We start from the raw sequence: 144,179 nt of genomic DNA on the forward strand, positions 1-144,179 counted from the left end.
ATCATCGAGCCCATCAATGCCGCTTCAAACACTATGCGTGCAAAGACTGTGGAACAATGGGACACCTCCAGCGACTGTGCAGATGAGCTGCAAACCCTGCAAACCACCACGTTGCAGAGGAAGACCGATCCATGGCGGATCAAACTGAACTAGAGACTGGAACCGAGGAGGCAGAAGTATACGAGGTACACACCTTCACCACGAAATGTCCACCGATCATGTTAAAAGTTGAACTGAACGGAATTCCAGTATCCATGGAATTGGACACGGGGTGCGAGTCAGTCCATCATGAGCAAAAAGGCCTTTGACAGGCTGTGGTGCAACAAGGCACACAGGCCCAAGCTGAGCCCCATTCACACCAAGCTGAGGACTTACACCAAACAGCTGATCCCTGTAATTGGCAGCGCAGCAGTAAAAGTCTCCTATGATGGAGCAGGGCATGAACTACCACTATGGATAGTACCAGCAGATGGCCCCACACTGTTCGGCAGAAGCTGGCGGGGAAAAATCCGCTGGAACTGGGACAACATCCGAGCGCTTTCGTCCATCGACGATGCCTCATGTGCCCAGGTTCTGAGCAAGTTTCTGTCGTTGTTTGAGCCAGGCATCAGAAGTTTCTCGGGGGCAAAGGTGCAGATCCACTTGATACCCAGTACACGACCCATCCACCACAAAGCATGGGTGGTGCCATATATGATGCGAGAGAAAGTGGAGATCGAGCTAGACAGGCTGCAACGAGAGGGCATGATCGCGCCGGTGGAGTTCGATGAGTGGACCAGTCCAATTGTTCCGGTTCCCAAGGGCGATGGCACGGTCAGAATTTGCGGGGACTATAAAGTAACGATTAACCGTTTTTCGCTGCAGAACCAGTACCTGCAACCCAAGGCAGACGACCTATTTGCGATGCTGGCTGGAGGAAAGACGTTCACCAAGTTGGACCTGACCTCGGCCTACATGACGCAGGAGCTGGCAGAATCTTCAAAAGGCCTCACCTGCATCAGCACGCACAAAGGTCTGTTCATCTACAATAGATGCCCATTTGGGATTCGATCGGCCATGGCTATTTTTCAAAGGAACATAGAGAGTGTGCTAAAGTCAGTTCCGCGCACCATGGTTTTCCAGGACGACATATTGCTCACAGGTCGAGATACCATCGAACCTGGAAGAGGTTCTAAGTCGACTAGATTGTGTGGGACTCAGGTTGAAATGCTCAAAGTGTGTTTTCCTGGTGCCAGAGGTCGAGTTCTTAGGGAGAAGAATCGCAGCAGATGGCATCAGACCCACCAACGCCAAGATGGAGGCCATCAAGAACGCGCCGAGACCACAGAACGTGACGGAGCTGCGGTCGTTCCTGGGACTCCTCAATTATTTTGGTAATTTCCTACCTGGGTTAAGCACCTTGCTAGAACCTCTACACGTGTTGCTATGCAAGGGAGATGATTGGGTATGGGGCAAATCACAAGAGACAGCTTTTGAGAAAGCCCGAAATCTGTTATGTTCCAACAAACTGCTTGTCCTGTATGATCCTTGTAAACGTTTAGTGCTAGCTTGCGATGCGTCTTCATACGGGGTCGGGTGTGTGTTACAATAAGCAAACAAATCAGGAACATTGCAACCGGTCGCTTATGCGTCCAGGAGCTTGTCCAAGGCCGAAAGGGCCTACAGCATGATTGAAAGAGCTCTGGCATGTGTTTACGGGGTAAAGAAAATGCATCAGTATTTGTTTGGGGTTAAGTTCGAGTTAGAAACTGACCATAAGCCGCTCATATCGCTATTCTCAGAGAGCAAAGGTATCAAAACCAATGCCTCTGCTTGCATCCAAAGATGGGCGCTCACGCTGTCTGCATATAACTATATAATTTGCCACAGGCCAGGCACAGAAAACTGCGCTGACGCCTCTCAGCCGGCTACCATTGCCCACCTGGAAATGGCACAGCCTGCAGACTTGCTCTTGGTGATGGATGCATTTGAAAATAAAAAGTCACCCATTACGGCCCACCAGATCAGGACCTGGACCAACCAGGATCCTTTACTGTCCCTTGTAAAAAACTGTGTCCTCCATGGGAGCTGGTCCAGCATCCCAGCGGAGATGCATGAAGAGATCAAGCCGTTCCAGCGGCGTAAAGATGAAATGTCCATACAGGCGGAATGTCTTTTGTGGGGTAATCGCGTGGTTTTGCCCAAGAAAGGCAGGGAAACGTTCATACGCGACCTACACAGTACCCACCCAGACATAGTAATTATGAAATCTATAGCCAGATCCCATGTGTGGTGGCCCGGCATCCACTCAGATTTGGATTCTTGCATGCTCCAATGCAACACTTGCTCTCAACTGAGCAATGCACTCAGGGAAGCACCGCTAAGTTTGTGGTCATGGCCGTCCAAACCATGGTTGTCCAAACCATGGTCGAGGATCCACGTTGACTTCGCTGGCCCATTTCTAGGCAAAATGTTCTTAGTTGTTGTGGATGCTTAATCTAAGTGGATTGAATGTGTAATAATGTCTGTAAGCACGTCCACTGCCACCATCGAAAGCCTACGAGCCATGTTTGCCAAGCGTGGCCTGCCTGTTGTCCTTGTCAGCGACAATGGGCTATGCTTCACCAGCGCTGAATTCAAGGAATTCATGACCCGCAATGGGATCAAGCAAGTCACATCTGCCCCATTCAAGCCCGCATCCAACGACCAGGCAGAACGGGCAGTCCAAACCATCAAGCAAAGCTTGAAACGCGTGTCGGAGGCTCCCTGCAGACCCGCCTGTCCCGAGTCCTGCTCAGCAAGCTGCTCATTAAAATGGCGCTCAAAACAAAGCTTTCTCTCGTCCACCCTGATCTCCATGATCACGTCGTGGGCAGGCGGCATCAACAAAGCATGTACCATGATCGCGCAAATTTGTCACGCGACAGTGAAGTCAATGACCCTGTATTTGTACTCAACTATGGACATGGTTCCAAATGGCTTGCTGGCACTGTCATAGCCAAAGAAGAGAGTAGGGTGTTTCAGGTCAAACTCGCAAATGGACTAACTTGCAGAAAGCATTTGGACCAAACCAAACTGCGATTCACAGACAGCCACGAGCAACCCGAAGAGGTCACCACCAACTTCGACCCTCCGACACACACACAAGTGGCAACTGACATCACGGTTGACCACGAAGCTGAACTCACCATCCCCAGCAGCCCAGCAAGGCCAGCTGCGCAGCAGCCTAACGAAGAACCAATCAACTCACCTGCACTTGTAAAGAGACAATCGACTAGGGAGCGAAAAGCCCCAGATCATCTCACCCTGGAAATAAGTGTATTATTGACTTTGGGAGGGAGTGATGTTATATATGCAACCCTATGTAACCAGCATTCTACCGCCATCAGAGGGAGTATCTGTTGGAGTCCCAAGGGATCCCAGCATCCCTTGGGAGCATCGTATATAAGCAGACCTTTCATGCTGTGCCAGCACTCTGGAGTTAGAATAAAGAGACTAAGGTCACACTTACATCTACAGTACTCAATCACGTTACTTTATTATGGAAGTAACACTTCCTGGGATGGTAATGGAGTGGATGCCTCAGCGCGCATCGCTGCCACGTCCGAGGGGCCCTTCCCTCAATTAAAAAGCACCACCATGTAGCGGGGGTGCCGTGTGATCAGCCCGGCCCTCAAGCAGAGTGTCAGGCTTCGTGATTGCAGCCATGACCTGGCGAAGAACCCGCATCTCAAGGAGCAACAACAAGGGAGTTTTTTTCCCCCTTTGCCATCGACTACCTTGCTTTTAATTTTCACCCCAGTAGCGGCCAGCCGCCAGATACACATCCCCTGCAGCTGTCGGTGTTATCGTTCGGCGCTGCTGCAGGGGGAGAAAGCAAATTTCGGGGCTAGGGCGCTAACGGGACGATGTGCGCAATGGTTAGGTCACGATCTCCGGGTGCAGGATATCGGGGTGGGGCAACGCTGCCGCTAAACTTCCACCCAATATGGCGGGAGTTGTTAACAATGCTGCATCCAGTCGCAAATCGATGTGTGTCCTGAGGGGCATTAACGGGAGGCGCAAAGGAGCCCAATTTCACCCCTTCGTGGACTCATCCAGAGAGTAGGGAGGCTTGATTTGGAAAGAGGATGGGAGGCACCAGAAGAAGTAGAGATTGTTGTGCCAATGGCATCAATGTTGGGTGCAGAAGTCCATCCGATCCTCACGCTTAATATCGGAGGTGAGAATGGATGATGTAATGGAGAAAGGTCCGAGGAAAATGTTTGAAATGGGATTTGAAGTTGTGGAAAAAAATAGTAGAGTCAACAGAGAAAGTAAGTTTGTGGGAGGCAGCAAAGGTGAAAAGTTGGCTGAGGCAAGGAAAGGACATGTTCAGGTGGAGTTCAAATTGCTGAGGGTAAAGAGACACTCTGCAAAAAGTGAACGAGGACAGGAGACAGATTTCAGAGAGGAAGGCAGTTTTGGTGGGGAAGGAGTGACAAATTGTCAAAAACATGGAGGTGTTGTTGCAGGAATAAGGGGATAGGGCACAGTGGACACCGGAGATGGTGGTGGAATATGAAGCCAGGTCAGCAGCCTCGATGAGAGGCAACAGATTCAGAGGAGCATTTGTCAGTAGCCCAGAATGCTGATGGACGCCATTAGGAGGTGGTTCTGGATAAGAGGGCCCTGTTTCCAAGACAGTATCAACGGAACCATTTTGCCGCAGAATTGAGTCAAACTCCGAACATAAAATCTTCAGGCTCTCAAGGTACTCCAGCATTATGACTGCCAGGAGCCACTCACAGCTCCTCCCACAAGTATATTTAGAAAGCAGAGCTTCTTGCCAAATAAAATTTTGCTGAAGGCAAAGTTCTTTCTAAGTCAACCATTCTGTTTTTTTTAATTCTCCAATTGCTATGCTCATGAAGCTTGTCCCAATCGTACTTTTCTGCCAGCTATTCGGCTAGCTGAACAGCTACCTTGTCATGCACCACAATCCTGAGAAGTGGAGTTTGCCCAGTGGGCTGCTTGGATTAGGGTTTCTGCAAGCTGCAGATTCAGCACAGCCACAATACAAGGCCTCACACCACAGCCCACCAAACTGTTTGTTTTGTTCAGTTTGAATTTCTGAATAATCAAAAATTACTTCAACTCAATTACATGTGAAAAGTTTTAGATTCCTAAAATGTGCTGCTGTAAAAGTAAACATTGAAGAGCATCTGAATCAGGACTTTCTACTTTAAAAGAGGCTATATGTGGATCAACATTCGATGTAGAGAAAGGTACAAGATTGTGAGGAGTATTATAGCTATACAGGTTTTCAATGCTTGCGAGAACAGAACTTTTTTCACTTCCGTTTGTTCTTCTCGTTTTCTTGTCCCCCCCTGCTGGCTCTCCCTCACTTACTTTTAAACTTTCCCTTTTTCCCTCTTCCACAGTTTATTTTCCCATTCTATTTTCAGTAGCAAGAAACAGCATGGAGGATAAGAAACTCACTAAGAACAGTCTCTGCCCATCCTTTGTAGTGGCTGCACCAGTGGCTGAGAACATTGGGGAGAAGAGGAAAATAAATGCTTAATCCATGTGTCACTTGGCAGAGGTCAGCTAATACAGTACAGTTCACTTTTAATAAATGTTTCTACAGGTAGTAAATTATTACATTTGTGTACAAGCAAAATGCATTCTTTAACCTTTAAAGTAAACTTTTCAGCCTGCTAGAAAAATGAATTTGTGCACTCCTGCCGGTATGGTGACATGGAGCAATGGAGCCTTTATTGCAAGCAGGGCACTTTAGCACACAGCGGATTCAAGGTAAATTAGTACACTTCAGTGAATTTGTGCAAAGTTTGTTTTATTCCCAGCATCTTTCCTTAAAGCAATACACTTCATTCAATCATTCCATCATGAGGTGGCAGTACTTAAAATACAAAAGGAGTAATTTAATACCATAACACTAGATTATTGAAGTAATTAATCACTCCCTCGTACATCTCTTCCTTCTGTGGCTATTGTTGGCCATCATTTGTTCCAATTTTTAAAAAGCACAATTCACTTGAACAGTGTATTTGTAAAAAATATTTCACAAGTGAGGTTATTGATATATTGTATAAAAAGTCTCTTCTGATATGTTCTTTTTAGAGACCAGCAATTAAAAAAAAATGAATAAATAGTTATAATGGCAATATGACTTCCATTGGGGAAAAGACAGTCGCGGATAATCTGAGTTTGGAGGAAAATGCTGTTTTCTTACAGTATAGAACACAGGCGGGACAAATGTTTTCAAACTGTTGCAACTTGTGCACCAATTCCCCATCTTCCCCCTAAATGATAAAAAGTACAAAATAAAAGTTGCCGTGACATTTTGGGGAGGGGGGGGGAAATGAAGAACTCAAGCTTGTGACATTTGTAAAAAAAATCTTTATACCCATACAGAATTTGAACAGGCAGTAGAGATGCGAGGTGTAATCCTGTCTTGCTGTAAACGGGCAACAATCAAGAGTCAACGTTTTTTTCTGGTGTGATTCTAACCGATGGCCAAAGATCGAGCGGAAAAGATCACTACTCTTCCTCAGTTGGCTGGATTTTTCCAAACAGGGATCTGTACAGTTCTGTCCTGGATGGGAGTAAAATAAAACAGTCAGAACACTTGCTTTCTGCTGATTAAATGCTAGTTTACCTTTCATTAGCCTACTGCAGCCTGGATAGGGAGTCTCACAATGCATAGCACTTTCAAAAATGAAATTATACCCAAAAAGTTAAAAAAAAATTGATTTTAGGACAATGAATGCTGACGATGCTATGCTAGGAGATCTTATTGAGCACATTGACATTCATTGCCAATGGACATAGTCCTTAAATATCGATAGATATAATGCTTAACTCAAGGTATTTCCTCAACATTGTCATTTCAACAATGTCTTTTAAATGCACGAACATTGCTGAAAATTGGCCTCTCAAACACACGATCAGCAATTCCTCAAACCCCAGGCTCCCGATGAATTGATCAGCACAACAAACAAAAGTAGAGTAACACAGAATGACATTAAAGTGCAGAATTCTTTGCAACTCTACTGTATCCTCATGAAACATCCAACTGAAAAAAAACTTATTTGGCTTTGCTAGACTAGTCCAGGTCCAGCAAAGCCAATGATTCACTGCATTGCAACACTGGATTCTTTCACTTTGGTAATGCCTCTGGCCCCTGTATGAAATCAGATAAATTATGTCCACGTGCAGAGCAAGCCAAGAGAAGCCAATGGTATAGTATTAGGCAGTCCCTCGTATCGAGGATGACTTGCTTCCACACCAAAAAGGGATGAGTTCACAGGTGTTTCAATGAAGGACCTGACATTCTAGGTCCTGAACTACATATTAAAAGGATGGAAGATGCCTGTGTGTGGATTCTTTTAACGTGGGGTGGCCGTTGCACACCAGCCACCACACGGGCTTAACAGAGCTAGGTCTTGATCCAGTGGCAAGGGTTAACCAAGACGACGAGACCAAGTCCAAGATGCATTACTAACATCCTCAAAGGATATTTGCTTAAAATTAAGATCAGCTCAGCTGGAAATCTTTGAATCAACGTTGGTAGAAACTTGCGATGTTTGATCACTGAATTTCAGTGTTCTTTTAGACAAACAAGGTAACATGGGCTTACACGTATGCTAGACATACATGCATTAGTGGCACTCAAGTCAACAGATATAGAGTAGTCAGAAGATACATGGGGTAGATTTTAAATCTTGGGCAGCTGATCCATTGCGAGGGCCAGGCCTCATTACCGTGCCACCAGAAAGCTAGGGTTGCTATTCGGTGCATCGATGCAGCATGCCAGCTTCTGGCCATTGCAGTATCAAGCTGCCCAGAGGCCAATCCGGCCAGATGGAAGGGGGAAGCCAGCAGCCCATATTATTCTTGTGGAGCCTGTAGGGAACACACTTGCATCCGGCTGCCCAGCAGGTGGTCTTTTTGAGATTGGTGGCAGCGGAGTGCGGGTGTAAATGGGTGTGAAGCCATTTTACGGCCACTGTTTATGCAGGGCGACTCAAATTGGGACCAGCGAAGAAAGAAAATTCTGAAGTTTAGCTAAGCCTTTCAACGGCACAGGTTTATTACTGTCCACGAATGATCATTTCTTAAGTCACCAATGACCACCGATTCTTACACATTATCTGACCTTCAGCTAAAATACAACTTTTGATCATCACCATTACCATACATTTTGCCTACCCTTCGAGCTACTGAAGAGAAATGGATTTCCTGGAGAGAGTTCACACTGTGGCAATTTCTGTTTCCAGTTTTTAACGTTTAATGAAAATATGACGACATTTGCAACTGCACAGATCAGAAACTCAAAACCCACTTAAATATCGTTAAGCTGTGAAGAATTTCCAATTCTAACAATCTTTAAAATTACAATTCCTATTCACTGCACTCACATCTTCAACACCCTGGGGTGGATTGTTGTTACCACCACCTGGGCTTAAGCATCGCCTGGGTGGAGCACAGAAAGGGAAATCCAGTGGGGAGAATCACACGATGGCAATAGCATGCTACAGATTTCCCTTCTGTTGAAATGGATGGAAGGAAATACATGGGCTGTCTGATTTTCCTTTCTGCACTCTGGGGGAGGGTAAGCAGAGAGACAAACAAAAAAGGTGAAGGCAAACAGAAAGAGGGAGATACAGAAAAAGAGGAATAGAAAGCAAGAGAGAAATAAAGAGAGAGGGGGAAAACAAAAGACTTATTACATAATACTTGACTCCAGGGGACGAACATTGTTCAATTACATAACTGGATAGTGAAAGTTAAACCCAACGCTTACTCTTTATGCTGAATTTTCAGGGCCAATAACACTCAATTGGAGCCATAAAGAAGCTAGTTATAAAGATTATTGGGCAGTCATCCTGTAGTACGAATTGAAACACAAACTTTACTTCCGAACGTGGCATTGCTGGTGCACCAAAACGCTGTCCCACAACAGTACAACACCGAGCAGGCAAGTCTGCTCAAGAAGGGATTGTTTAAAAGAACTGTCAGACCGGGCAAGTGAACCTGAGCAGCTCATGTGCCTGCTACCAATCGACTCTCGGGCAGCTTTAGCGGAAGCTTCGAATTGGTTACCTGCCTGTGCTCGCATTTGGGAGACAATGGAGCGAGTCGGGAATTGTAGTAACAATGGGTAGAAGCAACACATTTTCCTGCAAGCACAGTTTTAATTTTGCAGGCAGATTTCCCTCACTTGCATTAAGCTCATCAACATACGAGACACAGCTAGTCAAAACTGTAAAGTGGCACTTGCAACACAAAGCACCACCATACGAGAAGCAGTAACACACACACTTGCCCAAGTCCTGCATGCAATTTCTGGCATCACCAGCACAGCACAGCTGGACACAAACAAAAAACCAACACTATCACTAAGTGGGCTTCCAGCAGACACACAATTTTAATTAGGGTCAACTTCCCTTCGCAATAGTCAACAGAACAAACTAGATTGCTCCTCATGGGGATGGTAATAAGGGAAAAATAATCTCCTGTCAGTTACTGACATTAATTGCCTTTGTTCTGGAACAGACCAAAGTAAAGCCAAATTCTTTACAAAAAAGAGGCTTTGACATTGTAGTTGCCTTGTTACAGACCATAAGTGAACCTGCATTCTGTGCACAAGTATTGCCCCCTCCCCACAAACCAGCAAGATAGTTTCAGATTAACTGCAGTTTGTAAGGAATTTAAGCAAACCTCTAATTATGTTACAAACATGATTCGAGCTCAACATAAAATGGTAAAGACTGCAGCTGTCTTTAGCAATTGTTCATTATTCAAGGATAGAAAACCGTAGCAACTTCAAGCAGGTCAACAGCATGGAGGCTGAACACCATAAACATGAAAAACTTATTAAAAAAAATGAAAGCTAATTTTACAAAGCTATTCATTGTTAATGCTACTTTTTTTTCCAAAGGCAAAGCTCGAGATACTGCGACAACTGCCCCAAGAACCTTGTTAAATCAAATAACAAATATTCAAAAGGTGCATCCTGACTGGCTATCATGTTCCAAGGCAATCATATATTTTCTAGAGGCATGTCCTTTTCAGCCAGGCCCTTCAAGTGGGGAAACTAGATGGAATATTTTAATAGGATGTACAAAACCACACAGGCACTGAAAAGATTTGAGGAATTCAATCAAACGAGCAATAAGAGGTATCATTTAAGTTCTGTATATTTTAGACTTGAGTGACAATACTTGAAAGACAATGAAAGTGACCCTGCCACAAGATTCCAATTACTCTCGTCCATTCAACAGCTTAGATTAGTCCTCTGAGCCCTTTCATTGTGGTTTACTCTTGATTGCTTATTCTCATACGAGGTTCTGTTTCTGAGAAGAAATAGCAGAAGATCCATGGTATCAGTCAGAAGCAGGATTTAATGAAAACTGCTAATAATTCAAAATCATTGCTGATTCACCTACTGCCTAACACAGTGGATAAAGTTTTGCTTTATAACTGGGTCAGGTGAGTCTATAGTGAAACCAAACTTTCATACCCATGTCACAGCTTTCAAAGTGTTTCAAGGTAGTAAATGGCAGTCTATTAGAATAAGGGGCGAGATGTCCGATTAAGCAGTGATTCACTACCAGCTGCCAATTTGCAAATGTTTTAACCTCCCTTTTTATATGACCGACGAGCACCGCTATCCCCCAGTTTTCTCAATGCACTTCCTCGTTTAACGACATTGATTCCTTTCTGGGGTACGGTGCAAGAGCACTGGTTGTCTTCTGGTACTTTGTGCACAAATGGTCATTCTTGATGTGTACGGCTTGACCGAGCGACAGCAGGATATTTGACTAGAGTGCTAAGCTTGCTCCTGCATGCACCCATCTGCAGACATGCACTCCCAGCTGAGGTTACTGGGTAACACTGTGCAGCAGGAACCATGGCAAAAAAAGATGCTTTCCTTCCCCTAATCATCATCTTAGGCAGTCCCTCGGAGCCGAGCATGACTTGCTTCCACACTAAATGAGTTCAGGTGACGGATGAGTCCAATGCGGGACCTACAGTCTCGGTCACAGGTGGGGCAGATGGTGGTTGAAGGGACGGTGCTGAGACCCAATTGTAGCGGCCCTACCGGAGATTAGCTAGCTCAACATACACCTAAAATTAAATCTGTATAGCTGAATCGCTGAGCCACCTGTGGAGTCCTCGCAGTACTCAATGCCAGGTGCACTCAACCTTTTGCAGCAACGGCCAGGTACATATGCCACAACCAGTCAGTAGGCAGCATACGCTTGCATAAAAATGACAAGCCCCATAAACAAAAATTGAAGGCTCCCCAAATATGGTCGGCTGCCTGTTTGTATCTTACTTACCTTTTTGCACTTTACATCCTGGCCTGCTCCACTTTTATCCACTGTACTCTTCTGCCTCGGCTGTTCCACGTGGGATTGATGGCGTCCTAACAAAACCGCTGGCAACCTCAAATTAAACATGGTGGTTTTGCAAAGGATGGTTGCTGGGTATGCCATTCTCTTTTAAACCAGAGTGTTTCAATCTACGATCATTTGGAATCAAATATAATTTCCGTACAATACTGCCACCTCAAGCCTGCAGTAGACCAACTCCATAATAAACGTTAGGAAAATGGGGCTGATTGGTCATTATTGTATATATATGAACAAAATGATTCTCCTTGAGGTGGTGGTAATTTAAATGTAAGTTTGTCTTCTCTCGCTGCTGTATTCAAACCTCTAGAAGATGCGATGTCCATTTTCAGGACCATATACGGGCACTGCACATGCTCAAGGCCTGAGGGGGGGGGGGGGGGGGGGGGCCTTGCACCCGTGACCACCTGACTCAGTCGAGAGTGCACATAACTGAGCTGATATTAAAAGGCCAACAAAAGCCCACAAACTTTTTGAATTGAGCTTATAAAGGTCAGTTGAATGTTATCAGTAACCGGCTACATAAAAATTGATTAAAAATTATTTCATTTTTATGTTTGGATGAGCAAAGGACTTGTTGGAAGCCCACATGAAATTAAGATCCACAGATCAATCAAGTTTGTGCAGTAGGCTTTTTGTTGCCCTTTAAGGTCAGCTCAGTTATTGTTGCGCTCTCAACTGAGCCCAGAGATCATGGGTGCAAGCCCAACTCCAGGACTTGAGCATGCTGTCCGGGTGACACCCCCGTGCAGTACGGAGGGAGTTCTGCATTATCGGAGGGCTAGCTTTTGGATGAGACTTTAAATTAGTCCGTTCAAGTAGACATAAAAGATAAGCATGATACTAAAAGAAAAGCAAGGAGGTTCTCCCAGAGTCTGGGTCAACAGTTCTCTCTCAAACCAGCACCATTCATCTTATTTACTGTTTGTGGGACTTTGTTGTATGCAAATTGGTTATCACGTTTGCAAGGATAAGAGTGATTACACTTCAAAAAAAAGAGAGAGTCATTGGATGTAAAACACATTCGGGCATCGCGAGGATTATAAAAGGTGTTGTATAAATTAAAGTGCTTTTTATTGTCAGCAGAACCAGCACAGCTAAAAAAGAAAATGCACATAGAAAAGCAGTTCTGGTGCTAGTTTGTGCCCGAACATAAATCATACATAAAGTAGTAAATGTTTGTTACATTTGCTCCTACTTTAGTTACATTATTGAAATGTCCAGCTCATCCAATAGAAAATGGCACATTGCACTCAAAACTGGAAGCATCAGTTTGGGTAACAGATGGGTGCTGTGCATTAAACAACGCTTTAAACTGGTGGAACATGGGCTTAAGTCCAATAAAGGTAAATGGCTTAAAAGTGTTTCTCTTGCTCGGAGGGCTGCTGAAGGCCCAAATTGAAACAGCTTTTTGACATTCTTGATCTAGATCTCCCTATTCATCAAGTCAAAGTATTTTGAAGTTGGGACACCTTCCATTAATTATATATCACGCCAAGAGGCTTTCAGAATTGATCATACTGAAATGTAGGAAGTGCTCCGTAGAAACTGGAATTCGGGAAGCTTCACTCAGTGAATGCTGTAGGAACTCTGTTTTGAACCTTAGTGCATAATGCTATAAAAAGGGTGCAAAGTTTTAAGCAAAGTTTTAGTAAGGAAACCTCTCTCTTTGAAGGGAGGTGTTGGGGAAGATAAAAGTATATCGGGCTAAAGCTAAAAGTATATTTGATTGAGTTGGTGGAGGCAGACAGCCGCACTGCTCCCCTGCTAGCTTGTAATAAAGGTCGTTTTGATTGGACTCAATTTCTGACTTTGAGTGGTGATTTCCCACAACAGGAGGGAAGGAGGAAAGATCATAGAGCAACTTAGGTAGCAAGTGGCAAAAATTAGTCACATTTCTTGGTAGCTATCTTAGAGTTCCAAGAAGTATTACAACCCAAACTTACACCAACAGAAGTATGTATGCAGGTAGTTCTACTTTAAATTATATTTTCTCCCCAAGTGAACTATCCCAATCTTCACCTCCACAGATATAGTCAATGGTACACTTGATTGATAAAGCCAAAGGCACATTTATGTAATGTGAGGAGATAACTGCAGAGTCATTTTCCCTACCTCATCTGAATAACTTCACAGATGGGCAAACTTGTCCACTTCGGGAGGCCTGAACATGAATAATCAGCTGACATGGATTCTAGTTCGGGTCTCCTGGTTGACAATCCAGTACTGCAACATTGTGGTTATCGGGATTTTTTTAAGCAACCCGAGCACTTGGTCAAGTTTGCGGATGACACTAAACTGGGTGGCGGTGTGAGCTGTGAGGAGGACGCTGAGAGGCTGCAGGGTGACTTGGACAGGTTAGGTGAGTGGGCAAATGCATGGCAGATGCAGTATAATGTGGATAAATGTGAGGTTATCCATTTTGGGGGGAAAAAACACGAAGGCAGATTATCTGAATGGCGGCAGATTAGGAAAAGGGGAGGTGCAACGAGACCTGGGTGTCATGGTTCATCAGTCACTGAAAGTGGACATGCAGGTACAGCAGACGGTGAAGGAGGCAAATGGTATGTTGGCCTTCATAGCTAGGGGATTTGAGTATAGGAGCAGGGAGGTCTTACTGCAGTTGTACAGGGCCTTAGTGAAGCCTCACCTGGAATATTGTGTTCAGTTTTGGTCTCCTAATCTGAGGAAGGACGTTCTTGCTATTGAGCGAGTGCAGCGAAGGTTCACCAGACTGATTCCAGGGATGGCTGGACTGTCATATGAGGAGAGACTGGATCAACTGGGCCTTTATTCACTGGCGTTTAGAAGGATCAGAGGGGATCTCATAGAAACGTATAAGATTCTGACAGGACTGGACAGGTTAGATGCGGGAAGAATGTTCCCGATGTTAGGGGAAGTCCAGAACCAGGGTACATAGTCTTAGGATAAGGGGAAGGCCATTTAGGACTGAGATGAGGAGAAACTTCTTCACTCAGAGTTGTTAACCTGTGGAATTCCCTGCCGCAGAGAGTTGTTGACACCAGTTCATTGGATATATTCAAGAGGGAGTTAGATATGGCCCTTATGGCTGAGGGGATCAAGGGATATGGAGAGAAAGCAGGAAAGGGGTACTGAGGGAATGATCAGCCATGATCTTATTGAATGGCGATGCAGACTCGAAGGGCCGAATGGCCTGCTCCTGCACCTATTTTCTATGTTTCTATGTCAGGATCCATCTTTAAAAAAAAAAAATCAGAATCGGTTTTCCAAATGGAGTTTAGTAACATGATTTCCGGTTTACTGTAAGCAGGATTTAGACTGTCCACATTTATTTAGGAGCTATCTGATCTGAGGGTTTCAACATTGGTGTCTGGACGAGATTAAAACCCATGCCCCAGACATGAAACAACATTCACTCCACAACCCACCTTCTTAACCATGACAGGTTTTAAAAACGACTGGATGAATTTCCTCATAATCGGGGCTATTAGTTCCAGTAATCGCGGTAAGGAACATTGATGGCAGGTTTGGCAGGGTAGACTAGGTGGATCAATGGTCTTCTGCCTCAAACATTACCAGGTCATCGTGTTCCATTCATATGCAATGGACAATTTATGGCATCCGGTAACATTAGGATTGAATCTCAAATCTTGCACTGCACAGGAAAATAACTGGGGGAGGGGAAGAAGAAAGAGGACAAAGAATATGCTTCCCCAGCAACGTGGTAACCCCCTTGCTCCCAGGCAAATTTAAAGAACTTCCAGAGGTGGATTAATTTCTGGTCCACTAACAGCCTCGCTGTTAGCACTATTGTGTTTTCTAGCATCAATTGATTTGTGATTTACATATAAATTAGACAATTACTACACAAGACCGTATTTAGCATATAAAATTAATTTACAACTATAACCGTTCGTAAATCTCCAGCACACTTTAAAATGACATTTTGTGAAAAGATGAGAGGGGACAGCAGACTGAAAACTTAGGGGACATGAACAATTACACGGCAATTCCAAACATGAAGCCAGTTTAAATGTCCACTTTTAAAAAAAAATAAAAGCGACCAATGTCCATTACAAAAATAAAGCAGCAATTAATGAGATTTCTGTCCAATACAGCAACTATCCCACAGACTGCACACAGAAATGGATTACAGCATTTTCCGTTGCCTCGCTCCCCCTTTCTTTCTGTAGCTACACTGTGTTTTTCGCCAGGTACACCATGCAGAAACAGAAACTCATCAATCCTGCAAGTTTAACCTTGTCACTGTGGAAATTCACTAGGGTAAGGGTACATTTTAATACTTTCAGCTCCCTTAGGGCTATGCAAAATGAACCATGATTCTCTGATTTTTCGTATTAAAAGTAGATTTGAGCCAGTGATTTGTAACAGGCTTCCTCCCCATCGCAGCGTTTTCTTAGAATATTAGCAAAGGTAAGTGTAGTAAGGTATTTCATGGTTGATACAGATTCATTTTAAGCAGCATACATTATATTTCTGTTAGAGCATTGGGAGATTTGGTGCTTCCTGTAGGAGCCCTAAAACTTAATACGGGGCAGTGCAGTGGTGTGGAATAAACACTAACACACACCATGATGAGGGGGGGGGTCAATCCCCATATCCACTTGTTTTTTTTTTGATTGAGTAGTGTCAAGCAGGGATGTGGCAAGCAGAGACTGCAGATGAGGGAAGGGAGAAGGCGGGGAGGGAATATCCTGCCTGGGCAGTACAATGGGACTGGCCAGATGGACTCCAATTACTTTTTCCAGCTGCTCTAATGCTCCTTACACCTCTTATTGACTGGTCAAAAGGGCATTGGTAAAGATCTGGGAGCAAACTGTCCGCCTGCTCTCTGTGAGCATGACGCAAGACCAGAACGACCCAAGATAAAGCACCCACGGAACTGAACCGCAGTCAATAACTTCAGGAGAGGATGAGGGAAGGGAAGAGAATTATGGGGAAAAAAAAGACCGCGATAAAGTGGAAAAAAAATATTTGGCACCAAGATTATTTTACAATCTCATCAGGGATACATAGAACAAAGATTTTGTCCAATTACTAGTCATATAACAAACATTCTCTCATCACGCATCCATTTTTACAGATAGACAATTTTGCACAACGCTAAGAGTAGATCATTTACCTGGACACTTACTATTTAAAGAAAAAGTTAAATATTTTTGATGTCATTCTGTAAACTTTATTCTGACAATTTAGTGTCGTTTTTAAACCAATATCTGAAATGGAAACAAAGTATTCATAAAAATATTAAATGAGCTGTGTTGGAATGACACAAGTGCAGATTTTGGCCACCAGATGGCAGTATTTAATGGCCTCTCCATTAACTAAGATGGATGCAAGGCTTGACTAAATGCTGCACAAATCAAAACAAAATTAAATAGTCCTACAATAATTTACCATCTACAGCACGAGAAGGAAAATGTTTTAAAACTGCTCTTTTGTGGGCTTTTTAGTAGGTACAAGATAAGAGCACACTGTATCCGCCTGCTTTCAAGTTTAAAACTTCTAAAGAGAAATAAAGAACATTTTACAAGTGATCTCCCCTCCCATGGATAATATGCAAGGTTTTGAAATTGTTTCCTTTCTTAGTCAATTGCTGGAAAAAAAGACATTTGTAATAGTTTTTATAAATTCAACGGACTGATTTGGAGTTGGTTCTTAAAATAAAATCCCCACTTTCCACGTTCCCGTCACGAAGGGACTAACTTGTGCTGTGGTGCTGGTTCATTAACACTTCAAGTCCCACTCTCCCTGCACCTCACCCAAATGGCCATTCTTCATGTGGGCACTCGGACAAAAGTGAAATGTGCCGTTAAGTTATGCAACCATGGTAGGGGAGATAATAGCAGAGACTTGATCCACGCACACTTTTCAACAGAAGACATGGGACAGCGAGCGGGAGCAGGAACCCAGGTTGATTTTTCCCTCTCCCTAGCCCAGCGATGACTAGCATAAAAGGGAAACCAAAAGTCTTCTATAGGTGTATCAACAGCAAAAGGGTTGGCAGAGGAGCGATGGGGGCGATTAGGGACCAAAATGGGGATCTATTGGTGAAGGCAGAAGGCATGGCTGAGGTACTAAAAATGAGTGCTTCGCATCGGTGTTTACCAAGGAAGAGGGCTTTCCCAAAGCTACGATAAATGAGGTTGCTGGGATACTGGATAAAATAAAAACAGATAAAAGAGGTACCACCAAGAAGGCTGGCAGTACTTAAAGTGGATAAGTTACATAGTCTGGATGGGATGCATCAAAGGTTACTGAGGGATGCAAGAGTAGAAATTGCACAGGTGCTAGCCACAACCTTCCAATCCTCCTTAGATACAGGTGTGGTGCCAAAGGACTGGAGGATTGCAAATGTTATATCCTTGTTCAAAAAGGGGGAGAAGGATTAAACCAGCAGTTACATGCCGATCAGTTTAACATTGGTGGTGGGGAAGCTATTAGAAACAATAATCCAGGAGAAAATAAACAGCAACTTGGACAAGTATGGACTAATAAAGGACAGCCAGCGTGGTTTTGTTAAGGGCAAATCATGTTTGACTAACTTGATTGGGTTTTCTGATGAGGTAACAGAGAGGATTGATGAAGGCAGTGTAGCTGATGTGTATATGGATTATCAAAAGGCACGTGATAAAGTACCACATATTAGGCTTGTTAGCAAAATTGAAGCCGATGGGATAAAAGGAGCAGCATGGATACAAAAGATAGATCAGCCATGATCTCATTGAATGGCGGAGCAGGCACGAGGGGCCACGTGGGCTATTCCTGCTCCTATTTCTTATGAAAAATTGGCTAAGGGTTAGAAAACAGTTGTGGTGAATGGCTGTTTTTCGGACTGGAGAGGGGTATACAGTAGAGTTCCTCAAGGTTCAGTACTGGGACCACTGCTGTCTTTGATATACATTATTGACTTAGATGTGGGGGGTACAGGGCACAATTTTGAAATTTGCAGATGACACAAAACTTGGAAGTGTAGTAAACAGTGAAGAGGATTGTGATGGACTTCAAGAGGAAATAGACAGGCTGGTGGAATGGGCAGACAATGGCAGGTGAAATTCAACGCAGAAAAAATGTGAAGTCATGCATTTTGGTACGAAGAATGAGGACACAATACATGCTCAATGGTACAATTTTAATGAGGTGCAAGAAGAGACACACCTGGGGGTGTTTCTGCACAAATCTTTGATGGTGACAGGACAGGTTAACAGACCAGTTAGCAATACATATGGGATCCTGGGCTTTATAAATAGAGGCATATTGTACAAAAGCCAGGAAGTTATGCTAAACCGATATAAAACACTAGTTCGGCCTCAGCTGGAGCATTGTGTCCAATTCTGGGCAACACACTTTAGGAAGGACGTGAAGGCTTTGGAGAGGGTACAGAAGAGATTTACTAGAATTGTTCCAGGGATGAGGGAATACAGTTAAATGGATAGACTGGAGAAGCTGGGTTTGTTCTCCTTGGAGCAGAGAAGGCTAAGAGGAGATTTGATAGAAGCGTTTAGGTAGAGTAAATAGAGAGAAACTGTTTCCAATGGCTGAAGGATCGACAATGAGAGGGCGCAGATTTAAGGTGATTGGCAAAAGAACCAGAGCCGACATGAGAAGCTTTTTTATGCAAGGAGTGGTTAAGATTTGGAATGCAATGCCTAGGGTGGCCGGTATCTCTCCTCTTGTACCATTGAGCATGTATTGTGACTTCTCATTCTTTGTACCAAAATACACGACTTCACATTTTTTCTGCGTTGAATTTCACCTGCCTTGTGTCTGCCCATTCCACCAGCATAGGGTGGTGGATACAGATTCAATAGTAGCCTTCAAAAGGGAATTGGATAAATACTTGGAGAAAAAAAATTGCAGGGATATGGGGAAAGAGCGGGGAGTGGGACTAACAGGATTGCTCTTCGAAAGAGCCGGTGCGGACTGGACATGCCAGATGGCCCCCTTCTGTGCTAGTCTATGATTCTATGATGGTTCAGTTGAGATCAACTGACTCCTCACAGACCAGGGATGGAGCCTGCCACCCAGCTAGTCTACATGATTCATGTCTACACTAGGCTGTAGACTTACCAGCAACGTTGTAACCCCTTTGCTCCCAGGCAAATTTAAAGAACTTCCAGAACATCATTTCTGGGCCATTAACAGCCTCACAAGGAGGGCTTGTTTAAAAAAAAAATTAAGCACATTTTAAGTTTATAACAAACACCTTTGCTCACCCCAGAGGAAACTAACTAGCACAATTAAAAGGATCCGTTCAATAAACTGAAAAATTGCCATTTTCCACATCACTGCTTAACTGCAGCTGGAAAAACATACATGTCTCAAAAAGCAGCAAATGAGTATGTTAAGGTTATAATAATGAGTGCTCAAAAGTTGTAAGTTTTACCATTCTTCAGTTTCAAAACTGAACCACAGCCCGATCCACTGAAATGTGCACAAGCAGAATTGGTTATTAAAATAAAATCCCCACTTTCCAAGTTCCCGTCCTGAAGGGACTATCTTGTGCTGTGGTACTGGTTCATTGGATCTTCGAGTTTTGTGATTATAGCTTACAATTTAAGACGACACTTCTGATTTTACCAAGTGTTTGTGACATGTTTTACCAAACATCATAATTGTATTTGGCAAAAAGATTGAATTGGTCTTACTTTTAATTTATTTACAGTAAGTATTCCCATTTTCTCTCCTCTCCCAATCACAAATTCACAGGCTGAACAATCTAATTGGCACACTCTCACAGACCTGTGTCAGCTTTTCTTTGGAAACCACATTTTGCAGTAGCTCTTTCAATGACCTAGTAGGTAACAGCAGTGCTGAAGTACAACACTGAGCCACATAGACCGGAAGGTTCCGGGTTTGTGCTAAGCTTGCTGATCTCAGCCAGGCGACAGTAGGGTTGCTATAATTGCATTCAATGCCCCTCGACTTTGGAGAAGCAACAAAGAGGAAAAAATATGTAAAAACTCAGCCAGTGTTTCGACACCTGATCGCTATCCAGTAGCTGGGAAGCTCGCATGTCAATGATGCACAAAGACAGGATCGGGGTTGCTTGTGATGCCATCCATGATCAAAGAGCCTGTCAACACACACTCACTGTAGGCTCACGCATGAAGACACTTCAAAGTCCACAGTGACTGTGGAATTATAACCCTAATGTAAAGCATTGGGTCGAGGTGAAAATGGGAGGGCAGGGGGAAACGGATCTCTGCAATTTCAAACATATATTTTGAGAGTTTTCTCATGAGATCAAGAAGATCTTGCCCAGGAAATCAGGAATAGAATTTTTTTTCCACAATATTCTCCCCATCTCCTCTCCTGAGCATTAAATCCTGCTATATAAATATGTTGTTGTTGTTGCTGGAGTAACCATTCCACAGGCACAAGTGCGTGCCCCAGAACTTCGCCCAAGTGACCAATCTTCATGTCCGAGCCTAAATATTGATTATTGGGAGGCTATTCAATTCTAGAGAGCACCACTGTCAAGCTTGACAGTTCTCACAAGTGTACTTTGGAGGGTCACTGGTTAACAATGAGAAACCCCGGCAGATTTTCTTCTCCCAAACCCAGGAGATGCAATGGCCAAGCTGATCATCACTAATGAAACAATGGGCCGAGATCAGCTAACGTAGCGAAGGTGCTAAATTGAACCCGAAACCTTCCTGGGTCTACATAGCTCAATTACATACTGCCTTTACTGATCAAAGTTTTGGGGAGCTTGATTAGCACTGGAGTGGAACCTCAATATTACAGTCGAGAAAATTCTACACAACACTTCTGCCTCTAACCAACCATTTTAAAGCACAGAACATGGGATCAAAAGGTGACCAAGATATACTGATAAATAACTCCCTCTAACAGTGAGGAGTAGGGGGAGGACAGTAGAATATATTTCCTCATATATGTTATAATGCTGATTCTGGGACCCAAGAAGCCACGTGTATGTGAAATGAGCACTTTATCTGCTAACGTAACACGGTTCTCAATTTTTCTCTCGTTTCTACATTCCACAGGAATATAAAACATTCTGACAAAAGGTCCAATTCACAAATATACGCAAATAGTACAACTGAAATTGAACTTGGGAAACGAGCTAGCCGAACTTTATGGTGTGTACACACTGGATTAAACAAGGCGACAGCTTCAAAACTAAAACAATTATCAGTAATTGTGAATTATTACCAACACGAGATAGATGAATGTGAATGTGGCTTTGTTGAGATGATAAATAGACCATCAACTAAACTAAATTAGATTAAAATAATAATCCGAGTAAATTAATGAAGAAAATCATGTTGCTCAAGCTACACATACACAATTATCTCCAAGCAAGGTAAAAGCAATTGCCTTGGACTATGCCAACATGGCTGCTGAATCCTGGTGACCTGTACTGACATTTTATGTCTCAAACATAACTTCGGCAGTAATTTCTCCACTCAGACGCTCGAGTTAATCTCTTACAATAGGCACTATAAACAGACAGACAGCACATGCAGGAAACATACTTCCAAGCCTTGCTAGTTCTTTTCTGGAGCTGACCCTAGGAAGTGCAGGTGCCAAGCTCTCTAACTTATGCCTCCACCCCTGTGAGGGCAGCCCGGCCCACAGTGGAACTCACGACTGTGCTGATTGACAGGCACATGCCATTGCTGTGCATTGGTACACCAACCAGCATCGTCAAAAGTTCCAAGGCTACACCTAAAATGCACCTCGAGGGGTCTGTGGAAAAATATTAAAGGAATCCAATAGAACTTCTTCACATTATTGTAACTAATAAAGGGATCATTATTTTCCGAAACACAAGAACATAAGAAATAGGAGCGGGAGGCCATTTGGCCCCTCAAGCCTGCTCCGCCATTCAATAAGATCATGGTTGATCTAATCTTGGCCTCAACTCCACTTTCTTGCCCGCTCCCCATAACCCTTTACTCCCTTATTGTTCACAAATCTGTATCTTCACCTTAAATATATTCAATGACTCAGCCTCAACAGCTCTCTGGGTAGAGAATTCCACAGATGCACGACCCTCCTGAGAGAAGAAATTCCTCATTTCCATTTTAAATGGCGACCCCTTATTCTGAAACTATGCCCCCTGTGATTCCCCCATGAGGGGAAACATCCTCTTTGCATCTACCCTGTCCAGCCCCCTCAGAATCTTATACGTTTCAAGAAGATCAACTCTCGGTCTTCTAAACTCCAATGAGTACAGGTCCAACCTGCTCAACCTTTCTTTATAAGACAGCCTCTTCATCTTAGGAATCAACCTAGAGAACGTTCTCTGAACTACCTCCTTAAATGAGACCAAAACTGTATGCAGTACTCCAGGTGCGGTCTCACCAATGTCCTGTACAGTTGTAGCAAGGCTTCCCTACTTCCTGTCTCCCTTGCAATAAAGGCCAACATTCCATTTGCCTTCCTAATTACTTTCCGTTTCAATAACAATCCCTTTCACAAGCAAACCCATTTACAACCATGCCATTCTATTATGTAATGAAGCGCTTGATGTTTGCAATAAAACAAAGTTAATTGATGTTTTAAAAATACCAAGGAATCTAATAAGTATGGTTCAATTTCTGAATGGGAGGTGTGGAACATCTTCGCCCCCTTCTAAGTGTTGGCCCCACCTGTCAATCAATTCTCAGGACTGGCAGTAGGCAGTCTCAGCAGTTGACTAACATGTCACACAAGTAAGTTAGAAACGGAATTTATTAAAATCCTCGTCCTCAATGTGAGCCTTACAACTTAACGGATAGCCTGAATCTAGTATCAACTATACATATTGTAATATGCACAAATGCTCCTTCTACAACTTGCAGTGTGCCACTCCAACTTTGTCCACTGCACATAAATTATGCAACTCAAGATAAGACAAACGAGAGTTTACACGATCTGAGAGTATAATTATTATTCTATAGAGGCAAATAATCGAACACATGTGGACATACACCTTACAGTGTCCTCCCACAGGTACAGACCCTCACATTTCACCTGCGGTGGGTGTCTGGAGATTTATTTCACCCATCTTTGTTTTACATTTGCTGGCTGAGATTTAAACTACAGTTTAAGTTATACCCAGAACAAATAATCATGAAGAAAAAGGAAAGTTTATTGGAAGCAAACCCAATCTCAGTTTCTAGGAAGGAAAGGAAATATCACTAACTCCAAAAAATAACTAAAGCTAAAATAACCTGTATGGCACTAACATTTCTGGTAAGATGACTTTTTTGATGTATATGGTGTTTGCATTTTTATAGAACAAGTTATCCAAATTATTTTTTAAAAGGTTGATTATATGATATTACAAAAGTTAAGTTATAGAGTTTGCTATGTAATATCCAGTAAATCAATAAGTAGCAAGTGCACAGTAGAAAATGAACATTTGATGCTGTTCAGGGAAGGTGCAAGCAGAGATCACACTTCCTCACAGCAAGAAAAGGAATGCTGGGAATTGCAAACTCCCTGGATCACTCTTGTGCACCTTCTAGTGGCCAGTTGTAGAATGGCAAGCATAAAGATGCTTGAAACTTAGAGATTGCACAAAATGAACAGTAGTTGGGTCTAGATACCAGAGAAGCATTTTACATATTATATGCATGTTGTTGACAGCCTGGAGTTTCCCTATAGTTTAGAAGGGTCAGAATCTCTCTTCCCCCCCCGTCCTCTAAGTAAAAGTTCAAACTCTGCAAGTCAATGATTTTACTATTCATTTTGGTCAATCTATATAAAAAATATTTATTTTGCAAAATGTTCTTCCCTTGCCAATGTTCTCCAAACCACCCCCCATGGTGTCGACACCTTGCCAGAGTGCAGGTCACACGCTAGTATATCGCTCAATGCTCAATCCACAAATATCTGCAAGCTATCCAATTGCAGTGGGTGGAAGGGGGAGTGGGGGCAGGAGGGGTAAGCATCACAACAAAGCCCAATCTTACCTTCACTCAACATCCACACAAAGGCCTGGCCTATTTCACTCTCTAGACTTCTACCTGGACTGTGACCAACTAGCTCAACACAGGTCACGATTGAACTTGGGCCATTCCTGTCTGTACGATAAATTTAATGAACCATTGGGTAACCTTCGTTTCTGAAGGTTGCGAAATGATCCGTCACACATGTAAATTTGAGCATCACAAAAAATAATATTTGACAGAAAGCCAGTAATTTCCAATTGACAAGGAGGTAGGCCTGCAGCATCAGAAGTATTGAATTTACCTTAAGGAGTAATACCTAAAAGAGTACAAAATAAAAAAAATTCAGGCTGACCTCTGCTTGACCAAAGGATCTACCCAAGAATTTGGGAACACACAACAATTACACCGTCTGGCCTCAAAATGGACACACCACATTACAGAGCTCCACTTTAGCAGAATAATATAGCGCGTTATAGCATAATGCCCCACCTCCTTGTAAAACATCCGACTTATGATTAGCGCCACGTTGGGTCTAGAATTATTTTGCGGGTGCTTGGCTTTTAAACAACATTTTGTTCGGCCTGTGATTACATCACAGAATTCAAAGTAGAATGGAACCAGCATTATGCCGTAACCTCCTAGGTTGAATCAAACACATTTTGGGCTCCATGCCCAGCCACAATGGGGATTTTAAATAGCAATCATGACTATTTAAGGCTTGGTGCAGGTTCAATTAAATCATTAATTTGTCATTATTACCTGTAGCTTTAGCTACATTAGCAGGTGTTAGCACAACCCAAGTCCTGCCTACAACTCCAACCTCTGAAGAACACCTCCTATTGCACCAGTTTGACATTTTGATTTTCCAAACTGTCTACTATTATGGTCTCCGAGTGACACAGCCAAATTAGAACTAATGATGCTGAATTATAGGCCTGTTTTGTGCTGGAGACTCTCTTGCATTGGGAATTTAATCTCAGACTGTCCAGAAACATTTCACTTAGGATCCTTAATGACCAACACATTAACAGGATTTTCAATCCATCTGCCTGGGAAAATTTGAACCCCAAATTTGACAAAATCTTTACATGCAATGAAAAAGATGTTTATAATCCAGTTCACAGTTTTACTGAATCACCTCATAGGTCAATAGAGAGATTGTGCACCTATATTCCACTGTACATCAATTTAACTAGATAACTGCAGGCGCATTTGTTTACCAAAGTTACCTTACCAAGATGACTGCTTTTTTTAGTTAACAGAATTCTATGGCTATTTCAATGACTTAGTGGGCAGTGGCATTGCCCTGTGTAGCATTGTGTCACACACAACACAAGCTTGCAAACTTGATTCATGGTCTGTACTGTGTTAACTGACCTCGGCTATGGTGACAGTATGATTTTACCCAATTGGCTCATGTAGTTTGAGCTACCATGGGATTGGGAGAAATCTGTGTCCAAGGAAAGAGACTGTCCAGTCTCCAAACTGACACAGCTCGTGTCCTCTAGCAGAAACACAGCAGTTGATGGTTACCTGGTGGAACTCTACACACGTCCCAATTCCCAAAAATGTCCTGGATGGATCTTCCATTTCAGAGAGTGTACTGTGAGATGACAGAGTGCCTGCAGTTATGTTGTCTATCCTGACTAAATGCTGAGCCATGAGAATAATCTAGTGACCCAAACACAAATGTACTCGCAGGATCGCATCTTAAAAGGGACTAGGAACGAGTTTCCCCACTCTCCTCGCCCCCAATCCCTGTTGATGTGGTGTTGTTCACCCACACTGGCTTGCTCCATACTATAGTCCGGAAGTTTTCCAGTGCTGGTATTACTGTCTTTGGTTCCAACTGATTTGATGTCCCAAGTGTACACCTACACCCAGGTCTCCTGCAAAAGGATGGCCATCCTGTCAAGGATGTATTGGCTGTTACTATCAGCTGTAATGTACACTACTGTGGAACATCGTGAGAGGAACAAGGCCAAGGCCCGACCACTCCAGGCTGGCTGGGAAAGGGAGGCTTTACAAGGAAACCATTATTCGAGTAGGTTTGGCATGTGCGGTTGCATAAGATCCTACACATAACTACAAAAGATCGAACCTAAATAACGTTTTACCGGGATCTGCCCTAAGTACTGGAAACTGGCTTGAACACAGAAAAACCTTTGACTGTATTGTCTGAAATAATGCACCAAAAAATGTTCCCCTTATAGATGTGAATCCAGCCACTGAACTGCTTGGAGCATCTACAGTATGGCTGTCTCTGATACTTCAGGCACAGGTTTGGTGGACTTCAGCCAAGGGCTCTGAGGAGGGGTTGAAGAGGATTTCTCTTTACTGTAATAGCTTACTGAACTGTTCAAGTCTGTTCAAGTTTTTGGATAGCAGAAAAATCATCAATAAATCTTAAAGCACAGAAGGGGGCCATTCGGTGCTATGCCGGTTCTTTGAAAGAGCTGTCCAATTAGTCCCACTCCCCTGCTATTTCCCCATATTGCTGCAATTTTCTTCAAGTATTTATCCAATTCCCTTTTGAAAGTTAGGACTGAATCTGCCGCCACTACCATTTCAGGCAGTGCATTCCAGATCATAACTTGCTGCATAAAAAATATTCTCCTCGTATCATCTCTGGCTCTTGCTAATTACGTTAAATCTGTCTCTTCTGGTTACCGACCCTACAGCCAGTTCCTCCTTATTTACTCTATCAAGCCCTTCATGATTTTGAACGGCTCTGTTAAATCTCCCCATAACCTTCTCTGCTCGGAGAACAATCCCAGTTGCTCTAGTCTCTCCATGTAAATGAAGTCCCTCATCCCTGCTACCATTCTAATAAATCTCCTCTGCACCCTCCCCAAGGCCTTGAAACTCTTCCTAAAGATATCTGATCTTTATAAACTACAAATCCGGTTTATTAAAAGTAACAATTAGACAGAAGCAGAAAATCAATACAGCAGATTTCACTTGGCTGGAATATATAAAAATAACAAAAAGCCTTGAATTTGAGTGTAAATCGGGGACCATCACTAACTCTTTTAAAAAAAAAAAAAAAATAGATGCGGATTTATAAAGCGCTTTCTAGCCAATGAAGTACTTTTGGAGTGCAGTCACTGCTGTAATGCAGGAAATGGGCAGCCAACTTTGCGCACAACAAGCTCCCACAAACCATCATCATAGGTCGTCCCTCAAAATCGAAGACGACTTACTTCCACTCTAAAAGTGGGTTCTCATCACAAGCAGCAATGTGATAATGACCAGATAATTTTTTTTGTTATGTTGATTGAGGGATAAATATTGACCGGCTTATTAATTAAGGTGATGGTATCCTGAACTCCAGCCTGATGCGAGGCCCCGGCCCATTTCACATTCGCTAAATTGACTGATTTAAGGACAGTGTTTTAAGTTGTTATGTACAGTATTTATATAGGAATAATGCATTTGAAGTAACATTTTGCATACCAGACAATATATATCCTATCTGCAATGTCGTAAACAAGGCTGCAAAGAGACAGACAGCTGAAGGCTTTTTTCCCTCAACATGCAGTAATCAAGTTTAAAGTGCCAGTCACATCTCAAATGCCTATATTAAAAATCTTACGCCTACATGCACTTCCAGTCAACTTTTTCCATTAGCGGGCAGAAGGGTGTTGTTACAAAATGACAAATTTACATACATATTTAAAAAAAGTAAAAACGGAATGCCACTTTATACATAATTATAATGGATCAGAAATGGTGCGATTGAGTATTACTGACGGACAAGTTTGCTAAAAGTGTAAAATAAATCAGTTCAAGTTCAACCTGATAGAGCACTTTGAGAAGGTAACAAATATGGCAGATGGGGAAAATGCAGTGGGAAATGGTGTACGTGGACTTTCAGCAAGTCTTTGACAAGGTACCATATATGAGACTATGAGAGAAGATAAAGGGATATGAAATTGGGGAGAAGACAGCAAAGTAGATTTAAAACTGGTTAGAAGAAAGGAAGTAGAAAGTACTAGTTAAGGGCATTTTCTCAGAGTGGTTGGAAGAGGGTAGCTTTGTCCTGCAGGGTCTGATCTGGGATCATTTCTGTTCACTGTGCGTGCCATTGATTTGGATATTGCAGAGCGGTATCCAAATTTGCAGATGACACTAAAATCGGAGCACCGAATGAAGCTGCAGAGATATTGATACAATGGTGGAATGGGCAAAAGAGTGGCAGATGGAATTCAATGTTAGTGAATTTGAGGCGGTACATTCTGCTTAAAAAAAATATGTACTCTGAATGAAGTAAAGTTGGGTGGTATTGAAGTTTTGGATTTTGGGATTCAGGTTCCCAAGACATTAAAAGCATTATCTCAAGTGGATAAGGCCATTAAAAAAGCTAATGGAATACTAGGTGTTACAGTAAATACACAACATTAAAGTCTAGGGGCTAGAAATTGGTCTTTTGGTGATAGCGATATCTTTTTGGCATTTTTCGCCAAAAATACCACTATTTTTAAAGGCCTAAAATTGGCAAAAAAAATGCGCTTGATGGTAAAAATCGGCATTGCATGAGGATTCGCAGTGGAAACCGCAGTCCTCGCCAACTTTAGTCCGAGGCTGGTTATCATTAAAAAGGCAGGCCCGGGGGTGGGAGGAGGGGGGGGACGCAAAAATAGCAACAAAAAAAAAAAAATTACAAAACATTCATGACACTTATCTGGGCGAGGTCAGGCCGCCGAGGGCCGGGGGTGAGGTTGAGCCGCCGCGAAGGGGAGAGGTTGGGCTGTTGAGGTGGGGGGGGGGGGGGGGGGGGAAGGGGGAAGGAGTCTGGATTTCGGAACATTTTCCGGTTTCCGGATGACCCCGCCACGGATCGGCTCAGTGTCCGGATTTCGGCGCTCAACCTGTACCATCGCTCCTTCTTCATTGCAGGATCAATATCCTGAAATTCCTGATCAGTATATGCAGTATAACTGCAGCCGGAGGGAATATACTCAATGCATATAACGATTAAGCATTGGGCTAAACAATGAATGATTGGCAGCAAGGTTTTTTCACCAAGTTGATAGCGAGAGAGTTGCAATTTCCTCATCATTATTCCATTTAGGTATATAGCTAATAATAGGGATACTGGAATATTCTGACTAAAATAAAGCTTCACTACCAACAGACCCACTGCTCTCTGCATCCTGGATTACCTGAACAGTAGATCATTGTACTCACTGATTAAAGCAAATTTGTTTCTGGCTGGACCAGATTTCAGTTTTAACAATCATCACTTGCAGAGAGCTCAAAGGAAATATTAATCCAATTAGCTGCAATTAATGGTTATCCAATTGAAATGCAGCTTTTTTAAAAGATTGGCCAGGTCCCTATAATTTCAACTGCTGAAAGCTGTGGCTCTCATCAGATGAAATCTCTACTTTTCTTACAATTGACTTTGAAAATCCTGTGCCAGCTTTTCTTCAATGTTCTTTGCCTTTAGCAGATTGTGCTGCCAAATCTTGCTGGCGATAAAATCCTATGACACAGGATTCAAATGAAACGTCAAATTGTTAATGGGTTTATTGCATCATTTATTGCAAAACTATTTTCTCTTTGGCCACTCTTTCTTTTGCATAAACACCATTCTTGTGTCGAATCATGGAAACTGACTGTGAATCCAATTCAACCTATATTCCTTGCATACTAGTTCTGTTCATTAAATTAGGTTACAATTTAGTAAACATATTTTGGGGAGCAAAACACTGTGTTCTTTGGTAGCATTATACATGCACACACCCCTCTCAACCCAATGACATTACGGACATATGAAAGTAACGGGCAAATGAAAGACCAGCTGGTCCATCAAGCCTATCTCGCCCTCATGACAGCTGGAGCATCATGACTAGACATCTCCCACCCTGCCACAGCCATGTAATCTCCTGGGAAAGGCAAAAAAAAAAGCCAGAGAGAAACACAGACCAATAAGGGCAAAAAATATTCTGGAGAATTCCTCACTGACCCCCACCTTGGACCTTAGCTGGAGTTGATCTTTTAAGCTCGATACGTCCTCAGTCACCCCAAAATATAGGTCAGTCAATAACCTTTATGTTCAGTCCTGTAGATCACAAATTAATGCAACTTCACTTTGAAAGTTAATTTTAAAACAGCGGCCAATTGTCACTGTCTTCAAATGTATTTATGTTGGCATGTATTTGAAAACCAACAAATCTCAATTGCGTTCCTTCATATATGATTCAACCATGCCTTTTAAGGAAGTCAAGCATAGAAATCAGCCATCTTTATGGGTGGACTGGTGAAAATTATACAATATATATCCAAACAATTTGGCCTACATGCAACATATTTTGCTGTAGTGGGGCATCTAACAGCGTTTGCCATTAGTTAGACTTGCTCCTGCACCTCAAAATAAATTTGCCCACTGAGCTGCTGAAAGTACAAGTGCAGTGAAGGAAACATCCGGGACTGCAGTGAACAGGCCAATCGATAGGGTCTTTCCTTAACCAATGAGATTTTAAGAATTTGGAAATAGCCATAGGAAGAACTGAGAGTGAATTAAAGGGGCTGAATTCAATGCTAAATGTGACACAGAAAGAGAACTAGAGAGGGGGAAAGAAAGAGAAAATGCTGTCAAATACTCATCGCAGGCCAGGCAGCATTTGTGGAGCAACAGAGTTTATGTTTCAGGTCTGTGATTTTTCATCAGAAAAAAAGAGTTCTGATGAAAGATCATCAGCCTGAAATGTTAACTCTGTTTCTCTCTCTCTCCACAGATGCTACCTGACCTGCTGAGTATTTTCAGCATGTTGTGCTTTCATTTCAGATTTCCAGCATTCGTAGTATTATGGTTCTATGCAAGAGGGAAAGAAAGAGTTGAGAGAGAGAGCGCACGAGAGAGAGAGAGAGAAAAGAGACAGAAAGGAAAATTAAGGGAAAATTAAAAAAAAAAATCTAAAACAATTCACAACCTGAAGGATTGAGACTCCATACTTATACAAGTTGAACCTCTCTGATCCAGCACCACCCCTCATCCGGCATCATTCCCGGCCGCCGGTTGGCACATGTGCAGAACGCGACCATCAAAATCCTACTCGTCAATATAAACTTTCTCCTCAATCGACTGCCTCCTCCTCGTCGCCCTGCTGGAACTCCTGCAGCCACAGTCCTCAGGCTAGGCACTCCTCCACACAGCGCTCCCTCCAGGGTGGGGGGAGTAGGGTCGACTCTTTGGGGCCCTCTGCACACTGATTGACTGTCGGTCCAGCCAATCAGCGTGCACACACACTTACCCCAGCAACAGCACTTAAAGGCGCAGTCCACCCAAACACGTGGCCTCCCCTCATCTGGCAAAGTCCCTCGTTCGGGACAGGCCAGGTCCCGAGGGTGCCGGATAAGGGAGGTTCGACCTGTAATAACTAATTTCGGTGCTAGTGGGGTTGATTGGCAGTCATTAACACTCATCACGTTCTTAAAAGGGTATTTACGCTTGTAATTACTAGTCGTAAAAATCTGAGATAGATTTGGTTCGTATCTACCGCGCAAATACAGCAACTTCACGACATTCAATGCAGGTGAGGCAGACAGCGAGATACCATTTTTGCAAAGCTAACGGCCGGGCAGTGCAACTGAGACAGCAACTTTTGGATACTGGCATTTAACTAAGCAGATGCCACTCACCTGAAGTTGCCATTTACACATAAATCATGGTGAGCATCATGAGCCTCACCGTTATTTTGACAGCAAAATCTGGCCCATTATTTCAACAGGGATGTGTTAAATACAACCTTTGATCATAGGAATGCACCATTTAATAACAGTAAAAAAAGATGTATTTGAGTTCAAATAAATCTTTTGGATAATACTGAAACGACTTAGAGCTTTTTCTACATAAAGGTGGCAAACAAAAGCTTATCAATATTATGAAAATGCAAACTTATTTCAAAGCAAAATACCGATTAAAACTCACAATAGATTTGAAGTGAGCAAAGTTACAATCAAAGATCCAAATGGTTCTACTGAATCCACTGAAGATTTCCAATGCTACCATAATGCTCAAGCATTCATATTTAAACTAGACTTTAGATTTCAGCTTGCACTTGAAAATGCCTCCTTTGTCCTTCGTGACAATTACTGCAGGAAGACCCTGTGGCTCTGATTCTTTAGCGGATGCCATCTTTAATGATGATGTATGGGTGTCCCTTTCCACCACGCTGCTGCAGGTCAAATGCACGACATCGCTGCATGTGTATCAACAAGCAAATTATAAACCGTGTCAATCTGAGTTAATGCAAGGCTGTAATCCCTTTACAAGAGATCTAATATGTGGCATGAGTTATGTTCATTTTGTAATCTGATAAGAATGGAGTGAGTTACAACACTCTAATAAAAGAGTAATGAGGCTCCTTAATGACACTGTTAAAAGGTAAAATAACTTAAAATATTGCTCTTGTAAAAACTGATTAAATCTGTGTTGCATACTTGCCCTGTCTATTGCTACTTGTCAGATAGACCATAGATAAAGGTACAAGGAAGGCACCTGACAGTTCAAGCATTGTAATCAGCTAATTGCAAAGAAGAATGTCTGATATTTATCAATATGCAGGTTTTATAAGTTAGTGCAACTTTTAATAATATCCCTATAAATAGGTTTAAAAACTGATAAGAAGTACGTGATGATGTTAAGGCAGCTTCTAATTCTGAAAAGCATACGTGGTGATGGGAGAAATCAGAATGAATTTCACTAATTACCGAATGAAAATTGTGGTAGATGTTTTAGCAACTTAACCAGACTCTAAATCTTGCTCTCAACTCTAAGCCAACAAACTGAATTTGCAATTCAGTCTGGATTGCATTCAAACCCAGATCAATATGTCAAAGTAAAGTCTCCTAACCCATCATACCACCCATTTCCCCTCATTATTCTAATAAATCATGTTTCATCCTCGTATGCAAAAAATTCAAGTAGCAACTGATTTCAATTATGTATAGTTTTATGAACTTAAAGGAGCAGATGGGACTTTTGTCTGGAGGTTGCAGATAATGGGCCGAAATTTGCGATAGGAGGTGTACCTCCGGAGTACGCCTCCAACCCCAAAAAAAATACCAACCTACCTGCTGGTTCCTGGGCTTCAGAGACTTTGTGTCCTGTGCCAGAAGGCGCACGCCTGCGTACACCCCACAGATCCCAGGGATGTAGGTGGTTCGGAAGCATCCCTGGGATCACGTGGGCCCGGTCCTCCCATCAGAAAGGAGGATTTCTCATAAGCTTACGGGGACTCCATTTACGAATGGAATCCCCAGAAGCTTATGAAGAATCCCCAAATAAATAATTTCACAACTGAAATAAAAAATAAATATTCCCATTTTCAAATTATTTAAAAATCCCTTTAATGAAGCATTTAAAATAAACATTTAAATTATTGAAAATAATTGTAAGTATTTTAATCAGGGCCAAAATTTACATAAACTAATTTTAAGCGTGTATGTTTTTTAATTTTTCATTTAACCTTCATATTAACCCTTACGCTGGTTTAAAAAAAAACAGGCCTGATGCCTGATTTTACCAGGCATAAGGGTTTTGTGGGCAGTAGGTGGGCAAATAGCAAAGAGTTTGTGGGTTGCAGGCGGACAATCTGTGAACCTTCAGGGAACCCCGGAACTTGTGGGGCGTTTTACAATGGCGTATGCTGTCAGAGACTCCCATTTCAGGACCATGATTTCTTTTGGTGGGGGGGGGGGGGGGGGGGGGGGGGTAGAAGAGGGGTAGTGGGGAAAGGAAAGGTTGTTTCTCCTTCCTACAAGTCTCAAGTTAAGGAAGATGGCAGATGCTACACTGTATCTCATCGTACAACCTGCTGCTTGAGAATGCGAGTTAAGCTGCTTGAGTGAGAACACAGGTCTAGTTCCCAGTTAGACAGCTGGCTCCAGTGCAGGTTGTCGGAGTGCTGCTGTATTTTTTTTTTTAAATGTCCAGATTGTCATAAAGGTGTGGAGGTACAACAAAAGCCATGGGACTCTGTATTCAAGCATAGCAGTCACCATTCCTCATAGTCAATCCCCAGATCACTGATAAGCCAAGGCATACAAGACTAACTTATTACTCTGAACCGTGTATACCACATACTACAAATGTAACATGACAGAGAACAGGTGCAATTCATAACAGTCAGCAATAGAATCACAATAGCTGGATTAGCAATTTTACTGACAAGTTAGCTATTAATGAGTAATTCAAGAACAAAAGACTAACACTATTGTATTCGTTTAGAATTGAATCACCTCCTTGTATGTGCATCACCTTATATTTATCTCCTATCTCAAGTTCCAAAAAATTGGAAAAGGGAAAGAGGCAAAGAAAAGAAAATTTGCCAACGGAATAATAAAAGAAAGAAAAAGAATGCAATAAATCTCTTTCTTAATCCTTTTCAAGGAATCAGCTTAAGTTTTGAACTCTTCTACTCCCAGGATCAGGAATATCTTGTTTACTCAGGGGATCTGTAACAATTAGGTTTTCATTGTATGGCGATAGATGGACTAACAGCTAAAATGATTGAGCATTTGACTCCCAACCAGAAGGTTGTGAGCTCGAGTCACCGGCTTCCTGTCCATTACTTGTTTCACTTCCATGTCCGAGTGCTACATGGAAGCAAATTGCACTTTTGCCAGGTAGAGAAGGAAGAGAATTGAAGGACCTTCTGGAATTGTGAGTTGTTTACAGCTGGCCATTGAAGCCTCAATTGTGGCCATGGCAAAAAACATTATTCCAGATAGGCCTGTTCTGGCCACCGAATTACATAGAATAGTCTTCAGGGAGGAGAAAATGTTTTTTATTTAAATATATAGAAACTGCAAAATGGGAGAATTAAAGAAAAAAAAGCAATGAAAAGAAAATACATTAAAATGAAGGCAGGTGTTTAGCTTCACTTATAGTGATCATATTGGCTTTTAAGTCAATCTCTTTCAACGATGTACCTTAAGCAAATGAGCAACACAACCATGCACCCGTTGAAACAAAATCTCAGAGTCTATGGGCCCAAATTTCCCCAGCCCCTTTTTCCGGTGCACTATCCCGAGATGCGTCGATTTTGTGCGCTCAAAACGGCGGCAAAAAACTTACTAACGATTCTGGCCACTCTGCTGTGTCCCTAGGTCCTGGTGCGGCGTTTCTCGTGGAGTGTGGGGGGGGGGGTGGGCGGAGCTACAGCCCTGCGCCAAAAACAGTGCTGCCAGCTGCGCGCATGTGTAGTGGAGTCTACAGCTCGTCGCCCTCCCAGTTCGTCCTGCAGGCTGTGAGCTGGACCCAATGCTCGCCGCCCCTATCCCTGGATGAGTGGCCTGCCTGCCCGCGCTGAGGGCTACAAGAAACAGGTTGGTGCGGGGAGACTTTTGATCGGGGGAGGTGGGAGGGGGGGGGAGAAAGAGGTTTGATCGGGGGGGGGGGGGGGGGGTGTGTAACAATGCAACTGGCTGTTAAGAGGTGAGAATGACCAGAGAAAACTTTCCTTAGGTTTGGTCTCTCAGTACCAGCAAATATCTGGTCGTGGCTTTTGTTTTGGTAGTAATCATGACTTAGGTCAATTTTTTTTAAAAATCCCACCAATTCTTAGTGAACAACTGCATGGATGCCTGTAGATACCCTGTTGGGAACATTCCATCAGCACCCACGGGTGCCTTATTGGGGAGTAACTGCATGGGCACCCTCAGGTACCTTGCACAAGTGACCATCGCTCATAGCCCTGCTGGCAAAATATTTGATTCATAAATGGTTTTATGAAACCCTTTGTTTTCTGATATAAATGATATTAAAAAGTGCATATTTTATGAAGCTTTATATAGTGGAATGTGTAAATTATGCAAAAATTACAGTACAAGATCTGTATTAGTTGTTGTGAAGGTGTTTAGTGCTTTGCAAGGTCCTCTGTGCTTCCCTTACCCCCAATCTCTGGCTACCTGCGCTGATTTCTTAACTCTCCGCAAGGATTTTCTGTGCGGCCACAAATGCTGGCCTAAGTTAGTTTGGAGCAACTATTAGCTGACCAAACTGGCTTAAATGGCCAAAATGGCTGGTAATGCCCCCTTTTGAACAAAAAACTCAACTAAAAAAAATCCTAACTAACTCACTTACACTGGCGCAAATTTAATGTGCAAAATGGGGATTTTTAAGATGCTCCAGTAAAATCAAGTCGCTCCAAAAAAAACGGAGCAACTCCTGGGCAAATTTGGGCCCTATATACTGCCTGTATTTACCAGCATCAGTATATATTGCAAAATCCTGTGGAGAAAACTTTATATATAATTAAATCAAATTATTAATTACACACGTGCAGTTAATGGTCCAGGTGTGATCCATAAATATCAATAAAATGACTTCTAATTATAGGCATTCTGGAATTCAGGAGCCCACAAAAGATCTATTCAATTTCTTCACAGTCACAAAGTACATTTTACAAACTTAGGATAGTTCACTTGTCATTTCAAATGGGTATACTATGCCTCATTGCCAGCACTGAACATATCTCACTGATTTAGTACAACCTGAAAGTGGCTTCCATTACAATGCCTTGTTCCAACGCAATCCAAATACACAACCCTATAGCAGGCGGGCTTTATAATAATGCTCTCTTCTTGATGCCAACAATCACCCATGAATACATACACAATCTCCAGATGTTGGAAGGAGAGGGCAGTTCAAGCTATGGGAGTATCATTACTGCTCTACAATTGTCTGCCTTGTTATGGTCTAGTGAATAATGTCTCTTCTACCCCACCCTGCTCTGCTCAAAAAAGCTAAAGGCAGACAGTCCAATATTCTGAGACACTCCACTAAGTGCCCCAGGCAAAAGCTGATACTCAACCAAATAAATAAAGGACATTTCCATCAAAGCAAAGCATAAATTTTTAAAAATCTGTTTTTAACCTAAGTACTTTCATTAGCTGGGGATAAGCACTTATTATATACATGACCATTTAATAAATATTAAAATAATTTCATCAGCACTCCACTCCTTACTGCTATACAGAAGTATGATAATCAAAATACAAATTGTTACCCCAGAGTAAACAGCTGTCCATAAGCCTGGTTGTCTCTTTAGCATTGGATTCGGAATGGTTCGCTACAACCTCTATAAGCTGGCACAGAGTGACGTTTTCGCCAAACATTCAGTGTGCAGGGTCACTAGCTATTCAGCTGTGGCTCAGTGGGTAGCCTCTGACTCAGAAGGTTGTGGGTGCAAGTCCCACTTCAAGGACCTTGAGCACCAAAAATCTCAGCTGACACTCCAGTGTAGTGCTGAGGGAAGTGCAGTGCTGAGGGAGTGCTGCACTGTTGGAGGTGCTGTCTTTTGGATGAGAGGTTAAACAGAGGCTCCGTCTGCCATCTCAGGTGGATGTAAAAGATCCCATGGCGCTATTTCAAAGAAGAGCAGGGGGGTTAACCCCGTGTCCTGGCCAATATTTATCCCTCAATCAACATTAAAAAAATTATCTGGTCAACACATTGCTGTTTGTGGGAGCTTGCTGTGCGCAAATTCGCTGCCGCGTTTCCTACATTACAACAGTGACTATATATATTTTTTTTATAAAAGTACTTAATTGGCTGCAATGCACTTTGACATGTCCGGTGGTCATGAAAGGCACTTTATAAATGCAAGTCTTTCTTTCTATTAATTTTATGTGCAAAACTTTGGCTTTAACATTTTCTCAGAGGACTAGAAGAATATGACAATTAATTGGAAAGAGTTGAGTAAGTAACCAGAAACTTGTCTAACCTTATTCTTTAGTGGAACCTACCCTTTACTTGTACTTGTCAGCATTAATCAAACCAAATTAAAATGAATGCCAAAAGCTATAGTTTATGAATATATTACTAGCTAATTTATATTCAAGGGTTCCCACTTATTCTGAAACCACCTTGTTGAGGACAATGATTTTTTTGTAATAAGTGTGCACAGCAGAATCTTGATTATTAAAAAGTTATCACAACATAAATTCTTTCTAAATAAAAATCTGATTCCGTTCAGAAAAATAATCAGGTTTCACTATGGTTTGGTGCCAAGTGGTCCAGCTGGTTAGGAGTCCATGACTAGTAATCTGTTACTGGCCTTTACCTCTGGAGATCCCAGCCTCACGAAAATGCAACTCTACTCTCTCTGTTAGCCATTATTAATGGACTACATTCAGCATTTATTTGCTAATGTCACCTTCCAGCAGCTAAATAAAGGGGTTTATTACTTGCACTGTCAGAGAACCATCATTGTCCCTTTAATTCACTGGTCTATCGCATCATGGGTTTTGAAGTGAAAGTTTGTTACGTTTCTCTAGCTTTATCACTTCCTCACTATAATGAGCAAACAGTGATTTACTCATTTATTGAAACCGCATCCCTCCAAAATTACAAAAATAAAAAGGTAAGTATGCCTAACTTAGTACATGCTAATACCATTAATTTGAACACTACAGAATCTACGAATACCAAGTTTCCCATAAAGTGACACATTTATAAAAAGACACACCTTTAAGTAAAGCAGGGTTTTGGAGTTCCCCTCCTCCCCAAAAAAGGGTAGCTCAGCTGCAACATAAAGCTAGTACTCCAGCACTTCTACCCATTATGGAGAATAGCAGACTTTTTATAGCTTTTCAAATCCAACATCCATTTTCTATTATGATATCTACGTTTGCTCTACAGGATAGCACAAGAGTGATTAAAGCCCAGCGATGGCAGTCAATCTGTGAAGAGATGTACCTCGGGCCAATCATAAATTTGCGATGATTTCTTTTAGTAGCATTATAATTAGAGGAATGAAAGAAGCAAGATCACTTCAGTAGATCTGGCATGACTATACTTTGATGCCAGTGACAGATGGTGATCTGATAACAAGAGAAGGGGGCGGGTGATGGGTTGAAGAACAGGTCAATATCACTGTGCCATGAAACGCATTTGATGACCGTAATTTATTACTTACCTTGCATCATCATTCATTGTACTGTGGTCAATAGGTGCCATGAAACTCACTAATTTGTTGTGAACGTGGTACCTGGTAGGAAAGAAATGAAAATGTTATTTGTTTCTGATTTTAATTTAAGCAAATTCATTTTAGTTGCTTTATTGTCCTAAAAGATAACGACCTAGTGTTGGAGTATTTGTATAATTGGAGTATTATTCCCTTGGTCATCTGAAGAAAAAAAATACTATACTTCACCCTTCACAGAGACACTCCTTTGCCCAACACTCTCCAAAATAAAGGTCTACAGTTTAAAAAGGGCAGTCAACATTGAAACATGTTCTTACACATCCGCCATACACAGATTTAGGCATAATTGCTGTTTTTTTTTAAAGTTTATCATTACCTGTATAGCTAAGTAGGGCAATTTAAGTTGATAGCTGTCTCTTTCAATAAATGAGACTCTGACATTTTAAGAAATTAGGCATTTGGCTCATCTCACACTGGTTTGATGCATTTTAAATTCAAGTTAAGCTTGCAGAAAATCTGGGTCTGTAATTTGAGATCAGTGGCAGAGAAAAGGCGGTCAATTGATTGCAGCGCTCAGTTAGGGAGATTCCCAGTGACGAGCTGCAGTGACGTCAACAAGCTGTCTAAGCAGCCAATCAAATTGAAGAATTCTCAGAGAGCGCAAATCAGGAAATGAAGCGCCGCTTTTATCCGGACTTTTAACAAAAAATAATGTTAGCGAGCTAAATGAAGATTGGGACTTTCACACTGGGATAAGGTAGAAATTGAAATATCATGGACAAACTTTAAAAAAATGAATTAAATTTTTTTTTATCATAATGGAGAAATTTGACGCTCCACAAATATGAAGATTAGTTTTCCAGGGCCAGACATTTGTTTCACAGTCGATACGCTGTTAGAACCCCAGTTACACCTATTCCAACAAGGCTCAACATTTAATGGGGTATTGAACAGCAATATCAGCGCAGAAAAGCTCAACTTTTCATCAGTTTCACTAATTTCACATATTTCATGCATTGCTGGCTATTGAGGGGGGTCCACTGTGCAACCTGTGTCGGAGCAGTGAATGACTGACTGCAACTTCAGGATTTCTGCTTTAGTTGCGCATGCACTAAATCCTGAAGTTGCGGTCAGTTTCAGAGGGGTAATGACGGCGAAAGCTGACAGTTCGCCATCATTTCCTACTGCAAATTCCGGGCCTATTTAACCTTTAAATTGACAATGCATAATATTAGGATGCACTGAATAATCAGATGCAGGTTTACGCCCAGAATTCTCTGAAGAATTAATTCTTGATGTCAGCTGGGGGTTTGAGGGTGGGACATAGAGCAGACCATTACTGTTATTGCAAGGAAAGGGTTTTTTTTTTTAAGTTGGCAAACTAGTATGTTTTCTGCAGCTGATCCCAGAGCAGCATAGGCAATGACCTGGGAGAAGGGAATTGTGCATTGAGTGGTTAGATCTGAAACAGTGAGGAGAGAATACTTAACAACTGGATTGGTTTTTGCATAATAACAATAATAGCATCAATAATAAAACAAACTTGAATGAGATGGATGCAGTAATTGTATCAATTAAACATGCGATTAAAACCAAGATTAACAGATTAAAAATTTTAATCGCTAGATTAATCGCGATTAATGTTTTCATTGCTTGACAGACCTACTCCCTGCAGATAGTCAGGATTAGCATCAGCAGGGCCCTCGAAGCAGCCAGCTTGTCCCAAACTTTATTTTGAAGCAAGCTTTTGGGGGGGGGGGGGGGGGGGGAAAAGAAGAGAGGAAGAAACGAGGAGGAGGGAGAACGCCGAGGAAAAGAAGGGGATAACGACGAGAACGAGGACGGGAAAGGACGAGGAAGGAAAGGGAAAGGAAAGGGCGAGGAAGGGAGTAGGGAAGGAAAGATGGGGAGAATAATGAGGAAGGAACAAGGGGTGAAAGACAAGGAAGGGAAAGAATCAGCAAAAGAAAAAAAGGGTGCATATCCCCGTGGGGAGTAATGCACCCCTTCCAAATACAGCCATTGTCATGCTCTCCTTTTTCATAACTTAACTAGAATACTTCTCTGGCTATTCCTAATGGACTTTGATGTTAACTTCTCATTAAAAAATTGCCAGGATATACTTGCCTTACTTTTCTGCCCTTGCTTGCTCTGGTATCTACTTTTTTCTTGATCTTACTCCGTAGCTTCTGAATAGCAAGCCATTGTCTATATGAATGAACAAAACATTATCAGAACTGAAATGAAAAAAAAAACACAAATCCAGTTATAACAACTTTATAGGCACAGGTGTAGGTTTGATCTTCATTCTACATAGTTCTTACTTTTGTGTTGTCAGCAAATTTTGAGACTGTGCTCCCAACGTCCAAATCCAAAGCAGCTCGATATACACACGAATAAAAGTGGACCAAGCACTGATACCTGGGGCACACTACTTCCAAGCAACACCCATTTACCCGAATTTTTTCCTGTCCGTGATCCAACTATCTATGCTGAATCTCCCTGTGCAAGGAGGAATTCAGATGAGAATCGTGCTAATGCGATTCCTCGTGCCTCTTGGCAACGGGAGAAATAAGCAGCTGTTAGGAAGCAGACCACGTGCCCATTTAGCAGCACTGAAGTGCAGATGGCAGACAAGATACAAGAATTCTTTTAATTACATTCCAAAGTTAGAAAAATTGTAATTCCCTCCCCAACTTTCTCCTCCTTTCTTGAAGGTATTGACTTTTGCTGGGTATGGTTTCAGACAGCAGCAACCCAAGTGGCTACTCTTCATGTCCAGTAGTGAGTGGCAGCAGGTTATTTTACCATGAGGGAGGAGAAGAATGGCAGTGCAGCATAATCCTGCTCTTAACCAATATCCACTCTTTCCAGAAGGATAACAGGATAGTAATCAGAAATGGAAGCCCGGGCTGATTTTTCCGTCACTTAGCGCAGAGACACTGATGTCAAGTGCAGAGCACTAACTGTAGTACCTCAACTGTGATGAGCTAACTCAGTACAGATCAGGAACTGAACCTGGGTGATATTATGCCTTACACTGCACTGAACAGCGCTTTGACTCACTTGGCTATAGGAAACAATTGCCATTACAGTGTACAAATATTTTGTGCATATGTTTTTACATATGTAAAATACATGCATCGTTGCTTCAATGGAACATAGAAACACGAGTAGGCCGTTTAGTCCCTCGACCTTTATCCACCATTAATTAGATCATGGCAGATCTGTACTCCAACTCCATTTACCCGACTTTGCTCCCTATCTCTTGATGCCCTTGCCTAACAAAAATCTATTGGTCTCAGTCTTGAAAGTTTCAATTGACCCAGCATCCACAGCATTCTGGGTGACAGAGTTCCAGATTTTTACTATCCTTTGTGTGAAGAGGAGCTGACTGATTTCACTCCTGATTGGCCCAGCTGTAATTTTAAGATTATGCCCCTTTGTTCTGGGTTCGCCAGACAATGTTCTCTGTATTGACCCCATCGAAACCATTTATCATTTTAAACACCTTGGTTAGATCACTCCTCCAGCATCTATACTCAAGGGAATTCAATTTAATTGCATAATCAAAGAGTATTTGCACATTATGGGCTGGAGGGAAAGTTACCGCCCGAGTAATGTTTGCAATGTGTGGAGACATTTTTGCCATCTGGGCCCTGCGTCAGGGCGCAAAGGGAGGCATTGTACAACTTTTGTGGCACAAAAATGGGAACCTCACCAACTCAAGTACGGGGCTGGGAGGGCTCAGAGGCCTTGGGGGATAAAAAAAAAAATCACAAGAACATTCCAAAAACATTGCCCACAGCACAATACAAATCGCTACAAAAAATAAAACAACTGGATCTTGCCGTTTTTGCAGTTTATCTACCTCACCACTGCCGCAGGGCTGTTTCCCCTGGGGGTCATCGCGGGGCGCGTTTTGGAGCGTATGGGTGAGGTGCGAGACAAAACTACTGCCAGTGTCACAATGAAAGCTTTGCACACCTGGCGCAGCTCTTCCCCAGTGGTGCTTCTAAGCGCCGCCACAAAGCCCGACCGGAGGATCGTGACCAGGCACAAAAGACCTCACTGCCCCATTTCTCGTTGCGGAGGGTCAAAACCCAGCGAAACCCGAAGTGCAAAGGACCCGAAAACCCAGCCCATGTGGTTTAAAAGGTCTCAGTTTTTATTTTCTGAATGACTGATAAAATGTGCAGTAAACTAATCTGTGTATGGTTAGCTTATACTTAACCTAGTCAATACCACTGCCCTCCACAAATGTGACGCTGAGCTTATCATGTTATTAGACACTGCCTGAAAACTTCACCATTTGAATTAGGTAAAAATGTCAGAATACAATTACTTCTCCCTGCTCTAACTCTAGATCACTGTGCTGGCATAGTCAACGATGGGGGGGGGGGGGGGTGGAGGGGCGGAGAGAAAAGGAGTCCTGTTAGGGTAGCAATTAATTTTAGGTTTCTATTTGGTAAATTGTCGATGCTGGAATTCCAATATTGATGACCCTATTATCACTACCAGAAATTGAGGAATACAGCTTCTTTAGGAACTGAATATCAGGCTTTGTAAATGCTCTGCCAGCTTCATTCCAAATTACATCGTCAGGAAGGATAGAGAAAGCTGATCACATGGCTGTAATTGCATCCATTTTGACAGTATTAAATTTTGCAAGGCCAAATAGGTAGTCATATACAAGATAATCTCTTCTCTCTTGCATGCATAGAACAATCATTTTCATCTGATTCAGATTTCACATAAAAGTAAATCTGCATTACTTTACTCACAGTCCAAGGTTTTGGGCCTCTCTTTCCTGGTGTTGAATGTGTGTGTTCCCTGATAACACTGAAATTTTTGCTGAACATGTTGGAGAACATGTTTATGCTCAAGATATCGAATACTCTCAATTTACTGTACAGAATCAAAAATATCAATTTCTTACGGTGAAATTGTGTGTTGAAATATTGTTGCTATTCATTTCAGAGGGACAAATAGAATTTAAGCAAAGTAACTAATTTTGAAATCAAAATTAAATTACATAGGAGTAGGCCTAATTTAATTAAGCTTAATGGGGGCATTGTAGAATTATAGAATGTCTACAGCACAGGAGGCTATTTGACCAATTACGCCTCTGCCGGCAATCTGCAAGAGTGCTTCAGCTCTGTCCCACTCCCCTGCCTTTTCCCCATAGTCCTGCTATTTTGCTGGGTCTTTCTGAACGGATGAATTAAGATGGGTTGAATGGCCACCCTCATCTGTAATTATAACATAAGAACATAAGAAATAGGAACAGGAGTAGGCCATACGGCCCCTCGAGCCTGCTCCGCCATTCAATAAGATCATGGCTAATCTGATCATGGACTCAGCTCCACTTCCCCGCCCGCTCCCCATAACCCCTTATCTCCCTATTTTTTAAGAAACTTTCTATTTCTGTCTTGAATATATCCAATGTCCCAACTTCCACAGCTCTTGAGGCAGCGAATTTCACAGATTTACAACCCTCAGAAGAAATTTCTCATCTCTGTTTTAAATGGACGGCCCCTTATTCTAAGATCATGCCCTTTAGTTCTAGTCTCCCCCATCAGTGGAAACATCCTCTCTGCATCCACCTTGTCAAGCCCCCTTCATAATCTTATATGTTTTGATAAGATCACCTTTCATTCTACTGAATTCCAATGAGTAGAGGCCCAATCTACTCAACCTTTCCTCATAAGTCAACCCCCTCATCTCTGGAATCAACCTAGTGAACCTTCTCTGAACTGCCTCCAAAGTATATCCTTTCGTAAATATGGAAACCAAAACTGCACGCAGTATTCCAGGTGTGGCCTCACCTTATATAACTGTAGCAAGACTTCCCTGCTTTTATACTCCATCCCTTTTGCAATAAAGGCCAAGATACCATTGGCCTTCCTGATCACTTGCTGTACCTGCATACTATCCTTTTGTGTTTCATGCACAAGACCCCAGGTCTCGCTGTACTGCGACACTTTGCAATCTTTCTCCATTTAAATAATAACTTGCTCTTTGATTTTTTTCTGCCAAAGTGCATGACCCCACACTTTCCAACAGTATACTCCATCTGCCAAATTTTTGTCCACTCACTTAGCCTGTCTATGTCCTTTTGCAGATTTTTTGTATCCTCCTCAAACATTGCTTTTCCTCCCATCTTTGTATAGTTAGCAAACTTGGCTATGTTACACTTAGTCCCTTTTTCCAAGTTGTTAATGTAGATTGTAAATAGTTAGGGTCGCCAGCTTCAAAATGCAGAACATTCTAAGCTTAACATTGTGAAATTTTACAACCAGCTCTTGATAATTATATACAAAATACGATGTTTGCAACAACTTGAAGAATGAATGCTACCTTTCAACACTTACCGGCCCATAGCAACCTGATCATTTGGATCTATAGAACTAGTCTTCCGCTCGATTAGTTCTCTGAGGAGCTGCACAAAAATAGATTAAAAAATTAAATGATTAGATTTCAAATTACAAATTTTATAAATTATATCTCTTTACCAGCCCCATTAGTTTTTTTCAAGCCAATTATAAGTTTATTGTGGGGCAAACAGATGGAGCAGTGGGTAAGCACATTGCCTTTTGGGATAGCATAATTTCTACATTCATGGCAAACATCCAAGATGGAAGCCAAAATAGGTCAAAAACTAAATTACAGCCAAAGCCAAACCCCAATAGTACTCCAACAGGAAAACTTTGTCCCATAAAAGGCCAGCTGCCTCCCAACCTGCATAGGACAATCTAAATAGAAATTAAAATCTGCACTTTTAGTTTGCGTGTGGGGGAGGAGGGGGAAAAGAAGAGAGTAGGGAATGATAAAATACACACGTTTTTTATCCTGCAAGAATATCTATAGTTTCCAGACATTTCTGTAGCTCACGACTAAGTGTATGCGTTATGTGACTTTATCGACATTTTGTTAACCCTTTTTCGTATTCTTCTTGAATCAAGGCAGAATCTGAATAAATGACTGCAAGACACAATGTTGTCTGATGCTGTAATATCCAATGATCTGATTAATTTCAAATGTTCAGTAAAGAACTATTGCTGTACAAGTAAACAATATTGCAACCCAATGGTTGCCGCTCAGAGTTAAGGCACTGAAAAGGTTACCTCTCCAATGATTGGTAAATATAGAGTTCCAAAAACCTCAGTCTGGATCGCAAATGATGTTAGTTTGAAACACAAAAGGGCTGCTTACCTAGCTATTCCATGTAAATGGAATAGTTCACCAACTGCAGCTGAACGTGTTCAAAGTTGGGGAAGAGTTTGCACTACCACAAGAATGAACGAGTCCCCATAATGCCATTCATATAGAAGAGAAAGATCACATACTCAGGATGTCCCAAAAGTGCGTTGCAACTTTTTGAAGTGTACTTATGTAAGCAAATACAGCAGCCAATTTGCTCACACAAGGTGGTCCTACAAACATAATAAGCCAGATAATTCGATTTGGTGGTTTAGGTCGAGGAAGAAATGTTGGCCAGGAGACCCAAGTGTATCTAAGGGTTAAGTCATGGCAGGAGAGCTCGGTCACATGATATGCTCCTCCTGTACCATGTGGGAACTCAGTGACGACGACTACGTGTGCGGGAAGTGTATCCGCCTCCAGCTCCTGACAGTCCGCGTTGCGGAATTGGAGCGGAGGGTGGATTTACTCTGGAGCATCCACGATGCTGAGAATGACGTGAGTAGCACATGTAGCGAGTTGGTCTTACCACAGGTGAAGGGTCCACAGCCAGATAGGGAATGGAAGACCAGCAGGAAGAGCAGTGCAAGGAAGATAGTGCAGGAGTCCCCTGTGGTCATCCACCTGCAAAACAGATACATCGCTTTGAATACTGTTGAGGGGGATGGCTCATCAGGGGAGGGCAGCAGCAGCCAAGTTCATGGCACTGTGGCTGGCTTTGCTGCACAGGAGGGCAGGAAAAAGAGTGGGAGAGCAATAGTGATAGGGGATTCAATGGTAAGGGGAATAGATAGGCGTTTCTGCAGCCGCAACAGAGACTCCAGGATGGTATGTTGCCTCCCTGGTGCAAGGGTCAAGGATGTCTCGGAGCGGGTGCAGGACATTCTGAAAAGGGAGGGTGAACAGCCAGTTGTCGTGGTGCACATTGGTACCAACGATATAGGTTAAAAAGGGATGAGGTCCTACGAGACTAATTTAAGGAGCTAGGAGCTAAATTAAAACGTAGGACCTCAAAAGTAGTAATCTCGGGATTGCTACCAGTGCCACGTGCTAGTCAGAGTAGGAATCGCAGGATAGCTCAGATGAATACGTGGCTTGAGCAGTGGTGCAACAACAGGGAGGGATTCAAATTCTTGGGGCATTGGAACCGGTTCTGGGGGAGGTGGGACCAGTACAATGGAGAATGAAACAGTTAATTCAGAGACCATGGTCCAGAACTTAAAGTAGGCTAACTTTGAAGGTATGAGGCGTGAATTGGCTGAGATGGATTGGCGAATGATACTTAAGGGGTTGACTGTGGATGGGCAATGGCAGACATTTAGAGACCGCATGGATGAACTACAACAATTGTACATTCCTGTCTGGCATAGAAATAAAAAAGGGAAGGTGGCTCAACCGTGGCTATCAAGGGAAATCAGGGATAGTATTAAAGCCAAGGAAGTGGCATACAAATTGGCCAGAAATAGCAGCGAACCTGGGGACTGGGAGAAATTTAGAACTCAGCAGAGGAGGACAAAGGGTTTGATTAGGGCAGGGAAAATGGAGTATGAGAAGAAGCTTGCAGGGAACATTAAGACGGATTGCAAAAGTTTCTATAGATATGTAAAGAGAAAAAGGTTAGTAAAGACAAATGTAGGTCCCCTGCAGTCAGAATCAGGGGAAGTCATAACGGGGAACAAAGAAATGGCGGACCAATTGAACCAGTACTTTGGTTCGGTATTCACGAAGGAGGACACGAACAACCTTCCGGTTATAAAAGGGGTCGGGGGGTCTAGTAAGGAGGAGGAACTGAGGGAAATCCTTATTAGCCGGGAAATTGTGTTGGGGAAATTGATGGGATTGAAGGCCGATAAATCCCCAGGGCCTGATGGACTGCATCCCAGAGTACTTAAGGAGGTGGCCTTGGAAATAGTGGATGCGTTGACAGTCATTTTCCAACATTCCATTGACTCTGGATCAGTTCCTATGGAGTGGAGGGTAGCCAATGTAACCCCACTTTTTAAAAAAGGAGGGAGAGAGAAAACAGGGAATTATAGACCGGTCAGCCTGACATCGGTAGTGGGTAAAATGATGGAATCAATTATTAAGGATGTCATAGCAGTGCATTTGGAAAGAGGTGACATGATAGGTCCAAGTCAGCATGGATTTGTGAAAGGGAAATCATGCTTGACAAATCTTCTGGAATTTTTTGAGGATGTTTCCAGTAGAGTGGATAAGGGAGAACCAGTTGATGTGGTATATTTGGACTTTCAGAAGGCGTTCGACAAGGTCCCACACAAGAGATTGATGTGCAAAGTTAGAGCACATGGGATTGGGGGTAGTGTACTGACATGGATTGAGAACTGGTTGTCAGACAGGAGTAAATGGGTACTTTTCAGAATGGCAGGCAGTGACTAGTGGGGTACCGCAAGGTTCTGTGCTGGGGCCCCAGCTGTTTACACTGTACATTAATGATTTAGATGAGGGGATTAAATGTAGTATCTCCAAATTTGCGGATGACACTAAGTTGGGTGGCAGTGTGAGCTGCGAGGAGGATGCTGTGAGGCTGCAGAGCGACTTGGATAGGTTAGGTGAGTGGGCAAATGCATGGCAGATGAAGTATAATGTGGATAAATGTGAGGTTATCCACTTTGGTGGTAAAAACAGAGAGACAGACTATTATCTGAATGGTGACAGATTAGGAAAAGGGGAGGTGCAAAGAGACCTGGGTGTCATGGTACATCAGTCATTGAAGGTTGGCATGCAGGTGCAGCAGGCGGTTAAGAAAGCAAATGGCATGTTGGCCTTCATAGCAAGGGGATTTGAGTACAGGGGCAGGGAGGTGTTGCTACAGTTGTACAGGGCATTGGTGAGGCCACACCTGGAGTATTGTGTACAGTTTTGGTCTCCTAACCTGAGGAAGGACATTCTTGCTATTGAGGGAGTGCAGCGAAGGTTCACCAGACTGATTCCCGGGATGGCGGGACTGACCTATCAAGAAAGACTGGATCAACTGGGCTTGTATTCACTGGAGTTCAGAAGAATGAGAGGGGACCTCATAGAAACATTTAAAATTCTGACGGGGTTAGACAGGTTAGATGCAGGAAGAATGTTCCCAATGTTGGGGAAGTCCAGAACCAGGGGTCACAGTCTAAGGATAAGAGGTAAGCCATTTAGGACCGAGATGCGGAGGAACTTCTTCACCCAGAGAGTGGTGAACCTGTGGAATTCTCTACCACAGAAAGTTGTTGAGGCCAATTCACTAAATATATTCAAAAAGGAGTTAGATGAGGTCCTTACTGCTAGGGGGATCAAGGGGTATGGCGAGAAAGCAGGAATGGGGTACTGAAGTTGAATGTTCAGCCATGAACTCATTGAATGGCGGTGCAGGCTAGAAGGGCCGAATGGCCTACTCCTGCACCTATTTTCTATGTTTCTATGTTTCTAAACCGGACGGTCTGCACCTGGGCAGGACCGGAACCAATGTCCTAGGGGGAGTGTTTGTTAGTGCTGTTGGGGAGGAGTTAAACTAATATGGCAAGGAGACAGAGGGAAACAAAATGGAGACAAAAGCAAAAGACAGAAAGGAGATGAGTAAAAGTGGAGGGCAGAGAAACCCAAGGCAAAAAACAAAAAGGGCCACTGTACAGCAAAATTCTAAAGGGTCAAAGTGTAATAAAAAGGCAAGCATGAAAGCTCGGTGCCTCAATGCAAGGAGTATTTGGAACCCAGGAGAGAGCTCTGAGCTAGTTAGAATGGGTGAGAGCCCAGATGAACAGGACCCCAAGAAAGAATGCAAAAGGCAGGAGGCAACAGAGCAGAGTAGCACTGGGGTAAGTGTAAGCCACAAGGTGATAGGAAAGGACAATATGTATGAATATAAAGGGGCTGCAGGAGGGGTCAAAACTAAAAATCATGGTTTAAAAACTAGTATTAAAACACTCTACCTAAACGCACGCAGCATTCGAAATAAAGTAAATGAGTTGACGGCACAAATCATTACAAATGGGTATGATTTGGTGGCCATTACAGAAACGTGGTTGCAGGGGAGCCAAGACTGGGAATTAAACATACAGGGATATCTGACAATTCGGAAAGATAGACAAGAAGGGAAAGGAGGTGGGGTAAGCTCTGTTAATAAAGGATGATATCAGGGCAGTTGTGAGAGACGATATTGGCTCTAATTAACAAAATGTTGAATCATTGTGGGTGGAGATTAGAGATAGTAAGGGGAAAAAGTCACTGGTGGGCGTAGTTTATAGGCCCCCAAATAATTATTTCCCGCCCCACCGTGAAGTTATCAAGGGAATAATGGAGGCATGTGAAAAAGGAATGGCAGTAATCATGGGGGATTTTAACCTACATATCGATTGGTCAAATCAAATCGCACGGGGTAGCCTCGAGGAGGAATTCATAGAATGCATACAGGATTGTTTCTTAGAACAGTCTGTTACAGAACCTACAAGGGAGCAAGCTATCTTAGATCTGGTCCTGTGTAATGAGTCAGGAATAATAAACGATCTCCTAGTAAAAGATCCTCTCGGAATGATTGATCACAGTATGGTTGAATTAGTAATACAGATTGAGGGGGAGGAAGTAGTGTCAGAAACGAGCGTACTATGCTTAAACAAAGAGGACTACTGTGGGATGAGGGCAGAGTTGGCTAAAGTAGACTGGAAACACAGACTAAACGGTGGCACAATTGAGGAACAGTGGAGGACTTTTAAGGAGCTCTTTCATAGTGCTCAACAAAAATATATTCGTGAAAAAGAAGGGCGGTAAGAGAAGGGATAACCAGCCGTGGATAACCAAGGAAATAAAGGAGAGTATCAAATTAAAAACCAATGCGTATAAGGTGGCCAAGGTTAGTGGGAAACTAGAAGATTGGGAAAATTTTAAAGGACAGCAAAGAATGACTAAGAAAGCAATAAAGAAAGGAAAGATAGATTACGAAAGTAAACTTGTGCAAAATATAAAAACAGATAGTAAAAGCTTTTACCAATATATAAAACGGAAAAGAGTGACTAAAGTACATGTTGGTCCCTTAGATGATGAGAAGGGGGATTCAATAATGGGAAATGTGGAAATGGCTGAGACCTTAAACAATTATTTTGCTTCGGTCTTCACAGTGGAAGACACAAAAACCATGCCAAAAATTGCTGGTCACGGGAATGTGGGAAGGGAGGACCTTGAGATAATCACCATCACTTGGGGGGGGTAGTGCTGGACAGGCTAATGGGACTCAAGGTAGACAAGTCCCCTGGTCCTGATGAAATGCATCCCAGGGTATTAAAAGAGATGGCGGAAGATATAGCAGATGCATTCGTTATAATCTACCAAAATTCTCTGGACTCTGGGGAGGTACCAGCGGATTGGAAAGCAGCTAATGTAACGCCTCTGTTTAAAAACGGGGGCAGTCAAAAGGCAGGTAACTATAGGCTGGTTAGTTTAACATCTGTAGTGGGGAAAATGCTTGAAGCTAACATTAAGGAAGAAATAGCGGGACATCTAGATAGGAATAGTGCAATCAAGCAGACGCAACATAGAGTCATGAAGGGGAAATCATGTTTAATTAATTTACTGGAATTCTTTGAGGATATAATGAGCATGGTGGATAGAGGTGTACCAATGGATGTGATGTATTTAGATTTCCAAAAGGCATTCGATAAGGTGTCACACAAAAGGTTACTGCAGAAGATAAAGGTTCGCGGAGTCAGAGGAAATATATTAGCATGGATAGAGAATTGGCTGGCTAACAGAAAGCAGAGAGTCGGGATAAATGGGTCCTTTTCGGGTTGGAAATCGGTGGTTAGTGGTGTGCCACAGGGATCGGTGCTGGGACCACAACTGTTTACAATATACATAGATGACCTGGAAGAGGGGACAGAGAGGAGTGTAACAAAATTTGCAGATGACACAAAGATTAGTGGGAAAGCGGGTTGTGTAGAGGACACAGAGAGGCTGCAAAGAGATTTAGATAGGTTAAGCGAATGGGCTAAGGTTTGGCAGATGGAATACAATGTCGGAAAATGTGAGGTCATCCACCTTGGAAAAAAAACAGTAAAAGGCATTATTTGAATGGGGAGAAATTACAACATGCTGCGGTGCAGAGGGACCTGGGGGTCCTTGTGCATGAAACTCTGAATCCCAAAAAGTTAGTTTGCAGGTGCAGCAGGTAATCAGTAAGGCAAATGGAATGTTGGCCTTCATTGCATGAGGGATGGAGTACAAAAGCAGGGAGGTCCTGCTGCAACTGTACAGGGTATTGGTGAGGCCGCACCTGGAGTACTCCATGCAGTTTTGGTCACCTTACTTAAGGAAGGATATACTAGCTTTGGAGGGGGTACAGAGACGATTCACTAGGCTGATTCCAGAGATGAGAGGGTTACCTTATGATGATAGATTGAGTTGACTGGGTCTTTACTCGTTGGAGTTCAGAAGGATGAGGGATGATCTTATAGAAACATTTAAAATAATGAAAGGAATAGACAAGATAGAGGCAGAGAGATTGTTTCCACTGGTCGGGAGACTAGAACTAGGGGGCACAGCCTCAAAATATGGGGGAGCCAAGTTAAAACCGAGTTGTGAAGGAATTTCTTCTCCCGAAGGGTTGTGAATCTGTGGAATTCTCTGCCCAAGGAAGCAGTTGAAGCTAGCTCATTGAATGTATTCAAATCACAGAGAGATAGATTTTTAACCAATAAGGGAATTAAGGGTTATGGGGAGCGGGCGGGTAAGTGGAGCTGAGTCCACGGCCAGATCAGCCACGATCTTGTTGAATGTTGGAGCAGGCTCGAGGGGCTAGATGGCCTACTCCTGTTCCTAATTCTTATGTTCTTATGTTCACACTGCTTTTCTTTGAAAACAGCTTGGGATCTTTTATGTCCAACTGGGCAGACTGAAACAGGGTCTTGGTCTCATCTGAAAGGCAGCGTGTCTGGCAATGCAGCACTACAGTGGTCAACCAGAATCATGTGCTCAAGTCTTGGAATGGGACTGAGCCCACACATTTCTGACACAGAATGAGTTACTGCAGATCTGAGAAGCAAGAGTTGCTACCAACTGAGCCAAGCCAATGGGATCCAACTAAGACCAATCATAAGATCCATAGTAACTTTTACCCTACAAACATCAACTGAAGCACAAAAACCACATAAGTTCATGACTATTTACACTATAGCAATGGAAATAAAATGATTGCACACAACTGCAAACTGGAGGACAGTAATTAGAAAACAATTCTCGCATCTTCCCCAAGATCATTCTCTTTGTTGTTTTTTTGCATGTTCACAGAGATCAATTCTCACAGATTCAAGCCCCAGAGCGGTTCCAAGGCTCAGTTTTCAAAGAGGAGCTTCCATGGATGAGGACAGATTCAATGGGCCCCAAGTTTCAGCTCGAGTTGCTCCCATTTTTGTGGAGCAACTAGTTTAGTATCGAGTATCTTAGAAATCACAAATCTCAGCATTTTGTTTGCTCCAGTTTAAGTGAATTAGTATTGTTTTGTTTTAGTAGTTTTTTTTGTTCAAAAAGGGGTGATACCAGCCACTTACACCTGTTTTGCAAGTTTAGGCAGCGAAAATGTATACCAAACTAAGTTCGAACAGAGTAAGTGTCCATTTTTCTATGCTCTGAAAAACCTTGCGGAGACTTTAGAAATCAGGCGCAGGTATCCAGAGATTGGGGGGGAGGGAAGTTAGAGGATTTTCCAAAGCATTAAACACTTCACTTTTAAAAATAAAGAACCATCAATAATAAATGATAAATAAACCAATAAAAAAAAAAGTTCCTACCTCACCTACCCTTTCGGGAGCCCGGCCAGGGCTAGGGGCTGCATGCTTCGGGCTGCAAATCAGCACTCTGCCCGCTCCAGGAGACCATTCGGCCAGGGCTAGGGGATGCGTGCTTTGGGCCCCTCCCACACAGCCAGCAGCACACACACACAGAATCTGGGGGCCAAGAGATACTGCGTACGTGCGCAGCTGCCGGCACTCTTTGGCGCAGGGCTGTAGCTCTGCCCCCAGCTGCTTGTGTTGCGCTGCGTTGACTGTGAAACAGGCCTGCTGGACTCGGAGAATCACGAGGTAAGTTTTAGGTGCTTTTTTAATTCTAAAAAAATAGGCGGGCCTCTCGGAGTGCGCCATTCTAGGAGGACATCCAAAACTTGGGCCCAATATATCCAATCTTACGAGAATACAACGCTGTGTTTGATTATTGAATTGAGTGACATGGTGCGTTAGCACACCATCCTGTCACTTGCCCTAGGTTTGACTAGGACTCAGTGACAGGATAAATGTTTCCTCCTCTCTCATTTCAGGCTGTAGGAGTCCATCCTATTTGTGAGATGCGTTTGGGGATTCTCAATTCACATTAAGGTCACAACAGAGAACGGCTCATAATTAAGCACTAAACTGACTTTTAATCAGTGCATCATAAGGATGGCTGGTGGGAAAATGGAAAATATAAGACAGTAGTGAATTCTCTTCTGAAGTTGGAGTTAAGCTATGTTACACAAGTACATAAGAAATAGGAACAGGAGTAGGCCATACGGCCCCTCAAGCCTGCTCTGTCATTCAATAAGATCATGGCTGATCTGATCATGGACTCAGATCCACTTCCCTGCCCGCTCCCCATATCCCCTCATCGATTAAGAAACTGTCTATTTCGGTCTTAAATTTATTCAATGTCCCAGCTTCCACAGCACTGAGGCAGCGAATTCCACAGATTCACAACCCTCAGAGAAGAAATTGCTCCTCATCTCTGTTTTAATGTTGAAACAGAGATTTGGAACATTACTCTGAAGCTGACTTGTGCTATAGCTCGCCTGGATGTCCTAGTTGCTGAAACACTGACAATATTGAGTGTGTTCAATTTCCCAGCACTGGTATCCAGCAATTTGATGAACATAAAAAATGTTAACAAATATGGGCACTTTTAAAAGTAACTAGTTATTGGAGCACAATATCAAAATACACTACATTACTACAGTTTTCCGATAACTGCTTTTAAAACAGTCTATTTGGGCTGAATTGTATTTGTGGATGTTATTCAACTTTATTATTAAAACAATGACCACCTACTCATTATTACAGTTTTCAACATGAACTTTTAGGATAACACCAGTAATCTGGATGTTTATTCTAAAGTATAATTTCATTAACTTAATAAGCCACCGCACTCACTATATTACCAGAAAGCATCCCTCCCTTCAAAGCCCTATTTATCTAACCTACTTCCAACACCTCTCTGGCAGCCAATCTGTCAGTTTATCTATTGTTGTTCATCATAGTCACTTCTGGCAGCTATATAAAAGATACAAATCCACCAATGCACGGGCTTATGACACTTTAAATCCACGTAACACTGCCGCTCAGTAAACGTGTGCCCTTAATCATTGCAGCAACTTCAGCAACGATCTCTGCCAAATCCCACTCAACAGAAGAAATTAACCAGGTCAGCGAAACAGGTGCAACACGATGTCTGCCAACCACTCTCTTCCCAGTTACTTGTACACAATGAAGCTGTAATCTTTACAGATCATCTCTCTGAAGAAATGTATTGAAAACTGTAAAGGAAAACGAATGTGCTGTTGCCTTGCGGCTCAGCAGATGTCTGTGGGTGATGTACAAGGCAGGGATGAGCTGTCGTAGAAATCTGTCAAGGTTTGGCTAAGTGATTAAAGCCTCCACAGTCTAAGCACCATATTTAGAGTCTACAGGAGTCAAGACTTGCACCCATTCCTTGCTGCGATGCCAGATGTTGGCTAACGTTTCAGTTTCTATTTACTCCACTTGGACAGAATGAGTTGGCACAGCAGCCACACAATCTGGAACATTCTGCAGTTGCTGCGTTAACAAGTGTCAGCCATCATTTAACCAAAAGAACGTCAGAATCTCTCTTAGGTGCTGCTGTTTCAGATGTGTTGAATCCTTTGGGAACGGACGATGATTAAGTTCTAGCATCAGACGCACATTTGGTCTCCTCAGTGTTGTGCTTCACTAACCTCTGTAAATTAACCCTTCCACCTTCATTAACCCTTTTAACAGGGGCTATACTGTTAATATCTCAAATTAAGAAATAAAGAATGCCTCAATACAAGTGTTAGTTCAAAATACTAAATGAGTTATGTTAATAGAATGGCATCAGGTAATCAATCTTAACTTTCTGAAATGGTTTTTTTAAGGCTATTTTAAGTAGCTATATTAATGCATATACATTACACAGCTATATTTAGAATTTGACAGACAGAATGGAACAGTACATCAAAAACTACCAAAATCTGGTATAAGCCAAGGACTACATTTTTAATGCAGTTTTTAATTATAACAATGTTGAGTCGAATCCATTGATGGTTGAACTGATGAAGGGAATGAGTAGCTGAGCTGAACCGATCGGGGATGTCTGTGCTGTGTTGGTGCGTACCAGCTGGAGCAGTAGGCCCCACAACTGGCCTTAACATCTTGTGTTGTGGGGAGACGAAAAGCAGCAAGTATTTGTAATTCTGATCACTGTCCAGCAGCCCTTGTTGGAAACAAGTGTGCGGATTCGGAGGTTGAAAAGATCGGGCTCAGCTGCAGTAAAATAGACTGCCGATTCTCAGTGTCTGGGCTCACAAGTGCAAAGCGGCTCGGCGGATGAGATATCAGAGAATGTCTGTGGAACTGTATCTCAGGTAGAAACAAATGTCTCATTAAGAGAACAACACATTAAGATAATAGACCTCAGTTGCATTTGTGCCACTAAAATGTTAGTAAAACAGAGAAAGGGGGGACGGAGACAAAAAGGCATTAAAAATATGTTGCACTCAAGTACTAATGTGAATCGAGCAATGGGTCTTCATGCCGAGGAACTTTTATCAACAGAACAGAACATGGTAGGAATGTTTTATTTTCAATTCAAAAACATTTGAAATATAAATAAAACTGCACTGACATTTTTTTTTAAACCGTATCCAAGAACTAGAAAAATATAGTTTTTGACAATGTAAAGAAACAGTTTCCAAGCAGGTATGTCAGTAATATGAGAAACTAGCTCCCCTGCTTCAACCGTCTTAAAATCTGAGGGGACAAAAAAACTAAGTTGACAAATATGCTTCAATAAATCATTATTTTACCTGTAGTTACATAAACACGTACTTTTAGTCCCTCCAGCATTTCTTCTTTGATAAATTTAAGGCAAGTTGCTTCTAGTTCAAACTTCTCAAATTATACTAATATTTTATAGTGCAATAAAAATGACTTCAAAATAAAGCCTTTCTTGTGAAAGAAGCCTTTCTTGTAAATACCCTTATTCTCAAAAGTATGTTTTATATAATATATATAAAAAATAAATATATATTATATACAAAAATATAGTTAGTCTAAAATGATTAACTTTTTTTTTAAATATAAAAGCTGGTTGAAATAATAGGAACATGAAGTGAGCTCTTTCCCATTGCTTCCCCTCCATGGTTAATTGGTCTCATTTGTATTGGTTAACATTTTTCTTCAGAGCATTCCTTTTGTGCATAGATTTTTGCCAATCACAGTTGACTTAAAAAAAAAAATGTTTTTAATTGTTCTCCATTCCTGGAACAACCATTTTATTTTAAAATGAGCGGTGGATGTTGCAGTACTTGTGCCACCCCAAGAAAGCAGGCATGAGCAGCACTAGCAATGGCCTTCGATTGAGTTGTTTGCCCTCAGTTCCAAAAGATGAAGTACTAAGACAGGAAAGGTAGCATCCCTTTTAATATTTACTGACATAATAGGGAATAACACACTGCAATCTAACCCTTGTAATTCTGATGGTTTTCGAAACCACTCAAAACTTCACTTTTACAGTTTGAAACATAATTTTTTTTTAAATTACATCACTGAAACCCACTCGCTATCATTTGTTATTTTCTATATAAAGCAGGGTTATCCTCTCACCAGCCAAAACACAAGAAAAAAAAAAACAGGATGTGCCTTTCAGTCCATCCTGCTCACTTCAATGGTAATATAATTGGCAGATGATTTTGCTCCTCATGTTGCAGAAGCATTCTCGCCCTTCCCCATTAGGTGCCCACCATACAATACCATCACGTTTCTACTAACCAGGCAGTAAATGGTCTGCTACCAGACCCAATCCAACACTACTTTGATTTTAAGAGTGACCTGCAGTAAATCATCTGCTGCTGCAATGGATGCACTTCACACAACTCGAACCCCGAGAGTGACAACCTCTAGTGTGTGAAGCTGTAGGCCAAACCAGATTGATGCTACAATGCTTTTTGCATAAAATGATTTCTCTATCTTGGCTTGAAGCCTGTATCCTTTCTCCCCCCTCCCCCCTCCCCCCCTCCCCATATTCAAGATTGTTTTGGGGATAAGATGCACAATAGGAAAGTTTAGTGCTCATTAGGATAATAGGCCTTAGTGGCATTTGTGGCCCTAGATGTTAGTATAAAACATTTCCATCATGCATGGAAAAATAGGCAAATGATTTGATGATCCCTTAATTATAATATATTTAACTGCATTCATGTGGCTCGTTTGTGGGCATCTGTATTCATCAATTTCACTAGCACTAAGCTAGTCAGATGTATATTTCAATTCTTCCACAGCCTCTCAAGAATTTAAGCATATTTTCCTTAACAACTCTGACAGTAGGTGGAGGAAGTCTAATCTGTGGAAAAATTATAATATTACATACTTATGGAAGCCAGCAAAAACATCACCGGGGCTCCATCCGATTCACACGCGGGGTCCTTTCCTGGCTATAATCCATCAGATTGTTGAAAACAATTTACACTTTGCCCTATCTGTATTAATAGTTAGAACATTCTGACGATGCTAGGGCACTGCCTGTGAATATTAAAATCCTCGTACTGTCTACTCCTGATAATTCAAAGTAGTTTGTTACACGAACAAAATCAACGAATAATTTGAATTAAGTAATGTAATTAACAGCAGAGTGGGAATTAAGTGCTATAAAAATTAAATTATCAGAATTTGATAAGTGATTGTGAATCAATAGGAATGGAGGTAAAACAACAAAAACAGTAGCTGCATGTTTGGAATATCTAAACTCAGAAGCAACCAGTACAAAAGACTTGTCAATCGAAGCAGCCTGTGCTAATCAAGTTTGTTATAATAAAGTTTTGCCTGTATGACGCACCGCTCCCCAGTGCATCATAAAAGCTACTCGCTTGGGCTGTTGGCAGTATGTTGGCTTGGCTAAGGTACATTGTAGTGTAGCCTCCTGTATAAGTATAGGCATAAATCATATTCATAGTGAACACTAAGTACATTTCAAGATACTGCAGTACCTCCCCAGCTGAACTACTCACACAACATCACTTAGTGTCGCTTCACGTGACTTTGGAAGATCACATCCCCTGCATCCCCCAGAATAAAAAATGCTTAGCCATGTGACATTACTTGAACTTGATCACAGTTACTCACTGTGTTTGGCATTTTAATCCAGCTTTGAAAAAAATAGGAGTTGATAACAATGTCTATTATCTAGGTCACTACACTGTTCATCCAGAACAAGTGCCAGCTCCGTATCTTTTCTGAGATGATTTATTGCAAAATGTCTCTTAATGTAAGACTTGCTGACTGAAATGTTTCTCTGATTTGGAACAACCTGAACTGCAATGACCCTTGTCTCCTCTACTGCTAGGTTACTCACGTCAATTTAGATGCTTTATTGATATCCAAACAGTAGCTTGGATAGGTGAACCCCTCGCTTTGTTTAAGAACACTCACCTGATGGTAAAAGTCGTCATCATCAAAAATTTCTTCATCTATGTCTTTCAGATGTGCATTTGACTTTCCTTGTGGCACAACCTCCTGTGTAGAAAAAGAATCTGTCTGTCCATTACAGAAGTCAGGGAGGAAAGAATTCTAAGTTCAGTAAAAGCCCAGTCACATTCCCCTTACAGCCTAGATACACAATAGATATCTTGTACGTTTTATCAAATCTCAGGTGTTTTCAACATTGTCCCCAGCCAAGGCAGGGGCTCATTCTGTGGTACATTTTCACAATCTCAACTAGTACTTTGCCTATGCAGTCACCTTTCATGTGCGACACAAAAGTTTTGGCAGACTCTTTATCCACAGGAGACACCACAGCCAAGAGCATCCAATCTAATGTTCACACAGATCCCCTTTACAGGAGTGATAAGTGAAGATGAGCGAGGCCAGTTATAGCTCTGGCTCAGATTCAGTAACATGGCAGAGCGCTGATCCAGCTTGGGCCCCTGATGATGGTTCACTGCCAATCCACACAACACATTTATCCACTGAGCCTCAAGGCTGCTGCCATTTGTTTTGAAACTTTTGAAGTATTTCTGAGCAGGCTTGGATTTATTTGCTGAAAAAAAGTCTAAATTATTAATAGTTGTCATTTAATCTTTTGATTCCATTCTATAATGATAGAATTCAACATTTAAAGTGAAATTAGTTTTTCAGTTCAGAAAACAAGCATGTATTCTGAAAGCTTCAAAAGGACATTCAATCATCAAATCATTCAATAATCAAAATAGAGTGACACAGAAACATTATACCAAAAAGCTCCAAAGAATTTAAGTTAAATCTTTAGCAATAGTTTTAAATGTGTGTTGTTTCACAATTCCAAATGTTAATAGGATTCCATTTTTCTATTTTCGAAGTTTGCTACTCAAAAGGTTGAGGATATTTTTTAACCTCCTGAAGGCGTTAGAGTTCCATGGTTCCCCTCTGGTACCTCACCCAAGTGACCATTCTTCAAGAAAGACTGGATCAACTGGGCTTGTATTCACTGGAGTTCAGAAGAATGAGAGGGGACCTCATAGAAACGTTTAAAATTCTGACGGGTTTAGACAGGTTAGATGGAGGAAGAATGTTCCCAATGTTGGGGAAGTCCAGAACTAGGGGTCACAGTCTAAGGATAAGGGGTAAGCCATTTAGGACCGAGATGAGGAGAAACTTCTTCACCCAGAGAGTGGTGAACCTGTGGAATTCTCTACCACAGAAAGTAGTTGAGGCCAATTCACTAAATATATTCAAAAGGGAGTTAGATGAAGTCCTTACTACTCGGGGGATCAAGGGGTATGGCGAGAAAGCAGGAAGTGGGTACTGAAGTTTCATGTTCAGCCATGAACTCGTTGAATGGCGGTGCAGGCTAGAAGGGCTGAATGGCCTGCTCCTGCACCTATTTTCTATGTTTCTATGTCTATGTTTCTATGTTTCATGCAGCACCTAAGCAGCAAGTGCTGGCAGGCTTTGTGACTGTGGGGGTTGCAGACTTTACAGTCAAGTCCAAACCTGTCCACACCACGACATACACTTTCCAGCACGTGTCACTGGGTAATGATCAGAAGTAAGAATCCCAATTGGTTTTCTCTCCACAGCCTGGAGCAGTGAGCTCCTACCATCACCCCAACTGAGATCAGTAAACGTAGCACAGACTGGGACTGAACCTGGGATCTTCTCGTAAAAAGCAAAATACTGCAAATCATAAACAAAAAAGGCTGGAAGCACACAGCAAATCAATCATCTTCTGTGGCAAGAACAGGCAGTAGGCACTTTGGGTTTGTACCCTTCATCAAAACCCATCAGTTCATAGATTCAGATGAAAGGTACGAATCGGAGGCATCAGCTGTCTGTTCTCGCCACCGATGTTCATTGACCTGGTGGGTTTCCAGCTTTTTTTTTTTTTAAATTGTGTTTCTGGGATCATTTCTGTGACTCAAATACACATTGCCTTTATCCAACCAGGAAAACCAGTCTCTCTTTTTTTTAAAATATAAAAAAAAAAGCAACCCCTTCAGAATACAAGCTTGTAGTTCTAATTCCTTGTTGACATACCATGTCCCCAGGCACGGTCTCCGGAATCTGCTGAGAATCTTCTGCTTTTCCGAGAATTCTATACGAGGATCGTTTGGTCTGAGTCCGTCGTAGCAACCTCTCTTTATCCATCATAATCTGCTCAATCTGAGTCACAACTGAACGCTCAAAAGCACTGAACCCCTGGAATAAAAATATCAGCACAGGAAGAATTCAGGTAACATTCAATTTTAAAATGTACTGATAGTTTGAGAGCTCCTTCTAACTGGATTGAGCTCAAATGTATGAGTTTTAATTAATGATCTATCCACAAAGATCTTTTTTTTTTTTTAAAAAGAGCAAATTTACAGAAGCTATATATGTGAAACCTAAAAAAACTACTCGTGTTCAAACACAGATGTTACACATGACCTACTAATCCAGCCAACTAAATATATAAACCAATTCGGTTATCCACACTACCATCAGCTGCCAGAATTTTCAAAGGAGTCAGGGATTAAGTTTGCATAAACCAGCTAAAATGCAATAATGTGTCTTCAGTTGAGTTTGGGGGTCTGGATTCTTGATCCAGTAGTAGTTATCTGTATATCTGGTACCTGGTAGAATTCATGCAGTTCTGGTGCTTAGTTTCAGGTCTGGGAGACCAGTTAGGTTGCCAAAAAATTTTGTCAGAACATAATGTTAAGAAGAGAAAAACATACGAATGTTAAAACTGTATCTGATTAAAATCCTCTCCTTTCATTATGGAAGTTCCACTGTATAAAGCTTTAACTCAGTATTTGATTAAACACAACTGCCAAGATATTTGACCCAGTAGCACACAGTGAAGAAAGATGACCATTGCCACTTTAAGCTAAACAAAATTATTACTGGCCTCACTTGCACCCTTTAGGAACATGCATTGTCGTGTCAATAAACCGAAGACAAGTGTTTAACATTTTCAAGAACATGAAATATTTAACTGAACATAATTTTATAATCAAGGCTAAGGTAAGATGCAATAAAGGTCCTCATATATATTAATTGTATCTTTTATGCAACCACACAGCAAACCTGTCAATATGAATGCAAATAACGAGTTCCATTTTGTAATAATCGTAAAATATCCTTGCAAACAGCTCCAGTCACTTTTTTTTATAATCTTCCCTCTTGCTTTCAGAAAATATCAAAAACAGTGCAGAAACAAACGATCAACTTGCCTTGCCCAGTTTGCCTGAGGCTAATTTTGTCTTATCATGCCATTTCTGCAACGTGCTGTTCCGATATATTTTGAAGTCAGCAAATCGCTTGGCCATGAAGTCTGGGTACTCATCCATTTCAAGCTTCCTTTTCTGTGGCCTTTTCCTCTCCTGCACTTCCTCTGTTTCATCATCACTTGGAATCTCATCACTGGGAACAAAGAAAGCAATACAGGTACTTTACAAAAGGTGGATTCTCTCTTCGTCGCACAAGTATGAGACGCATAACACAACCAGATTTATGCTCTTACCATTTAGTATTGAAAGTCCTGACATCCCAGTATAATCTCCGCGCATGCAGTTTTAAATTAATTTGAAGTAGCATTTGCTCAGGTCTAATTATTTATTTATTTATTTTTAAGTGTTTGACATTTTTATTTCGCAGGTTTGTGTTCTACAAGGTAGAAAGGAAATGTGGCTCATCTAGGGTATCAAAACAATCGGCATCTAGCAAAACAATCGGCATCTAGAAAAACAATGGGTCACATCCCCAGAAACAATACCTACAGCTCTAACCAAATTTCCTTGGAAAATAGAACAAGCAACTTTGGTAACTGTCAGGTGCTAACTGTTTAATGGATATAGATCCAATTTATTTCAGAACAGAAAAAAATTTGAATATTGACTAATATTTATACAGCAGTAAAAAGTCAATGCAAAAAGAGACAACTATGAATTACTGGTAAGATGTACTACACATGGAGGAGGGCACTAAAACAACTGAAAAAAGATTTGGCGCCTACAAAACTCATCGTAAGTGTCGTATAAATCTTTGAGTCTGAAATCACTAGCATTCATTTTGACAGCCAAATAAAGGCTGGAAATTCATGTCCACTGGGACTGTTCTTGGACTGCCAATACAATCTTGTCGGCTGTAACTCCCAACAGCTTCACAAACACCTGCTCAACGTCCGCTGTAATTAGACTGAATACAGTATGGGCAGCATTTTGGAAGAGAATGCAAGTGACTGAAATATCCCATTATCAACTCACTTACTGCTGTACACTTTCCATCACTGCGCTTACCTGTCTGGCTCTGGCTTCTTGCCATTGACAAAGTGCTGTGTGTCTGGATACTGGAGAAGCAGTTCATCCTGAAGCTCAACTAGTGACCTCAAGAGTGCCTTCAGTGCTTTGCAACCTAAAGGGGAAAAAAGCAAGCATAAAAATTACACATCTGACTATATACTTATTAATTGAACCTTTTTAGTCCCTTCAGAGATGAACTTTTCTATTTGTGGGGAAAGTATGGAATTAGCACGGGATTAAGCTCCTGCTTATGAATACATTCTTTACTAGTGAGGCCTTTCAAAGACTCGACCCAAAATTGCCCTCATCATTCTGAAATGATCAGCCCTACAAGAATGAAATCTGGTTAAGATGAAACCTTATAAATATCTAATAAAGGCATTACCAGATCATGTGTGTTAGGTCCTGTGCTGTAGGCATAGTTTAAGCACAAAGACTGTACAGACAATCCTGTGTACTTAAAGGTTGAAGTCACCCCTGTAAGGTGGTTAGAAATGTTTTCCCTGTTTTTTTTTTATAAACATGTACCACAGTGACATCATTCAGGTTACTTAAAAGGAAAGAAGACAGAGGGGTTGAGATGGGATTTTTTTTTGAAAAAGAGGGGCTGAGGCAAGTGATTTTGAAGGGGAAACGGTTGTGAGAAACAGACCGTGAGGAAAAGCAGCAGCCTGAAGACTGAATAAGCAAGAAAGGAACTTTTACCAAAAGTCTTGGAAATTTACTAAAGAACTAAAACTAAAAAACAAAATCAATCATTTGATATGCATGGAGTATCCCACTAGAGTTCTTCAGCCAGAGAAACACCACTGAACACTTCATGAATATGATTGTGCACATCCTGATGATAAGTTTTCCCCTCCCAAAATGGATGCAATTCCCATTTAATATTCATCCACAACATCAAAGCCATGATAATAGTATACAGGCCTAACCATGATTTAGAACTTGTTCAGTTTATGTACGGAAACACAGGTATATGTGCACACCCACAGATAATACAGCAGGAAATTTAAACCAAATAAATATCTTGGGACAGTAGTTTTATGCATTTAATTCCCCACCCAGAAACAGCTTAACGTTCCATTGAAATTAGCAAAATTGGAGTACCTTGTGCAAGAAATTGAGCGAACAGGTAGCATTACGACAAAATTGTTTAACAAGTTTGCTGAGTACAGTATGCCTAGATTATATTGATCCTCAAAACAGGTTTATTACAATTAGACTTGCTATTTTAATGTTTAATGAACGCCAAACAAAAATAAATTCTCAAGAAAAATCAGAGCTAAAAAGGTGAAAATCACCTGCAATGCATCTGGTGAACCTTCAATGGCTACTTGAACTTTCTGGGCTGTCAACTATAGTCTGGCCAAGATCAAGTGCAAATATTCTTCTTCTACTGAAGAGATCATATTTATCTCAGTCAGTTGAGTTTTATGGGAACAATTCCAATAAAGCTAGTGAAATACTTTGGAGACACACCCTCTGTGCAAGTGAAATCATGCTCCCGCTGAGGAATTCCACTGAATTCTCCACACACATCAGAGGACAATTTTAGTCCTCTCATCCACTGAATTTACAAGCCATTTGGACAGACTTCCTTCTTGCTTATTCAGACTTTTGCTGTTTCTTTTCTTGCAGCATTATTTCCTACTTCAAAACTGCAGTCATCAGCCCTTCCTTAAAAAGCCCACCTTAATCCTCTTCAACTTCCACCCATCGTTAAATCTCCCCCTTCTCACTAAAGTCCTAGAATGAAAGCCATCACACCCCTGAGCTGGATTTCTCATCTTAAATTCACAGCATACCATGTCTCCCCCTATCTAGAAAATATTGCTCAAAACCTACCTTTTCAATCATGCCTTTGGCAACCTCTTCTAACTCTTTCCCCAACACCTTGTCGAGTGCTTTGGGATATTTACATTAAACGGTCTAGATAAGGTCAAGTTGTTGTTTAATTCAATTTTAAGATAAATAACCAAGTTCTGTGAGAGAAACATAGAAAATAGGTGCAGGAGTAAGCCATTCGGCCTTCGAGCCTGCACCACCATTCAATAAGATCATAGAAACATAGAAACATAGAAAATAGGTGCAGGAGCAGGCCATTCAGCCCTTCTAGCCTGCACCGCCATTCAATGAGTTCATGGCTGAACATGAAACTTCAGTACCCCCTTCCTGCTTTCTCGCCATAACCCTTGATCCCCCGAGTAGTAAGGACTTCATCTAACTCCCTTTTGAATATATTTAGTGAATTGGCCTCAACTACTTTCTGTGGTAGAGAATTCCACAGGTTCACCACTCTCTGGGTGAAGAAGTTTCTCCTCATCTCGGTCCTAAATGGCTTACCCCTTATCCTCAGACTGTGACCCCTGGTTCTGGACTTCCCCAACATTGGGAACATTCTTTCTGCATCTAACCTGTCTAAACCCGTCAGAATTTTAAACGTTTCTATGAGGTCCCCTCTCATTCTTCTGAACTCCAGTGAATACAAGCCCAATTGATCCAATCTTTCTTGATAGGTCAGTCCCGCCATCCCGGGAATCAGTCTGGTGAACCTTCGCTGCACTCCCTCAATAGCAAGAATGTCCTTCCTCAAGTTAGGAGACCAAAACTGTACACAATACTCCAGGTGTGGCCTCACCAAGGCCCTGTACAACTGTAGCAACACCTCCCTGCCCCTGTATTCAAATCCCCTCGCTATGAAGGCCAACATGCCATTTGCTTTCTTAACCGCCTGCTGTACCTGCATGCCAACCTTCAATGACTGATGTACCATGACACCCAGGTCTCGTTGCACCTTCCCTTTTCCTAATCTGTCACCATTCAGATAATAGTCTGTCTCTCTGTTTTTACCACCAAAGTGGATAACCTCACATTTATCCACATTATACTTCATCTGCCATGCATTTGCCCACTCACCTAACCTATCCAAGTCACTCTGCAGCCTAATAGCATCCTCCTCGCAGCTCACACTGCCACCCAACTTAGTATCATCCGCAAATTTGGAGATACTGCATTTAATCCCCTCGTCTAAATCATTAATGTACAATGTAAACAGCTGGGGCCCCAGCACAGAACCTTGCGGCACTCCACTAGTCACTGCCTGCCATTCTGAAAAGTACCCGTTTACTCCTACTCTTTGCTTCCTGTCTGACAACCAGTTCTCAATCCACGTCAGCACACTACCCCCAATCCCATGTGCTTTAACTTTTTTAGGAATTTACTATCAATTTAGGAGAGAAAAAAAATATGGAGATGCTGCATTGTAAAATCTAAATCTCGGGATTTTCCCCATTGCCTTGGGCTAATCCATTGGTACGTCTAAGGCCAATGAACAAGAATTTAAATTCTTAATAAAATTATAGTCAGTCAAGTTCACTCTCTGCCATGGAAGAGTTAAATAGCTTAGTATTAACTGAAGTACTACTGCCCGAGTTACAGGTCAATGTGTATAAATCAGGGGGTTTTGTTTTTGGTCAATATCATTAACAATTAAACATTTCCAATTGCTTACACATGTAAGTGACAATACGAGGTATCAGATGTAGTGGAAAAAGCTTCCATCACTGCTGCCACTTAAAAAAAAAAATTATAAAAAGGGCACATTTCCACAAACCTTGCTACATCCGCACATACTAGGAAATGCAAATAGTTTGCAGTATTTGTTTGTGCGAGCACATAATTGGCATATCTCTCAACCTGCAATAAGTTTAAAGGATGGAATTCAGTCCAGGGTTTGGCACAGAGTGATCTTTTCCCCCTGTAGTAGTAAAACAACTGATTTTGCAGGAATGGGACTGTTGCATATGATTGCTGCTCTCCTCAATGGTGCTGAATGTTGGGAATCCTGACTGAAGGTTGAGAGGTGTAATAAGTAGACAACCTTAAAGTGAACAGAAATTAGAACATGCCCTCGCCCCTTAAAGTTTTTCTTACATTAATTAAATGTATTACGCAGACATTAATAAATTCAAGTGACAAACCCAGTGAGTACTGTGGATTAGCAAAGAGAAAGGGTTAAAGGAGAGAAGACAGATTGGGGAAACGAGAGACCTGGAATTTGTACAGGAAACTAGAAACGGTTACATATCTATTTTATTGATGATTTCTTGTATTCTGGTTTCATATAGAAATTGATTGCCACTTACTGCACTGTAAATCTGCCTTGCCTTGGGCAACTAATTCACCCTGTGTCACTGCATGATCTGTTTCTTAAGTTTACCAAATGTCAACTTAAATATTCTGAAAAATTTGCTATTTTACTGGTTGTTAATGCATTTCCACAATTTCCATATTTATTTACTCCCATGTCAAACTGAGTTATATTTCCTTTTTTTGGGGAGGAATGCAGCTGAGAGTAGCACGGCGGCCACAAAGCGATGACAGCAGCCTTTAATTGTGGAAATCAGAACTGAAAATAAATGACAAGCGAGAACACAGAGCCCAATAAATATTCAATTCATGTCTACTCATTTTTGAACATTTGGGGGCATCAGTGGATTTTTTTCCCCTTTAAATAAAACTTAAAAGCCTGGTGCTCCAGGCACTATCCTGTATTAAACCCAATACAGTAATCCAGAAAAATATTTAATTGAAGTTTACGGAGAAAAAAAGTGCCATATATTTAGGAATTTAATTATTACGGCATTTTCCGCATTTTTGATGTTAAATATCTTGTTTATTCAGCAGGATGATTGTTAATTTTCTACTTTCACTGGAGGTCAGCAAATGTCTGCTACCTTTGATTAACCATTTGAGTTCATGTCTCTTGCAACCTTTAAAACATGCAAACATTTTCTATTGTGTATCTGCAAAAAATCATTACATTTATATTGCTGAATATCAAATAGAAAGAAATTAAACCATTTCTTGATGGACATCAAAGGCACATTTAAAAAATATATGTGCCATCATTTGCAATTCTCAAAGAGTTAGTGAGAGATGAATCTGTCTGAAAATAGTCCCTGAAATGGTTGGGCAAAGCCTTCAATACATCCTTGCCTTTTCAGATCATTTTCAGGTACTTTCTAGAGACGGTTAAGAAAGGAATGACTGTTACTTATTAAGCAAAGGAGGAATGACTTTCAAAAAAAGCTGCTTCGTCCACCATCACTCTTAGGATAGCAAGTCTATCGCTCAATATGACAGGAAACCCACATCTGTGACCTGAGAACAATGGTTTTCATTCAAATCCACAAGCCTGCTGCTTTCTCTAGTCGTCCCCTGCAATTAATCCCAAGAATACATTTGATTAAATCTTTTCAAGCAAATCCTTTGCTTTGCTTTTGTTAGTTCATTTCTTGTCAACATCCATTAAAGTATGCCTTTAATTCTCCTACAATCTAAAAAACACCGATCCTGCCGTCTTCAACTTTAATCAACTGTACACCAGCATTTTTCATTTCATAATAATGTGCTGTTTGGAATTCAAAAGGCAGGCTCCACATCAATCATTCCTTGTGAATTTTTCCACTGCAATAAATATGCAAATGAGAAGCTAGTCACTCGTATTTCAGGCCAACTTGCTAGTGTTTTAAAAAGACACAAATTTATTAATTGCCAGTGGCCAGAGGAATCCTATTACTGTGGGCATTGATTACAAAGCTGCCTGAGTGATTATTGTGCAACTCGCAGACTATCCAAGCATGAGGAAAAATTATTAAACCAGTCGAAGATTATCAACTCGGAATGACAATAAGCTTCAACATTAAGGTTCTGCAAAGTTCCTTAACAAAGAATAACATATGAACTGCTCTGCTGCTGAATTAGCATTATTCCATAATCCTAAAGCCCACTAGTGCTACTTTTCAGTTTATCCTGTAATACCCTACAGAATTGTAATTCTGACAGAAAGAAGCTCTGATGAATTTAGACTGTTCAATCCAACTGACGGAAGAGAGTTGAACGTATTAACTCAGCCCAACCTTACACGTGTTTAATACCTTATCAAACTTAATTTGAATGCCAATATATAATCAGCAAAAATCCTTTATTAGCAGGTAATCAGCCATTTAAATGAGCTGTTATAAGCAGCAAAGCACACCAGCCGAGTTACAAATATAGATTCTACACATTATGTACACACAAAATATAGGTTTACAGACCAATATTTATGTAACGTGTTGTAGAATTTTGATTTTTACCAAAGATTGTATACAATTAGTTTTTCTAACCAGTGGACCTAAGCTGATAAAAATATTTAGGACAATTAGTGTTAACGTTTCATTTGTTAGTTAATTACTTTGTGATACCTTTTCTGTATTATTTCTGACAAGAGTCAACATAAAGGAGGTTTTTTTTTTAAAAACATCAATTACATCCCAGACATCATGTAATGCAAACATCATAAAGAGCCTGAATATGTTTACTTTGCTCTTCCATTTGGTCCTTATTAGGAGTTCATTATACCGAGTAGGCTGAGATTTTTTTTTAATACTGGTGACTTTGAACATGGGGGAGCAAAGACTGAGTGTAGTCTTCAGGTGAAGTGGGTTTACAGGATAATTTAGTCCCCATTTTAAAGATATGCATTCTGTCTTTATTTTTAAGATTTTGATTTTACATTACTTGTAGTTAAATAGCAAAACTTGGCAGTAATTTGGGAAGCAGAGTAGAGTTTGTTGGAGCACTGGAGTTTCATCACCTGGTGGGAAGGTGTGATTAGAATGTGACGTTTATGGTGACCATTTCCACTATAAACGTGGACATAAGAAATTGGGTCTTTTGACAGATCGCCCGCATCCCTAGGAGAAGGACATTTGTACCCAGAGATTTGGGCTATTTGCCCAACTCCAGCCCAGCGAATGTTCTTCAAACTCTTACGCATGCCATACAGCCTACTTTTACCAGCATAAGGGAGTTTTAATAGATAGAAAAAATAAATTTGACTAATTTTTATATTAAAAGCCCTGTCCATTAAGATAAGTTTATTTTTAACCCTATTAAAACATCTCAAGTATGTCTTCAAAAAAAAAAAAAAAATGTTTTTTCTAAAACAAATTCAATTTCAATTAATTTTAAATATGAGTTTTTAAAAAATTTATTGTGTTGCTGTGTTTTGGGGGGCATTCTCATTGATAGTAATGGGAGCTCATACAAACAGAGCTCGCCATTACGATCAATGAGAACACTCCATGTTCATTGGTGGACCAGCCCCACGTGATCCCAGGTTGCGCTTACGTTTCTGGGCTGCACATCTCAGCCTCGGACCGTAAGTATACGCTCCTCTGGGACCGCCAGATACTTTCGGAAAATAAATTTTGGTTGGAGGCATCCGTCCACAGGAAGTCTCCGACCGCAATTTTGGGGACATTATATTGAAAAAAGCTTACAGGAAGTGTATACCAATGTAAGGATTGTTATATATATTATAGGTAGATAGTATATAATTCCCTAGGTGCATATTCCATTTCTTTTCTATAAACCTGTATTAAAATAACTCAAAATTGAGATTCTATTGCAAGGGTAAAAAAAGAGCTTGTATTTATATAGCATCTATCACACATCCTTGGAATTCCCAAGTGCTTCACAACCAATTGCTTTTGAAATGCAACCAGTGTCATATAGGAAAATGATGCAGATCTGCATACAGCAAGGTCCTCCAAATAGCTAGTGAGCTAAATGACCAGGTAATACATTTTGGTGGTATGGTTTGAGGGAGCAATGATGGCTAGGACACCAGAATTACCTGCTCTTCTCTGAATAGAGCAGAAAGGTGAAGTCTGGGTTTAACAACCCACCCAAAAGACAGCAGCTGAACTCAATCAATACAGTTGAAATTCAAGTGTAAACTATGTGCTTAAGTCCATCATGGGGCTTGAACCCACAATCTCCTGACTCAGAAGCACAATTACTAGCAACTGAGCTGCTCGTCAGCAGTAATCATACACTGATCAAGTTGGTGCCACCATTTTACTCCCATTTTTTTCCCCAATCTCCCCTCCAGCCTTCACTAAACATCCATTACGCCCATCACCTGCACCCTTGATATCCTCCTATTCATCCCAAAAAGAGTTTCATCTCCTCTAAGGACCCACCTTCCCATTCTTAGCCCCATGCTTGCCAACATCAATCCCACCTCTATTATCTGGCACAATCTCTACATCCCTCAAAACTGCTGGAAATCACCCATCCTGAAACAGAAACTATTCTCAATCCCTTAATTGTCTTCAACTACTGCTTCCTCTGTGACCTTCCCATTCTTTCTAATCTTGGCATGTGTCACCATCTCACAATTATGATCCTCATTTGTGATGCTCCAAATATACTTCCAGAACTGTGGGACCACCACCTGGTAAATCACTCTAGGGCAAGATTTTCCCTAACGCCTCCCACCGGCCGATTGCCGCCCAGAAAGACCGCTAAGATTCTCCAAATAACGCTGGCGAAAAATTCCATAAAAATGGGACAAAATACCGCCCGGCGAGAAAATGGATCTTACACGAAGATTCTTGGTGATTAAAAAGACGAAACTAGGTAAAATGGGCGGTTCTTACCGGAATGGACGGTAAGTATTCAAAATTTAGACCGAGGCTGCGGTTGGGCCTAGGGAGGGGGAAAACTCAAAAAATATTTTTTCAATTAAACAAAAAACAAAAAGTTAGAAAACATTGTCATTATAGAATTTTTAAAAATTATTTTAAAAAACCTTTAACTTGTCTTTCTTCTACCGCCCTGTTTCCGGCAACTTTTCGTGGACGGTTTCCTTGGCGGTACGTATGGGTCCCCGTTGAGGCAAAACTTGGATCCTGGCAGTTTTCTTGGCGGTGCACGCAGATGCATGTGGGCAGTTTGCTCCCCAGTGGTATTTTGAAAATGTCGGCGAAACTCTTAAAAAAAAAAATAATGAAACTTTTGCCGGGCAGGTTTTCACTGAAAAAGAGCTGTACCGCTGAGAAAACCGCCGAAAATGAAGGGGAAAGTCTAGCCCTATGAGATATGTCTCTGCACAAGAGGTTGCTACAGAAATGAAAGTCTTGTTATTGTTGGAAGTTCTCAAATTTACGGGTCTATTCTTCCCACCATAGGATGGTTTTCTATTTATACACATGAACGGTCATCCGCTAACTTCTGAAATAGATACTGTGCACGTTCTCCCAATTTGTTTCTGGTTGACCTCCGCTATGACAATGGTAGTCTTATGACTATTTTACAAGATAGCTTGACCTCCAGAGTTTCAGCGTGGTTAGATCACACAATGGAACAATTCTATAAAGCTACAGTGTACAGATAGGATAAACAGCATTAGTTTATGCCACATTCATTTCAGAGACCCATGGGGGTGTGGGGGGTTCAGGGAGAGGAGACAGATATTGAACAAAAAAGTATCCCATCTTTTAAAAATCTCAAAGCAAAGCATACTTTTTTGGGGATGAGGGGGGACTTTATTATTTATCTCACATTCTACACAAGCTGTTCTGCTCAAAAGCAACTTTGCTCCATATTTGAACTGTTAACTGTTCATTTCTATGACAGTAAATGTCTGATAATAGCAAGTTATTCCTTTTATAGAAAACTTGACTCTTGCAATCTTGATGTGCAGACTGATGACATAGAAGCCGATATTGTCAGTAAGTGGCTTAACTGCTAGCCACAATGTTTTTCTACAATGCTCTGGTTAATAAGGTATGCCCAGTAAAATGCATGTAACATAAATTGCCCCCTAAATTGAGGTTTTGATGACCTTTTTAAATCAACAAGGATTCATCATACTCCAGTGCAATACAAAATTAAACGCAATGTATTATCATGAAAATCTCAAACCTAGGGATGAACATTACTCACATCTGAAAAGGTAGCTTACAGAACAGGATTTAAAACTACCCTTTGCTCTCGTGACCACTACTAAAAAAAAAAAGAGTAGATTTCTATATAAACAAGCAAGTCCCAGGTCTGAACATTGGTCTTGCCAATCACCTGTGCAATAATTGGGCTCTGTTCCCTGGATTTTAGAGAGCAGAAAATTAGACAATCCTACAATCCTGGAAATTATGTCCACAAAATCTTTTCCGCACCTTACTTACCAGCACCGCCTATTGGATCACTTTCAGTCCCATGGTCATAGGTCTATTTCCAAACATACTAGTCTTAATTTAGTCAAGGATAAAGGTTTCTCTCCGATATGTCTATAAAACCCGATTTACAATGAGATTATAATAGTGGTATTTTAAGCATCGTTGGATCAGAGCCCATTAAATTAGATACATGTATATCCCGGCAGTTGCTGAAGAACTTTGGAATTCGAGGTGAAGTCACTAGTATATTTTAGGAACTGGATTATAGCAGCCAAGAGTAATAAAAAAAAATGAACTGAAATCTAGAATTACTAATTAGTTTTCAGTTCTGATGAAAGGTTATCAACCTGAAGCGTTAACTCTTTCTCTTTTCACAGATGCTGACTGACCTGACGAGTGTTTCCAGCATTTCCAATTCTTATTTTGTATTTCCAGCATCAGCAGCATTTTGCTTTCATGACTGATTAGTTATTGCCAGGCTTAAGTTTCAGAAGCCTCAAAAGAGTGCAAAAAAGGAAGGAAGGAGGTATAGAATTTCAGTTTTTAGGACCAGGGGAAGTATTAGTTAGACAGGAGACGACAATGGATCTTAATTCCAACAGTGGGAATGTATACAAATAAGATGGTGCAAGAAGCCATGTTGCGAGCTAGGAAGAAACGAGGAGAAAGTTCTGTACAGACCAGCAAGGTCCCAGGTACGAACATTGGTCTGTGCCAATCACCTGATCTCAGCTGGAGTGCCAGCAATAATTGGGCTCGGTTCCCTGGATTAGGGAACAGAAAATTAGACAATCCTACAGAGCAGCACTAACCACAGTATTATAGGGCTCAATTTCCTCCAGTGATCTGCGCTGGTTTTTAAGTTTAGAAAAAAACAAGTTTCTCCGATCAATTTGCACCAGCGTAACTCAGTTATTTTTTTTTTTTAAAAGATACTTTTTTTTCCAGCCAAAGAGGGTCTAACCTGCCACCTGCGCCAATTCTGCCCATTCAGGCAAGTTTAGCCAGCTGAGAGTTACTCCAGTTCTGCTTAGGCCAGCGTATGTGGTCTCTGTAGAAAAACCTTCTGGAGAGTTAAGGAAATCGGCGCAGGTAAGTGCAGCAGATGCCCGGAAAGCAGCAGTGAGAGAGGTAAGAGAGAGGGGGAAGAGAAAGGGGAGGGGGGTCTTTCAGGTATAGTTATGTGTGGGGACCGGGAGGCCATTTTGCCTGGGCTAGGTATGGGGGAGCGGACCAGGAGGCCACTCAGCCAGGGCTAGGTGCAGGACCCAGAGGGAGGAGGCCACTCGACCATGGCTGGGTGCAGGAGAGCGGACCGGGTGGCCCTTCGGCCTGGGATAGGAGCAGGGATCGGCACCAGCATCGGGTGGGGTGGGGTGGACTTTAATAATTTAATGGAGGCAAGTTGCTGCAATGTATTTGTGCTTGTAAAGTGGCTGCAATGTATTTTAAGGTGCTTGTGAAGTGGCTGCAATGTATTTTAATGTGCTTGTGCAGGTTGCGAGCTGGCTATATGTTTCACTTTCCAGCCTCAGCCCGCATTGTGTCTCTGGTTACCGTGGCAACCCGATCTTTTTGGCACAGATCAAGGCTCCACCCCCAAAACTAAAGGACAGGTTAGGCTGCGCCAAAATGAAGAAATCAAACGGGGAAACTTGGAACACTTTTTTTGGTGTACTTGGGCTCCCAAAAAACGGGTGTAACTCAAGTATGCCAAAAAAAGCTTTGGGGAAAATTGAGCCCATAGAGAGGAATGAAAGATTGTGACTGAGGTAGTAAAGAGGAACTGCCCCATCATACAAGCTTTTCTTATATGCTGTCCAGAAGTGTCAGAGAACTGCTATAAGCATCTTGCCAGATATTGAAGCAATAATCAAGTTTTGGATGGACTTGGGTTTCATAGAATTTTTCATTTGGAGTTAAGAGCTATTGATGCAAAAATCAGTGTTTGGCACCAAGCTTCTCGGAGGTAGCATTGGCAATTGAAGCAGTTTGGTAGCTTTATTTAAGGTCAGAGGAGATGACGAGGCCAAGAATATTGATAGATCAGTGGTAGAGGCCAAAAAGGTAAAAAGTGACAGCGGTTTGCTAAACTTGCTACAGAAACTGTATCTTTGAAGATCTGAAAAATAAGATTTACATTCCTCCATTCAGGGCATGGAAGAGATCAAGGTGTAGCGATTCAACCATTGCATTGCAGAAGGACTGGATGCTGTAAACAGTAATGGCATATGAATTGAAGCACGTTGATCAATGAAGAATTATATCAATGAGTGAAGGATGCCAATGATATGAAGGAACAGATCTGGACAGCATTCAATGCCCTGGGGGTGCCTGAGTTGATGTAAAAAGAGTCAGAGCAGGGCAATGAAAGGAAACTAGATAGCTTTTGGTGGGAGACCATATGATAACTGGTTTAATGCCAGACCCCGGTCAAAGGCTTTGGAATTGTTCAAGGCAATGACGGCTATTTTACCGGTGTACAAGAGCAGAGTTCCAGAGGAACGTAACGCATGCACCAATTGAATGGCATTGCTGAAAATCATACCGCTGATTACTGATTTGGAGAACTCTCAAGGTGCTGGATAATTTGAGTCAGAACAACAGCGTTCATAACTTTAGAAAATAATCGATGCAAGAGCAATAGGGCAGCAGTTAGAAGTATATGATGGGTCAACTTTCTTAGAGTAAACATGTTCCCAATGAAGAATCAAAGGTGGACTGCAAGAAAGAGATTCAAAAGACTGCATAATCCAAGGATAATGTTAGAGGCAGATCTTGAGATCAGGAAAGATATCAGCATCAGAGGTCTTATTGAAGTCCTGAGAGAGAGAGAGGATCTTAGAATCATTGTACGAATAAAACTGGACGTTGGTCATAATGGTCAGAGGGACAGGATAAATCTCAGCATGGATGTGTTAAGGGAAGGTCGTGTCTGACTAACTTGATTTAATTTTTTGAGGAGGTAACCAGAGGGTCGATGAAGGCAGTGCATATGATGTAGTGTATATGGATATTAGCAAAGCTTTTGATAAGGTCCCACATGGCAGACTGGTCACAAAAGTAAAAGCCCATGGGATCGAGGGCAAAGTGGCAAGTTGGATCCAAAATTGGCTCAGAGGCAGGAAACAAAGCGAATTGGTTGATGGGTGTTTTGGTGACTGGAAGGCTGTATCCAGTGGGGTTCCGCAGGGTCCTTTGCTTTTTGTGGTATGTATCAATGAGTTGGACTTGAATGTTGGGGGTATTATTAAGAAGTTTGCAGATGACACTAAAATAGGCTGTGTGGTTGATAAAGAAGAAGAAAGCTGCGGACTGCAGAAAGATATCAATGGCACTGGTCAGATGGCCAAATAGCGGCAGATGGAATTCAATCCGGATAAGTGTGAAGTAATGCATTTGGGGAGGTCTAACAAGGCAAGTGAACACACTGAAAAGTGTAGAGGAACAAAGGGATCTTGGAGTGCAGGTCCACAGATCCCCAAAGGTATCAAGCCCAGTAGATAAGGTGGTTAAGAAGGCATATGGAATACTTGCCTTTATTAGTCGAGGCATAGAATACAAGAGCAAGAAGGTTATGCTTGAACTGTATAAAACACCGGTTAAGCCGCAGTACTGTGTGCAGTTCTAGTCACCTCATTACAGGAAAGATGAGACTGCACTGGAAAGGGTGCAGAGGAGATTTACAAGAATGTTGCCTGGACTGGAGAATGTTGGCTATGAGGAAAGATTGGAGATGCTAGGTCTGTTTTCTTTGGAACAGAGGAGGCTGAGGGAAGACCTGATTGAGGTGTATAAAATTATGAGGGGCCTGGATAAAATAGATAGGAAGGACCTGTTTTCCTTGGCAGAGGGGTCAACAACCAGGGGACATAGATTTAAAGGTGGGTGGGTTAGAGGAGATAAGAGGGGGGAATTTCTTCACCCAGAGGATGGCGGGGGTCTGGAACTCACAGCCTGAAAGGGGGGTAGAGGCAGAAACCCTCACCACATTTAAAAAAATACTTGGAGATGCAGTTAAAATGCCGTAATCTACAGGGCTACAGACCAAGAGCTGGAAAGAGGGATTAGACTGGATAGCTCTTGGTCGGCCGGCGCGGACACAATGGGCCGAAATGGCCTCCTTCCGTGCTGTAAATTTCTATGATTCTATGAATAGAGGGAGTTCTTTACTAAAGTGATTGAAATTAGAATTGTGGAAGAAAAGGGATCAAAAAAGTTGACATATAATGCAGTTTCTTAAATATATTACAGAAACCACATTGACTTATTCAGGCAGCCTGACCCCAAATTCCAAAGTTTTTCAGTTATTGCTGCAGTGCACGTGACAGCATTTCTTTCATCTCTGTTCATATTTCATAGGCACTAAGAGGCCAAAGAGACCATTGACAGTGAGAACTGCATGAAGCAAAGAGGGAGGGGTAGAAAAGAGAACAAACTTGCATCATTCCATTCCAAAGTACCACATAGGGCTGATCCAACAAAGTGTGCCACTTTTTAAAACAGCTATTAAAGGGCTTCAAACCAAAGACTAAATAACCAATAAAAATTTAAATTATTTCCTATAGTTTCCAAGTATATGGTTTTCAAGATTTTCCACGTGAAACCTTCATCTCAGAACTAATTTCATAAAGAAGCATGGTATATTGTCCCACAAAAATTCAGTGCTAGACTTGCTCAAAGAAATTTTGGCCAACCTATAACTGAGCTAGGTTAAATAAACAAAGCAAGAGCAGCAGAAAATGGATTTGCATCCCTGTCAATATGGGCAAGAATCAAACCCAGGTTCTCGAGGTTAAAGAACATTATAATCTCACGGTACCATCCAGGACGCTTTTTTTTAAAAAAAATGATCTAAAACTGTGCTGAAAGGATTGATTAGCAACCCAGCTATGTTTAAATCACAAAAGGATTTTGTAGTTAAGAAACAAACTTGTATTTACATTGCATCTTTCACATCGTCAGGAGGGACTGCCTACGATGATGATCCCAGAGTGCTTCACAAATGTGGCTGCTAACTTGCGCACACAAAATTCCATTAATAGCAATGAAATGAATGACCAAATAAGCTTGGTTCAGAGTTGAATATTGGCCAGGGCACTGAGAGAATGCGCTGGTCTTCTTCGAAAAAGTCCACATGAACAGGCAGACAGGACCTCAGTTTAACGTCTAATCCGAAAAATGGCCCCTCCTGTGCACTACTGGAGAAGTGCGGCATTGTCAACGTGTCAGCTTAGGTGTGCTCAAGTCCTGGAGGAGAGACTCCTACCACTTCCCCATGCTGTCACTTGGATCTAGAATAGTAATAATCAAAGTTTAAATTTTGGCCCCGTTATATAAAACAAAATAATAAAACTTTAAATTTTGTGTTGAGATGTGTGTCAAGGAAGCAGAATTTGTAGTGTAGCATTGAATATATATCTATTCAGTGGCAAAACAGTAATTTGCCATCTCAGTAAAGCAAATCACGGCAATGCAATTGTTTTGTGGAGGCAACTGGTAGATTATTCCAGTAATGCAAAGCCTTTCATACAGCAGGTCACATTGCCTTACACCGCAGTCAGTGTGATACCTTGCAGTTCCTTGAAGTGATCGGTTAGATTTACAAGGAAAATTTAACATCTCTTTTTAATTAGAATTGTTGAAAATCTTATCCGTTTATAATTGATAAAACAAAGGATAAAAGCAGCATACATAAATAATGACCCTAACTTTATCCAGCAGCACAGCCTAATTAATTATTGTAGATAGGAAACAGATCCATTGGCTGACAAATGAATGGAAGGTTCGAAAGACGCTACCCCTGCAAGATTCTCTTCCCATTTGAAAGTAACCTCACTGTCTGTCTACCAACAGAACTTTACATTAGGAAACACATAGCTGTATCACCACCCCTTCGATTTTAAAATCAATTCCTCTCCCCCTCCACTATATCCACATTTTGGAGCCTGCACACTACTCTCATTCAGCCAAGAGGGATCGGAAAATCAACTTGCGCCATGTCAGGAACAGTCAAATTGTTATTTTTTTTCCCCCCAAACAACTTGGAGAGAACGTGCTACATTTTATATAAATGTGGTTTGTCTGACTTCGCCACTGATTCATGCTGGGTTACAGTTCCACAAGCGATGACTGCATTCTGGTACGTGGCCATTCTTCATGTGTCAACCTAGACAGTGCGGGTCAAGCTATTGAAGTTTGGGAGCATGACAGCCAAGTCGAATCCTATTATATATTATGTACATACCCACTATCAGCAATCAGGAACCCTAGCTGATAACTTCCCTCCAAGTAGCAAACCACAAGATTACAGTATGGTGCAAATTTACAACAAAAATGTGTTTTTCCCAACATGTCTATTCTTTTAAGAGGTACTGTGTGAAATGGTGCTAAAATGATAAGCAGAACCAAGTCAGTACAAAACAACCATGATGGAATCCAATGGGAGGCACAGTGATTCTAGTACTGTAGTTTTAGGTAAAAGACCTTTGGCTCATCTAGCCCATTTTTCCAAACCTCCCATCAGTTTCCTTGCTGTCATTTTGGAAATAGTCCTGTAATCCTCTTTCCTTTTATAAAACCCACCATGGCTCTCTATTCCACTAGCCCCACTGGTATTCTGTTCCATAGTTCGATAACCCACCTCCAAAACAGTTGCTAAAATGTCCTATTTTCTTTTGGCACTCCTTAACTTTAAACTGGGATCCGTGGTGCTCAAATCTTGTGTTCAACAGAAAAGTTTTGTGCATCATGATTTTATATCCACCAATGTTAAACCTCATTTGCCATCTTTCTGCCCATTGACTTAGCCTATCCAGACCTTCAAACATTGGTTAGTATCACTGGCTACTGAATCGTATTTTATGTCATCTTCAAAATTTGACACTTTGTAAATTATGTGAAGAATGGTCTTTTGTTCAAAGATTATAAACATCAGCCCCAACACCAACTCATTTGGCACTCCCAAATATTACTAGCCTTTGTTGTCTATCATTTAACCATGCATCAATCCAGTCCAATTCTATGCTAGATGTCCCATGGGCATGCACCTTATGAATCAGTCTGTATATGAGATGGTGTCAAATGTCTTCTTGAAATCCTCTGCCTCACTCTTGTCCTCCAGATCTGTAATCTCCCCAAAGGATCTAATAAATTGACCAGGCATGACCTGCCCTTTCTGAACCTACCTAGCCCCCTAATCAAACCATGTCCTTCCAGATGACCCATTATGCTATCCCTCAAAGTCTCAAATACTTTCCTCAATCGGGTGAAGGCTCACAGATCTGCAATTATAAATTAGCAATGTCCAGAAATAGGTCACTGCACATTTTCTATTGGAGCCTGGAGCAAAGAAGAAAGGCTTGACTTTGGACCAGAGATCCAATACTGTTCCATCCAAAACATTTTTGCCTTTATGGATTAATTTAGGTTATTTTTCATTCTAATTTTCAAAAGACAGTGTCAGCTACTCAAAGGAACACACTTATCAATGCAGACAATTTAAAAAAAATATTAGTTATACAATTGTAACATGCAGGAAGTCAACAAATACAAATTAAAGTATAGAAAACAAATTGCACTCTCAACATGCAGTATCTGCCTGGCCTTGGACAGAAACTTGAAGGTGTGGATCGTCTCAAACCTCTGGACACCATTTTAAAAACCTATGCACTATGAGATGACTTAAGACTTCCTGCAAGATGTTTGCAGCCAGATGTTTATCCCATCCATCTGTGCTGGATTCCAGTCCGATTCCCGAAGATGGACTTGCTGAGTCCACTGTACCACCCAGTCACCTGAATCAGTTAATTTCATTTGTAAAAATGTTACCCTCACATGCACCAAAAAAGTACACCGTATCAGTTCTGATGCGATGCAGAAGATTCACAAATGTGAGAGAACAATAATTCATGCATATAGAAGGGAGCAAGTGATTAATGAAGGCCTTTCTCAAGAAAGAGAGAGATCTATGTAACACACTACTACTAGAGCAGTACTCGCTCTATTCTGCACAGCTACAATTCAGAAGAAATATTAATTAAAATCTCAATTTATGCAAATACTCACTTCTGATTATGTAAATATTGTAGATTGCTTTGCAATGGGGCTGGGGAAAGATATATTTTTAAAACCACATATGCAATCACTAAGAATGAGAGATGTGTGGTAGTAACCATCACATTTCAAGTATGTGCGTAATGTACAATTTAATTTTCACAAATCTGAAATATCACCTTAAGGGATAGAAAACAGTATTCAAAAAAAACTTTAGTACACACCAAAATGTAATTTAAATACAACATATAACAAACTCAACATGCATACCCCACTACAAGCTCATTTCTCATTTCAAACAAGATTTTAAAGTGGGCATTTCCAATCTTAGCAGCTTTTTGTCGCCAGATTATTCTTGGATGCTGGCGAGAATACACAACAAATCACATAGGTTAATAGACTAAGAATTGAGAATATTACCATCCTACATGCTGCTAAAATAAAAACCTACATTACTTCAATCGGGATATCATTTGGGGACAAAATAATAAAACTCACTCTAAAGTAATGACTTGCAGACGCCAGGCAAGAAACAAATACATGCAAACAGAAACAAATATTCAGATATCATAAAGTACACAATTTAGGGAGTTGCCGCATTAAAAAAAAGTGCATACAATCTTTAAATTAAGTCCAGATTGTGCAGCTGCTTAAGATGCAGATGTATCTAGAAGCTGAATCATGTACTGGAAAAATAATCTAGAATATAATCAATCCTATAACATATGGGGTTTTTCTCACTGGGTGATATTTCCATTTCAATGCATGGGAAATCTCAAAATACCCAATTTATTCATCTCTTTCCCTGGTTGGAAACTACAGTGTCAGGTAAGATCAAAATATTTCTCATTAAGAAAATCCACAGCCCAACTTGCTCCCTCCTTAAGGCTCTAATTCATAAAGGGGTATGACTTCACATGCACTAGAAGCCTTCGCAAACTGGCTGCCGTATTTTCTACATTACAATCGTAACTACACTTCAAAAGCACTTAATTGGCTATAAAACGCTTTGGAGCGTCCGGAGGTCGTCGTGTAGAAATGCAAGTCTTTCTTTGTTTCTAGTTGATCAAATAGATTTTTGTGCGGGAGTCCAAACACTGAGTATTGGCAGACTAAGCAGCAATGGGGAACGGGTAAATCACACCAAGTCTGACACTATCCTCACCAGACAGCCACATCCACACTTCCAGGAGGGACAATTGGAGAACCATCAGGAGCTTGTTATAATGAGCCATCATGGGAACCCCAAAAAATATCTAATTTGCATAGTTCAAGTAGTCCTTAGTACTGCTCAAACCAGCTGCGGCATCTAAGTTTTAAATCCTTTCTGCAGCATCATCAAATACCGTAATTGTGTTTATAAAGTTTGCTGAAGGAGCATTAACCTATTACAGTTGACTCTGGATAAATGCATACCTGATCTAAGCACAATTCTGATCCAATCATAGAATTCCAATGTACCAAATCAACATCCATTCACCAATATACAGAACTCCTGATCTAAGCATACAACGTTCCCCAAACTATTTAGATTTTCATTGCTCAGCACACTGAATGTGGTCAGTCCAGCAGTTGTCAGCCCCCTTTCTATAGTATTACGTATACTAAGGTATTTTAATTTTGATTCTGCTGCAGCCCAGGCTGGGGTTAATATTGTACTTTTCATGATCAATCACAGAAATCCTCAGCCAAGCGCAATTAGGACCAAAGCAGAACATTTCTTGAAGTTGTTACAGAATTCAAACATGAACTGGGTAAGTTCCTGAGTCAGCAAAGAGTAGAGGGTTATGACTTTGAGGCAGGGAATTTAAAAAAAAATGGACAGATCAAGTCACAACAAAAGGAGCTGGATGACTGACTGAAGGATGGAGTGAACAGCCTTTTATTGTTCTTTATATTAACGTTCTAATTGTTTGATCAGAATTTAATTGGACTTTTTTTGGGCCAGTATCAGTTTTATATGAAACATGAAATCCTACTGCAAGGAAACAATAAAATTAGGAAATGGTAAGCTTTAAAAACCTTTGCACCGAGTTGTGAATAGACAATCATCATATGCTGTAAATCTGGACCTGAAGCACTCAAAGTGCTAATTCTAGATGTAACAGAGAATAGAACAGAACATATCAGAAATAGGAGTGGGCCATTTGGCCCCTCGAGCCTGCTTTGCCATTCAATAAGATCATAGTTGATCTGATCTTGGCCTCAACTGCACTTTCCAGCCTGCTCTCCATGACCCTTAACTCCCGTATTGTTCAAAAATCTGTATCTCCACCTTTAATATATTCAATGACCCAGCCTCCACAGCTCTCTGGGGTAGAGAACTCCAAAGATTCACGACCCTCAGGAGAAGAAATTCCTCCTCATCTCAGTTTTAAATGGGCGACCCCTTATTCTGAAACTATGCCCCCTAGTTCTATATTCCCCCACGAGGGGAAACATCCTCTCTGCATCTACCTTGTCAAGCTCTCTCAGAATCTTATACGTTTCAATAAGATCACCTCTCATTCTTCTAAACTCCAATGAGTATAGGCCCAATCTGCTCAACCTTTCTTCATAAGTCAACCCCTGCATCTCAGGAACCAACGTAAGGAACGCTGCAGAGCGACTTGGATAGGTTAGGTGAGTGGGCAAATGCATGGCAGATGAAGTATAATGTGGATAAATGTGAGGTTATCCACTTTGGTGGTAAAAACAGAGAGACAGACTATTATCTGAATGGTGACAGATTAGGAAAAGGGGAGGTGCAAAGAGACCTGGGTGTCATGGTACATCAGTCATTGAAGGTTGGCATGCAGGTGCAGCAGGCGGTTAAGAAAGCAAATGGCATGTTGGCCTTCATAGCAAGGGGATTTGAGTACAGGGGCAGGGAGGTGTTGCTACAGTTGTACAGGGCATTGGTGAGGCCACACCTGGAGTATTGTGTACAGTTTTGGTCTCCTAACCTGAGGAAGGACATTCTTGCTATTGAGGGAGTGCAGCGAAGGTTCACCAGACTGATTCCCGGGATGGCGGGACTGACCTATCAAGAAAGACTGGATCAACTGGGCTTGTATTCACTGGAGTTTAGAAGAATGAGAGGGGACCTCATAGAAACATTTAAAATTCTGACGGGGTTAGACAGGTTAGATGCAGGAAGAATGTTCCCAATGTTGGGGAAGTCCAGAACCAGAGGTCACAGTCTAAGGATAAGGGGTAAGCCATTTAGGACCGAGATGCAGAGGAACTTCTTCATCCAGAGAGTGGTGAACCTGTGGAATTCTCTACCACAGAAAGTTGTTGAGGCCAATTCACTAAATATATTCAAAAAGGAGTTAGATGAGGTCCTTACTACTAGGGGGATCAAGGGGTATGGCGAGAAAGCAGGAATGGGGTACTGAAGTTGAATGTTCAGCCATGAACTCATTGAATGGCGGTGCAGGCTAGAAGGGCCGAATGGCCTACTCCTGCACCTATTTTCTATGTTTCTATGTTTCTATTCTCTGAACTGCCTCTATAATGCAAGTATATTCCTCCTTAAATAAGGAGATGGATACAGTACACTTAATTCAAAGCTACTCAATTCAATATCTGCTAATTCAATTTTTAAACATTACATTCATACTTTGTTAATTATATTGTTTAATCCAAATTACTGGATAATTCAATTTTTTAGTGCAGAAAACAGCTTTTAATTAATCAGGACCAGACTGCACAGGTGTAGAGCTAAAGCAAGAGGTAGACTAAAATGGAATAGATCCTGTACATGGACCACAATGACAGGTCAACTCAGATGGGCTAATACGGTATTTCTCTCATTCTTACTTTAATGGGCCAGAAGAGTGTAGGAGTAGTGCTGTTTGCAATTCCTATATCATTTTACCCAATGGCTCCCTCCACAGTACAAATACCAAATAAAATCAGCCACACTAGAATGCACATGGGGATATACGTTCTACACTACTTCAAAAGCCAACATTATATGTAGAAAAGGGTATTCTACATCATAAATAAACATAAAAGTGTTAATATATAGAAAATGGGCAATTATATGGTGTTTAAACATGCCTGATATAATATGCACGAACATGGTACAACTTTGACATGGAAGTCGTGGGTTGTATTCACTGCTGGAGCACTTTATGATCGTGAAAGTAGATATTATTGTTATGGAATGGTGGAACGGATTAGACTTTCCCCATAGGATACCAAATCCCACTGCATTGAGTGCGAGTAGCTAGCCTAAATGCAAGATTTCTGTACCATAGATGCAATCAAGTTTATTTAATTTGCATTCAACAGTCAGAACCAACTTTTGGCAAGGTTCATCGAAAAACTGCAAACTGTAAAACAACGGGTGGCATAAGGAAATAATATTTGCTGCTTTCCACAGACTGATATTAGAGTTGAAAGAAAAATTTGCATATACAATTGCCACATTTAATTTGCTAAAAAATGCAAGAACCAAAGCAGTCAAATTTAGTACTAACTTTTGTTTTAAAAAAAATACGTTTTGGTCTATTTGTGCAATCAAACTAAGCAACCTTTTAGCACAAAATCAATTTCACCAAAGGCACATTCTCAGAAAGTAGTTTTTTTTCTCCCAATTGCTTGACTTCACTCTGCCCCTGGTGTAAATGGAGAGTGTAAACGACAACAGGTTCAACTCTGCCTTTAGTTATTGCACTTGCACTGGACAAATATTAAATTATGTTCAAGGAAGTTCTAGGATTCTATGAAACAAAAAAGTTGTATTATTGTGAACTAAAAACTGAACTTAGATGCTAGCCTTGGCTCAGTGGCAACACTCTTCTTGCCTCGGACTCAAAAGGTTGTGGATTCAAGCACCGCTCTAGAGTCCTGAGCACATAATTTAGGCTGACATTCCAGTGCAGTACTGGAGGAATGCTGAATTCTCCAAGATACCATCTTTCGGATGAGATGGACGTAAAATATCCAATTCAAAGAAAAGCAGGGAGGTTCTATTGGTGTCCTGACCAACATTTATCCCTCAACCAACACCTCAAACAGATTATCTGCTCATTTCTCTTACTGCTGTTTGTGGGAACTTCTGCATAAATTGGCAGCCATGCTTCCCTATATTACAACAGTGACTACACTTCAAAGAACTTCATTGGCTGTGAAGCGTTTTGGGACATCTTGAGGTGTTGAAAGGCGCAAACTGCATGATCTTGCTTTCCAAATAACTTTTCATTATGAGTAGTTAAACAAGTAAATCCAAAGCAATTCAGATTAGAATGAGGCAAAGACTTTCTTATTGAAGGGACTTCAGGTCTTGGTGTGGTCTTCCATTGTAGGTCTGCACAGGCCTATGATCTGTTTCAAAAACTTGAGCTTTACAGAAGGCCATAGCTTATATTATTTCTCTACAACAAATTGAGTCAGTCACAAACAAATAATGAATGAAGTGACCATTTAAATCAAGGATAAATTAAGACATAATTAAAAATGAAATTTCAGTCAAGAAATAGCTATGTATAACAGATAGTAAGAGTTCACATTCAGCAAAGTTAGTAGTTAAATGATTAGCAAGCTCTTTTGTTACATATATTTTATTTACACACTTTGCATGAGTTAATAAACAATGAAAAAGAATATTGAGGACACCAATGGTTTCTCAGACTTTATTAGCAATGCATAAAGGCAAGAAGACACTGTCCTTCAAGGAACACACTTCCAAACCAACCAGCAAAAAATCAGATGTTGTCTTATTGAAGGTTTGTTTATAATGCAAGCTACATCTTAGGACAATGGCTTAAGAACATTGTTCTTGTGCAGTGGCAAAGACAAATTGGCTATCATGCATGCAGTGTATAATCAGAGTGATGTCAACAGATGTCACAACACACAAAACGTCTAGATTAATGTAATGTTACGTCATAACATCATGATGGTAGTGTGCTTATATCATGCTTTTGCATGATGACATCAGAATTGTTCCAAAAATCACACTTTGTGCGAGAAGCACTTTCAGTGGGCAGAGTTAGACTAGGCTTTAAGGCCCAGTGAAAAACAGGCCTTCCTGGCTATCGGTCGAACAAAATCCAACCTTCAACTGCCACTGCCTATGGGAGATAAATGGGAACCGGTGGCCAAAGCACCAATAGAGAGCAACAATTACAGTATACAGCACAAGAATTCTGCCTCACTCCGATACAACGTAGTTGAGTGGTAGTGCTGGCTTAGTTAGCGAGTGCAAAGAAACCAAGCACATTTCAAAGTAGGAAGTATATTAAATTGCAACTCCAGGAAATATGTGTAAAGTGGTGTAGGGGCTACATTAGTGGCAACAGATTTCACACATTCATTTTCTGTGATAATGTGATTTGGACTGTTTGTGGTATTTCTTGTGTGGTGTATACAGAAAGATCCAAAATAAATACCTCAAAGTCTGACCTCCTTCAAAAAGTTTAATTTTTATACTCTTGATATTGATGAATGATCCAAAACCAGGACTAAGGTTGGATCTACACCAGCAGATTCAGACAATAGTTTATCAAATTCAGCCCACTTCACATACCAAATCCATTTTCTGTTCTGCCCATAACCAGCTGCTGCCTTCACTTGAATTTAATTATATGCATGGATAAAATAAATAACATAAATTCTGCTGTTAAACTACCCAATGATAACCAGAGCTGTGCTGGCTCATTGCAGATTTGACATCTTGAGCCAGGATACTTGGCGTTATCACAACACAACCTTGATATCAAATCATTGCATACACACCACAAAGATAACAATAATTTGCATCACCCCAAAGTGCTTTATGCTCCTCCTCCCAAGCTAGAAAGTTGTAACATTTCAAGGGAGAAGGGAAAGATACGCAAATTGTGTAGGATGCCAATTGGAAGAAAATGCAAATGAGGAGGCAAACGTTTCAAGTTTCATGAAATAATCTTGATCTTTGGGTTTACAGACATATCAAATATTGTAAATAATTAAAAATAGCAGTAAGTTAGGAATGCAAAAACGTTCTTAGTTTTCAGGGATTATTTTGTAAAGATAATGCAGCTAAACTCGAGGGTCATTTAATTTAACCTTTATTTTGAATTGAAAAAATGATCAACGCTGACTTTGATTTTTTTTTTTAAATAAAAGATTACAAATACATTACATGCACCCTGATGGCTCAGTGAGAAAGGCAGTATATGCAACAGCTGTACAGACCAGAAGCTGCCAGGATCAATTCCCAGTCTGCGCAGATCTCAGCACCACTGAGCTGGGATAGGGGGAAAAAGAAAAGTCAGCCAGAATTCCATGCTTCAGATGACTATTGTGGGTCTCCTCTAGGAAAACTGTGCATGTTTAGACATCAGGTTAAGACAGGATCAGGCTCTGATAGAATGCCTTCACCGGTTGAAAAAATTACCAAGCAATGTTCACTATTTAGGCTCACACAAGGATAGCACTTGAGTGAGGTACCTCAGCGTGACCACCACCCATGGACCCATACCCCAGAAGAGTCAGCACTTGAGCAGGGAAGGGGCAAAATTTGGAGGGTGGGGGGGGGGGGGGAAATAACCATGATGCTAAATATTTTTGGAAACTGCGCAAGAATATGACACCACAAAAACTTTTACACCAGGGAGAAACAGATCAAAACAACTGTATGAGGGTGGATAAAGAATAAAGATGTTTTGTTTTACCAGTACCCTGTATCAAAAAAGGCCAGGAAAGCACTATTTTTGTCCAAGTCCTAATCATACAAAGATGAGCCAGAGGCTACGTCTACACTGCCATTTTCAAGTCGATGCTAATGAAATTTCACACACAAATGCAAAAATTGTAGTACTGTATAACTCTAAGATGGTCCCCATTGTAACTCCCTAGGATAATAAAGCCAAGCAATGCAAGATTCTGTCCAGGAAATTGTCTCAGAGCATTCAAGTTTGCACCGGGCACAGTACAACTCCAATCCAGGTTGAAGTTATATTTTAAAAGTACCCAGGAGGTCCTAGTACTACTACAAAAACTGCAACTACAATTTATATAGCACCTTTCCTGTAGTAAAACATCCAAGGCACTTCAGTGTTATAAGAACATAAGAATTTGGAACAGGAGTAGGCCATCTAGCCCCTCGAGCCTGCTCCGCCATTCAACAAGATCATGACTGATCTGGCCGTGGACTCAGCTCCACTTACCTGCCCGCTCCCCATAACCCTTAATTCCCTTATTGGTTAAAAATCTATCTATCTGTGATTTGAATACATTCAATGAGCTAGCCTCAACTGCTTCCTTGGGCAGAGAATTCCACAGATTCACAACCCTCTGGGAGAAGAAATTCCTTCTCAACTCGGTTTTAAATTGGCTCCCCCGTATTTTGAGGCTATGCCCCCTAGTTCTAGTCTCCCCGACCAGTGGAAACAACCTCTCTGCCTCTATCTTGTCTATCCCTTTCATTATTTTAAATGTTTCTATAAGATCACCCCTCATCCTTCTGAACTCCAACGAGTCAAGACCCAGTTTACTCAATCTATCATCATAAGGTAACCCCCTCATCTCCGGAATCAGCCTAGTGAATCGTCTCTGTACCCCCTCCAAAGCTAGTATATCCTTCCTTAAGTAAGGTGACCAAAACTGCACGCAGTACTCCAGGTGCGACCTCACCAATACCCTATACAGTTGCAGCAGGACCTCCCTGCTTTTATACTCCATCCCTCTCACAATGAAGGCCAACATTCCATTCGCCTTCCTGATTACCTGCTGCACCTGCAAACTAACTTTTTGGGATCAAGGACCCCCAGGTCCCTCTGCACCACAGCATGTTGTAATTTCTCCCCATTCAAATAATATTCCCGTTTACTGTTTTTTTTTCCAAGGTGGATGACCTCACATTTTCCGACATTGTATTCCATCTGCCAAACCTTAGCCCATTCGCTTAACCTATCTAAATCTCTTTGCAGCCTCTTGGTGTCCTCTACACAACCCGCTTTCCCACTAATCTTTGTGTCATAAAACAAAATTTGACACCGAGCCATATAGGGAGATATTAGGACAGATGACAAAAAGCTTGGTCAGAGGTAGGTTTTAAGGAGCGCCTTAAAAGGAGGTGAGAGAGGAAGAGGTTTAGGGAGGGAATACTAGAGCATAGGGCCTTGGCAGCTGAAGGCACAGCCACCAATGGTGTAGTGATTAAAATCACACTAATCAAATTAAAATCCATACAAAAACATACTTTTCGATACTGGTCGAAAGCCTACATTCCCGTGTGTTCTCTCGAACATTTAAAATTAGCCACCTGGGGTGCAGAGCTCTATAAATCCTTCCAAGCACATGTGCGCAGAGCTCCTTGGATGCTGACCTCAATGTAAAGAAGGTGTACAGAACGCAACACTGCACTTCGCAGAAACTGAGACCAGTATAATTACAGCCAGAATAAAAAGATAATTGACAGTTTCAGACACTACAAATGTTGTTTGAACCTGGACGCTACATAATTCCTTTATAAACATAAAATGTATAACATTTTCCACTTTCATTTGTGGAACTGGAATTCTTCATAAACACCGTAAACTGGATGAGTTAACAGTATTCAGACACACCTCTGGATGTGCCGATAGAACATATACAAATTCATGATAGTCGATCAAGTGACTGGTATAAAGCTTCTCTAGGGTTACGTTTTGTTGCATGATACTAGGCATTCACTCTCGTGCCTATATAACTGCAAATCTTTATCACCTGATCAAAACATCTTTGGATTTTCTAGGTCCATTCTGAATATACGTGTATTGCATACAAATACAAAACCAGTTTAAATAGCAAAACACAATTTGAAAAATGAGTCATAAAGACGTATAGAAAGGCATTAAAGGTGGCCCCAGGTGTAAAATAGGCCCGTTTATAGCATGTCAAATGATATTGTTACAGAAATGGTTTTTCATATCACCATTTGGCAATTTAGTCACTAAGCTGTCAATTATACAACAACAGTTTACCTCACAATACACTTTCAGTTGCAGTGCATGCTGTTTTTATTATTGGACACAGTTGACTAATTTGACGAGTCAAAGCACCAACTGTTTATTCTGCCATACCTCTGTAATGATATTGCATTCCTGGCCGGTAATGAAACATGGCACTTTCCACAGCTTGTAATGTAACTCATTAAATAAGTTAACAACATGCATTTTGCAAACAAGGTCAAATAATTATTATGCAGTTTGACCCTTCCAATCACCTCCTTTCAACACAATATGTACATCAATCAAAATGCCAAGTTACAAGAGTCCTACTTTCACATTTATCCAACACATGGTGAAGGTCTGCTTCACCATTTGGCTGTGGCTGAGGAGCTAAATCAAAAGGAATTGCACACTCAAAATAAAACCAACCAAAAATAGTGCGTTTACTGTGCAAGCAGTATATAGTAAATGTGGTTTATACTTTGCTGACTAGACAGACTGACTAATGCTTTCTTGAAAGATTTTATTTACAAAATCAATCATTGCTTCTAACCCAGATTAATCAAAGCCACTATATTACATGCAATTATTTAAATTTGGATTTTCTTACACTCTCCGAATCCCTTACTATGAGCTCAAACCATTTTCTTTTACCTTGACTGTCTCATGCAACTTTAGTGGCTATCTATTGGGTGCCATTGTCTTGTCAGCTGGGGAAGTTCTTTGACACAGTGAAGATAATATAAAATATCAACAGGTACAATATTATAAAGTACGTCTTAAACCACAACATCAAGTGTAAGATCACAACTGATGAGTGGGAGAGTTGGCACTTGATAAAAAGATAAGTGCTGCAACACTCCAAAGACCACATTGTTTCAAGAATCAATGGCAAGCAACAGAAGAAGAAAGGATCGTGCAGCACAAGCAATAAATTCAGGAGGATTCCAACCTGGTTGTGGTTTTTGATTGTGAAATCTGCAGGATAATCGGCAAATCCTCAGAGTCAGAAATAGAATCAGTATCAACAAGTAATGAAAATCTCTATCTGGGAGTCGTCAAACATGATAATGATCAACATAAAACATACAATTAAATACAACTTACTGTCCTTCAAGGCAGTTGCAAATTCTGGTCCACCTTTCTTTTTGAAAGTAGGCATGGAGTCTGGCTGTGGAAGCTGATTGGCAGTCACAAGAGCTTTCTGTAGTCGGATTCGTCCTTCGAGTAATTGATCCCACAACGCTTTAAAATAGAAAATGCAAATGATTTTTGTTCCTTCTACTTCAGACTGCTTGCCTGGTCAATAGTTAAGCAATAAATGGCCGTATACAAGCGTAATCAGTTGTAATTGAGCGAACATAGACTGAAGGGTGAGACAACAGGCAGTTTATCAAATTGCTGTCTCCAATTGCAAACAACAGAATGCCTGCAAGTTATTGTTACCCAATTTATTTTTTGTTTTTACATAGCTCAGCAAGGTTAGAGGTACCTTTTATTAACATGCTCTATAAATCTGCTAATACCTTAGACATTACTGTCTCAGACTCCACTCTGTCCCTCAACATATCAGCATAACTAATCATAACTTAAGAAAGGCACCCAATTATATCGATCAGGAATGAATCGGTTTAAGTCCCTGGCCCAACTTGAGTTAGCTAAATCATCAGCAGTGAGCTCAGCATCATTTGGGGGGGGGGGGGGGGGTGGGGGTGGGGGCAGTGCAATTCCGGATTTGTATTAATGGATCCTGGCTAGAAAGTGTGCATGTGTGGATTTCAGCTGAGAACATGATCAGGTTGGGCTGGGATACCTCCACGGTTGAACATCCTGCCAAGACACGCTGTCTAGGCTCATACATTAAGAATGGGTAAGGTATCGAAGGACTGTCAGCAACTATTGAATCCTACCCAGCATCAGTTAGTGCTTTACTAGAGGCAGGAAAAAATTGGGGGAAAAAGACCATCTGGTGAAGAACATCCAGGAAATAACACTATTCCGTGAAAATGGTTCAACAATCAGTACGTGTCAGCTGAAAGATACAGTGCGTGCAAAAAAAAAGCTTTCATGAGCAGAATGCAAGACCGGCAAACCAGCTTAATTTCAAAGCCTGCGTGGAAGGTTTAGAAATCTATCTGGAACTTTAATCAACCAGACATTTCTAAACCAGTGAAAGTAAGATTCGAATCTTAGCAAATAGCTGGAGTAGAATTTTAATTAATTAGTTTTTTTTTAAAGCAACAAAAGAGAAAAGGCTTGGTCCCAGTTCATTCATGTGCAGAGACATTCAGTTGTGTTTAATGTCCTTAATACACGACCATCAATGCTCTCCCCAAGGTGCGTGGCCGTGCAGCAAATTTAAAGGGACCGCGCACCAAAAGAAAATTAGAGGGAACATTGACCACTATCCCTTGATTCTCTCAGTTTGGGCAGAATGAAAGCTACAACGGATTCCTATATGTCGAGTGCAGATTGGAGTAAAAGTCTTGGCTTGCACTAGCACCTCAGTATCTGCTGGCCATCAATGGCATGCACTCAGTTCCATTCATTCTTAATTCCTGTCCTTTCAATTTCACCCTTTGTTTTGCAGAGGTACGGTTCCAGTCACCAGTAGACTATCTGTATCATGCCCATGTGGCCATTCTTCGTGTGTCAGCCAACACAGCAAACATGCTATTTGATTGTGAAAGGCATCACAGCCAAGCCAGAAAATGTTCTCACCGGACATCCAAGCACATGCATTTTCCAGCAGAGATCATTGGATAGTGATCACTAGCTGACTTTATCACTCCCAAGCCCAGGGGCACCGAGACCAAATGTAGCATCCAAATGCAGCATCCAAATGCTCACCAGACATAAACTAATGAAGTATAAATCGAGGCTGGTGGCCTGCATCCTAGGGTCTTAAAGGAAGTGGCTGCACAGATAGTGGATGCATTGGTTGTAATCTACCAATATTCCCTGGATTCTGGAGAGGTCCCAGCAGATTGGAAAACCGCAAATATAATGCCCCTATTTAAGAAAGGAGGGAGACAGAAAGCAGGAAACGATAGACCAGTTAACCTAACATCTGTCATTGGGAAATTGCTGGAGTTCATTATTAAGGAAAGCGGGACATTTAGAAAATCATAATACAATCAAGCAAAGTCAGCATGGTTTTATGAAAGGGAAATCCTGACAAATTTGCTGGAGTTCTTTGAGCAGGGTGGATAAAGGGGAACCAGTGGATGTCGTGTATTTGGATTTCCAGAAGGCATTCGATAAGATGCCACATAACATAAGAACATAAGAATTAGGAACAGGAGTAGGCCATCGAGCCCCTCGAGCCTCTCGAGCCTGCTCCGCCATTCAATAAGATCATGGCTGATCTGGTCATGGGCTCAGCTCCACTTACCCGCCCTCTCCCCATAACCCTTAATGCTTAAAAATCTATCTATCTTTGACTTGAAAACATTCAATGAGCCAGCCTCAACTGCTTCCTTGGGCAGAGAATTCCACAGATTCACAACCCTCTGGGAGAAGAAATTCTTTCTCAACTCGGTGTTAAATTGGCTCCTCCGTATTTTGAGGCTGTGCCCCCTAGTTCTAGTCTCCCCCACCAATGGAAACAACCTCTCTGCCTCTATCTTGTCTATCCCTTTCATTATTTTAAATGTTTCTATAAGATCACCCCTCATCCTTCTGAACTCCAAGGAGTAAAGACCCAGTCTACTCAATCTATCATCATAAGTTAACCCCCTCATTTCTCGAATCAGCCTAGTGAATCGTCTGTACCCCTTCCAAAGCTAGTATATCCTTCCTTAAGTAAGGTGACCAAAACTGCACGCAGTACTCCAGGTGCGGCCTTACCAATACCTTATACAGTTGCAGCAGGACCTCCCTGCTTTTGTACTCCATCCCTTTCGCAATGAAGGCCAACATTCCATTCGCCTTCCTGATTACCTGCTGCACCTCTGCAAACTATCGAGTCGCTAAAAAGAGCTCTGGGCCCCGACTCCGTTAGGTGCATCGAGGAGGCTCAAGCATGTGGGGAGATCCTGTCCGAACTGACCCCCGTCCGGACGGAATTCCTCATCAGCGCCAAACCCCGGAACCTCTCTCGCGGGTCGGCGCCTCACAACTTGAGCCGCCTCGGAGAAATCTCCTCCGTGCCTTTCAGTTCCGCGCGGAGGGGTTTCCTGTACGGGCTGCTCCTGCACACACTCAACTTTGCCATCCTCGCCTGCCGTCCGGACACGCCATGGCGTACCATCTTGCCGTCCGGAGGAGGCGGGGGTCCCTGATGGAGGGCACTCTACGCAGGGGTCCTCCCAATATTTGTCGGGGACTTGGCCTGGAGGGTGGTGCACGGAGCAGTGCCGTGCAATAAATTTTTAAGCCGGTTCACGGGCTCCCAGGCCGCCTGCAATTTCTGCGGTCTGGAAGAGTCCGTGTTCCATGTTTTTATTGAGTGCACGAGGTTGCAGCCCCTGTTTTGTTATTTAAAGGGGCTGCTCCTGAAATTCTGGCTGCACTTCAGTCCCACACTCCTGATCTTCGGGCACCCTGTGCGGAGGGGAGCGGGAAGGTCGAAGGACCTCCTCGTAGGACTGCTCTTGGGCACGGCCAAGGGGGCTATCAGCCGGTCCAGGCAGCGGGCGGTCGAGGGAGTCGTTCAGCCAGACTGCCTGCCTCTCTTCCGCGCATACATCCGGTCCAGGGTGTCCTTGGAGATGGAGCACGCGGTGTCCACCGGTACGCTCGCGGCCTTCCGCGAGAGGTGGGCACCGGAGGGACTGGAGTGCATCCAAATTTTAATTTGACTTTATGTTTTTTAAGTTAATTTGTTTTAATTGCCGGTGCTTTTAGTATCCCCCTCCCCTTTTGTAGGGGGCACTTGGAGAAAAATTCAATTCTGTGCCCAAAAAAAAACCAAAAAATAAAAAAAAATAAAAAAGGGCATTGTAAATGTTGGTGTTTCCCCCAGATCGGGGGGCACGGTTTAATGTTTTTTGTTTACTCCTAAAAGAGTTTCATGCACAAGGACCCCCAGGTCCCTCTGCACCACAGCATGTTGTAATTTCTCCCCATTCAAATAATATTCCCTTTTACTGTTTTTTTCCCCCAAGGTGGATGACCTCACACTTTCTGACATTGTATTCCATCTGCCAAACCTTAGCCCATTCGCTTAACCTATCCAAATCTCCTTGTAGCCTCCGAGTCCTCTACACAACCCGCTTTCCCACTAATCTTAATGTCATCTGCAAATTTTGTTGCACTACACTCTGTCCCCTCCTCTAGGTCATCTATGTATATTGTAAACAGTTGTGGTCCCAGCACTGATCCCTGTGGCACACCACTAACCACTGATTTCCAACCGGAAAAGGACCCATTTATCCCGACTCTCTGCTTTCTGTTCGCCAGCCAATTCTCTATCCATGCTAATACATTTCCTCTGACTCCGCGTACCTTTATCTTCTGCAATAACCTTTTGTGTGGCACCTTATCGAATGCCTTTTGGAAATCTAAATACACCACATCCATCGGTACACCTCTATCCACCATGCTCGTTATATCCTCAAAGAATTCCAGTAAGTTAGTTAAACATGATTTCCCTTTCATGAATCCATGCTGCGTCTGCTTGATTGCACTGTTCCTATCCAGATGTCCCGCTATTTCTTCCTTAATGATAGTTTCAAGCATTTTCCCCACTACAGATGTTAAACTAACCGGCCTATAGTTACCTGCCTTTTGCCGGCCCCCTTTTTTAAACAGAGGCGTTACATTAGCTGCTCTCCAATCCGCTGGTACCTCCCAGGGTCCAGAGAATTTTGGTAGATTATAACAAATGCATCTGCTATAACTTCCGCCATCTCTTTTAATACCCTGGGATGCATTTCATAAAAGGTTATTGCACAAGATAAGAGCTCACGGGGTTGGGGGTAATATATTAGCATAGATAGAGGATTGGCTAACTAACAGAAAACAGAGAGTCGGGATAAATAGGTCATTTTCAGGTTGGCAAATTATAACTAGTGGGGTGCCACAGGGATCAGTGCTGGGGCCTCAACTATTCCCAATCTATATTAATGACTTGGATGAAAGGACCAAGTGTAATGTAGCCAAATTTGCTGGTGATACAAAGATAGGTGGGAAAGCAAGTGTGAGGAGGACACAAAGAATCTGCAAAGAGTTATAGATAGGCTAAGTAAGTGGGCAAAATTTTAGCAGTTGGAGTATAATGTGGGAAAATGTGAGGTTATCCACTTTGGTAGGAAAAATAAAAAAGCAAATTATTATTTAACTGGGGAGAGATTACAAAATGCTATGGTAGAGGGATCTGGGGGTCCTTGAACATAAAACACAAAAATCTAGCATGCAGGTACAGCAAGTACTTAGGAAGGCAAATGGAAGGTTGGTCTTTATTGCAAGGGGGATGGAGTATAAAAGCTGCAACTGTACAGGGCATTTGTGAGACCGCACCTGGAATACAACGTACAGTTTTGGTCTCCTTATTTAAGGAGAGATATACTTGCATTGGAGGTAGTTCAAAGGTTCACGAGGTTGATTCCAGAGATGCAGGGGCTGTCTTACGAAGAAAGGTTAAGCAGGTTGGGCCTATACACATTGGAGTTCAGAAGAATGAGAGGTGATCTTATTGAAACATACAAGATTCTGAGGGGGCTTGACAGGGTAAGATGCAGAGAGGATGTTTCCCTCGTGGGGGAATCTGGAACTAGGAGGCATAGTTTCAGAATAAGGGGTCGCCCATTTAGACGGAAATGAGGAGGAATTTCTTCTCTGTGAGGGTCGTGAATCTTTGGAATTCTCTACCTCAGAGAGCGGTGGAGGCTGGGTCATTGAATATATTTAAAGGTGGAGAGAGACAGATTTTTGAACGATAAGTGAGTCAAGGGTTATGGAGAGTGGGCGGGGATGTGGAGTTAAGGCCAAGATCAGATCAGCCATGATCTTATTGAATGGCAGAGCAGGCTCGAGGGGCCTAATGGCCTACTCCTGCTTCTATTTCTTATGTTCTTATGAGTGAACCTTGGAACTTGGATTTTGAAATCAAAAACACAATTTCTAAATTTGCGGACAGCACCAAATTGGGAAGCATAGTCAAGACTGAGGAGGACTGCAACAAATTACAAGACAACGTTAATAAACTTGCAGAATAGACATATAATTGGCAAATGAATTTAAATATAGATAAGTGTGAGGTATTAAAGTTTGGTAAGAAAAACAAGGAGGTCACATATTACTTAGAAAATAAGCGTTTTTATGAAGTGAGAGCTCCTCAGGAAATTGGCTGTAACACTAGATGTGACAAGTATGCACGAGGCATACTGGGCTTGAAATACATTTGCTTAGTGCCACCCATTAGCGCTCGGGCACTAACGGACCGCTAAGCGCTTACCACCCGAATGTCACGCTGTCAGTGCCTCCCGCGATCTTCAGTGGAGGTTTAGTTGGCAGCACTCACACTTAATTTTTCATCAGCTAACAGTTAGCACTGCGCACTCGGCGACATCAAAAATGTGCAGCGTCCACGGTTGCGAACTTGACTGCTTTCGTCTGATGCTACTTCCAACAGGGAAAGCAGACTTCACGGAGAAGCTGCTACAGAGATATGTCCGAGGGGGAGCAGGTGGGAAGTTAAAAAGAACATTTTCCATTAATGCAGCTCTCCTAGATGCTGGACACGGTTGTTTAGCTGCCTTGGCTTTTCCTTAACTTTTCGGCTGGTCCACCTGACCGCCCCTTTAGGCGCTTGGATGCTGGTTTCCTGGCGCCAAAACTTCAGCGGTGCTCCCGCGATAGCACCCCAGGAATCAGGGTTCAGGACTAGCGCCCCAAGAGGAGTGTGGAATGCTTCCCTTACCGCTTCACTCCCCTCTCCTCTTGGGGCGCTAAAAGTGAATATCCTGGTTGGAGGCGGTAAACATCGCCCGGCGCTGAAGTTAGCGACCAGGCTGTGTCACCGCCTCAAACCAGGCTATACTAAATTTTTAGCCCACTATTTTTAAAATAGTTGCTTATAACAAGTGAGAGAATGCACTCTTTTATAAACTCTGGAACATTATAGGCATAGGTGTGTGTCCCATTAAGGCTACAAAATCTATTTGCTATTAAGTAAGCATTGGGTTTATAAAAGTCAATTTAAAAATGGTTAATGTTAAGTAAATACTGAGCAGCTTCATTAATTGAAAGACTGCAGATGTCCTGGCTCTAGAATTTTGCATTCCTGGAGAGTTCTTTAACCTTCTTTTCGAAGTTCAACACAGAAAATGGAGTGCAATAAATAGGAAATGTGCAGTTTACATCACCAAGTATGATGATCCTACTTCAAAACATGGCTATAAACAGTGGGAGTGTCAGAAGCAAGACAAAAATGACTGCCTCAACCACTGTGGAACTGTACTCCAGGAGCACTGAGCATTTAAAACAAATCTTACTGAAATGGTGAATCAGTCATTCTGAAGACAATAGGAAGGAAGAACTATAAAAGAGTAAAGGATAGGGTTTTCTAATACTTTTGCTTGGTCAGTCACAAAGCCAAAGCTGTCCAAAGCCTGCTGAAAAGGTCAGTCACGTCACGTCACAAAAGTTACCGGAAGCAATTCATACAGATAAACATAAAATAGAGGGAAAGTGTTACTAAATCTAATCCAGGGGAAAAAAATGCAATTTGGTTAATGCTCACATGAGGAATGGAGTAAACTAAAGGAAATAATCTCTATTTAGTGTTTTGAACTATTTTTCAAAGTTTACAACACTCTTGCGTTCACAGCCAGCAAGAGATATTCCTTTTTAGTTCTACGAGAGGCAATCCCTACTTAAAAGTATGAAGGCTGCCTCAGCTAGAAGAAAGCTAACCTATCACCACAGGAATTACTGCCAGACCCAATTCAAACATCAGAATTTCCCATTACCTTCCAATACTACACAAATCTGCATCCGAAATACAACATTGTCCATAAATTGTCAGGCTTTTTAGCTGAGGAATGGGGATGGGGAAAAGACAAGTACAGGTATAAAGTTAACAACTCTCATCAGGTACACTTGTTTTTTTTTTAAATCTCAAGTTCCTCTTCATGGGCTGGAAAGCTGAAAACACACAGCCCCAGGAAGCTTGGATTCAATCATTATGGTAATGCAGGACCTATTGTGTGTTAGATTCTAATGCTTAAGTTTTTCTTTGATCTTTATCATCTTATTCCCTCCTCCCTCTTTAGGTTTCCCTGGGACAGTCAGCCACCAGAAATACATGAAAGAACCAAGGGTTACATCTTTTCTGCAGAAAGGCACCTTGTTTTTACCCAACATCTGGGCCATGATCAGTGCATAGAATTTTTGGTAGAAGCCATCATCTTCCTATAAAGCAGTGTAGCACATTGGGGTACCAATATATTCACCGGGTCATCCAGTTTCCACCAGGCTAAGCTGTGACAAGGTTTATGCAGTACGTTTGGAATGTAGCAAGGTAACACGGAGGAAATTCAGAGTCATGACACCATTAACACTTTGAAAAATCCTTAAGAATATTACTTTTAATTGAAGATTAGTAGAATCAATCCCGCCCTGCAGAAGAAACTTCCCATCAACCGATCACATAATGACATTGACTGAATGTGAAAAATCCCAGATCAACGCCACACTCCACCAGGTGAAGGATGTAGTAAGGGGGGGGGGGGGGGGAGAAAGAGGAGGGAGTAGTGAAAACGTAACCAGTGGTCAAAAAATAAAAGGGTTTTTTTTTTTAAGAACACGACCAAACATATATTTCCTAATGTAAACACAAGACAACAATTACCAGTTTATCACCAGTACAAACGAAACATTAACGTACCTATTTGGTTTTTTACTGACTGTCCCTTCTCCACCTCTTCGGCCACTTTTTCCTTGGAGAAAGTCATCACTGTGACACTGTCTTTCTCCACATCTTCATCACTTCTGTCATCGTCATCATCCTCGTCATCATCCTCGTCGCCACTATCATCATTTTCTCCAATATCATTCATGCCTGTGAATTTCTCAAAGTCTTTGATTTTTTGGAATTCAAAATTACATTCTTTCAACTTATTACGTAAAGATTGTGTGTTGTTCTCCTCTTCCCCGTCATCTTCTTCGTCCTCAGTGCTTTCCATGTCCTCAGCTGTTTCTTCATCTAACAATTATGGACATAAAAATGTTAAAAGTTTAAAATAGGTCTACGGCTTCATGCTTTTGTTCACTTAGCAAATATTTTACATAAATCAGAAATATATTTTATGTACACATTGAAAGGATATGTAAAATAATTCAGAATTCCCCATCTAAATGTTTATACCGCATGACCTTGGAATTCCCTTCAGCTTTAAGATTTTGCTAAAGCTGGAGATGAAACTACAACCCTGCAACACCACAAGCTAGCAGCACTCACATGACTTAATTTTTCATCAGCTATACAAATTGAAACCATAAAATGAACCAGATGGCCCAATTTGGTTGGCACTTTGCTGCCAGGTTAAGTTGCTAGGAGGTATATGCATATTTTCAAAATGTAATAGGCACAGTCACGGACACCATCAAATGTTTAAAGCAAACACAGCAAACATTGACAAATAGCTGCGTGAACTGTATAGTATGCAAGGTGGAATCCAAGGAGATTCAATGACATCACTTGAAATATGTTTTCTTTTATTTCCAAGAGCAAGATATACTGGACAACTTCCAAAAGGCAAAGTCACGAGTTGTGTAGCCTTGCGACCGGCAGTTAGTTAATAAAAAAAATAAATTCACAGAGACGCAGAGTGTAGTCACCTCTATTTAAAGTGACTCAAAGTGGAGAATTCCAAGGCAATTGGGACCTTTACAATAATTTTTATTCAATTAAACATCAGCTGCTTACCTTGGCAAGTGAACACTACTCCCATTTACAGGTTATATTTGAAGTCCAAACTACACACAGTTGCCACCCGTATAAATTACATAACTTATTTTTGCAGAATCCAAATACAGCCCATTAAAAATAGAAAACCGCATTTTGGAAATCATTCTACTGTAGCTAAAAATAAAATTGCAAAGTAAAATGTTACTACTTATTTCCTCTGAATCTCTGATAATGGAGGAACATTGTTGTATTTTTGAGCACATACATATTCAAATGAAAAGACTTTTCTGTAACATTTTTACTCTCACTTAAGTTAGAAAATAGAGAAAGCCACAACCATGTGACAACATAAATCAATGACCTACCTATAAACGTGTGATAATATAAAGCATACGAACTGCATAGCTATTACTTGGGATGGATCTGAATCCCAAGTCCTAGGCGTATGGTGTTATTTGGACTGCTTGAAACTATGAAAACGCTGAGGCATATCACCTACCTGATGTGCCAGACAAAGAACCCTCTCCAGCCTCTTGCTGCAATGCCTTTCGCGAGGTTGCCTGCCCAGCATACCTCCTGTCTGTATCAGACAGCAAAACAGAAGCACATTTCCGTAGTTTACTGTCAAATGTGCAGTCATCTTCTCCCTCGTCAAACCGGTCAATGACTTTGGCAATAGTTGCTGTGAAGCAAAGAGAAAACTTTAGTCCTGACATGCACGTGGTTTTAACAGCAAGACGGTATAGCTAGCATGCAAACAGCTCAATCCACTGCAATAAAGACTGCAGGACTGTTTCAATATAAAATTGTTAATGAAGCAATATTCCTTAATTGGCACAAGTGACAGTTATAATTTATTTCTATTGATTTGCTTTAAAGTTTGCTTCCACCCTGCTAAGACTGACATTTTCAAAGTGGGTGGGCTGAGCGGGCTACAGCTGTGTGTTGCTTCCTACCTGCAGTCTGATTCTCCATCAATAGCTGCCCATGGGACAGAAACGCTTGCCTCACCACTATGTCTGACACTTCAGCTAATCGAAGGGAACAGCAGGTTTAGCACTGCACTAAAATAAACTTTAACGGTACCCTAGATACAATATCCAGTGGTCCAATATACCTTTTGTTTCTGAATAAAATGGATCTTTCAATTGCCTACATATGTAAAAAAAAAAGTTTGCTGCAAATTGGTTTGTTGCACAATACAATTACTCTGGATGCTCAAGCTGTACCCAGTGGTCCACACACAGCTCATAATATCCAGGCAACTCAGTCCTTCTTGCACTAATATTTTTTACATTCAGGGCTGTCCTATTTGACTATTTGAATTTCAGCTGCCCAAAGTTTGGCAAAGTGATTTTCTTAGCAGTGTTGGTGGCTAAATTCTCAGGACATGGACAGGTTGGCTGTACCACAGCACAGAAAGTCCAACACACCAGTCAGGAACATGGCAGTAGATTGTGTGAGGTGAGGTGAATGTTTAGGGGTGTGGAGCTGCAGAGAACAATTCCATCTGGCTCAGAGCTGTAAATCAGCAGTTGGGTGAACCAGTGAATCATATGGGAATAACTGGCCAGAGCTCAGTTTCGGAAATAGGGTTCAAAACAGCAAATTTACATGTGGCAGGAAGCAAGCAGTGCATGCAAGACTTTAAAAAAAATATATCTGTCATTTTAATATTAAAACTACTTTCAAATCTAATTTCTCAACATGATATGGTTATCTGTCATGCATGGAATCACAAGTCTATTTAAGGCCCTACTTTTGTATGATACTACTGAGAGAGAGCAAAATGCTTATGGCTATAGTCAATTATGAATGAATCCCCTTCATTTACGACACTACCCTAGGATCATTAAACACTTCTGTACATGAAGTCGCCAGTACTACAGCATACTGTATATTAGACCACAGATATGATAACTAAGCAAGTCGTATCACCTCGATGGAACTACTAATACATACATGTAATTTGACCTCAAATTCTTCAATACAACTGTGAGATGACATTTCTCTTAAAATTAGCACCAGATTACAGTCATCACCAAACTGCGTGGGGTACACGCGCCTCAAAATAATCTCAGTTGAAAAATCCCAAATCTGCCAAGCAGCGATAAAATTATGAATCCTCAAAATAAGACAGTTCCTATGCTTTAAAAGTTGAGACCAGAAGAAATTAAAGACAAGAGTGAAGAGTTTCAATAGCTCGAGCAGCAACAACAAAGTTGAACCAGAAAAGATGTGAACGCAAGAGTAAGGAGCTGCTCATCATGTGACCTACCTTCTTCAGGTGGCCATTTTGTACTGTTCTGCGAGCTACCAAATGGACAAAAAAAAATTAGACCACAAAACATACCCTCACTGGACCATCTTACCACCAGGAGAAGCACGCATATCTCCAACAGGAAACAGATTAAGGTGGAGAAACATATGGAACACACTTAATGCCAAGCTGTTAAATATGAAAGTGTAAGAAACTGAGGAGAATCATAGGTGAAAATGAGCTGCGATTAGGATTAATTTAATATTCAAAATATTTAATTTAATATTCAAATATTCTGTTTAGGGAAGAATAAAAATGTCATTTATTACATTTTGTCAGCATTACTCTTAGCACAGAGGCACTTTAGTGCCTCCCATCTCTTTATTAAAAGTGCCTTCCAAATCTCTCCAGAGAATTTGGTCCACCATCATGAAAATCACATTAGTGGAAATTACAGTTAGAAATTATGACCTGGCACAGCCCCAACTGCCCTATATTTTCATTATGCATTGAAGCTAGTTTCATTTTTAGTTCTGTGACTCACTGGTACTATAAAATATTAGAAAATAAACTACAAACACGTGGCCGTAATGCCAAACAGAAATAGGCTTCCCACATTAACTCCTTCAGAGATCTAATTTGGAAATACTTTGATGTTGTGATATTTAAGCATGCCAGTGAATAACAGAGCTCAATGTATAAAAAGCAAGAGCTCCAACAATTTTTTAAAAATAGCTTTTTGGAGCTTTGGCTGAGACTCCAGTGCAATATTGAGGGCAAGTGGCACTGTCGGAGGTGCCATCTTTCAGGTGGGGCATTAAATCTCGTTTCCGTCTGCCCTCTCAGGTGGACATAAAAGATGCCTTGGCACCAATGTTCCACTAATTAGTTTTTGGGCCACGTGGCCGGTGAGCCCACTTCACAATGCAAAAAAAACGCGCATGACTCAAGACAGATGCTCGGCTGCGCAGTCTAAAGGGAACTTTGCATGACACTATTGGAAAAAAAGCCAGGAGGTTGTGTCCTGGCTAATTATTTATCCCTCCACCAACACAACTAAAGCAGTTAAATTGGTCATTAGTTGGACTGCTGTTTGTGGGACCTTTCTGTGCAAAGATTTTCTGCCGTGTTTCCCTACATTTCAACAGCGGCTACACCAAAAGTAATTAATTGGCTACAAAGCACTTTGGGCATCCTAAGGATGCGAAGGCACTATATAAATGCAAGTTCCTTATTTTTCTTTCTTTTAGTGGAATATAGGGAAAAGCCCCAAAACTGAAATCATTGAAATAAAACAATTATTAACAGTACATATCTCCACATAAATATAAAATTAGGAAACTATCTTCTTCAATTAACACTAAAATAAATCTATAATTTTACACCTATTAGGCCTTAACTGTAAACAATCCACTTACAGGTTTAGTATTGGCACCACAATACAGATCCAACTTTTTTTCAGAAAATCAGATAAGATTAGTTCACCCTTGAGACAACGGCTACTGAGGAAGTTGGAAGATTGCATGAAGGAAAAATTATCCAATCATTTCAATTAAAGGAAAGAACTATTATATAGCATCTCTCACATCCTCAGACATCCCAAAGTGCTTCCACAACAATTTTTTTCAACGTGTAGTCACTGTTGTTATAGAAACGTAGATATTTACAGTGCCGAAGGAGGCCATTTCGGCCGATTGTGTCCGCGCCGGCCGATAAAGAGCCTCATGGCCCTCGATCAGCAGCCCTGAAGATTATATATAAACGTATGAACAATGAACAATGGCGGAAGCGTGAAAAGCAAAAAGCACCCAGCCCAACCAGTCCGCCTCACACAACTGCAACACCCCTTACACAAACATTCTACACTCCACCCCAACCGGAGCCATGCGATCTCCTGGGAGGCAAAAACCCAGGCCAATTTAGGTTGAAAAAAATCTGGGAAAGTTTCTCTCTCATATAGGCAAATACTGCAGCCAATTTGTTCACAGCAAAGCCCCGCACGTAGCAATGAGATTAATGACCAGTTAATCTGGTTTGGTTATATTGGTTGAAGGATAAAAACGAGGAAGATTCCCATGCTCTTCTTTGAAAAATGCGATGGTATCATTTATGTTCACCTGAACTATGACACGACTTGGCTTAATGTCTGATTTGAAATACTGGCACCTCCGACAATGCAGCACTCCCTCAGTATCACATTGAGGTGTCAAACTTAAGATTATGTACTCAAGTCCCTCGTGTGGGTGCTTGAACCCAGAGGAAAGAGCACCATCATTGATGTGCTGGGGGATTGAGCTTGTGACTGGCAAATTAAAGAAAGATTTGCATTTATATAGCGCATTTCACAATCACCGGACATCTCAAAGCGCTTTACAGCCAATTAAGTGTTTTTGGAATGTATTCACTGTTGTAATGTGGGAAAACGCAGCAGCCAACTTGCGCAGAGCAAGCTCCCACAAACAGCAATATGATAATGACCAGATAATCTGTGTTTTGTTATTTTGATTGAGGGATAAATATTGGCCAGAAGACTGAGGATAACTCCCCTGCTCTTTGAAATAATGCCATGGGATCTTTTACGTTCACTTCAGAGAGCAGGCGGAGCCTCGGTCTAACGTCTCAAAAGTGCAGTGATATGCATATGTTTAGGTTTAATGCTGAACATACAAACTCTAATGCATCAATCTGTAAGGTTGATGACCAATGCTGTGAAGCGAGAGCTATAGCAAATTGGATGTATTTATAGGACAATTGACTACAAGACAAAGCATACCATTTTGACCTTGTACAAGACTTTGATTTGGCCTCAGTTACAATACTGTGTCCAGTTTTGGTTTGAGTGATATTGAGGCTTTGGAAAGGTGCAGAGGACGACAAGATAAATACCCAGTTTAAAGCACCTTAGTTACCAAGATAGGCTCAAAGAGCTGCGACTCCACACTTTAAAGAAGCATTGACTTAGAGGCAATTTGATCAAGATTTACGTTTATTTTAACTAAATAGGCTAGGGCGGACCGGGGGTCACAAGTTATGAAAGGCTCGGGTGAGTTTTGGATTGTCTAACAAGGTCAGAGAGGAAATTTCCAGATTTCACCCCCTAATTGGCCTGTGTTTTTCTGTTGTTTCGCTGATACTAGATTACATGGCTTTCAGGTGGAGTGGGAAGTGTATGCATTGTAATGCACAAGGAATTGCAGATTTGTGGTACAGGCTGGATGGACCAGTGGTCTTTTCCTGTCCATCATTGTTGTGTTCGTATTGAGCCACGGGTGACATTTAAGCAGTGTGTGTGAGTGGAAACAGAGGAGGAGAGCTATGCTATAATTTTACCTTTGCTCCAATGCTAAACTAGCATTGCAAATCCAAAACCTAACCAGACTCCACAGCAAATCAACGTGAGGTTGCCCGGACGTTACGGTGCCACATCACTTTGGTACCACAAAATGTGGGGGTCAAACCTGGATTCAGGAGTTATGAGAAATGCACCGAGGGAATACTGTGGATAGGTGAGCTAGATGGACCCATCTACCTGAAACTGTTACTATGTTACAAAGTACTCAGAGGGCTCAGCATGTTTTAGAGGGAATTCTCATTAACTGCTTCAGGTTTTGGGTCACTTGTCCCAATATCTCTAACATAATTTGACACCAAACTACATAATGTTCCAGTGAAGCACCTTGGAACAATTTTTACTACATTAAAGACATTATATAAATGCAAGTTGTTGCTGCAAGCATTTAAATGAAGTAAGGCAAGGAACATAAACACTGGCATAGACCAGTTGGGCCGAATGGCCTGTTTCTGTGCTGTACATTCCATGCAAATGTTTTAACTATTAGGGCGAGAGCTGTGCCCACGCCCGTATCTGGCTCTCATGGTTGAGATTGTTACACAATTCCAGCCAGGCGAATATAAACGTTGCTGGAAAGCGACAGACCATTTGGGGGGGGGGGGGGGGGGGTCGGTCATTGTAAATGCGGCCCGAGGCCGGAGCGGTGACCCTTCCTAAGGGTTACAGCTGGGGCTGGCTGGCTGCTTCAAACTAACAGGGCTCAGACTGAGGCAGGCTCGCAAACTCTATGTTGAACGGCGCAAAACTTTCAGCAGGATGCAGGTATTAAAGGAATATGCATTTAAATCAACACAAAAAACCCCCCAAAGAAATCAGAAGCGAACAAGCCGCAATTAATGACGTCGCAAGTCGCAACTCGCAACGTTTAAAGTTGCCTTGTTAAGCCGGGTCCGGCTGTCGAGCCTGAACCAGGCCCCGAGCCCTCACTCCCTGGCGGTGCCGCCGCCGGCAGGCTCTGAGGTCGGGCTAGGAAACATTGACTTATAACGGTAGAGGACGAACTCCTCTAGCCAGTGAGTGAACACGCTTCGATCGCAGGCACCGTTACCTTCATCCTGCTCGTCCTCCGGGTCTTTAAAGGTCGGTAACGGGTTTAATAAGTCCTCCAACTGCTGCGAGATGGGCGCCGCCATCTTAGCCCAAACCTTCAGCGCCAATGGAGCCTATTCAGGATGACGTACACAGACTTCCGGCCCCCAATCACAACCCCGACTTCCGGCTCTGCCTGACACACAGTGCTGATCACTTTCCATTGTAGTAAGCTTTCTATTTTAAAATGTTCTGCTTGCTCAACATTCTTCCCATTGCAATAAGCGTTTTGGGGGAAACAATAATTTTTTGGCTTTCTTTCTGAATAAGGAGCTGCATAATTGTGATCATAAGTTTAACAAGGTTTGTAGGATATTACGTTTTTCGGATTCTATTGCACTAAAGAATTCTAGCCTTAAAACATGAACAATGTCTTATTTCTGGAAAATACAGCAACCGACATCTGTTTAGGATTCTAATAAAATTGGCGTGCAATCATTTTGCCCCTATTTCTCCACTCGCATGGGTCATGGCTTTAAGTTTCCTGACGTTGAGACTTTTGGTGTATAGACAACCAAGGAGACTTTATTAATATTCAATCACTGTGAAACCACAATAGAATTATGTCCAGGAAGATATTAACAATGATTATTTCAATACATACATGTGATGCATAAAGTGAAAACTTACAAATATAATATTGTATTTGTGCTTCGAGTTATTTTCCACCATAACGTCATATATTTTGTAAGAATCATGGTTACTATTATCATATTAAAATATTCATGATCGGTGAATAAATATGATTGAAAATCTATTGCCGCATCTTTCGACGTTAAATATATTTATTTTAACTCATTTTTAATTAATTTAACCAATTGGATTAAATGAATATTAAATTATGAAATACAATTGGTTTAATAAAATTCTTTTAAAATGAATAATATTGTACTCACAGAAAATATAAATTTAGCTTTATATTAGGCCGTACGGAGAACGATTAGAGGACATGCAAAATACAATAGAATTCTATTAAAATGTACAGAATACTTAGGATACACAGAGACAAAAGTAGTTTGTTCTATTGGTGCGAAACCTTTAATGAAAAAATAAGGAATTCGCTTGTGTCAAAATTGTATTCGGGAAGATTGAAGGGCACTTTGCAATTCAAGTATATAGAAAAAGTACAATAAACTACAGCAGTGGAATCTGGCGTCCGAAAAAGTGAAATCGACCGGACTCCTATGGCGTTATGGGTGAAATTCTTTCCTAACACGGTGTTGGAACTTATATTTCTGCGAAGAGCTATTTCAAGCCGGCGTTCCTTAATATTTTCAAATCACATTTCACGTGCCAAAATTAAAAATTCAACAACTGATTTTTTTGCAAGGGAAGTGGATGCTGAATATCATACTTTAAGTAATATTCCGTGTATTTGTACATTTCTTAAATCACAGCTTCCAACTCCTTTGGAAACCTGTATAGAAAACGTTTTACAGATGCTATGTGAAAGATGGAAAACACTGGTTAGATGTACTTCAATGGTTAAAAATTGATACAGAAAATGAACGGTGCTGATTTACTTGGGAGGAAAGTTTAGGTGTTGCACTTAAGTTACATCTATGATGTTGCTTACCTCTTACACATTGTGTGTGCCTTTTTCATAAATGCTTTTAAGCGACGTTAAAAAAAACAAATATTGTTGGTCTTCTAGTCATAATTTTGTGCCTCTCCTCTCCCTCCAATAAAAAACTAATCTCTGAGGAATTTTTCTCAAAGTGCAACAATTTGTCATTTTACTATTCACCTGAAATAACATATTGATAAATCGCTAAAACTGGTTTAAGCCAATTATTGTATGTAAATTATAGTCATTAACATTAAAAGCAGGGCCGTGCATTATTTATCACTAAGTAATAAAAATAAATACCGGTAAAAATTATTTCTTTAAACTGTTTTGACGCGTTGCTTAAATGTACAAGATCAATCATTTATTCGATGTGATTTAATTGTTTTGAACTCGATGCAATTGCTACGGCTAATTTTAAAATGTCCTATGAAAAAACAGTAAGCTGTGATAAAATACAACTTTTATGTACTTAAATGAAATTCGAATATACAGGAATTGATTCTATCCGCAAGTTCTATATTTACTTTTTAACATTTCATTTGATTTAATTAACACTCTATTCCATCTGGAAAGAGCTGTAGGTGCCAATTTTAATGCAAATAAATCAAAGTAATGCAAACTTAGTGTTTTAAATATATAATTTGGGGTAGTAAATTTATAAATGTCGATAGTTAAACAGATCGTGCTTCGGGAGCAGAAATTGACATTTAATAGATAGATAAGTGAAAGTAAAAGTGACCAAGGTACTTCCTGTTCATTCTGCCACTATACCTTGTTTATAAACAAAGCACTGATATTTAAAGACATTAAAACATCAATTTTTTATTAAAAAGTCACAAATTTATTCAACATGTTTTTCATTTATACAGTGAATGGTCTAATATGCAACGGAGGTCACAGAAGCTTAGGCCTATTATTATGACAAAAAATGATATCATGAGGAATTCTATACTGTATAAAGAAAAAAGTAGCAGCTAGGGACTGCATATTTGACCATGTAGTAAAATTGTTTAAATATTTGACCTTTCGTTTCTGTAAGACACAAAAATAAAATCCTGTATGAATCTATATGGGCATTATTAACAATATGAATGATTTCTATGAGAGAGCTAAAAATTAGCAGAAAGTATATTTTTAACACTCTCTTTCTGAACACTTTCTCCAGTGGATGGTGCAGTGCACCTACAGTAATTGTGCTATGACTTATCTATTTGGCACCTTTCTAGTTTGTTTCTCCACTTTTGTAAACATACGCAACAAAAAAAACACTTTTGTACAAACTAGAGCTGTGAATCACAACTCCAGCAAACCTTTTGTACATTTTTTTTGGAAACAAAAAAAAAGTTTGGTTACTTGATGCCCGTTTGTTCAATTCAGATCAAGAGGTTCTAAAATGTTTTCTAAAACATTAAACTCCTGAATTAAATATAATACGTAAACAGTAGACTCTTTCAGTTCATTCATGAGCTTTTTTTTGTTGTTCAGCTTTGTGTAGGTAGAGTAGTTCGCGTTGAAGTCTTGAGGGCTCCCAAACGCCTTTGTCTTTTCGAGGTCATTCTGAAATTTGTTCCTTTTGGGTTTTAGGATCCCAGATTTTGTCGCCCTGCTTAAAACGTTGTTGTGTTAGCTCGGTGCAACTTTCTCCTTGTTTGAAGTTTTTAAAAATTGTTATTTTAATTTTTTTTTGCGCGACGAGTTTTGCTGACGATCTCGCCTTGTTCTTGCTGTCCGGGCCACGCTATTGTCTTTGGGGGATGGAGCAGAGAGAAAGAGAGACAGACAGAGGGATACATTGTCAATATTGTCCCTTGACGTGAGTTTCGGCAATTTCCGCCAAGTCGGAAGTCGTTACCAAACGGCAGCCTCGTTCATTTCCGGAGGCGGATGTGACAAATGGCTGGTGTATCCCCCGTTAGTGAGGGAGAAAGACGGGCTGGGACCTGGCCCGAACACATCCGCCGCCATCGAGTGCATTGTCGGTCCTGTTAGACCCGGCTCTGGGCTCGAAGAGTCCCCGTGCGAGTGAGAAATCATGTCGGTGAACCTCTGGCTGTCGCCTGGTCCCGGCAGGTTGCTGGGGTGATGGCCGGGCAGTGGGTGCTCGAGTCCGCCGAGTGGGGTCGCCCCAGGCCCGGAGGAGGGCACGAAACCCAGATCCACTGGAGTCTGAGCCTGAGACGAGGGGGGACCTTGAGGAAAGAAATCGTAATTGCTTCCAGGACCATAATATTCAGTCTGATAATCTGCGAAGGAAAAAAAGGAGCAAATAAATATCAATGCACGTCATCCTTATGCAGTCCTACACATTGGTGCATACACATTCCAGTTTCAAGAAGTCAAATATAAATAAGAGTCGGCTTTGAATAAACTTTGCAATCAGGTAAACTAGGTTTTGTTGGAGTGTACCGATTGTTCAAAAACCAAACGCGAGCCAAGTGAAATCAAAATAGGAACACAACGAATTAAAACTCACAGTAAAAAAGTTTGCAGTTTGCAATTCATAACCTGGATTGCACTCTGAAAACTTTAGAATTGAAATCGGTGACTTTAGTTTATCTCTTTTGTACGTTGGAGAACTGATAAACGGCAAGTGCCTCTGAAACATTAATTGGCCTTTAAAAGCACTAAACTCCAACCTCGTTAATCCCCTCCCAAGACACATACACAGTTACAATGTGGTCCATAGATTCAACCTTCAACATACAGCCATGCGCATTCGTTCCCAAATCATTGCGTTTATTGTTACTTTTTATAAGCTACTCCAGTTGATCCGCTGTCAATATGAAATCTGTAATCAGAAACTCAATCTTCACATATTTCTGGGAACCGCAGATGCCTACATGCTGCTCTATGACAATGTGAAATAAAACCGGGCTGTTGTACATAGGGCGGTGAGATAAAGTGGTAATGCTCCTTTCTGGTCCAATGAGGCCCACTCATAGGGCATGTTTCCGGTGCGAAGTTTCAGACAAAATAAAACATTTACACCGTTCTGGGGCGTTTTAATTTTTAGTAGCTAAAACAAACATTTATTACATTCTTTCAGAGCCATGTAACGGACAATAAAATCAGAAGATTTTCTTGTGGCACACTGAATTATTTTCTCTTTTAGCTAATGAGCCTTACATTCCAGCATCCCCAAACTCAGTTGATCAGAATTACTCTGTGAATTCACAGTATGATGCGCAACGGGCAAGGCAAACAGCAATCAAATGTTTTTTTTTTGTTCTAATTTATGTCCCATTTGTAAATCAGACTGATGTCTTGGGGTTTTTTTGTGCTCAGGATTTCATCTCTGTAAGTGAAAAATGAAGCAGATGTGATTGCAAACAAACGCTTGGGAAACTATTCTGTGTTATTAATCCCTATCACACAGAAGGTCTGGCGCAGCAGGGTCCCACTTTTTGAATAATGCTCACTCATTTTACACAAACGCAACCGCTCTCACAAAACCACCACTCAACTAGTCATTGTAGAGCATTCGGCAAATAACAGCCTGCCAATCCACAGTCGCAATCTGAAAGATCTTGTAAAACAGTTGAGTATTCGGAGCCGAGATTTAAGCAACGCACTCGCACTTATGAGTTACTAAATTCAGTAAAGTGTTCTGAAAACAGTTTGCTACCTAAATGCTCCACAGGTATTAATGCAAATTACTCCCAATACGCATTATTTAAAAATCCGAGCATTAAACCCAATGGTTCATGTACCAACATCATCTGCACCCCAAAATCTTAATAGGGTCTATATTTAAAAAAATAACACGGGGTAAGTGTTAAATGCACAGTTAATTCTTTTGAAGGATTTTCTGAAATTCATCTGGAACTGTTATTCCCTTGTAAAATGTATTCTAATTTAAACGCCGTTGCAGCACTCTGTATCCGACTGGTTCGTTTTCAATTGAGCCTAAATGCATGCTAATTTACATAAGTAAATGAAATGGAGAACATGCATACTAAAACTGGCCGCTACGAGTAAGCTAAGCATGGATGAAAATGATGCTGGCACTTTCAACTCATCCAATGGTTGTACAGAAAACTTAAATAAATGCGATCATACCCGATCTCAAATTTGCCCTGTTTCAATGTAAGATCGAGTATGGGGAAATCCCTGCCAGCTGACCCGCTTTCGCCGGATGTAAAATATCGTTTTAAATGTTTTCATTTAAAGATACTTGGGAGACATTGGATCAGCAATTAACTGTCCGGCACAATCCAATGCAAATGAAGTTAAAAATAAACTTACTCCGCATATGGTTCATGGCTAACACAGCAAAGCGCGGTCATTATGGAGCAAACATGACACCTTTCGAAATGAATGGGAACGATGAAAAAATGAGATTTAAAGTTTTTATTTGGTGTGTGTGGTGGGGGGAATTCTAGCATTTAAGGGTTGATGAAGTTTAAGCTTCGTGTTATGGGTTTGTTGGGAGCCTCCCACTTATGCTGTACATTCACGCCATATTAATTAACCCCATCCCCTCCTGTGTGATTATTGTCTTCCCCGTGTACTCGCCATCAAATAACAGCAAGTGTGCTGTTCACAAACTGGAATCCTCACCAGCCTGTCACTAAACATACACATGGAAACTTTGTTACAAAAAAGTTCGCAAATGTTATCCCAATGGGTTGTACAGTAGAATTGCACCGGATAGACCTTTCCGATATCTCGGTATGCATTATAGAAAAATAATAAAATCTTGAACGCACTACACTCGTCCGAGCTCACTTTTCTTTTAAAATTAAGTCAATAGTATAAATTACAAGGTAAATTTCATCCAGATAAACGAATCAATTCCAGTCCCTATTGTAACTGCGTACTGGCGAATAGATATGTGCCATTGTAATTAAAACGTTTTCAGTTGCATCAAGTAAGCATTTTATTATTAATAATTATAAGTAAATAAAACTGAAGCACTTGTTCACATCTTTCACACTGCAGTGTACGCGTTACACAAAGATAGTGAAATGTTTATATTCCGAAGTCAAAGTCGGGTAAACGTCGAATACATAATATACAGCAATATAATCAATGAAAGCCTAACCATATACTTCTTTTTGCCAAAAAAAGTTTAAAAAAATAATTGTCCAACAATCCTTAACTTTATGGCGCTCCCTATTTAGACATGCAACCTGGTTTACTTGCATTCTTCAATTCGGAAAATAATATCCACAATTGTAAACGATGTTAATGTTAGTTAGTTTTAATAGGAGGACTGAAAACACTTAAGCTACTTATATCTTTTTAAGAATCCCGTATAGATGTCAGGAGTAAACTCAACCCTATGGCAATGCACCATCATGCCATTCTCTGGGTCTTTTTAGGCGGGCGTATATCCGCATAGGTTGTATTATGTCAGTTCCTTTTGTATATTCATGTAGTTATTTTAGGCGGGCCATTTATTTTAGACGCTGCATATTGGGGTTTCCTGTTTCTCTGTCGGCTCTTGTACGCGGGAAACACTGCTTAGTTGATTCTGCATATGAAACTGATCTGACATTGACAAGTAGATCGTTGAGGGAAAAGAGATACTTTAGCCTTAAAATAGCACGGAGACTCTCTTCGTGTAATCAGTGATTGAATAAGTCAATAATAAGTCAATAAGTGGCTAACTTCATACAGTATTTCAATTGTCCGTCAATACATGACTGTAAAACTGAATTTGCAGCGGCCTTCTCATTAAATAAGTAATCAGTTTTTAAGCACATCCTGGGGAGTGTTTAACAGAAATGAATTGGGACTTACCCCCGTAGTAATTGAAAGGGCCGTTTCCCATCATGTCAGCCCCGTCGAGGCGATCTCCCAGGGGTCTCATCCGTCTGGGGCTGCGGAAAAACGCGTGTCTACGAGCCCCTAAAGCACTCAGCTGCTTCATCCGCCTCTCCTTAGACCTCCTGTTCTGGAACCAGACCTGGGGCACAAAGCAGCCGCAAGATCCCTTTTATTTCGACAATCCTGAGTTAATATTAAACCATACATACAACGCAAACAATACCCTTCCAAGTCCCATAATTCAGAATTAAGGTAAACCTGCAGCACATCTTTGTTTTAAAAAGCTTGGCTTTAATTCTACACTGAAACATTAAACTCAAACCAGTCTTGAAACACATCTTCCTTGTTTCACAAGCTGAAAGAAAACCAGAAGGCTTTCCCAGAATTAAACGTTAAACCCAATTTACAACAGTCATGCCAAGCATGTCAACGATATCCGCTTGATTCCAGACTCTTAGGGCAACACACAGCCAAAGTATCTGTTATATTTTAAAATGCAATTGCAAGTTGAATTAAAACTCGACTTCCTTCTTTTAATATATGCTTAAATGCAGAATAGTATGGTGGAATGATGTTTGAAATGTCATATCTTGAACAAAAAGTGGCTGTTAAATAAAAAGAAAGTAAGCGTTCTTTGCGAGTTTACCTCACTTTTTCTTTTAAAAAGGGCAATGGACGCATTAAACAACATAGTTCAATTCTTAAGTTTCTTATTGAAATAAAGCCAGACATTTAATAATCGCAAAATTGCATTGGATGAAGTAAATGAATGCTTAAAATCAGTTTGCACAGAAGTGCCGACAAATTGGAAAATCTTTGCACGAGTACAATTTGCTTTGTAAGACAGGTGAAGGGGTGTGAAGCCCTGCAAGATTATTAAGTAATTAATATCCTCTGGGGCTGATGTGTTCTATATTTAACTAAAGTGACGGCCTTACCCTTTCAGTAGCCCACCTCAGGATTCTTGGCCCTTTATTTATTCCACAATTAGAATAAATGTAGAAAATGTTGCTTTTTTATAAGCCCTGTGTAGTGTTATTGCCCCCATTACAACAGAATCGTGTTTCTAGCTTAGTTGCCTCAGAGCTGGGGTCCTCTCCACCCATCCATTAATTAATCGAGGGCTGGTGGTATTGCGTATGTAATGTTTGGCAATAATCTCTTAACTCACACGACTGCCAAAGTAATTCTGCAGGTCTCCCCTCCGCTCTTACAGTCGGTTTTATCAGCTGCCCTAGCATTTAAGCCGGGTATTCCTGTTCATTTTCTCTGAGCTGTTTACAGCTCGAGTTGCTTCCCTAAGCAGGGTGCTCTCGGATAGTTTAACCCGCCTCTGTATAATCATTGTGATTAGCCGGATTTCCTGATGCAGCTATTGTCTTGTACATTTGTTTTCTGGGTTGACGGTAGCTTGTGTCGTTCTGACCATATCACTTCTACATTTGGTCTGCGTTATTGTCTCTATTTATATTTGCTTGGACGCGGCTTGACCTCTTGGGCGCAGTCTTCTGGGTTCTCTCGGCTTCCCTACCTTCACTACCCGGATTGTGCCCTCTTGTTTATCTTTCTGTTCTATACTTTTGACTATTTTTCCCGGCTTAAACTTTCCCCCACTGAGCTATAGCCATCTCGATAATCCAGCTTTTTGTGTAATAAAGCGCTCAGAGGATTTATCCCAGGTCAATGGTATCCATTACCTGTGCCCGTTGGCTCGCCGATTCTAGTACGGCCCCCTCCCCCACTGTCACGTTTAGTCTGTTTCCCCGAGTTCACAGTTTTTATACAATGTCCCAGTATCGAAACCTCTCATTTATACAATCCTCTTTTGCTTGGTTTATCTCCGTTTAATCCCCCACCCAGCGCGTCCCTGCAAGTTTTATATTGAGCCTGAATCACTGCCTCCCCTTGCCTCCATGTCCCCCATGTTATTTTTAATATTGGAGCCCTCAGTTCTAAATGTCTCTCTTACCTGTATAACCCTCATGTTTAGCCCGGTTTCCTGAGCTAGCTGCTCTCGGATGTGTCTGGTGGGTTTGGGGGTTGCTGCAAATGCCGCTTTGAGAGTTTCCAGCTGTTTTGCTTTGATGGTTGTGCGGGGACCCCGGCGCTTGGCTCCCAGATTCTGTTCCTCGTTCTCGTTATTGGCAGTCTCTTTATCTGAAATATTGGCGCTTTCTGAGTCTTTTGTGTCATCTTGTAAATGATCTTGAGAATCCGGTGATAAACTTTGATCACTACATGCCGTTACTGTACAACATACAAAATGAAATGGAATGATGTATGAGTTCACATCACATAAATAACCCATTAAAACGATGATAATTACCAAGATTGTATTGGTAATTGATATATAGCCCCTCTGGACCGCCGAATTACAGCACTTTTACATTTTAAAATAAGAGATATTCCAAACACACCAAATGTAAATGATACAATTACGGGTGCTCTAAATACCCCTACTTAGTCCTCCCCAAAACAAATCATACTCCCACTGTGGTCATATTAAAATGAAAATGTAAAAAAAATGTAAAACGGGAAAAAAGTTAACAGACATCTAAATCGGAAATAAAATGATGCAAATGGACATACAGATGTGTCACATAAAAGCTACACGAAAATCGTACATTCTGCTACTCGCTATAATGCATAAAGTAGCAAATGGGATTTAATTAAATTGACAGCAATTAACCGTTAAAATGGGGTGAATCCGAAGCGGGGGGCTCAAAACCTGAGCGCTGCGCCTGTTATACCCGCTTTTGTAATCAAATCATTTCCGTACAACCCCAATCCCGATTATTTTACATTCCTCTTCATTTTATAATGGCAACAAACACTATGTTGTAGTGAAAGTGTTTAATTTAGTAAAACACGTGCGGCGAGATTATAGTAATGCTACAGTCTATTGATACTGTAACGTTAAGGTAACCCTTCCTGGACCATACTGTCGCTCAGATTTCCATTAAGCACACATACACACACACACACACACACATATATATATATATATAGTTACTGTGAGGATTTGGCCTTACCTGACAGCGCGCCGTTTTCTTTCGAATTATTGCTGTTTAAAAAATCGTCCTTGCAAACAAATTTGTTTTCGTCTATGATATAGAGCTCTTCTCCGGTGGAAAGTTGTTTGTTGCATATCATACAAGTAAAACAGTTCAGATGAAAGACTTTGCTCCTCGCTCTCCTCACCAGATCGCTCGGGGAGATACCCTGATAGCAGCCGGCACACTTGGTACCAAAACGACTGAAAAGCACCACACGGGGAAAACATGGTCACAGAAATGTTCAATGTTATTCAGTACAGTTAACTTGATACCAACCCGTCAGAAGAGCAAGGCGCGGGCACCAACTTACATTTATACTGAACAGATTAATGTTAATATTCCACTATGTTGCCCGAAAGTGTCTCCCAGCATACGAACGGAAGGAACGCCGTTTATAATTCCACAGATCCGCGACTGAAACCAATCAGGACCGACACACCGGCGTGGAACAGATTGACCACTCAGCTCTCACTTTGAGAAAAACGACTAGAAATCAGTGCAAACCATTTATGAGGCTATCTATGGCAGCAAACTGTCCAAAAGTGGCCGAATGTTTTGGGGAATGCTTTACATTGAAACTGATGTTAAGATCAGAGTCTGACCCTCTTAATGGAACTGACTTCACGTATTATTTGCATTAGCCGGATTATTTATCTTTCTTCTCCATTTCAATTTAAAGTGCAGAGCCGATATAAAAGCTTTCTTAGCCCCTTACGAAATATATGTTTTACATTATCGGCAAGATTAAACATATTCGGGGTTACCATGTCACAGTATTATCTATCAAAAGTGGAAAACTAATTTATTTGTAAGGATCATCAAACGCAATATAGAGTAGAATATCCTACTCTATATATTGATTCAGACTGATAAAAGTTCAAGCATCTTGAAACATTTTTAAGATTTCATATTAAAATATTAAGGTATTTCGGTACAATATTTAATTTCAGTGTACTTCTCAAAGATGACGCTTAATGAAATCGTATAACAGGTGAGCACAAACTATTTGACTCTACCGAAGTTTACCCGTATTTTTAAAAAACAAGTAGAAAGGCTAACCAATATATTCGAGAAAGGCTCGTTAAAATGCCGCAAGGGTGGCAATTTATTTAAAAATGTTGTCATAAATATTGCTGCGTATAAAATAAAACGAATTTTAAAAAGAATCTCATATCCATGCTGGGAGTAAAAATCATTGGATTAATAAACGTTACGTCATTTACAGGTGACGGCAGATTGAAGTGATGACGGCGTATGATCCCGGAGGAGGAAGGAGATTTCAGGAGAGCCTGATTAGAAAGGTCTTCAAACTTGACATTAAACCATTCATTAATAATAACTGAGGGGGTGGCTGGTTCAATCAATGGTTCCGGTATATAAGCAATAGGCAAAGGATATTTTGCTGTCACATTTGCATCTGGAACTTGAAACAGACTAGTCCTTTTAAGGGCAGAGATAATGTAATTTAAAATGTTTAAAAACTTTTTTTAGATGGTTAAATCAAGTAAAAGTTATTGATTCAAAAAGACCAATAAACACTATATACATGTCGTACAGTTACAAATGAAAGTTATTGTGAACAAGGAAAAGTTAGATAGGAATAATTTGTTTAGCCAGCATGAGAAAACTACCCTATAGCAAGCAATACATCTCTAAATTCACTATCAGACTCACATTGTATATTTGGTTATGGATTTAGTTCGTGGAATGGGGAATTGCAATTGTGTAGGTATTTGTGCAGTCCGTTTAGGTGATTGCTGACCAGATGTCTTTTGTCTATGCTTTCCTCTTCAAACACTTTGTTATTCAAAGCCACTTATCACATCGTTACAATAAAGTAAGAACACCAAGGAGGTAGACAGAGCCAATGGATTTCCTCTAGGAATCGCAGTTATTGATCTTTGCTTTAATTTGCCTCAGCAAAAGAAATGTGCCATCTCCCATCGTATTTCCTCCTGCTGAATACACATTTTTCGCATTTCAGATCCGCAAAGTTGCTGGACGAGGACTGAACGAAAGTGTGTGAATTTTCTGTTCATGCATTTCAGTTGTTTTATCAAATTGCGAAACAATAAACAGTTATTCGAAGGACTGAAGCTAAATTATTTAGGTCTCAATTTCTTCGGGCAACTGAACGGGACATTCTTTATAAACATGAAAGTTATCCAACAGTCCTGTTTCACACTAATCTATGAATCATGTGTTATTATATTCACTAAATAATGCCCCAATAGCTCGCAAATAAATTAAATCAACGCAATTTCAGCCTCGGAATAATGTAAAAGAAACTTGAAGTTTACGCAATCTGAATATAACAAGGCACCATCATTCTGATGATGCCTAAAAAAGACGTACCCATTTGCACTTACCGAAAGAAGTCGTTTTTGCAGTAGAGCTTTCCTTCTCGTGAAAAACATTTTTCTGTTAAATTGCATTTACATTCGCAGCACTGCACACATTTCACATGCCAAGCTCGGTCCAGGACATTTAATAGAAACCTATCAAGAATAGGCCTCTCGCACCCCGCACAGTGCACCATTGTCTTTGGATTGTTCCCAGATAATGAGATAGCTGACGGTTAGATATTTGGCTGGTAATAATGAGGTCCTCGATCGTCCAGCAGGCTGATCCTTAGAATGGCTCTTATTAAAGGGCGACGGTTCCAACGGATGAAGTGGCCAGCGTTCTTTCTTTTGAGGTAGCTGATATGAGTCAAAGGAACCCGATGCAGGTGTACTCCTAAAGCAACAATCGCCCTCTTAAAGAAATAACTTTAAAATAATAATTAAAAAAAAAGAGGCTACACTAATCAACAAGCAACAGTGCTGTCACTCTGGAGTATGGGAGTAAATTGTTTACTCCAGCATGATGCAAAAAGATACCAACGTTTAACTTTGGCTCTTGTCTCATAAAGTATTTTGGTTGGCTTTTTTTATAATAAATACTTCAGTTTGCTTGCATTGAGTACCATTAGCAAAATAATAATAATAACACATATATATATATATATATATATTAAATACTCCAGAAATAAAATATGGGTGACAGGCCTGTGGCAAGCATTGATTTTGATTGCATGGTTCAACTTTCCTGATCTGGAAGAGAAATATCCCCAGTCGTGTTTACTGTACAGCTATAGTAGTTGTGTGGATAAACATGCCAATCACCAGCTGCTGCTGCTCTGCCCGCCGCACGCGCTCACTCGACTGCATGTTTCCTGGAGCTCGCGCACACCTTATTCACATCGCCGTCACGCGCCCCGCCGCGTCACCGGCGCCCCCGTCCAATCAGCCGCGCCGGCTCCATGGCAACCGTTAATTTATGACAGCTTTTTAAAAAAAGTGTGTTGCCTTTTTTCCTGCCTGCGAGCGACTCGCAACATCTCGCCTAGAGAATAACGGAAGCCGCGGCCGCTTCTGAGGGTTAGGTACAGTTGCCTTTATTTATTTATTTCTTTGCTTTTCTTCTATCATTTCCTTTTTTGCATTTTTATTTCCAGTTGGAATTGCAGTTAATTTTGCACTTTTTGTTCAGCACATTTTGGCGGGGAAAAGCGTTTGGCTTTAAAAAAACAAAAAACAAAGAACAGGAACATGTTCAGGCCTTCAATCTCTTTGCACTTTTCGGAGTTTTTGTTGTTCCCGTAGGCCAGGTTTTTGAGTGTGTGTGTGTGTGTGTGCGATACAAGTAACTAAAATTCACAGCTTGCATCTTTACACAAGTTTTTTGGGGGAGCTCATGTTTCGGTCGTTCTGCAATAGTTGCTGCAGCGTGATTGCTCCGTTTGTTACCAAGTGGCAAGCCACAATAATTTGCTAAAGATACCAAGGCGATATCTTAATCAGACGTGAAATAACAAGCATATCATTTAAAGGGGGGGGGGGGGGGTTGCTGTGTAGATGCCCATCATCAGGTGAACATGGAAAAGGAGGAGTATATGACGTTTGATGCAAACTCAACGGTGGGGTGAGTCAATAAAATAACTTGCATATGCATGAGCGTATTTTCCCCCCTGCCTGCAAATGCGTTTTAACCTTTGAAGTGGTATCCGCTGAAAACGTGAGAGACGATAGGAAAAGACCTAACAAGTCATTTTATCACCTCTGCACTTGTTGATGAATGCCCTACCCAAGGGGAAATGCTTACTTGCGATGTTTAATGAACGTCTTTGCCGATTAATCTTAAATTCGACACCCAATAGTGGCTAAACATGTTTGCATACTTACTGTTAGAATGAAAGTTTTGATTTTTTTTGATGTGTGTGTATTGCGTCTCGCGTCAGCGCAGATGAAAACAAGACAAGAAAGGCTCACCCTGCGGTCAGCATCGCCAGCAGTTGACAGATCTCAGCTGCCAACCCGTGGGCAGCCGTGAAAGTTGAACATTTGCATTCAGATCAGACATTTCCCATACTTTTCAAAACAAAAATGGCTGCAGCACTGTAGTCCGCCGGAGATAAATCTTTTATTGCGGCAACTAGAGTAGGTGTAGAGTGAGGATATCCATGCATTTTATGTCTCGCCGGGTATAGGCAGCGGAATTGCAAAGGACCAGCAAGGATACTGTAGATCTATACAGAGAGGATCCTAAGACTGTAACACTGCACCGATACAGCACTTTCACCACTTCCAGTTTTATTCGAGTAGGCGCTGACAGCCTGGACTGGAGCTAACCCGGGAGGCAGATTGCTTGGAAACACAAATACTGTGTGTGTGCATTTATTTGGCTATTATATAAAACACTGTGAACTCGTCTGCTGCAGTGTCTTAACACCTCAATTAGCAAATCAACTTGATTGCTAGACAGCGTTTGAACTTTTAACATCGCCATGCTTTAACAAGCGCCGAACAAATCTTCGCATATTCTTTATTTTTTACACAGTATTCTACTAGGTTTCTGTCGGGGTTTATGGTCTGTCAGTGGCGTTCAATGCGTTACCATCCAATCTCACATAACTTTATAGATTCCGCATGTTGAACCTGTCTGCACCCACTCGTATTTGGGCCCGTTGGACAAAATATCATCCCTGACATTGGTTGGGGGGGGGGGGGGTGGGGGGGTGGGAACAATTGCTCTGTCGCTATATGCACCGACATCATCAATTAATTCAACATGGTTATGATTTCGCTACAAATAGCGAACAGCGCAATTTTTCGTAGTTATGTTTTTTCTTACTATTACCGTGAAATATATCTAACCCTCCAAATTATCTCAAATGTTATTTTTTTTAAATCGGTAAACGAAATAGTTGTATCGTTTCTGAGAAATGAATGGTCCACGGCAGAAAACAAGTGAAAGAAATATAGGCCCTACTCCCTTCAGCCATCCGGGTGGAAATGTCCCCGATTACGAGAAGAAATTCATCCTGTTCGCAATAAAGGTGCAACATTTCGTGAGTGCCAACTTGTTTTTGCTGTATGGCCACTGTCTTTGTTGCACTGTTGCATTCTCCTCCCACGTCCGCTGCCCTTCCGCATACAGCACAGAACTCCCTCAAACAGACCTCTTCCCAGTGTATGTCCCACGCACAATCTTTGTAAAGACGTAAAGAAAAGAATCAATAGACCCCTTCTGCATATGGGGTTCTTCTCATGCAAAAGGGAGAAGCGTGGCTGGTGTGGACGTGGCCCTCCAGACTTCACAGTGACAGCTGTAGTCTTCTATCTAGGGACCTTTTTCCATTGACTCTCTCCCAGATGACATGTGTTGGTCAGGAATGAATAGAGATAAGGGATGAGCAACATCTTTGCGGCCATCATGTCTATCTCTACTCCAATATTTCATTCAGCTGCAAAGCATCTGGTTATGTTATTGTAACGCAGGCGTCTCTCAGATATCAAAGAGTTTGCAGTTGGGTGACGGAAGTAATTCATTCGGACACCTCATACAGCCCATAGCATCAGGTAGACACGCACTGGCGCGCTATATTTAAGAAGCTAACATAAAGTTGCCTAGTTTGTGCATTTAATAGTGTTGGGCAAATAATCACAATTGAAGTCCAACGTCCTGTAACCCTGGGCCCGCCTACATAAGTGAAATTGACGTGAAATTAACAAGCAGGGCAGTTGCACCGAGGCGCCGCAGGTTTACCTATCAGGCAAAATCTATTGGAAAGTAAAAGTGCCAGAAAGAGAGAACATGCTCCTTTTACGTACAGCAATGAGGAAATGTTAATAGGATACACGGCGTTTAATTCTTCAATTGAAAAGTCCGTCCAAATCACGTGATTGAGTGTAAAACTGAAATTTGTGCATCACTTCGACGCAAAGGTATTTATGAAAGCGTAGAAAAGGCTACTGCAAATATTATTTGGGGGAGGGGAATTAATGTATCCACCCTCGTTTTTCAGTTCTACATAAAGTACACTCAATCAGTGTCGACAGGAGCGACGATCACAGGCAACATCCTTTCACCCTTCCTTCAAATTACTGAAGTGAAATGTAATCAACTGAGCATGACAGTACTGCAAATACTGTGCACTGTTTGACCCAGCATTGGAAACGAACTATCCGATATTAAGTATCCACTTTCAGTTCGCAAAGTAGATTGTGTAAAATGATTATTGGACACGTTACAAAGGGTTGTTGGGTAGATTTGAATTCAAACAGCTTGCAAAATAGAATATGTATGTAGACAAAATAATCAGCCCTGGTTTACTGCAAAATATTTTCTTGTACTGAGAAATAGGAAACATCGCAGCGATCCAGTGCCCAGAGATGAAGCGTTTGCATGTTGACACAAATAATCATTCTTGACACTTAAACTTACAACCACGGCGCGTGAATTCTGTCCCTTTCTCTTCACAAACATCCATAGGGCGAGAATCAAAGGGTGCGATTTTACAGCACTTCATCTAAGAAATGACCATGGCTCGGAGGAGAAGATTATCAGCAGGAAGGCTCAAAGGCTGGCGGTATTAACAGGTCTAGAATCTCCGTAGCTTCATCAAAACAAGAACAGAGCAGCCAGAGTCACAGTCAGTGGCTGTCAACGCGGAATGGAGGGAGATATCGATTGAAAGTGAGCACCCAGTCAATGTGTATGAATGTTAACGGGCCCAAACACAATTCACAAACTCAGCCTTTTCCTTTGCACGGCAAAACAGACAAAAGTTTCTCGTCCTTGGCCACACTAAATATGTGCCATAACTCTCCATCGCTCTCTGATAGTTTTGTTATATTCTACGTTTATGTCTAATATCTGTGTAATGCATAGTTCATCTAATTATGCATACAATATAATATATTTCTACATACACACACACATATATATATATATATTATACACACAATATTTGTGGATGGTCGGCACTTTTATGTGCTTACATCTATCTCTGTAAACGTACAGATAGTATAACTAGCTAATGACTACAACATACTGAAAATAGTTGTATACCAGAACAATTATACAACGATCACCAGTTATCAGATAAAGAGTATTAGAAAATCGTTAATATATTTTAGCACGTTTATTAAAGTTAGGTTATTTTCTAAATAACACGTTTCCCTTCTAATGCTTGACATACATTCATAGACTTGAGTAGATTTTAAAAGTTGTGATATTAGATACATCTCTCGGTAAGGAAGGTTGTCATTAAATAGCGACTAGGAGGGCAATGTACCATAAATCTTGATTTCCAAAGTTTCAATCTGTAAATAATTCCCTCGTCAATAATCTGTACAGAGCACATGCAATGAAGAATTAAGGTGAAGACCGCACAGTTATAATCGTAATTTGATGTGCTATGACGAAATTTGCACCATAAAAGGGACAGCACAATGGAGGATTGCCAGCTGATTATTAAGAAAAATATCATCGGTCAACATTCAATAAAAATAAAACAATCTCTGTCCTATTATCAACAGTTACCACATAGGGCTTTGAAGGAGGCAAATAGGAAATTGCACTCCATTTCAAAAGTTAATCTTACTATCTGCTTTCCAGAGACAATTTTTTCATTCTCTTGCCAATTCCACATACATTTAAAATCAACAACGAGAGTCTTGGCTTTACTTGGTTTTGTTTAGACTTGAGGCATCAATAAATAGATTACTGGAATAAACGTAACGTTGCTCCAATAAATGATTAGAGAGCATAATCACAGAAGCAGAGACTGTGATTCCAATATCGGCTAGCCCAAGGGCCAGACACTTTAGCATTGCAACTTTAAATACGCCAAGAGCGTTGAAATGAAGTCGAGGGGAAGTTTGTCAAGTTCAGGTTTACAGGCAGATCATTATTGCCATGTTTTTAAACCATCGACTCCTTTCCCCTCCCTCCACAGCACACGTGACTTTATCCGTCGTGTTCAGACTGGTTGCTTCGCTTGTCAAGATCCGTAGACACCCCACCCTCCCCTTGACCTCTCTGTAGGAAGATGTGGGTGACACTTGTGATAAACTGAGAAATATATAGCGCTAGCTACGGGGCTGTAATCGGCCAAGTACAACTGGATTACAAACAACTGTGAAAGATCTCCCTGTGACTTGAGTAGTATAGCAACAGCTTCGCATCAAATGGACCACAAGTTGATCCATTTTGCGCTGCTGTGAACTTCGGCAGGCCCGGCAGAAAGGACCCAAAAAATGCATAGTGCTTTCAGGACCCTTTCTCTTTATAGACTGTCAATCCAAACCTTCAGAGCACATAATAACATTAACTTCCAATAATACATTAACATCTATTCTGTACAAGGCAAGCACGTTTCCCCTGACATGAGCAAAACCTCGGAAAGTTTACATTTATTGTAACAGTGGATTAAATAGTTTAACTGCGTGATTTAAGGAATACGATTGAAATAGACGGCAGCACTTTTTTGCTAGAATTTGCTTGCGATTATACTTAGATACATTTGAGTAAATAACCACAAGAGTTGCTCCAGCAGTCAAAACCACGGTCAGAATTAGCACGATTGTTGCAAAACACACAGAACATGAGCCAGATACTTATAAATGGCGTGAAATAGTACAAAGCTATGTTTTTAAGCCGAACCTTTGATCAGCATGTTCTGGTGACTCTATTTTGCTTTTTCTACAGTTTTCTATCTACCTTGAGCACGAATTTGTCTAGTAAATCAGGAAGTCAAGATACTGAGGTACACAAGCGTGCACCATTAATGCATTAGATATACAGTGTACCAAAAAATTGGACACACAAGAGCTCAGTTAACCTATGGAATAAGAGAATGCAGCCTGGAAGTATGATTTATCCACAGGCGGGACCTGCAAGTAGTTATGGATGTGGATTTTAGGATTATCACCTTGCTTCACAGACATGGGTGTAATTGTAATAGCTACCTGAAAAATTTATAATTATGAGAATGAAATTACTGCATAACTATTTATAGGATGAGGTCTGAGTGCCTTCAGACTAGTTGCAAATAGGAAGCAAGCCGGGAATTCAGCCACATTCATATGAGTATTTGTATTATTGCTTTTCAGACACTTATGGACCTGCCAACATTTTTGAAACACATTTTTATTTTCTTAATAGGAGCAGTAACCGATTAGTTGGCACTCCCAATTATACGTCAATAATACATATTACTAGAACTTATTATGTGGAATCCTGCACACTAATCCTGATAATAACACGTCCCTCTGTCACCTTAGCAATTCTAACGGTATATAGAACAAAACAGTCCATTATTAATGATCTTGCACGTAAAATTGCAATTATAGTTTGCAAGAGTCGATCAAATTATAGATTTAAATAGAATTATAGTCCTTGCAGGTATATATAGAAAACGAACAAGTTAAATCAATCAACTCTTCTCAAGAAATTACAGCAGGGCACCACAGCCTAATTCGAAAGATGTTGCTCTTGTTTACTCCAATGTATCAACACTGAAATGATACAGGTACTCTCAGGGCGTATAGGATCTGGTGTCAGCAGCAGAGATGTACCAGGGATGAAAATAAGTCCACTTTTGGTTGATCTTAAACATTTTCTTCGGCTGGGTTGGGCAGGTGGGGGGGTCGTTAATAGATTTTAACGAGGCCAATTCAAAATGGTGAGTAACGGCGAGATCAACTTAGAAGCACATCGTGCAACAATGTTCTATATATCCAATGGTTTCCATATGGAAAGAATCTTGAATTAACTATCTGAGGATTTTTAACGTTTATATATACATACAGATTTTGTTCGCAGAACGATTGTCACTGTTGCGTTTGTACTTTACAGTATTAGAAAATAAAAACTTGCATTTATATAGCGCCTTTCACGACCATTGGACATGCCAATGCGCTTTACAGCCAATTACGTACTTTTGGAGTGTAGTCATTGTTGTAATATAGGAAACCCGACAGCCAATTTATGCACAGCAGGCTCCCACAAACAGCAATGTGATAATGACCAGATAATCTGTTTTAGTGATGCTGATTGAGGGATAACTATTGGCCAGGACACCGGGGATAACTCCTCTGCTCTTCTTCGAAATAGTGCCATGGGATCTTTTAGTTTCACCCGAGAGAACAGACAGGGCCTCGGTTTAACGTCTCATCCGAAAGAGGCACCTCCGACAGTGCAGCACTCCCTCAGCACAGCACTGGAGTGTCAGCTTAGATTTTTGTGCTCAAGTCTTGAACCCAAAACCTTCTGACTCAGAGACTAGGGTGGTGCCAACTCAGTCATGGCTGTCACAAAAGAATATCAACGAGAAACTGCAGTTCCTTATATTGCATCTTATTTTTTTATTACTGTGCATAACTTAAACATAACACGAACCATCATTGGACCAGCATTATTCGACCTTCGTGCCACATGCTAATTGTACTGTTTCGCGTGCATTTGCAGTTGGGGCGACAGAGAACATGAACTTTCTCCGTGCTCCGGCGATTCAGCGGAGCCCTGCAATTCGCCTCTTCTTAGGACACGAGTTGTGGAGCTCAAAACATCTGCCAGTCGGGTCGAGATATTGACCAAAACAGCACAACATTTTCCCCGACTAAAAAACTCACTGACAGCCTGGGTTAGAAATTCGATGAAGTCTATAGATCTTCCTGTAGTCATGTCATTGGGACAGCTGCTATTTTCGCTCCAAAACCAATAATCTACAGGCACAACAAATGTCATTTCTTTTTATTTTGTTTCCCTCATTGACCCCACATCCAGCGCCAAAACTTCAGTTGAGAAAACTTTTATATCAGCCATGGCATCGATCAACTTCATTTTACCCCTAGGAACCTTATGCTACTTCTGCAACGTTTAGCAAATGCTCCAATTAATCATCTCCGCCAACAGATATAATTGAAATGCTTAAAATACATGTTTAAGGAAAACATAGAGGGAAAGTGGCAAATTGTCCACCCAATATTGAGTTTCGCAGGGTGATTCCGTTGCAGCAGACGATACTATCAATGTAATGTCGAAGAAGAAAAAAATACATGCTACTAACTGATGCCAGCGGCTGATAAATTGCAATCAGCCTCGGCGCTACACTGCAGGCTTGGGAATAACGGCGGTCTCAGAAATACAAATGGCTTTAGTGCTTATCAATGGCTTTACACGGAGAGAGTGAGCGAAGGGAATGCGAGTGAGAATGCATGAGAGAGAGAGAGGAAGAGAGTATATTGGAGAGGAGGACGGAGTCCCCCAAGAGTCTGATCCCAATCCCAGCTCATCCATCTTCATTGTCTGTGGTGTGTGTGTGTGCAAACGCAGCCCCAGCATGGGAAAAAAAGGCACTATCGAAGCCATGGCTTTTATTTTATTTCCTCTAGATCAGGAAGGAGATAGTGCTCTTTTCTCTCTCTCTCGCTGGGAACTGGTGCTGGGGGAGAGATATTTTATTTATATTTTACGGTTTTATGTTAGCGATGTGTCAGGGAGACAAAATAAATTGCTAATGCATAAGCAAAAACCGACTGCTTTGGCTTGCTGCGTGTCAGAACTGTGTGGAAGGAGTGGTGATATGGGATTTAGAACGGATGGGAGGCTCTGAGGGATTTAAGTTGGAAATTACTCTCTCCTCCTGCACAAAAATCAGTGACTGATGATGGGCTTTCTGACTGAATTTGAAAGTGCTGGTCCTAGGGCAAAAGACTGGTTCTGGTTTACTAAAAAAAAGAGAGCGCACTGGGTGGGAAGAAGCAGTTTGACAGAATAGCTACTGAAAACAAAGCAGAGGTATTTCTAATATCTCCTGGCTTTCGCATTGCTTCTGGTTTGATTATGTTATTAAGAATTATCCTTTTCCAAAACCCATTATATTCACGAGAATTACAATTCAGGACCACGGCCTTTTACAAAATAGGAAACTGTATCCATAAGTTCAAGACGTGACATGACACTACTGCAGTACAAAACAATGTTTGTTTAAGCACTTGCACTGAAAGAGGTAGTCTGCCTAGCAACTCTCGGCACCGAGCCAAATCAACTATCGCAAAGAATAAATGCACATCAGATAGTTGTGATAAATTAACAAATATATTAGCAAATATAATCAGTTTGTGGAAGATTGACCCCAACAATGCATTAATTCCAGCAGACCAATGAATTAAAAATGGCGACTACATTGACTGGGGACCTTAAATCCATGTGTGCAAAATTGATAACACTAGCCAAAACAAAATATGTTGTTTAATTTGATTAGTGTAAACTGTAAACAGCATATTTACCTTCTTTCAACTTCGACACGTACAAAGCTGGAGCCGGGAAGCTTCCTTTGCAAGGAAACTTCAGGCAATATTTTATGCTTATGATGTCATTTGTGTCCCACATGTTACAGGGATACAAATGGCTCTGAAACTGTTAAGGCCTCTATCTCATATTTCATACGTGTAAAATAAGGAGCTGTAGGGGTAATTTGAATTTACTGCACACCTGAATGACTGCATACAAATAGGCATGACATTTCCAGTGGTTGTCCTAAAAGACTGTATTAGACCTTTAGAAATCTAATCAGCAACCTCCTAAAATAGCGCATCTATCTAATGTTTTTGTACTGTTGTAAAATGAATTCTGCCATTACAACCTATTTTCCAGGGTTCGCACAGTCTAGGAAACACGATGGGCAAAGTAGTATTTAAGTATTATAGTCTCACAACAGTGTCTAACTTCACATATCGCTAAAGACAACGCCGATTTAAACAAAATGAACACATCGTGAATGAGACATTATTAATCCGAAGTTAATTTTAAGAAGGACTTGATTTGTTTAGGCTTTCTTCGACAACAAAATAATTGAAGCAGGCGTGGATTTTTAGGCGGTTTTAATGCAGTTTCTATCTTTGTTGGTTTGAAATATACGTCGTTTGAGATTTTGTCGCTTTAATTGCAAAAGTTATTTACAGCGATCACATTGGCGCAGTTAAAAGAGGTTACTCATTCTAATCGCCGAGTAATAAACTACGTTGTTTGTTATGACTCGTTCTGCAGACACCTCTTCAGTGAGCGTTGTAAATAAAGGCTGTTCAGTGGACTCTGGGCGGGTAATAGTTCTCACCTTGACTGCAAAGCCTGGCCCAAATGTTGGATGACGAGGTCACAGAAGATCTGGATGTGTGGCCACTTGGTTAGACTTGGAGGAGTGTCAAGTTGAGGGAAAGAGTGTTGAGGTGGAACAGTGACATTCCAAACTTGGGGGCCAGGCGTCAGGTTAACCTTTATCTGGCCTTTGCCTCGAATCTGGCCTTGGATAACAATCTGGTAAAGGTACAACATCTTTGATGTATTGAGCGATTTATGAGAAGCAGTGTTGACACAGAGACATTCAGAGCTTTCCTTTAAGGAAAAAAAAGTTCCTAATTTATTCACCTTGCAGTCTCTTATTTAAAAAAAACGAATAACTCACAAAACGACAGAATGCCTTATGAAAAAAAAACTACAGAAGGAAGGGTATTAATAGAAGGTAAACAGATTTTAGGCATGTATGAAGGACCACGAGAGAAAAGGACAAACGAGAATGAAAAATATAAACCGAATCAAGATGCAATCAATGTCTAAATATACACAACTATAAACAGAGCAATATTTGAACGGTCAAACTAAAGTCCTATAAATGCTGAAAAGATCAAAAATTAAATTATCAATTCATATATTGCAAAATAATAATGATAAACAACTGATTTCGCAGCATGCTACAGTAAGCCTTTATATTTTGGTGTAAATATATTGGTATAGTATGTAATTGTTGGTAATAAAGTATGGATTTTGTAAATGCATTATATATTTTTTATAACGGAGACATCTTTAGATTGGATATCATTACAATGATTTAATTTTTTTAGCATGTTATTATTCAGCCATCAGCTCCTGGGGTGTGCTCTGCATCACCAGTGACAACCCCTGCAGGCTCATTCACGTTGCTACAACACCTAGCCCCACAGGGGTAATGGCACCTCGGCCACAGGCGCGAATTCTAACACGGAGCTCCATATCTGTTCAGAAATATCATACTGTCAGCTTTACATTTACTTTTTACACGAACTGGGTTACGATGCTTCTGGAAATGAGGCCTTAACGGCATTACGGCACTGCCGAATTTCATTGCAATGAAAGTTACTGTTAAGCACAATCGAGAGTTAATTGTTGTTTCTGAAGGAAAGCGAGGGCTGGGGATAAGAAAGTGCAAGTGAACAACCCAATCCTACTCACTGGTTGTGTTTAGTTATCTCTTGCCTTCATACAGCACATAATTCCTGGTGACAGTGCTTTGAGCTAGTGGAGTTAAAACCAAAGGTTTGTGTTAATCACTCCGTACACAACGAGTGCCAGTCACAGAGTGTTCTCATGACTGCTCGCCCAAGCAGCACAGAGACAAGGCCTAATCCCAATGCCTGCCTTAGGGTCAGTCAGTGCCTTCAAGGATATATACGGCACAAACGCCAGGATTCACTCGCTGCTTCGGTTGTGTACTGCGGGGCAGCCCCACGGAGCCAGGAACCGTGGAGTTAAATCGCATCTCTGGATGATCTTTGCAAAGCTAAAATCACCCAATAGCTGCAAGGGTAAACAGCTCCATAGGGCGACTCTCGCAAACCACACAGTTCCCCAATAGCCAGAGGGCCACTCGGTATCCCGGAGACCCAAGAGTCCATCATACATTCAAATATCATGTGGGGAACATCCGCTTTAACCCTCCGAAGTCCTCAATATGAAACCTGCATCTACCTTTACAATAACATTTATTATGTCTGATATATCGAACCATGGTCCCATTCTTCTTCCTAATGACACATTTTAATCTCTTGTGTTTTTCTCATTTATAATTGTTTATTTTCTACTTTCGTTACTCATCTTGAAACAATCCCTCTGTCTCCTGGTTCAATTTTTACCCTAATCACCCCCCCACCCGCCCCGCCCCCCAAAAAAATCAACCTATCTTTCGGCAAAGAAAATGCTCTCTGACACAGAGAATAGTTCCGTGTAGGCTTACAAATGCAATTTATCACAAAATTCAGAACCAGATTACAAATGTACCCACTTACGTAACTCCCAACAACTTCCCTCTCCTCTCACAAACAGCAAAATGCGCCCCGCCCACACACACACAGCTGCTAAGCATTCGGGGCTTTGGGTACAATCGCCTCCCATACTTTGCAATTCTCACCTGGGCAGCTGACTCCCTGCTTTTCGCAGGATCAGTGTAAGAGGCCTCAATGTAAACAAAGTGCACATTGCAGGAGGCAGCCTACGATCGTTCAGATTGCAATTCCCAAGAGTCACCACGTGATGCTCTTTCCTGCTCTCCGGGATCATTGTTTAGCATCCCAGTCTCCTAGCATCATTGTTGAATGGTCCACTGACTGGGTCTGGGAGTATTACTGATTGGCCTGCTTCCTGGGGAGAAAAGGGGGAAAATAAAAATAATTAAGAGGAAGAAGAGAAAAGTAAAGAAGCACAGATGAAAAGGGGAGAGAGAGAGAGAGACGTACACAGAAACAATAGTAAAGGAGGATTGACAGACAAACAACAGTGAAGAGTGAGGATTTATTTTGCAGATGTATCAGAACAAATATCCTTTGCTACAGGAGTGTGAGGAACAATGAGATCTCTTTAGTGGAGCTTAATCCTCTCAAGACTTGAAAAGGTAGGACCCAGTTCTAAAATGTTTAAGAACCACTGCTTTAAGCCAACCTTAATGTGCACTTGTACAGGAGTCTGTCTCTGATGAACATACTCTGAACTTTATTTCAGGTGGAGATTGGGAGGAGGCAGAGAGAGGAGAGCATCTGACTGAAAATCCATGCTTTTGGCAAGTGAGAAAAACATAGCAGGTGGCTGCAGGGGACGCTAAGAGATTTTTCCTTTTAGTTTTTAAATTTAATTACACCTGAGTGCCTGGGACAGTCAAGGGAGTCTGAGAGGGAGGGAGAAGTTGCAGGGATAACATAAGAACATAAGAATTAGGAGCAGGAGTAGGCCATTCGGCCCCTTGAGCCTGCTCTGTCATTCAATAAGATCATGGCTGATCTTCTACCTCAACTCCACTTTCCTGCACTATCCTCATATTCCTTGAACGTCCAAAAATCTATCGAATGGATAAAGAGAAATAGGGACTGGATGCAAAAGATGGCAGGAATTAGAGAACAGCAAAGAAAGCAGGGAGTAAGAAGAGAGAGAAATCAAAGAGAGTGGAATAAAAAATGCCATCTAGAGAAAAAGAGGAGAAAATATTTTTTAAAAAACATAGAAAGGGAAGCAGAGAGAAAATAATATAGAAATGACAGAGGAAGAGACAAATAAACAGATACTGAGAGAAGGATCGGAGAAAACATTACAAAAATCTCAGGTAGCGACAGAACAAGGGAGTAACCACATTTTGCAGAAACTGCAGAGCAAGGGAGATACAGACAAATGAGGGAAAGAGAAAATATTACAGAAATTGCAGATAGGCAGTGAAACAGATATCCACAGAAAGAGGGAGAAAATATTACAGAAACTGTGGAGATAGAGCGAAAGTAACAAATAGATAATATAGAAACCACAAATAGAATACAGACATCAGAGAGAAAATGTGCATTTATGTTGTGTACTGTTTGGATTAATGCAAAAGGGAAATATGATTCTGTGAGGAGGGGTAGAAGAGAAATGGAAATGTAAGCTTCTCAGGATGGGGACAGAAAACCTGCTGAGGAGGAAGAACACCTGTTGAAAGGTGGAAAGAGGGAGGGATAGAAACCTTTTGATCTAGAAAGGGACATCTCTGGCTCTTCTAAGAGCAGGACGGAAGGTTATTATTGAGCTTAGTGTTATAAAACAGAACATCATTTGAATCACCATAAAAAATATCATGGGAGGTCAACAAAAAAACCCATCTTGGTTTGATACAACATCTTATCATCCCTTTCCAAAGCATCTTATAGCATTTCACATCCAATAAATTGCTTTAAAATGACTCTTGTTAATAAACTCATAATTATATATATTTTAATGCTGGAATATTACTGTGAATCAAAAGATGTTATACAATTATATGCATTTCTCCATATTGCATTCTAGACTTTAAAGACACTAATTTTTGCTAATATCTCCTTATGTGGTTCAGTGTCAAATATTGTTTGATAATGCTCCTGTGAAGTGCCTTAGGATGTTTTACTATGTTAAAGGTGCTATATAAATACAAGTTGTTGTTTTCTGATTCAACATACCAGAAGACTTGTATTTAATGCATATTAGTAGATTCAGTACTCATTAGGGTTAAATATGTTAATTTAACCAAAATCCTTAAGTCTGTTTAAGTTTAAACAATTTACAGAGAGCATTCATGTTTTTTGATGAGAAAAATATCATGGTGGAACAGTGCAATCAGGGAATGATGTATGATGTTGTACTCGTTCTTTTTGCTTTGCATTTTATTGAAACCTTTTTCTTTTGAAATATTTACAGTAATCTAACTATTCAGTGGTCAGTGTAACACATGCGTTTCATAAACCAATGGATTATGTTGAATCTGGGGGGTGGCAGGGGTGAAAAAGTTTTATGAGGTAGGTTGTCGGGTCGGCTAACACCTTTGCAGCTGACCCACAGAGTAATGGCTGCAGCTATATGTAGATGAGGTTTATATGTGTGATCACTCGGTATTTACAGTGATATCAGGAGGTTCCATATTTGAAGCAATGATATCATTCACACTGTTTTCAACATTGCAGGGAACTTTTCCTAAAGGCTGCAGTACACTGGTGAATTGGTGAATGACATGTGCTTTTGAAATACATGTTCAGCTAGAAAGATAATCCTGAGACACATTGCATATTTCACATATCCAGCAACATGGGCTTGACACATTCACTGGTTATTTTCTACCTTTTGTGTTAATTTTTTCCATTCTTTTCCGGGTTACCCTCTCCTTCATGCCACGCAATGTTTCAGCTGAGAAACGAATAGGCAACCTGCTCCAAGTCCTTTGCTAAAAACTGCTCTGTAAACGGCAGCTAGGAGGTGCAAGGCACAGGCTGGGATGGCTCATTCTTTGATTTTTCTTTCTCATAGGGAAACCACTTTCTTCTATTTGGCACCTCCTTGAATTCCTGTTGTGGAGAATCATAGGGATAAACCCACATCTTACTGTTCCATGGCACAGCTCCTTGGCATATAACCAAATTAACATAATCATTGCTGCATGTTAACATTAAAGCATAAGAAAGTACAAGTTACTAGTGACAATGATATAACTGTGTTCTGTAACCCATATTGTAGAGCCTGATATAGAATAAGTAGTCCAATTTCTGAATTTCATACTATCCTAATTGGACAGATTCTGTCAATTGGATCTTATATGGGTTTAACATCAATCCCATATAATTTAACAGAAGCACACAGCCAATTAAGCTATGGGTATAGATTGAGTAATGTGCATATTAGACATTCCATGCATTTTTATACATATAAACAAACATTTTTGAATGTGCAATGTCAGAAAATCTTTGAAACTATTGGGAAATACTACCGATTTTGGGGATTATTTCTGGTTAAACTGACAGTTATAAATTTCTCTGCAGGAAAATACATTAACTAATACACCAGCTCTGCCTTCCACTACTTCTGTCTACCCCTTTATTATTCTCCAATGGAATTTCTATTAATGTCTACCTCCCAGCACGATGGTCATTTTTAACAGTCTCCATCGATAAACCATTACTTTTCCTTGCAGACACATGGAGTCACCTTCGCCCATCTTTAATGTTTTGCCCACAACTTCATACAAGAATGACAGACAGGCTGCCCCATTGGCTCAGCTTGTAGTGCATGTTTTAGTGTGGAACTGAGCCATATGGACCAGCAGAATTCCAGGTTATATTCCCGGTCTCTGACTAATAGCTGAGCACAGCCAAGGCGACAATAAAATAAAACTATTTTACCATTTTGTTCCACGTCGTGCACGGAAGAAATCTTTCCGCTGACCTGTGTTTTCTATCCAATGATCTGTGCTGAGCAAAATCGACTTTATACTGAGTAAATCATCTTTTTGCCAGGTGCAACAGCCCAGGAGTGAGTCCCATCCCTTTATTTAATATAACTTACTGAGCACCCTCTCAGGTGAATGTAAAAGATCCCATAGCACTATTTCGAAGTGTCCCGGACAATATTTATTCCTTAATCAACATCACTAAAACAGATTATCTGGCCATTGTCACATTGCTGTTTGTGGGAGCTTGCAGTGAGCAAATTGGCAGGCGCGTTTCCTACATTCCCACAGTGACTACAATTTAAAAGTACTTAATTGGTTGTAAAGCACTTTGGGATATCCTGAGGTTGTGACAGATGCTATATAAATGCAAGTCTTTCTTTTTTTATAGTCATTCATTAACAGTGAACTTAGTTATAATGACACAATAATGAGGCATCTTCGTGTTGAATACAGCCACCCATTTGTTGATCAAAATTTATTTTAAAAGCATTTTATACACTGAAGGAGAGTTTCGGGATAGTAATGCCACACAGCCCATGTCCAATTTCCTCATTTACATTTCCACCTGGTGCTCTTCCTTACTTGATGCCAAGTAGAAGCAAAGCTGGTGGTAAGAAGTGGATTTCCATTGCTGATAGCTGTACTCAACATTATGGTATTCATTATGGAGTTTGCTGCGTTTAAGTTCGGTAGAGTATTTAAGTTGGGCAGTTTATACTTCTAATATGATGATGATGATGATACTTCTAATAGCAGGAGCACCCCCATTTGCCATCCATGACTATTTTTTAAATGTAAAAGCATTTAATGTTTATTTCCATCAATGAAAGGGTGGAAATTAGGTGCTGCCAGGAGGACTGTTGACAATCTCAACAAAGTATTTTGTTATAGCGAGTCCCACATATTTGCTTATTTGTTAATTGCTTACTCAACCAATTATTATCATCTCTGAGACATGTTTCCTGCAATTACTAATGTGCATTAACATTTTCATTTTTTTACTGTTTAATTAAAGAAGCTGCCTCCACGAGCAGTTTTATTTGCTCAAACTCATTTGGCATGCTATTTTTAAAATTTCTGTTTGTCCGCGCCATTATCTATTGAATGTAGTTTGCTGTGAGATTTTGTTGTTGTAACACTGTCAACCAGAAAAGATATGGCTTGTTTAGGCAACGGCGAGCACAATTTGCCCTCTGTAGTTCCTGATGTGACCTGCATGCATAATGGTTGTACATTATTCAAGGACTATTAGCATATGCTGTGTGCAGTTTGGATGAAGTTCTGGTTATTAACTGCCTAACATGGAGAGACTTTGGCAAATAAGAAATGGTATTTGGGAAACTTGGCTTAGCATAATCTTCTTACTGGGAACAGAATAGTGACTTGACATGGCTAGAAGTCATGCTGTAAAACTTTAATATAATCAGTATTGAACTATATTGATATATTATTGGGAAAGGACTCAGTTTAGAGCTAGGTCTAAACTGAATATAAATAATGTTCATGGTTAAGTAGGATATCTGCTGAATGGAATTTAATCTCAATTCTTTTACATATTTTAATTTTATGTTCAGATATTTATGGTTGTACTAAATGCTAAAGCTAAATATGGATGAAACTATTATGCATGGCCTCATTATTGATTAGAAATTCTTGTGTGAGCAATAGCTCACAGTTTGCCTGTGTTTTTGCACATCAGCCTAAAAATTCCTCTCTGATTTCTGGGGTAATAACAGGGATTCTGCAGTTGAGTTTGCTAAAAGTCAGTTAAGGGGGAGCTTATGCTAAATTCTCAGCCTTGTACTTCCCCAAACTGGAACTAGAGCAACAGAAGAAATGGGAAAGTGTGGATGGTGATGTGAAACAAAAAAAAAAGAGCATGTGGTACATTGGGGAAGCTGAGACAAAGGCAAAGTGGAATGGAGATCAGGTACAAATGCTACTTGGATGGGAAACCGCTGCAACAGCTCTACAAACCTGTGAGCATACTCACAGGTGCATACATTACAACATTAGAAGGCAGAACTGAAGAGCAGTATTCCATAATTCCATATATTATCATTTAAATACAAATGATTGTGCACACCGGATCAACGTATAATAGGACTGTTGAAATGTACTAATCCTACTAATATATGACCTACTATTATTATGGTGTGATTGCATTTTAACTATCCACAGGACAGAGCCATTCAAATTTAAAATCCAAAAGGAATGGCTAAGCATTAGTTATATTTACATATTGTGATGTATCAAAATAGCTTTCAGGAGTGACACAAGAATTGGCTTCTGCTGGTGTAACTATCCTTGCCCCAGCAACTGCAACAGTAAACGGTCGAGCAACATTGCAGTGGTAAGTGCCGCCTGGAAGTGCTTTGCCACTCTACCAGCTTTTCTTTATATGTCCAGTGGAATCCTATTTTGACCTTGAATGATGGTGGCCATGTTTTATGAAGTGTATGGGTGAAGATAGGCCTTAAATAAGAATATTGTTGAATGCTACCCCTTATATGGTAACTATTTAATGATATATCAATGAAAGAGCATGCAATGTACAATGTCAGGTTGTAAGCTGAAAAACCCATTGTTATTATTATTTTCTTTCATGTCCTGTTATATAGTAGTGATGATATGATGGCATAATATTTTGGAACAGTGTGTTCCATTCGAGATTAGAATTACTTACATGCACTGCCACTTTTTAATACTCACAGTGCAAAATAGTAAATATTTTAAAGCTATCATTAATTTGCAATCTTAATCTCTGTGGCACAATTAAGTTACATTTACATGTATTTTAGTGTAAAATATTTAATCGTGAACACAAGTTTCCCTAAATTACAACATTGACTACACTTCAAAAGTATTTCATTTTGGGATGTCCTGAGGTTGTGAAAGGCACTATATAATGTCCCTTTTGAGGCATGAGATGTGATTTGCTTCTCACAGTTTAAAAAAAAAGTACTAGGCATAACAAGTGGCTCAGCACCATTATGGCAGGTGGTGTTCCCATAAATTCTTTGCATTAATTCTAATACTTTCAAATGGTCATTAATTTCATTGAGTAAAATAATATGCAGGAATTATAACTTACAGAAATCAAAATAGAATGCACCATTCACCCATATTAAACACACAAAGAGAAATCCCTAGCCATAATTGTTTAAATAAATAGGCAAAAAGCATGATCGCTGAATGCAGGCACAAGGTAAGATTTCATCTTGCTATTTATATGTAAAGCAGTGCTTTACATAGTTTTATAAACTGGTCAAAGTGGTGATGTTTACAGGTCACACAGATTCAGACCTTCATGATGTTCATCTAATTGACTTACCTACTTATTTACATAACACAATGCTATCCCAATCTTACTGCCGTACAATGCAGTGGAATGGACTGAACCATTATTTGTACACTGTGATTTGAAAGCTCAGTATTTTTACAGGTCTATCCTGCATTGTATTCAGCTTAAATTACCTGTGCCTTTTGTTGAATAAAGATCTTGTTGATAATTCTGTAACTGGTATACATGCAAGTGATATAATATGATTGGTGATAGTGAACATTAATTTTTGCTTTATATGAGTTCTATTTATCCAACAACAATTTACATGAATTACAGAAATTTAATGCAACAAAGGGCTTAATTTAATTATACTTAATTAATTTGTATTACTTTAGTTGTTTGCACTGGATTTTCCTTTTGTTGCAAATGCTAACTGCGAAAATTGCTAATTGGTCTAAAAATTCATAGGGATTTTAAATCAATGGATTTTTTTTGTTCACAGAATCAACTAAGTTAAAATCCATATGAAATAAATTTATTATACGGTACGTGTTATATATCTCCAAAATATGACCTTGGGAAATAGACGATAGAAATATAAAATGTGAATTACAAATTAATATTTATAATCCAGTATCAATCCTCATGCATACCAGCTTGTTTATTTGTCATAGTCTTGCCAACCTACAGTATCAGAAATTGTTTCCTGGAATTGCAGCTGGAACATCCAGTTACACTGTAATAGATTTTTTCTCTGCCATAGTTCCAGAAATGAATGACTTCTGTGAAAACGCGTGCACTGACAGCAATTTGCATTGATTAAAGGGTTTCAACTGCCTCTTCACTCTACAAACATATACAATAAGTCAAATTGCATGTGAATACAGCAGGCAACACTGTGTTTATTTTAGGTTCAACAGTATCTCATTTACACGTGTTAATTAGAGCTAATTGGGACTAATTAAATGAACAGAACCCCTCTGGGGATGTTCATACCTATAATTTTGGTAAACAGTCTTAATTAACATATGCAAGTTAGGGCTAATTAGCATTGATTAAAGGATTTTAGCTAAATTTTAAAGCGCTGCTCTTCAAATACTTTAAGCAGTACAGA

General features: G+C 40.9%; 2 protein-coding genes across 2 annotated transcripts; both read right to left on the minus strand.

Moving 5' to 3' along the window:
- Positions 1–5,798: 5,798 nt before the first annotated feature.
- On the minus strand, positions 5,799–110,095 carry aatf (apoptosis antagonizing transcription factor). Its single transcript, XM_070858087.1, has 12 exons — positions 109,987–110,095; positions 103,826–104,008; positions 102,304–102,621; positions 93,579–93,716; positions 64,493–64,607; positions 63,428–63,617; positions 62,250–62,411; positions 60,168–60,251; positions 45,627–45,694; positions 41,380–41,460; positions 39,244–39,315; positions 5,799–6,577 (listed from the first exon to the last, which is right to left on the minus strand). Exons 1-12 carry the CDS (start codon positions 110,069–110,071, stop codon positions 6,523–6,525), a joined length of 1,551 nt encoding a protein of 516 aa, XP_070714188.1. The 5' UTR covers positions 110,072–110,095; the 3' UTR covers positions 5,799–6,522.
- A 2,858-nt stretch (positions 110,096–112,953) lies between these two features.
- Positions 112,954–122,964, minus strand: LOC139226996 (LIM/homeobox protein Lhx1-like). Its single transcript, XM_070858088.1, has 5 exons — positions 122,795–122,964; positions 120,402–120,625; positions 119,339–119,616; positions 117,343–117,508; positions 112,954–113,840 (listed from the first exon to the last, which is right to left on the minus strand). Exons 1-5 carry the CDS (start codon positions 122,962–122,964, stop codon positions 113,446–113,448), a joined length of 1,233 nt encoding a protein of 410 aa, XP_070714189.1. The 3' UTR covers positions 112,954–113,445.
- Positions 122,965–144,179: the final 21,215 nt, after the last annotated feature.

The sequence above is a fragment of the Pristiophorus japonicus genome, chromosome 16 (assembly GCF_044704955.1).
Source record: "Pristiophorus japonicus isolate sPriJap1 chromosome 16, sPriJap1.hap1, whole genome shotgun sequence".
NCBI lineage: Eukaryota > Metazoa > Chordata > Chondrichthyes > Pristiophoridae > Pristiophorus > Pristiophorus japonicus.

Excerpts from the sequence above, each read along its gene's own strand:
- LOC139226996 (XM_070858088.1), bottom strand. The coding sequence starts at position 122,964 with ATGGTGCACTGTGCGGGGTGCGAGAGGCCTATTCTTGATAGGTTTCTA. Across the intron at positions 119,617-120,401 it reads AGAAAACGGCGCGCTGTCAG|TAACGGCATGTAGTGATCAA; the intron begins GTAAGGCCAAAT and ends TATGTTGTACAG. Across the intron at positions 117,509-119,338 it reads TAAACATGAGGGTTATACAG|GTCTGGTTCCAGAACAGGAG; the intron begins GTAAGAGAGACA and ends TTTGTGCCCCAG.
- aatf (XM_070858087.1), bottom strand. The coding sequence starts at position 110,071 with ATGGCGGCGCCCATCTCGCAGCAGTTGGAGGACTTATTAAACCCGTTA. Across the intron at positions 63,618-64,492 it reads AAGAAGCCAGAGCCAGACAG|TGATGAGATTCCAAGTGATG; the intron begins GTAAGCGCAGTG and ends CTTTGTTCCCAG. Across the intron at positions 6,578-39,243 it reads ACAATGAATGATGATGCAAG|GACAGAACTGTACAGATCCC; the intron begins GTAAGTAATAAA and ends ACTCCCATCCAG.